At 40.6% G+C, this 107,213-nt stretch overlaps 2 protein-coding genes across 5 annotated transcripts; one reads left to right on the top strand and one right to left on the bottom strand.

Annotated features, from left to right (window-relative positions):
- Positions 1–21,617: 21,617 nt before the first annotated feature.
- Positions 21,618–22,682, bottom strand: Sbds (SBDS ribosome maturation factor). The gene has a single exon (XM_067157668.2). It carries the CDS (start codon positions 22,604–22,606, stop codon positions 21,848–21,850), a length of 759 nt encoding a protein of 252 aa, XP_067013769.1. The 5' UTR covers positions 22,607–22,682; the 3' UTR covers positions 21,618–21,847.
- A 2,673-nt stretch (positions 22,683–25,355) lies between these two features.
- SelR (methionine sulfoxide reductase SelR) lies at positions 25,356–85,542 on the top strand. Of its 4 annotated transcripts, XM_067158188.2 has the most exons (4): positions 25,356–25,819; positions 27,968–28,140; positions 30,348–30,422; positions 56,957–57,078. In XM_067158188.2, exons 1-4 carry the CDS (start codon positions 25,722–25,724, stop codon positions 57,034–57,036), a joined length of 426 nt encoding a protein of 141 aa, XP_067014289.2. In that variant the 5' UTR covers positions 25,356–25,721; the 3' UTR covers positions 57,037–57,078. The 4 variants fall into 4 exon arrangements, with proteins under 4 accessions (XP_067014289.2, XP_067014290.1, XP_067014288.1 ...); XM_067158189.2 differs by lacking the exons at positions 30,348–30,422; positions 56,957–57,078 and adding an exon at positions 44,056–52,099; XM_067158187.2 differs by lacking the exons at positions 30,348–30,422; positions 56,957–57,078 and adding an exon at positions 44,020–52,099.
- Positions 85,543–107,213: the final 21,671 nt, after the last annotated feature.

Here is a 107,213-nt window from a genome sequence, read left to right as displayed (position 1 = left end):
ATTGATTGATTTGATTGATGAGGTGAGATGAACCTGTCGTGGCGGGTTTTTATGACCGGATGCCCTTTCTGGCGTCAACCTCCTCAGAGGACTTAACCAGGGGGGGGGGGGGGCAGTCCGGCAATGGAAGCTGCCATTGGTCGCTGTCGCGTGACGTCAACAGGCGCATACCCTTGAGACAGCGCATGCCGTGTAAGTTGCGAGAACGTACTACTTTCGTAATTCACACGTTTTAAAAATGTGTAAAATAAACACAAATACATAGCACGCAAAATTAATACGGTACTATATACAATTGAACGAGTTCCACGGCCACGATGCATTAATTTAATTTAATTTGTCGTGAACCGAACATACCTGGATGCAGGAGAGTGAAGGGTACCGGTATCCTCATTATTTTACTGGCTGAGATGCAGTCCACATCAGATTCTTCTTTGCGGCATATTTCTTTGCTGCTTGCAACTGCCTTTCCTTATTCAAATGCCTGATGCGAATAAATGTCCTCGTCCTTGTATACAAATGAATTATATTTTCATGCACCTGAGGAAACTACGATTTAACTGAAGGCAAAGTTTTAATCACTTTGTCACAATTCGAACTGTCATGTCCATGAAAACCAGCAAATATAATTTCGAACTGTTTGACTGTGTTCACCCAATCTTTTGTCGGAGTAAAAAGGCCCCCTCGAGAAACAGTAGATATCCAGGAATTAGAACTTGCCCCAGGAATCGGACACATTTCAGTTCGTGATCCCAAAGATTTATCAATCGCTCGGCATTTAAATGCGAGGTAGCCCGCCATGTATTGGACAGTATCGGGAGAAACGTCCTCATTATTAGAATAGTTTTTACCGAGCTCGATAGCTGCAGTCGCTTAAGTGCCGCCAATATCCAGTATTCGGGAGATAGTAGGTTCGAACCCCACTGTCGGCAGCCCTGAAGATGGTTTTCCGTGGTTTCCCATTTTCACACCAGGCAAATGCTGGGGCTGTACCTTAATTAAGGCCACGGCCGCTTCCTCCCCACTCCTAGACTATTCCTGTCCCATTGTCGCCATAAGACTTATCTCTGTCGGTGCGACGTAAAGCAAGTAGCAAAGAATAGTTCTGCCCTAACTCGTGAACTTTACTCAGTAATTCTTCTTCGTCTTCTTTAATGTCTTCAATGTCAGAACTACGTATAATATTCGCTGGGCTTTCTTCTGTTATTCAATGCACATTTCACTTCTTATGAATTTGAAGAATTCCTCATCCGTTTCCTCGTCCCGTGTTTCAACGTCTGCTACAGCTGCACTGTTTCTTTCTTCAGCAACTGATGAACATCCTGATAAGGGTATGTCATTTGAGTTTACTGTTAAGATAAGAAGCCGAATCCTGTGTTTCACCCCAAGTGCTGTAGGGTTGTTATAAAAGGCACCAAGACCTCGAATTCTCGAAAAATAATTTTCTAGACATTCTTGATTTAGTTGAGATGTTAGGATATATCTTCCATTCTCTTCCCGGGTTTCTTGAAACAGTCCCATAAGTGACGTGATGGAGATGAGAAATCCCTTTTGAAACGGCAACAAACCTTTTCTACTTCCAAAGCGCATGCCACGGCAAACGTCCATGAACCTTCTTAATGTATTCTCCTGGCTCGGAAGATTGAGACCCAATCCGCTACGGAGAGGAGTACCATGGTCAAAGGGAACTCGAGAATTCAGAACATCGAAAACATCATTCACTAATTCGAAGAAAATGCTCTCGCGTTCCTTTCCTAGAATATACTTCTATGCTCTAGCTGTACGGTGTGAAAACAAGCGCGCAGCCATTCTAACATTCTGTCGCGCTCGACCTGTGGCACTGATGTGAGCTTCTGATATGTGATGCGTAATAGATAAATCGCCTTTCTGGCTATCTAATACGTCCTCAATTATCTTCCTCGTTATCTCAGTTCCATCAGGCAAAACTACCCCCTCATCTAAAAAGTCGTTTCGAAGGAGCTTCAGTAAGTGAGGCACGTCATAAAAAACCCAGATCTTTCTTTCCTTGTCCGCTGGATTTATGAAAAAAGGTTTGGATGTGTTGACGCAGAGTTCGTTCCACACTTTTGAATTCTTCCCCCCCGCCCCATATCACACGTTACCGCCACGACATGTAGCCCTAAATCTTCAACTCTCATTATTATATCTTGGAGCAATTTGCTGTTCATTGTCACATCAAAATCGTAATAAAGTGGTTGCTTCCAAGATTTACACAAACCGCGAATCATCACAACTTGAACATTGCTGTGAGGTCCTAAAACCCTGGCTTCCGAGGCATCATAGCAGATAAGGCCATCAGTGTTCATTTTGTCAAAGCACAACACAGTTTTCTTCTCTAACTCCTTACAGGTACGGGCCTTCACTTTCAAAATTGACAGAACTTCTTCCGAAACACCCGGACTGCACTTAAAATTCCTAGTCCAATTCTGAAGCATAGCACGACACGGCAAAGAAATGTTGCGCTTTCTTAAATAGATATAAGCCTTTCGAGAAAGGGCCTTTAAAGTCAGTGCGTTGGCAATGTCCTCGGAGCTCCATCTCACTCGTATGTTGCTTCGTAACAAGCAGCGAATTTGTCCGGGGGTGAAACACTTAACACAGCACACTTTCCACTTTCTTCCTCATGACACGTTCTTTCAGAGTTCTGGATAATTTTTCTTGTTTGGCAACATGTGCCTTACAGCTTTGGCCTTGGTTTTTTCAGTCTTTTAATTTCTTCGTCCTTTGGTCTCATATCAGAGAGTTCACAGATGGTCTCTGTATTTGTGACTTTGTCCAGTTTCCTTTTCTTCGGGGATATAGACTCCAAGGTTGCAATTGCTCTCTTTCGCAATTCTCTACTTTGATGCCGTTGAACACGATCACGTACAGCCTAAAATAAAATAAAAAAGAGCAACTTGTAAGAAATCAGGTAGATAATTGCCACAGTTGCCAGGTTTCCTGTCCTATTTCTTAGTAACGTAACACATGTAACCCCGTGGGTCTTATACTTGGACGCCGATGATGTTCTACGTGTCCTAATCCACCGACTGACCTCACGAGGCTGGTGTAACCCTGTACCAATCCCTCATGCCAGATTAAATTACTTGGCGGGATCGAGGATCGAACCCGGAACCTCGGGGATAGTAGTCAATAACGCTACTACTACACCAACGAGGTCGGCTGTTTTATTTCTAACTAGCTGATGTGCCCGTGCTTCGCTACGGAATTCTACATTGTATACAGTGTTCTAGGTTAGGTAGTGTACACGTTGTGAGCAAGGTTGTATTAAATTGCGTAGCACTTAACGTTACCCTAGAAACATGACGGGGAACTCACCAAACGTTTTTTCTCATATGAAGACTGGGTTAGGGAATTTTCAATGTAAGGGTAGGCCACCTTGCCTACCATCAGTCACAATCAGGTTGGGGAGTTTTCATTTTAATGACAGACACTCACTCTCCACCTGCCTTTTTACATCCTCAGAAAGACTGTCTTAGTAGTTTCCCCAACTGAAATGAACATAGGTCATTACAATGACGTAAGTATGAATGGCGCGATTAAAAGCAATGCTTTTATATGAAATACTCGATCAAATGAAAAACCACACATTTTGTCTGCCGATCTAACAGCCCAAAATTCCAGAGCTGGAATGACCAAGCCGCAGAGAGCCGTGAACACACTTTGTCTTATCTTCGGCCGGGTGGGGGTGTCGAATAGTGGAGACTCCCAGGGCAAAAACTATGCCCTCTTACTAATCTGTTTAATAGGAGTACCCATTGAGTCGGAAAATCTCAGTTCACTACGCAGGCGGCGGAAAAATCTATCTGACTTGGAGACAAATTTTTCCTCCAAGCCAGAGGAGAAACCCCACCTCACTGCTAATTTGGAAGAAAATGCATGTAGAGTTTAATAAAAGTGAAGAGGAAGAAGCTTTCCTTAAGAAACGGCTCTTTTCAGGGTTGAATTTTGAGTTATTTCCTGAATTGTGGTGCTATAATTTGGATTAGTTCTAAATTGTAATTCTAGACCAGGTCATACTAATACTACTGAGTGAGCGTTTGCCTTAAGTGTGCACACTGCTCATTCAAAACTGCGTCAGAGGAGGGATCAAATAGCTGGAATACTCTGACCAGTCTGTAACGTACCGGCAGTATCAGAATATGAACCAGAGGAATGGCATGCTAGAGAAGAAAGTTTTCTAACTCCCTTTAACAAGTGAGGAATCATAACTACCTATGAACAAAACAAAAGTCATTCGAGAAGATAAAAGTCAACAGATGAATACTGTAAATCAAGGTTAATCAGTTCAACAGTACTTATGTGGAAACATCATTAGCACCCTTACCTCTTCGACTGCTTCGCTATTCGTGCACAATTCAGCTGTAGGTACGTAGGCCTACTTCTCCGTGCCAATTTGGTAAGTGCTGTGATGGAACTGCATTTGCTTTTAGTTTCTTATTTAGCGGTAAACCGAGCAGCTCATTCTTTAAATCACGCTCGTAATTCTGCGGAAGGAAATGAGTTGAGCATATACGTGCATTGTTCACGTTGATTTCATCGGCACGCTTTACACCGCGACAAATACTTTAATACACCAATACCGGACAGCTGTATCTCAACAGCATTGAGTGGAGTGCGAACAGCGACGGTGGTGACATCTAGCGTGTTGGTGTGAACTGCATACTTGTCTCTGCTACAGCTGAGAGGAATGCACCACACACATTGGAAATATTTTTGTTAAAATAATTGAATAATCACAATAATTAAGAATGGAATTTTAAAATATGAAATTCCTCCCTCATAAACCTCCAAACGGGCATTATGTTAGCCGTGCCTTTCGCTATGTCTTAAAAATTATAAAGCAGAATCTGTTTGAGGATCCACCCGGCCTCTGGGGAAATACTTAATAACTACACTCTCCTCTTCTTTCTAACCTTTTCTCAATTACCTAGCGCAGGATTTAGTATGGACTTAGCCTAGTTTTCCGGCCGGATGCCTTTCACAACAGCAATCATATTTGGAGGGATATATACCGTACTCATTAGTGTTTTTGTGGTTGTTTTTTGCATGAAGATGCGTATGAATACGAACACAAACACGTAGCCCTCGATCTACAGGAATTAACAGACGCGATTAAAATCTCCGACTTAGCCGGGAATCGTACCAAGGCCCTCTGAACCGAAGGTCATTACACTGACCATTCCGTGGTGGTGATTATTTTAAAAGGAAGTACAACTGGCCAGCCATCCTCTATTAACACTAATCAGAAGGGAAATGGGCCGGCCCCGTGGTGTAGGGGTAGCGTGCCTGCCTCTTACCCGGAGGCCCCGAGTTCGATTTCCGGCCAGGTCAGAGTTTTTTGCCTGGACCTGAGGGCTGGTTCGAAGTCCACTCAGCCTACGTGATTAGAAATGAGGAGCTATCTGACGGTGAGATAGCGGCCCCGGTCTAGAAAGCCAAGAATAACGGCCGAGAGGATTCGTCGTGCTGACCACACGACACCTCGTAATCTGCAGGCCTTCGGGCTGAGCAACGGTCGTTTGGTAGGCCAAGGCCCTTCAAGGGCTGTAGTGCCAAGGGGTTTGGTTTTAGAAGGGAAGTGGAAGAAGTCCAACACTCCAAAGAATGAAGGTATCATGAATTGGGGGGGGGGGGCACGAAGAGCTAACCAATCAGCCAAAGAGCCAACGGGAACAGATAACCTAACAACATCCATGATTTATTAAGATTTTGGGAAAGAGAAGAAGCTGTAATTAAGAAACCGTTGTTTGGTCCATTATGTTGACTTTCTTCTTCTTCTTCTTCTTCTTCTTCGGTACGGCCGATCTTCCCGAACTCTACAGAGCAACTCAACCTCACGCTGCTATCTAGCTTTTGCCGTTCTTTGAATTTTCTGTTTTACCTCTGAAGACAAAGATACATAATATATAACACATATTGGGGTTACGTGAGTGAACTACGATGTTCCTGACAAAGATGAAGGGTCCAGAATTTCCTAAAGTCTCTTTCACAAATTAATGCATGAAGAATTACCATACACACGTTTTAAATTAATTGGACTGGTGCTCAAGCCTATGCCAATAAAGCACTGAAATAATTTTCTTACGCCGGGCTGAGTGGCTCAGACGGTTGATGCGATGGCCTTCTGACCCAAACTTGGCAGGTTCGATCCTGGCTCAGTCCGGTGGTATTTGAAGGTGCTCGAATACGTCAGCCTCGTGCAGGTAGATTTACTGGCATGTAAAAGAATTCCTGCGGGATTATATTCCGGCACCTCGGCGTCTCCGAAAACCGTAAAAGTACATAGTGGGACGTAAAGAAAATTATTATTATTATATTCTTACAGTAAAAGAAAAGGTGACTGGATTCGAAACTCATGGTTTTGAATTTTCAATTTCAAGACTACCACGATAACCATTACGCTACAGACCCACAAGTTTTCGATTGTGAAATTTATGGCACTGTTTAACAATATGGACCCTCAAGCTTGAGTATACTAGATTTGCATATTTGTTAATATTATTGGTTTTACGTCCTACTAACATTTCAGTAGGGTATTTGATTGAATTTCTTAATATAAGGGGCATAGAGTGTAACCTCAACACAGATGCGAGGTCATTACTTTTTGTAATACTTGCGGTCCTTATCATTTCTCACGCCCATTATCTTGCTGGGTAATTTTTCCAGCGCATAACACTTTTCTTGGAATATAACTGCAATGTAAGATTATTTAGTGACAAACACTGATACATTATAAACAACACGCAGTGCGCCAAGAATCATGCAGATGGCAATATGTTTTTGAAGAGTTGGTCACACCAAGCCATGTAGGTAGCAGCACTATCGGCTTTCTCGCTGAAAACAGCGAGCTGTCCGGTATTATCATATTAAAGTATTTGACCGCGATAACCATTCTCTCTGTGTCATTGCATCTTTAGGGAAACGATGATACATTATACCACTCGTCTTACGGCCATAATTGTTGCACAATTACTGTTATTTTTACTCATGGATGACAGCTTCTCTCACAACACTTCCTTTTTTACTGGTTCCTCCGCACACACTCATGAGTAGTTTTTCACTCACTCGTAAGTCTGCCGGGGCCTCAGTTATCCGCCACATGACGTCACAGCGCGCAAAGCAGTGTGGGTAAATTCTCCGCTGAACGGGCGGGAGTGGCCTGACTTATAATAGTCTACTTACCTTGGGACTTAATGAGATGAAATGAAATGAATGACGTTATATATGATAGGGAGAGGGTGAAACCCGGTAACACATTCAAACTGGAGCTGTAGCAACAACTATAGGAATAATTAAATGATTCCACCAGTACGACAACTCCCTCCTAGTTCTAGGATTAACTTTAATTACCTTAACCATAATCCAATGATGACGTGATATTACTCGAGAAGGCAATTATCAATCAATTATCACACCTTACCAACCATTTCGTAAGGGTTTACAATGAGGTAACTTATAATTTTATTTATTATTTCCGAGGTATTCTTCTTCATCTCTTTCTTCTGCAGGGTAATTATTTATCTAAGAAATACTTATTAAAACGGAGGACAATCCTATTTGGGCCTAAAAATTACGGCAAAGTGCACAAATCTGCAATTTTGGGTGACGTCAAATTTTGGAAAATTTGATTGAATTAAATATGGTTGAGAAGTTATACTCCCATAATTGCCCATGGACTATGCTCTTCTGGTTTATTTGCATTAGCTAATATCACGTATGACCGGCTTGGGAGTCAAAGGCACATAGCCTACTCCTGTCGAATAGCACCAAAGGGTCTGCTCAAGGCTTAACGTCCCCATTCGACCAACGAATCACCATCAGCAGCGTCATACGCTCTCACTCCATACGAGCACTGCGGAGAGGTTTGGAATTTAATCCAGGCTTTTGGCACACAATCTAGTGATTAGAAATTGAATACCACCACCTCCCCTACCCTGCCGGCCAATATTCTGATGGTGAAAAGTTTTTCGACCAATGGGACCCGAACTGGCTTACCACGGTGTCAGACCGTTTAGGCTTCAGCGCCTTAATGATCGTGGCCACCAGGCGGGATATTATTGAACCTTCATGTTTTCTTATATATATCAATGATATGAGTAAAGAAGTGGATTCAGAGATAAGGCTTTTTGCAAATGATGTTATTCTGTATAGAGTAATAAATAACTTACAAGATTGTGAGCAAGTGCAAAATGACCTCGATAATCCTCTGAGACGGACAGTAGGCAATGGTATGATAATGAACGGGGTTAAAAGTCAGGTTGTGAGTTTCACACATAGGAAAAGTCCTCTCAGTTGTAATTAGTGCATTGATGGGGTGAAAGTTCCTTACGGGGATCGAGTAGGTATGTAGGTGGTAATATAAGGAAAGATCTTCAATGGGGTAATCAAAATGGAATTGTAAATAAAGGGTACAGATCTCTGCACATGGTTATAAGGGTGTTCAGGGGTTGTAGTAAGGATGTAAAGGAGAGGGCATACAAGTCTCTGGTAAGACCACAAGACCAGTGTATGGGATGCTCACCAGGATTACTTGATTCAAGAACTGGAAAAAAATCCAAAGAAAAGCAGCTCGATTTGTTCTGGGTGATTTTCAACAAAAGAGTAGCGTTACAAAAATGTTGCGAAGTTTGAGCTGGAAAGATTTGGGAGAAAGAAGATGAGCTGCTTGACTAAGTGGTATATTACAAACCATTATTCTCGTCGTTGTTCCGTATTGAAAACAGTTATATCACTAAGTTTACACAAGGAGTACTGAATATGTGGTGTAATAAAATACTCCTTGTGTAAACTTAGTGATATAAGTGATATGTTCCGAGCTGTCAGTGGAGAGATGGGTGGAATGACATTAGTAATTAAATGAAATAAGTTTCATTATGATAGATCCGTATTGAACTGTGATTACAATAGAGTTAAACTAATGTATTATTAAGGTCCACCTTTTCAGTACAAAATATACAGAGTTTAATTTACATAAATGATTAGGGACTAGTTTCGACCTAATATTAGGTCATCATCAACCTAAAGCAAAATTAAAACATAAATACCGAAGAAATCAAACAATGTAAAGACACATAAGGTCTCGTAAATGTACATACCATGTGAGATTTTAAGAAAAGAATTATAGAGACGTGCAGCACTATGTTAAAAAATAACTCCATGACAGAGATTCATAAAAGTCCAGTGCGCATTAAAAAGATGTTAAAGATAGGAATCCTTGAGTTGCTGGATAAGGTGATTAGTATATGCTGACTCCTTTAAGATGCTGTTATCTAATTGAAGAACAAATGAGCCAAAGTCACGTCGTTTATTTACGATTAAAGTCCAGTGCGCCGTACAGCATTAAAAAGTTGTTAGGGATGGAAATCTTTCAGTTGTACGTCAAGGAATTCAATATATGCTTGCTCCTTAAATGTACACATTTAAATCATGTACCTGATATGGTTTGAGGTGAAATGAAATGGCGTATGGCTTTTAGTGCCGGGAGTGTCCGAGGACATGTTCGGCTCGCCAGGTGCAGGTCTTTCGATTTGACACCCGTAGGTGACCTGCGCGTCGTGATGAGGATGAAATGATGATGAAGACGACACATACACCCAGCCCCAGTGCCAGCGAAATTAACCAATTATGGTTAAAATTCCCGACCCTGCCGGGAATCGAACCCAGGACCCCTGTGACCAAAGGCCAGCACGCTAACCATTTAGCCATGGAGCCGGACTGGTTTGAGGTAATGCTACGGCTGATGATGCCCCTTAGGAAAGGGTGAAACATGTGCCAATTCTTATTTTAATGAGGATTTAACTCGAACTTAAATATTGAATTGTATTGAATAGGTGGAAGGAAAAGAAATTTCTCATATTTTTCATAAGATTATTTTCAATACGGATTCGTTATGATTTTCATTACTTGTAATGACATTAGTAGACAAATAAGTTTGAGTGATGTCTTTAAAAGTAGGAAAGATCACAATATGAAGATAAAGTTGGAATTCAAGATGACAAATTGGGGCAAATATTTGTTTATAGGAAGAGGAGTTAGGGATTTGAATAATTTACCAAGGGAGATGTTCAATAAATTTCCTGTTTCTTTGCAGTCATTTAAGAAAAGGCTAGGAAAAAAATAGATAGGGAATCTGCCATCTGAGCGACTGTCCTAAATGCAGCTCAGTAGTGATTAATTGATCCAGTCATGCAGCAATAATAGTCACATGCTTATTACCTTGCCCATACCAATGTCACAAAACCCTGACAATCATTCTAAAAGACCTTGTGAGAGAGAGATTTATTAAAGAAATAAATCATCCGTCCTCCAATGAGGGTGACCATTTGGATCCGGAATACAGTTTCAATTTCAATGGAGTTTAAAAATATGAAGAAATGAAAATTTAATCATTGAAGCTGTTATCTTCTTTTTTCCCACGGTTAGTGGGCGAGAAATGTCAATCACGTTCTCAGGTACAGATGGAAGTGAATGATTTGCAGAGCGTCCCTCAGTATCTGTATTACTATTTTTTCTAACTCCCAGAATGAAACTTTCAAGTTTTGTAGGAAGTTCGATGCCTGACTAAGGAGGGTGCCTCTTGCTCTGAATAGCACGCCTCTGACAATCCACCGATCGATAGGAATTTTATACTTAGATGAAAGGTAAGGCAACGCAGCAAGAGCAGACCTAAGACCAACAGTTGGTCTTCTTCTCCTTCATTTCCCTTTTCCCGATATCTGTACAGTTTTCTCTCTCTCCACCACTCCCTTCCTACCTCCAATAATTCTTCTACTTTTACTCCTCTCTTCTATATACTCTCCTGCACCGCATCCGTCCTCCTCTTCCTGGGCCTCCCTCGTTGTCTTCCTCCTATTATTTTCTCTGTAAACGCTTACTGGAACTCTATCTTCTTCCATTCTCATCATGCGTCCACACCATTTCAGCTTACTTGCCTCTCTCTTGTCGTGCAGTTCAGGAAATCCAATTCTCTCCTTGATTTCTATGTTTCTGATCTTGTCCCTTAGTGTATTTCCGATTATTCCTCTAACGAATTTTATCTTGACTGCTTGGATACTGCTTTCATCAAGTTTTGTTGTTATCCACGTGCCTGCCACGGATGTCAAAATTGGTGTGTAATACGCTGAGTACAGAATCTTCTTGCATTTCTCTGGGATGTCCCAGTTCCACACTATAACTCTCACACATTGGTAAAACCTGTTCGCTTGTTGGATTCTCTTTTCAATTTCTTCATTTATTTTCCCTTCTGCAAGTGTACTCCCCAAATATTTGAAGCTTTTCACAACTTCTAATTGTCTTCCATTTACTTCAATATCCCCCTCTTCCTTCTCTATTACGCTATTGTCTTACTCTTCTCCATTGCAGACTATGAATCTCATTGTTGAACCCGTATTGACAGTTGAACTTCTTACCAAATTGTACAAAATATTTTAATGCTCCTAGTTAATACTGGTACTATATTTTTTTTTATCCAATCAAGACGAAAGTTTTTAACTAATATTTCCTATGTTTTTAATGCATCATACGTCTCTTTTTTTGGTATTTGCTTTACGTCGCACCGACACAGATATGTCTTATGGCAACGGGATAGGAAGGAAGCGGCCGTGGCCTTAATTAAGGTACAGCCCCGGCATTTGCCTGGTGTGAAAATGGGAAACCATGGAAAACCATCTTCAGGGCTGCCGACAGTGGGGCTCGAACCCACTATCTCCCGATTACTGGATACTGGCTGCACTTCAGCGACTTCAGCTATCGAGCTTGGTGCATCATACGTCTTACTAAGGATGACCCAATGCTGGGTCGAAACGTCTATTTATGAACAAACTTTCATCTTAATTGGACGTAAAAAATATACAGTATTGACTAGGATTAAAATAGTTTTGCACAATTTTGTAAGAAGTTACTCTTCTCCACACTTATCTTCATTCCATATTCCTCTGTCTCCTGACTCCATACAGTAACTAGTTTTTGTACTTCCATTTCATCCTCTCCCCATATTATTATATCGTCTGCAAAGCGTAAAGATTTTGTCTCTTACTGTCCTAATTTTTGTTGTACACTCTTGTGAATTTCATCCATGACTGTCATGAAGAATAGGGGGGGATAATACACTTCCTTATCGAAGTCCTGTTTCTACATTGAACCAGTTTGTCCTATCTTAGTCTTCGCACTACTTACACACTTTTCGTACCTGGCTTTGATCATTCGTACTTCCACTCTGCCTGCCTTCCTTTTTATCAATATATCCCAGTCATTAGTCTTCTCAATATCTGTAAATGTCATCACTAAATCCTTTCTGAACTCCCATCTCTTCTCCCTCATGTTCCTTGGTACAAAAATTAGGTCTGCTTAAAAACAGAAAATTTGGAAATGCCTAAATGCTATAGATTGTTAGAAGACGTCACAAGCATTGACCTAGAGGACTGAGCAGCATTATAACGTCTCCTTCAACAAGCTGACCTGATTGAGTAATTGGATAATGTTGGTGTGTAAGGACATAACGAGAGAAGACAAGCGTTCAATCTTCTTGTGCTCAACAGATCTTGACACAAGGTGAGTTAAAACATTGCTATATCTTGTAGGGCGGGTATTACTTTGTCTTTGCAGCTCCGAGCACAGCGGTCTCTTGGAATTGATAAACTATGGGTCCAAACACTGTATGCTTGTTTTTCTTACCAACCATATATAACTCTATCAGTTATCTAGCTAATCCTCTTCTTCTTCTGTGTTATCTGCTCAGTTGTCAGTTAGCAACATGGCAATGCAATCTTTATTGATAATTGTAAGGAAGAGACTGCTGAGCTAAGAGTTTCTTTCTTCCGTATGATGATCTAGACAAGACCTCCCACCACCTCAGGTAAGCCAGTGGCTGAGCAAGTAAACCTACCAAGATATTGAACAAAAATTCATTCCAAGTCATCATCATCGGAAGCCTGCCAGATGGCCGTGATAGTTAGGTTGTAATGTCTATACGGTCTGACATCGTGGTTAGCCAGTTTGAGTCCCGGATTTTGATCACATAAAAATGTTTAAAAAATGATCTATAAAATGACTGCAAATATATCATAAAATGACGAGAAAACTTTAAAAAATGACCTAAAAATTTGAATGAAACTGACATAATTTTAACACACAAAAAATGAAATGGACTACGTCCTTGTATGTTGAAATGTTTGAAGAAACCAAAGCTTCACACAAGTCTTTACAAAACACAGAGGAAGTACCGGCATTGGAGGATGACTGTGAGAGTAAGAGTTGAGAAATTTTTCGTTTGCTACTATTTTGGACTCCACGTACATGCTTCTCTCGATCTCGACCGATATGTTGCTGAACGCTAAATCTCCTATCTTCTGCCACTTTCACTTCACATATTTTTCAGAAAAGAATTTCACCATCAGTGGTAAAAATATCCTCGCTGAATTCCGAAATTGAAATGAACAGCCCTAGATGGCATTAACTTTGGCATTTTAAATACACTCGATACACAATCACAGCCGATAACACAAATCCACTTAGCACACGTATGGTTACACTGCGGTACTTAACCAGACTGGCATTACTGAGCCTACTGTTGTCTGTCTTCCTACCCCCTCAATTTCAACATTGCTTCTGGATTAGCTGCAAGCACAGGTGTGTCTCCTAGAATGTGGATATTCCAAGAAATGACGGTTGAATGAAGTTGTGAGGATTCTCATGTCTTCGTATTCATCCTCACTTTCAGTTCCGTTAATGTCCAGTACCATACGCAAAAAATGCATCATAAACCATTAAGAATGTGATAAAATGACTCAAAACGTATAAGATATTCTAATAAATTCCATAAAATGATGCAAAAAGCAAGAAAATGACCTAAAAATAAAATACTTAAGAGAAATTACCAAAAAATAACTTAATAAGTATGCATTTCTGTAATACATATGTGGCCATGAACAGGATTTGTATATAGTTAGCAATGTCTGTACTGAACCACGTAAAAGATGACATGTCATCAGAATCCGAGCCCTGATAATAATAATAATAATTAATTTTGTACAAAGTGCATGGAATCATTAATTTTCACAGAACTTTCTTAGAGAGGAACTGCGTTGGTTACACCACAGTACATGATATGTCTCACATGGCTGCACAGAGTTTACATAAACACTGTAGATCTGGAACGTGGAAATTTCTCACGTTTCCCACTCTATGATGAAACTTGAGAACAGCAAAGCAGGTCCCTACATGTCGCAACTCATATTCTGAGCTCATCCAGTCAGATGACGTCATTGCGTCGGTCGCATGGAAATCGTCCCACATTTCCTTCCGTTTGCCTTGCATCTCGTGCAGTAATTGCTGATAGGCCTCAGTAGAGGTGGTAGTACACAATCACTAGATCGCGTGCCAAATGCCTGGATTCAATTTCAAAGTTCTCTTCTGTGCTTGTATGGTGTAAGGGTGTACGACGCTGTTGATGGCGATTCATCAATGGGATGGGGACGTTAAGCCTTGGTGTTATCTCACAGGAGTACGACTTGTTGGCTGAATGGTCAGCGTACTGGCCTTTGGTCCAGAGGGTCCTGGGTTCGATTCCCGGCTGGGTCGGGCATTTTTTCATTGGTTAATTCCAATGGCCCGGAGGCTGGGTGTTTGTGCTGTCCCCAACATCCCTGCAACTCACATACCACACATACCCGTATCCTCTACCATAATAACACGCAGTTACCTACACATGGCAAATGCCGGCCACCCTCATCGGAGGGTCTGCCTTACAAGGGCTGCACCCGGCTAGAAATAGCCACATGAAATTATTATTATTATCTGACAGGAGTAGGCTATGTGCCTCATCATCATCCCACATCCAGACGTGCAGAACGCCCACGGGCGTCAAACAGAAAGATCAGCTCCAAAGTCATGTAATCTCCAAACGGACCACGGAGACTCTTGGAGGGTTGGAAGTAAAGGCTTGGTGGGGTAATATGGTCACCTCTACCCTCGGCCGCCTTTGCCCCCAGGACTTAACCTGATACTCATTTTTGGTGTAGGGTGAGTGAACTTCCAGAAGTGAAAATCTTGTTCTTAAATTTTTTGACTTCCTGACGGGGAATCGAACCCACATCCTACCGGGTGAACCGAAGACGCCTTTACCGCCTCGGCCAGGCAAGCTAAACATGCCCTCAGACACTCGCGGCACTAAAACCTGTAAGATATATTTTTTGTTAGTGGTTTAACATTGCACGGCTCCATCAAAGGTTTTCGGCAATGTTAGGATAGAAAAGGGCAGGACTGGGAAGGAAGATGTGGTCTTAATCAGACTACAGCCCCAGCATTTGCCTGGTGTGATCATTGAAAATCACGGAAAGCCACCTTCAGCACTGCCGACGATGGAATTCGTACCTATTGTCTCCCAGATACAAGCTCACAGCTATGCGACCCTAACCGTGCAGTCAACTCACTCGGTCCCTGTTTATACAATCTTGGAATATATTTATATGATGTACTAAGTGAACAGTATCACATCATGGCAAGGACATGTGTGACATCTTATGGTTGCAATTTATAAATTCAACATAAATTTGAGGACCTTGTCTCTTGAATGTTATCAGATTGAAAGCTTCAGTATTCTCCAGTTGGTGAATGATTAAATGATAAGGTCCTATTTGTCCATTTCCAAGGTCAAAGCTTAACTTCCACCTTATTCAGTACACTGAAGCTATGTCAAACCTCAAGCAACATTAACTAGAAGATAATGCTATGAATCAAATTTTAACATGTAAAAGATTTTTCCTAAGAAAGTGGTGGGCAGTATTATAGAAACACAGTGTGTTTAATTTTAGTGTCTTTTTAAACATTCTAGAAAGGACACGTGTTCATCAATCTTAAATTCTTGGGCAGCAATAATTCTGTATTTTAACTAGATAAAATAATTTTTGAGGCACTATGGCTGAAGAAGTCTCAAATAAGACGAAACATGTACCAAAGAATGCATAAAATATTTTAAGATTAAGTGTTATCTCACTTGTAAAGTGTAGTGTGTTGACTGGGTGGACCATTAAACCAAATATTTGTTCTTAATGTCTTATGGTGTCGCACCACGTTTTGTGAGACATAAAATATAATGCCACTGAAAGTTCAACACAAATCCTGAATAACGTTTGTAACTCCTTTCCTCTCATCCTGGTCGGGTCGCAGGTGCGATCTGTGCTGCAATTGTTTATGAAGAGAAGAGTGTCGGGAAAAAATACCAAAACTCAAGTCTTCGAGGCAAAGGAATTAACCACACAGGATTCAAATCCCCGACCCAATTGTAAATCAAACCCGGGACCCTCTCAACTGAAAGCCTCGACACTGGCCATTCAGTCAAGGAATTCCGAGTATACATTTAATTGCAAATTTAAATTAACCAGCATAAATTCTGTAAGTCAAATATTTATTAAATATTAAATTATGTTAATAGTGTGAAATTATTTTCAAATTGCTCACATTAACCTACTTAAAACATCCACTAATCACTCACTCTAGTTGTTACACTCGTGAACAAAGGACTTTTTTCTTTTTTTTTTTTTTTTGCTTCTCTGAAAAGTTGATGCATCTTCCTCTTAATTTTTTTTTTTCAGTTTGCTTTTTGTTGCACCAAAATATATAGGTCTTATGGCAACGATGGGCTAGGAGTGGGAAGGAAGCCTTAATTAAGGTACGCCAGCATTTGCTTGATGTGAAAATGGGTCACCATGGAGAAAACCATCTTCAGGGCTGTCAACCGACATGTCAATAATGCGTATTTTGTGGTCTGGTAACATCTCACAGCCCAGTGGCCGTGAAGTCTGAAAACGTCATTAGCTGGTTCAAGTCGCATTGGTCGGAAAAATTTACCATCAGAATAATGGCCGCTAGGGTAGTGGAGGTGGTGGTATACAATTTCTAATCACTAGATTGCATGCCAAAAGACTGAATTAAATTTCAAACCTCTCCACAGTGCTTATATGGAGTGAGGGCATATGATGCTGTTGATGGTGATTCGTCCGTCAGATGGAGACGTTAAGACTTGAGCAGACCCCTTGCTGCTCTTTGACAGGAGTAGGATATGTGCCAGCACTCTCTCCCAGGCATCCTGTCATAAAAACATACTACGAAGATTCATCTCTCTTCATACCCGACCCCGCATAGAAATTGGAGGAGGATTGGATATACATAACAGCTCAGCTAGTTCAACCAATATGTAGTGAATATCGGTGTACGGATATAGGCCCACAAGTTCCATAACAGTGGAATTTGATGGTTGAATTTACCTTCAACAGTGTATATTTTCAATTTGTAAGTGGAGCCTGTATCCTTGCATGCTTAACTTCTTTGACACATTTATCTGTGGCCTTGCCAAACATAAATTGTCACCTCTCCAGGGAAGCATTGTGTGTTTCATCATACTGTTCTCACTCATTACATTGCATCTATGTCTTCCAATATTTTATACTGTTGCATACAAGTTATATAATTACAGCATGATAATTTAGATGTGAACAAGGAATGACTTGTCTGGCATGCTTGCAACTGCAAGGTTCACCACTCAGTGGAATTAGAAGAATACTGCGATGCCATCTGGTGCCACACAGTAGAGATGTGCCATGTACCCCGCTCTTTGGTACCAATGTAGTAGCTGACCTTCAACCCACATTGCCCAAAACTCTGCTGTCCCACTCAGATTTGGAGAACTCTGTGTTGCCATATCGTGGCATGGTGTTTCAAATTTGATGCCAAGCGTGTCACTATATGGCAGCATGTTGCTCAACGTGTTGAAAGAAACACAAATTTATGTTTTAAAGAAACTGATACAGATGTTGATTCCCATAGGGAATCTGAAATATTTGTTCTGAATGAGTAAATTTATAATACCAATATAAATGGTCTGTTATTGGACATTATAAATTTTCCAGCCAACTCATTCCTGGATGCCAGCGTTTCGCCCCCGTGTGCTAAGGTGGGCTCATCAGTTGGTACCTAGCACACCTACCAAGACCCATGGCTAGTGCATACCATGGAGACCACTGCGTAGGCTACTAGCCATGCGTCTTGGTGGGTGTGCTATTTACCAACTGATGAGCCCAACTTAGCCACTGGCATCCAGGAATGAGTTAGCTGGAAAATTTATAATGTCCAATAATGGACCTTCTTTTTTTTTTTTTGCTAGTTGCTTTACATCGCACCGACACAGATAGGTCTTATGGCGACGATGGGATAGGAAAGGGCTAGGAATGGAAAGGGTAGGAAGCGGCCGTGGCCTTAATTAAGGTACAGCCCCAGCATTTGCCTGGTGTGAAAATGGGAAACCACGGAAAACCATTTTCAGGGCTGCCGACAGTGGGGTTCGAACCTACTATCTCCCGAATACTGGCCGCACATAAGCGACTACAGCTATCGAGCTCGGTAGTATTGGTACCTTCAACCCACATTGCCCAAAACTCTGCTGTCCCACTCAGATTTGGAGAACTCTGTGTTGCCATATCGTGGCATGGTGTGTTGTATTGGTATTATAAGTGTGCTCATTTGTAACAGGTATTTCAGGTTCTCTATAGGAATCAACATCTATATCATTTGTGGTATGTTCCGAGCTGTCAGTGGAGAGATAGCATGGAATGACATTAGTAGCCGAGTAAGTTTGAGTGGGGTTTTTAAAAGTAAAAATTATCACAATATGAAGATAAAGTTGGAATTCAAGAGGACAAATTGGGGCAAATATTTGTTTATAAGAAGGGGAGTTAGGGATTGGAATAACTTACCAAGGGAGATATTCATTAATTTTCCAAATTCTTTGCAATTATGTAAGAAAAGTCTACAAAAACAAGAGATAGGGAATTTGCCACCTGGGCGGCTGCCATAAATGCAGATCAGTAGTGACGGATGATATCTTATTATCCTTTCTTACATTTATTTACATCTTATATCTTTGCAACTTATATGAATTGAACTTAACTATTTTAAATTCCTGGTGACAGGTCAATTTGAAGCAACAATCTCTAAGTCCATAGTCTATTGGATCCAGCAATTGGCTAACATGTCACTTGACAGGTAAGGACTTAAAAGTCTTACATTATCATTAAGACAGATGGGATTGCAAAGTAACTCGTAATTACCACGAAAGATCTCACTGTCGTATGTATCTGAATTGCTATTAACATAGTCTGGAACATAGACTGGTAAGGCTGGACATCCTGCCCATCATTGTTCATGAGTCGCTGCTTAACATTCTGTCTGCCTGCGTGTGTGTCTGATGGAATACTGGTTAGTCAGATATAGTCAGTTTCAATGTTGCACAATAATAGTGAAAAACCAACTTCACTGCTATGATAGTTCGAGATATTTCTGTAAAGAACGACAATTCTTATGTTTATTGCATTCAATCACTGTTACCAACAGTGGTTTCAATGACAACAGTCTGTCATCCTCACAGAAAGCACTGATCTCTCTGGCCTAATACAGCGCCTCGGCAAGCAGGAAACACTGGAACCAGTATTAGCCGATGACGTGATTACTGCTATCGTCATCCGCATTATGTGCGACAGTGGATTAATCAAGGGTACATAAATTGCAAGTGTTATTACCCACGGAACTCACGTTCCCTATTGATTCGTTAGTGATCTTTTCGGCTTAATTTAATACTTTTTTGTTTTACTTTGTACCTCGTTTCAAAATTCCTTTGTTGAATACATAATATTGTTTTATTTTAAATTTCTTTTACACTTCATTTGTTCAGAGAGGATGATTACCTAGTTGTATTTCCTCTTAAGACAAAAATCACCACAACCATATCACTAGCCGGACCTAAGCAGTCTTGACCAATGCTCTTGGCACTAGCTGGACCCAACCAGTCCAGACCAATGGTTTTGTCACTAGCTGGACCCAACCAGTCCAGACCAATGGTTTTGTCACTAGCTGGACCCAACCAGTCCAGACCAATGCTCTTGGCACTAGCTGGACCCAACCAGTCCAGACCAATGCTCTTGGCACTAGCTGGACCTAACCAGTCCAGACCAATGGTTTTGTCACTAGCTGGACCCAACCAGTCCAGACCAATGCTCTTGGCACTAGCTGGACCCAACCAGTCCAGACCAATGCTCTTGGCACTAGCTGGACCTAACCAGTCCAGACCAATGGTTTTGTCACTAGCTGGACCTAACCAGTCCAGACCAATGCTCTTGGCACTAGCTGGACCCAACCAGTCCAGACCAATGCTCTTGGCACTAGCTGGACCCAACCAGTCCAGACCAATGCTCTTGGCACTAGCTGGACCCAACCAGTCCAGACCAATGCTCTTGGCACTAGCTGGACCCAACCAGTCCACACCAACATTTTGTCACTATCTGGACCCAACCAGTCCAGACCAATGGTTTTGTCACTAGCTGAACCCAACCAGTCCAGACCAATGCTCTTGGCACTAGCTGGACCCAACCAGTCCAGACCAATGCTCTTGGCACTAGCTGAACCCAACCAGTCCACACCAACATTTTGTCACTAGCTGGACCTAACCAGTCCAGACCAATGGTTTTGTCATTAGCTGGACCTAACCAATCCAGGCCAATGGTTTTGTCACTTGTTGGCATGCTTTCAGCTAACGATGTAGGCATACCACTAGTTTGTAAGTTCAAAAGTTGGCAGCCTTGTGCACAGCTCAATCATTGTCAATCATGAGGAAGAAACAAAAGACAGTGAAATCCCACCTAGATGTCTGCGTTGAAAAAGGCTGCATATAGTGAAATTTTGCCCAAGACGCATACAATACTTTCAGGTGAACAGAACCTAACCAGTCACTTGTAATTTTGTCACAAACAGTACTTCACGGTAAACTACAATCTAACCACAGTCACCAACAGTAGCCATTGGGGGTCTACAGACCCCATTGAAGGCACAATTAAACAGTAATGTTTGCCCACATGATTGTTAGTGCACTACAAATTCCTTACACTGGCAGCCATTGGCCATCAATGCACCAAGCGGGGAAGATGGCACATCGTTAGTTGTTATAAACAACCATCACTAAACTTTTTAAAACATATAAGTTATTTGTATGTTCCTGCACCACAAGTGTATTTTAAATGGCTGTTTAAATATGGCAGCACCACTGTCAATGCGAGTTAACATTTCAGTTCTAAAAGCAACATTTGTAAACATCTTCAGCTACACTTTCTCAGGAACCATAATGACCAATCAAACTTGGCACCGGTACATTAAAAAGCTACAAGGAATATCTACAGAATGTATTTTCCTTCCCCTAAAAAATTTGGTATGACTTAAGTTAACCAATGCCAAACCTTTTCAGGGAAAGAAATATTTTCATATTTAGTGCCCATTTTACATGTATTCTGCCCTAGTTAATGTTTCAGCGTGTTCAAAATTTGACAAGTCTTGAAACAAATACTTTCTTAGACATGAACCTACAAAATGAGCCTTGAAACATACACGTTTCATGTCCTGATGCCCTTAAATATCTCTGGTGAAGACTGGGAGCTCTGGGTGTACACTAGTGGTGCGATATATGGCGATGCGAAGTACAGGCTAGGTTACAGAAGTATAGATTTCTACACAAGTCACAAGCAGCACAATATAGAGAATGAAGGACCATATACAAATTTATCAGTGAACACTTACTGTATTTTCTTCAGAAACGACATTTAAAAGATTGTGCCCATATAGGCTACATTGAATAGCTTAACTTCCCACAGGGGACTAAACAAGGTATTTAACTTTCTGTAAAATAAAATATATGAATTTGTTGTAATGTAGTCACAAGTTACAAGAATGTAGGCAACACAAACACTAGACTTCAACTGCCTTATTCCACAAACTATGTGGGTTACAATTATTCCAACAATTCTTCTCCTTCCATAACTTCCTTAAGGCTGAGTAACTCCAACAAGCCATGCCCTTTGGTTTCAGACCTAACAAGTTCGTCCACTTCACGGTAATGTCCTGGATCGATCAAACACACAATACTCAGTTCACCTCCATTCCAGTTTTCAGTCTCTGTGCTTGTAGCTAGCTTTACTATCTTTTCCCTCAACTTCCTTGCCTCCTTACCAGACGAAATTACTTTAATCCGCATCTGGGCTCGCTCAAGGGGAATCTTCTCTCTCAGCATTGGAATGACATCCAAGGCTTGTTGTTTGGCATTCCTGTTAGGTTTAACAGAGAAATGCACATCCTTCATAGCTTTTTCAATCATAGAAACAGGATAAGGTCGTTTCGTTTCCGGATTAACACATTTATCAGCGACAGTAGTAGCAATGTCTTTGAAGAGAGAGTCGAGTTGTGAAGCCCTCTCTTTATCGGACACTTGAAGTTCACCCTTAGCCAAGATTTCCTTGGCGATTTCTGTCACGTCGTCCTTACCAAAGGCTTTTATAAGATCTTCCTTCTTTGCCACCTGCCCTTTCGACACGTTCGTAAATACGGTGTGAGTCTGAAGAACTTCATCGATGTCTTTCTCTACGTTATTTCTCCATGACAGAACTTTATTCCTATAACATGCAATCTCAAACCTTTTCCCGCCTTTCTTCACTCGCACTACTGCGACATTTGTAAGACGAATTTGATTCGTAGGTGTAAATATCTTCGACATTTTTACACATGAGTTTCACACACTATCAAATGTTAACTTACACACACACAAAAACTTGACAATTTGCGCAGTGTGGTGTAATCACCGCCGTCTCGATCCTCCTATACTGCCTGCTCTATGCGAGCCTTTTTGCGACTACGCTGCGACAACATTTCTCCGCTAGATGGCAGACATAGACGCACAATGTTCTAAACTTATTCTAATGACGACAGCCTACAAAACACTATGCAGTATGGTAATATGTTCACCGAAGCTCGTAAATTACATCAATAATATTAAATATCGGCAATATTACATGTATGAAGTCGCAGTTGGCCTCTTCATGCACAATTTAAAGATTTGCCTGGACGAAGGCTTGGCGTGGTACCGAACTTTTTGTGTTCTTGCCAACGCAATATCAAATAACAGAGGTCTTACGAACTTGGTTAGGATAATATCACTAACAGTTTGCTGATGTTATTTGACTTCACACTGTAACAAAACACATTCTGAAAGTTTTTTTTTTTTTTGGTTGCTATTTGTTTTACGTCGCACCGACACGGACAGGTATTACGGCGATGATGGGATAGAAAAAGCCTAGGAATTGGAAGGAAGCGGCCGTGGCCTTAATTAAGGTACAGCCCGAGCATTTGCCTGGTGTGAAAATGGGGTACCACGAAAAACCATCATCAGGGCTGCTAACAGTGGGGTTCGAACGCACTATCTCCCGGATGAAAACCCACAGCTGCGCGCTCCTAACCGCACGGCCAACTCACCCGGTATTCTGAAAGGGAAGACGTTGCAAGTCCTCGTATTACGCTCGTACGTTTGAAGGACTTCGACAATAGAGCACAGCAGCTTAAACGAACTCCTGCAAATGCTTCACCAGAGCAACAAAATAAGGTTTCGGGTATCGAATTCCTCCTCTGTCCTGATGCATAATCAGTTCCATTTAGCGGTGTCGAAGCTCTAGGCAGTGAGATGTTGCTGACACAAATGTCACAATTCATCCTCTCTTCAACAACACGAACCTAGTACCGGCAAATTAGGATTCGATTTCCTGTTTTTAGTTTGATTGGAATATTATCGTTTGGATATCTGAGGTTGCCCAAAACGTCTAAACATGAATACGTTTGTTTTGTGATTGTCCGTCACAATTCTTATCACAAGGAATCCACTATCCTCCACGGCTTTAATCACTTTCTGAAAAAAATCCGCAGCCTGTTCTGTCATTCGACCGGGTCAGGAATGGAATGAATGAAGCCCCATCTAGCAGCGAGGATAGGAATTGTGCCGGCTACCGAATCCTGTCGCACTCCTCCGGGGAAATGATTAATGAATGACGGATGAAATGAAATGATATTCGAGAGTGTTCCTGGAATGAAATATGACAGGAAAAACCGGAGTATCCGGAGAAAAGCCTGTCCAGCACAAATCTCACATGGAGTGATCGGGTTTGAACCACAGAACCCATCTGTGAGAGGCCGGCGCGCTGCCGCCTGAGCCGCTGAGGCTCCATCACCTTCCGAAATAAGGTGTAAAGGCACAGATACGAGCGTAATCTGAAGATATCCAATTACTTCCTTTATTAGGTCCTTGCCTGGATAAAGCCGACAGCCGCTTTTCTCTTAATTCCCTTCTAGACGGTATTTCATTGAGTCTTATCTTTTCTGGCTGCGAACCACCTTGCCGAGATTGGCAAAATGGTACTCAACAATTGAATATTTCGGGGAAAGAATCTGAAGTTTTAGTTCTGCGAAAAACATACCTTGCACAAACGGAAAGAAACAAGTACCAACACCTTAAAATCACTTTTGAAATGTCTATAAGCATAACCTGATTAATTCATTTAACAGTTCTATACAAAGTATCTCTTGTACGAACGGAAGTGACCAGACACGTTTACTTATTGTACGAAATAACCCAGGTTTTCACACACATTCATGCACCAATAACACAGTACTACACCCACACTGATAGCGAAGATTGTGCGTCTACTGCTGCAGTCTTACGGCGACTTCGAGAAATATTGGTAGTCGCGCCTTCCTGTGTTAAACTAGTGGCATAGAACAGGCAGTATAGGAGGATCGAGACGGCGGTGGGTGTAATATTTCTCGTTCAGCGCTTGCCGGTTCGCATTGTTCTTTTGCCACTATCACCAACCTTAGGATATAAAAATATAAAATATCCTTCCAGGCAAAGTTACAGCGTTACAGCAAATACAGTACTGTATTTGGTTCCAGCATGGTTCCAGGTTCCTACTTTTTAATAGCAGGAAAGTACATGCTGTGAGAGAGAAACCCTTTCTCTACAATAATAATAATAATAATAATATTATGATAAGTGCGCACAAATATGCAATATACCTAATATATAGTGTCCAGACAGAAAAAAAAAATCGTGACAAGATTCAAGAGTGAAAATGTTTATTCATTTTATTCGCCAATATAACACAATTCAAGATTACGGTAATTTTGCTGTTTTTAACCAACCATCACTGAACTTTTAACGAGGTTAGCAGTGATAACATTAACGTTATCAACATGTGGCGTCGCTCAAGACCACGGGAGACGTCATATATGATCCTGCTTTCACCTGTATCCTCAATAACAACTGGGTTTGCACACTGGACAGGAAGCCACAATAATACTTGACTATTATCTGTTAGTGTTCTGTGCTATTCTACAGTATATAACACATGCGGTGCATTTTCATTTAGCCGAGAAAGTGTAGTGTGGAACTGACGTGCATGAAAGATGGGGGAGTTTCTTCGTGCAAACGGGATATTTTGATTCGTAAATCAGTTGATAACTATTCGGGATAATACACAGGAAAACACATGCATGACAGCAAAAGGTCTGTTTTGTATCATCACAGAAAACTGAAGAAAACTTTTTCTTTTTCTTCGTCATGTTTGAGGTTGGCCAAGCATAAACAACGTGAAGCAGCTGTCATAGTGACGTCATCAGTCTAAATTGAACGAACGACATACGAAAACAGCCGAAGGCTGCTGCGGTCCAAATAAGGCGAACTTTGAAGAATGCGGTGCTGTCTGATCACAGACCAAAACTGAATGGAATTCATGTTTACATTTTAGATCCAGCGTGTCCAGTACTTGACACAAGGACTAGAAGATATGGCTGGAACTGAAAAGCAGACATTTTCTAAAGAAGAACTGAAAAAACGTCTCACTCCAATCCAATACCATGTAACGCAAGAAAAGGGCACTGAAAGGTAAGAAAAAAATATCACAGTAATTTAATGCAGATTAAAAGCTTCAGTTGGTGGCATTGCCAAAAGTTCCATAATTGAAACTCTTGGTGGTAATTTAGGTTATATTTATTGAGATTAAGAAGATGGTTTCGTTTTAATAATAATAATGATCTTGATTGCAGCTAGTGGCCATACGTTTAAAGAACGATTATATTTCATTGACATAGTTGTGTCATAGTTTCTTGTCCGAATACCTATACAGCTCCTAGTACGATATCTTTCACATGCTTGCTCTCATTGTTTCCACACTCAGTCAGAATCCGGATTGTGGAATCCTACCTGTTTTACACACTTTATGGTGTAACTCATGTACAGCAAACCTGATGCCCATGTCGTAAGTCGTATCTTGTTCATGTCCAGTCTGGAGTTGCCATTGCATCTGTCGTGGAAAAAGTGTCCCATATTTTAGCCCTCTTTGTATGAATCTCCTATGGTAGTTCGATTATACAGATGGAGAATGCCAACTCCCAGATCAACTCAGGAACGTTTGTTTGCTGTAGGAGCGACGACATAGTTCGGCTACAGCTGCAGCAGTTTTGATGTGTCATTTGGTTTCAATTTTGGATGTGGTGTCGGACTTCATCAATGTTTTAGACTTTGGTTTTAAATTGAGACATACCAGATTGTTTTCTTTATTATTGGGTGTATGCGAGCATATGTTTTCCAATTGGATCGTGGCTAAAGATGACCCAATGTATGTGGGGTCGAAACTAGTAGGCTACCAGTTATATAGGACACTAAAGTAAGCTAATGGTATTGAATAAGTGGACCCTTCTCTACCCTTTGAAAGTTCCTTATAGCTCGCTGTAGATGGCAGGAGGAACTGGAGTTTTACATCTTCAACTAGCAATGCCTCTTTCGCTAGAACATAGACCTTAAAAATTAAATAATTGAAAAAGAGGTTGAACCTCTTTTTCAATTATTTAATTTTTAACGTTAATACTTTCAATACAGAACAATGAAATTTTTATCTTTAAATAAGAACATAGACCTGTCGGGATAGCGTATGTTTTCAGAGTGCTCAAAACTGCTTTAAGGAATCTTGCCTTCAGATTTTCAAGTTCTTGTACAGATTTGCCATTTTGAGAGGTACTCCCATATTAATTCCATGCCATATGTGGCTGTCAGCAACAATTTCACTTCAAACAGTCTCATAATGATAGGTGCAGAAGGTGTTTAATGTCACTGATGGATCTCCGGCTGCTACAATTCTCTCTCTCTCAGATGGCTTGAGAAAATTGATCCTTACATGGAAAATGATTCCATGGCATGTATTTGTATTAGTTACTAATTTTCACCTTTTGTCCCTTACAGAGGATGAAGTCATTCTCATCTCTGCAAATTTTTCTCCCTTTCTTAAGACTACCAGTTCTGTCTTGTTGGTATTTAAATCTTTTTCATTTTTCTCTGCCTGTTAGTAATTAAGTCAATTGCACCCTGTAGTTCGTTTTTACTGTTTGAAGCTGGTGCCATGTCATCTGCATATGGCTTTCCTTTCTGGGTGAGCTCTTTGATACAGGTCTTATGGCGACGATGGGATAGGACAGGTCTTGGAGTGGGAAGGAAGCGGCCGTGGACTTAACCAAGGTATAGCGCCAGCATTTGCTTGGTGTGAAAATGGGAAACCACGGAAAACCATATTCAGGGCTGCTGATGGTGGGGCTTGAACCTACTATCTCCTGGATGCAAGCTCACAGCTGCGCGCCCCTAACCGCATGGCCAACTCGCCCGGTTCTACTAGTCTTGTCAACCATGTATAGCCAATGAAGTCCTGCAATTTCTCCAGTAACTCTGATCTGTTTACCATGTTGAAGACTTTTGAGTAGTCATTGAAGATTATGTACCATGAGTATTTCATTTTGAATTATGTTAATGGCAACAGATGCCTCTTAGAGCTTAGACTATGACAGTTCAAAATAACTTAAAATCTAATGTATGGATCAAGAATGTTAACTAATATGTCCATTCTTTTGAAAAAATTTAAGCTTCGTTTTGATGGTTCAGAAACAAACAGACTTACCTAAGAAAGAGAATATTGTGTATTGCTGCTTGGCCTAAAGTTTATATTAAATGATGATATAAAAGTAATTGAACCTTTGCACATTTCAGAGCATTCACTGGCAAGTACAACAAAATGAAGGAATCAGGAACATATTCATGCATCGTGTGTGGAGAAGACCTCTTTTCTTCAGAAACAAAATTTGATTCAGGGTGTGGCTGGCCTGCATTCAATAATGTTCTTGATCAGGGGAAGGTGAAACTCACAAAGGATACTTCGCATGGTATGTTTGATTATGCACGTGTGTCTATTTTTTATAACTACGTATAAATGTTCATGCTGTTAAACTACAATGAATCTTGGTCTTTAAACTGGTCGTAGTCCTTTGGCAGTCCTCGATGATAAGGCAGACCATGCTATCCCAGGCCATGACAAATGTTTTTAATTTTTCTAGTACTCATAACATTAACATACTGGCATCTAGCCTTCTGAAAAACAAAACATGGTAGTAATTCCAATAGTTTTATACACTACAAAAATAAACACAAAATGTAAAGACAGCAGGACACAGAACTGAATAAAACATGTCACTAAGTATACAAATTTATGAAACTAGCCAATTGTTGCATACTTATAACATGTTGATAGTGTTCTAAGAAACTTATGAATTGTACAGTGTAAATAGCAAAGTGAATATTGTCATCCACAACACCAAATTGTACAATTTTTTTTGTATGTATGAAGGGCGTACTGTATTGTTGTACACTTCATTTTTTCCAACCCAAATGAAGTACATTACACATCAGTTGTTATGTCCACCTTCTCTACATAATCTCCTTGTAACTCTGTGCACTTTTGCCATTGATGTGTCAGTCTCTCCAGAACTTCCTGAAACCATTCTTTCAGAGTGCTGCTTACCCATGCCTTGACAGCTGTGTCCAGTTCTGTAAAATCCACAAAATGGCAACAACGCAGAGGTTTCTTCATGTTCCCGAATTGATTATCTGATTTTATTTTAATTTTATTCTTTTAGCATTTCAGTAACACTATCAGGTTTTTGGTGTTGATGGGATAGGAACCGACATGGACTAGGAAGGAGGCAGCTACGGCATTGAAGCACATTTGCCTGGTGTGAAAATGAGAAATCACAGAAAACCATTTTCAGGGCTGTGGATGCCATGCAAACCTACTGGCACATAGCTTACTGACTTGGTCGTTTGGAACAAAATACTCCTAAAATTTACTCAAAATTTCATCTGTCCCTGGATTGTTGGCTGATATCTGGTCAGCTAAACACAGTTCAGGTGAGTGACTCTTTTCAGAGTGTTTAAAATACAGCTGCTCTCGTAGATTTACTGACTGGGGAGACAATTTTTTCTCACACTTTCATTTCTGAAGGTCATTATCCTGGTTCGGTATATCCACTAACATGTGAAATTGTGCTTTCTTAAATATATATATATATATATATATATATATGGGTTGGGGAAGTAAGGGAATGTTACGCTGTTATGTTATTGATATTATTTTTGCAAACTTATTTGACTGGTCTACTAGCGACGTTGATAGTCCGAAATATGCGTGTACCATACCATTCTGTATCATTCCTTTGTAGTTGGAGTGTGGGCTTTTGTAAGCCATATGATTTGGAGTGTTTATAATATTTTGGAGTTGATGTTTGAGTATGATTGGCACAGTTCAGTCCTATTAGGTTTCCTTTTTCCAATGATATCAAATACAGTTTAAAACATTTTACACCTTGTAACTTCTGCTCTAATTGTGTTAATTCTACCACATTGATACTACACTGACATGCCAAAAATCATAGGATAGCTGTATTTAAAGGTAATAATACATGTAACAAGCTTTTAACAGCTTCATTTTTTAAAATAAAAACCTGTATTAACTATAAAATCAAGTTAGTAATTATTTAAGAACAACTTATGTTATATTTAAGCGATCCATGTATTCGATACATATATAATATAATGAATGTAAATTAAAACCTCTAACCTGGTTTCCAGTCATTGAGCGGGTCAGCAATGTAATGAATGAATCATATATAGTACGATGGGGTCGCCATTCCCAAAGTTATATAAATGTTGATTCCCATAGGGAACCTGAAATATTTATCCCGAATGAGTAAATTTATAATATCAGTATAAATGGTCCATTGTTGGACATTATAAATTTTCCAGCTAACTCATTCCTGTTTGCCAGCATTTTGCCCTAGTGTGCTAAGTTGGGCTCATCAGTTGGTACCTAGCACACCTACCAATACGCATGGCTAGTGCATGCCGTGGAGGCCTCTGCGTAGGCGACTTGGAGCCACCGGCAGACTTTGTCTCATTACCAAGATTTGATTGCCTGCCTGTCCATCAGATGATATAGATGTTGATTCCCATAGGGAACCTGAAATATTTATCCTGAATGAGTAAATTTATAATACCAGTTTAGTTGGTCTGTTATTGGACATTATAAATTTTCCAGCTAACTCCTTCCTGTTTGCCAGCGTTTCGTCCCAGTTGAGATCTCATCCACGTTCAATACAAGAGGTACCAGCAGGTGAGTGCAGCGTTCTTTAACATCAGTGGGGTATGGGAGGAGAAGACCTACCAGAGTGCCCTCATTAACACCACGGTACTGGGCGTGATGTTGCTAATTGGACCCCAGAGGACTGGCGACATGTTAGCTGGTCCAGTGAGTCATTGCTCCAGTTGCTTTGAGCTGATGGTAGAGTTCAGATATGGTGCAGGCCCCATCAAGCTATGGACCCCAGTTGTCATACATGCTGATGGTAACTCCATAACATTGTGCGGCGTGTTCACGTGGCATGTGCTGGATCCGCTGATCCACCTGAACGGTTATGTTGAATTGTTTGGTGACGACTTGCAACCCGTCATGGACTTCACGTACTTCACAACGAGATATTCCAGGAGGATAATGCATCGTGCCATCAGGCCCAAATTGTCAAAAATTGGTTCCGAAGCTTTCTAGAAGTTTCAACGGTTGCTGTAGCCACCTCATTCGCCTGGTATAAACCCTATTGAGCATTTATGGGACATGGCAGTGAGACTGATTCACACCCAAGACACTGCACCTACAAATGGCAGGACGCTATGGGTAGGTGCCCAAGCGGCATGGGTCAGAATCCCTCCACGGGTGTTTCTTCCACTTATGGAATCAGTGCCACGAGTTGCTGCAATTGGCCGAGCTAGAGGGGAGCCTACACGATACTAGACGCCTATCCCATGACTTTCGGCATGTCAGTGTATTATGTCAGGTGTAAGATTCACTTTTCATTGACGCATATAACGTGGGTCGGAATTTACATAGAAGTCAGTATGGGGTAAATTAAAGAAATTGTCACATTTTTGATCCTTGCATAACCTTGTCCCAAGAGTTACACTGCAATCAATGTGGTGGCGTCATCTGATGCTCAGAGGGAGCTTTCTAGTGATACCTCACACGTGGGCCAGTTTGGATTGCCAAATTACAGATGCAAAATAATCCAACTTCAGAATTTGGACCCCTCCCTTGTGCTATTCTTTTCAAATTCGAACCAATTTGATATGGCTATGTAAGGTGTCAAACGCTCTATCTTAACCTCCTTCGTAACTTACATCTTTTGGTTTCAGACTTATTAATCATGTGCCTCAAAACGCCACTTTTTCCCTTTCTTTTTTTTTTTTTTTTTAAATTATAGTTTCCCAACCCGTGTATTTAAGCGAGGCACCGGGCGAGTTAGGCGTGCGGTTAGAGCCGTGCAGCTGTGAGCTTGTATCCGGGAGATAGTGGGTTCGATCCCCACTGTTCGCAGCCCTGAAGATGGTTTTCCGTGGTTTCCCATTTTCACACCAGGTAAATGCTCGGGCTGTACCTTAATTAAGGCCACGGGTGCTTCCTTCCCACTCCTAGCACTTTCCTCCTATCCCATCGTCGCCGTAAGACGGTGCGACGTAAAGCAAATAGCAAAATAAAATTTTAGTGAGGCACCCTGAGTGATGTCCCACATTTCCAAACAAATTATATGTCAACCATTCAAACCCGATTTTAAGTTCCAGAGCTATAAGCCGGAATATGAGCACATGATTTTGTTACACTAAGGTTCAACTGTATAGACGTGACAGCACAAAACTCTTTCGTCTAATATGATACGCTTATTGGACGTTGAAGACTAGTTCAGAAGTAATCTGTGTAACTGCCTGTGGATCATACAGTGTTTCTAACCGACTGACATTTTAGAATATGCAGGAACATTGATTCCAATTTCAAGTTCCTATCCTATAATAAAATATAAATTGATCTTTGAGTGTTACGTCGTTGTTGTCTCCTGTGTCTGTATTTTAATACTGTGCTGTATCTTACCGAGTGTCTTTACAAGTTCTGCTTTCTTTAGCTTGTTATAATATTGTTGACATTTTTTCTGAGTTTTATTGGGAAAGAAACATTTGATAACTGGGTGTTGTTACGAGGGCTATTTTTAATTAAGGACCCGTTATTCATATCTCTAAAAGTTCCTCGTGTTCATTCTTTTGCACATGCACGCTAACTGCCAGGATCTCTCGCTTACAAACGCACACTTGTTGCCAACTTGGTGCTGTGTAGTTATTTTGTAGTGTGCAAAGGGACTCATTAAGACGATTGAGCGACCCGCCGCATATGAGATGTCAGTTTTCTGGTTATTGACAGCAAGGAATGTGCCACCTGTAGAAATGCATTGCCAGATCTGTGAGCTATGAGTGAAGGAGGCATCTGTAAGTGGGTAAGGTTATTCAAAGAAAGTTGCGAGAATGTTCGTGATGACCCACAGTGTGATTGGCCATCTCTGATCAGCAATGATATTGTACATGAAGTTGTTGTTATTATTATTATTGTTGTTGTTACTATTATTATTATTATTATTATTATTATTATTATTATTATTTATTTATTTTCCTTAGGGGTGCTAGATGGAGAAAGGGCAAGCCCCACCTTTTGACGCTACCCTTTGTGCAAACAGACAGTTCATAATATCCCTTTTGTCACTTCACTTTCCACATGTTTCAAGGTCAGTTCTCTACAAAATTGTATTAGAAAAGTTGGGCTACAGACAGTTGTGCAGTCAGCGAGTTGCAGAGATGCTGACCCAGGAACGCAATGAAGAAATTGCTAGTGTGTGCTGTTTTTTGACCAGGTACCACAAGGAAGGTGATGCATTATTGGGCACATGAGACGTGGGTGTCCCACATGACCACTGAATCCCAACAGCAATCAAGAGAGTGGTGACCCTCATGATCTCCAACAAAACTGAAATTCAAGCAGACTTCTCAGCTTGCAAGATTATGGTGAGGACAGAGGTGGACTTCATGCTGCCAGAGAGCTGTGCATTGTGTGACCATGCGCTGTCTGCTGGAGTGGTGGTGTTTCACGACATTGCGAGACCTCACTCTGTAACTTGAACTGGAACTCACATTGAATCATTTGGTTTGCAGCAGTTCGATCACACTACCGTCTCTCCCTTCATCTGAAAAGGTTCCTTGCCGGCAGGCACTCCTCACTAATAATGGTTCAAATATGGTTCTCATCCATGACAAAGGGTTACAAAAACTTAGTTGACACATTTTTGAACAAAAATAAAGACTATGTGGGGAAGTAGCTAATATGTGTTAAAACATAAATTGTCCAAAAATATTAAGTAAGTTAGTTTTTATTTTGTTCCAGAACGGTCCTCACTTAAAATGGCCCTCGTGTTTCTTAACCACCTTGTATGATGGGAAATGTTTGGTACTACATGGTATGAAATTGAATGATATCATGTTCATGTTAAAACTGGATTGCACTTTTGTAATGAAAGTGGGGGTGGGGATAGAACCATGTGATAAAGCTGTCACTTCATCCTTTGAGCAGTCAATTTTTAAGTTGTGACTGGCCAGCAGTAGTGACCTTAATTCTTTTGCATGAAATTTAAAAAAATGGAAATGATTATCATTTTATTTGGTAATTTTTAATTATCTGTTGTAACTCAACTCAGGTGTCCCTGAGGACTCAATTTTCTCACCTCATATGTCACGACTATAGCCCTGATTTCCATGCACTATCAAATCTCAAAATATGCATGCGTTTATCCACTATCATTTGGCAAAACATGCACTATAAACTGGAAAATGTGCACACTCAAAATTCAGTTCCTTTTGAAACATTATACAACAACTAATTATTCCAAATTGTCTTGATTTAAGCTCAACCGTTTATCTGTTAGCACATTCTTAAGCACAGAAAGTGATCTTTATATGTCACAAGAAGTTACAAGTACATACTTAATGAAGAAAGGTAAAATTGTACGGCTTTTGCATTTTCACCACAATACATCTTTTATAAGCTTGACGAATTCAAAATCAGGATTTGAACGGACCACTTTGTTCAGCTTATCTCTAGCTGCTGCAGCTACTTCCCTGTGAAATGATTGCAGATGAAGTCTTCAATAACTGCTAAAGATTGAAGCTGTGATAACAAAGACGTTTTGTTGGGTAAGAAATTCCAGGACAACAACGGAAGATGGTTCAATGCAAAAGCAAGATTTGTAAGCTGCTATCTCAATAACGCGGTGCCACAGAAGTGTAATACAAGTTTTGTTTTGTTCGTCTCACATAGACGTAAAAATGAGCCGTCAATGAGTAATGCACAATTTATGGTTCAGTTCATAGCAATGTACAACTGTAAAACTGGGTCACCTTATTCCTGAGAATTAAAGATCGACGTGGGGCCTTCAGGCCTACGTCAATGTTTACTCAAGCAAGAGATAAGAAAGTGTTTGGTTAATTGGATTATAGGACCTCTACCGTATGTACTTTTGGTTGTCACATAGGATGCCAGGAATACATTTTCTCCGTCTGGAAAAATTCTGCAAACTAACATTCGGAAAAGGCACTATTATGCAGGTTAACATTGTATATGCACCAAAGTCAGAAGAAAAGTCATATTATGCAATATCAAACATCCAAATATTCCCTGTTAAGTCCAAAATCTTCAAAATATGCATTATGCATGAATTTTCTCCTAAAAAGGCCAAAACATGCAAACATGCACGGAAAAAGAACGCCTATTTGGAATTGTAAAACCATAAAACGATTATTTGGAAAGTTTGTGAAATGTAACCAGCTTATTTAAAAACATGCATTTACATTGAAATCCAGGCTCTAGTCATCTCACAAACACAGATACTATAGTTCGTGTCTCACATCTGCGAAATGAACTGGTGAAATATTTATCAGCAGTGTGGCGTAGGGATAGCAAGCTTACGTCTTATCCAGAGGCCCTGATTTTAATTGTTAGGTTACCTGGAACTGAGGGCTGGTTCAAGGTTTATTCAGTCTGGGAGCTATCCGATGATGACAGAGTGACCCCGCACTAGAAAGCCAAGAATAATGGCCGAAAGGATTTGTTGCACTGACCACATGTCACCGTCTAATATGCAGGCCTTCAGCCTGTGCAGCAGTTGCTTCGTTGGCCAAGGCCTGTCAAAGCTGTAGCACCAGGGTGTTTGTTTTGTTTTTGTAACAATCAGCCGGCCGATAACACTGAGATGGCAGGTACCTTTGTTGACTTCTTTTTACCACGTATTGAGTTTCCAGGATTGTACGTTGGTGAGATCCATTCTGACTATGGCCAATGAAAAACCTCTGGTGCATATAAGCCATTATAGCTCTGACGGCTGATGACCCAGCCAGATGGCCTACGGATATTGGCGCAGTCGCAGAAACAAAACAGAAGTTCCAGACCAAAACAGAATTATTATTACTAGCTGATGTACCCATGCTTCGCTATGGAATTCTAAATTTTATACAGAATTCTAGTTTAGGTAGTGTAAACGTTGTGAGCAAGATTGTATTAAGTTGCATAGCTCTTAAAGTGCCCTAGAAGCACGGCGGGCAAGTCACCAACGTCTTTTCTCATATGAAGACTGGGTTAGGGAATTTTCATTTTAATGGTAGGCCAGCTTGCCTACCGTCAGTCACAATCAGGTTGGGGAGTTTTCATTATAATGGCAGACACTCATTTTCCACCTGCCTTTATAAATTCTTAGAAACTCTCTCTTAGTGGTTTTTCCAACTGAAATGAACATGGGTCATTACAGTAACGTCAGTAGGAATCGCGCGATTAAAAGCAATGCCTTTATTTGAAATACTGAATCAAATGAAAAACCACACATTTTCTCACTTTTAACGAACAGTACTATGCTGCCGAACTAACAGTCCAAAGCTACAGAGCTGGAATGACCAAGACGCAGACATCCGTTGTCCGTGAACAATCTTCGTCCTTTTTTCGGCGGGGGTGAGGGGTTTTCAAATAGAGGATAGTCCCAGGGCAAAAACTATGCCCGTTTACTTATCTGTTTCCTGGGAGTACCCGATGAGTCGGAAAATCTCAATTCACTACACTGGCGGGGGAAAGAACTATCTGTCGTGGAGGCAATTTTTCCTCCTAGCCAGAGAAGAAACCACATCTTCACTGCTAATTTGGAATAAAATTAATGAAGATTTAATGGAACTGATGATGATGAAGAAGAAGAAGAAGAAGCTTTTCCTAAGAAACGGCTCTTTTCAGGGTTGAATTTTGAGTTATTTAGTGAATTGTGGTACTATAATTTGGAATAGGGCTAAATTGTAATTCCAGACCAGTTCATACTACTACTACTAACTGAGCCTCTGACTTAAGTGCGCACACTGCTCGTTCAAAACAGCACGTCAGAGTAGGTATCGAATAGCTGGCATACTATGATGAACCAGTGTGTTACGTACCAGCAGTATCAGAAACTGTATGAACCAGAGGATTGGCATGCTAAAGAAGAAAGTTATCCAACTCCTCAGCTATTTCCCGCCAATATTCACTTAGGCTGTTATACTCGGTACGCAGCAGTAATCCCATCTATCGGAGTTGAATGTCAGCATTAGAGACAAAGAACATTACAACAAACAACGGTCAGTGTGATGTTATTGTTGATCTATGTTACGCGCTTTCGATATTGTAGGCCTTCACATTATTAATTGTCTTTCAGTTCTGAAATACCACTCTTATCATAGTCGGTACGGTAAAACTGAATAAAACATAAATGATTGGAAATTATATTCTCTATAACTTTTGTTATGTAGAACTTTTCCATAGGACCAAGAACATAGGTATTTAAAAATTAAATTTTAGGTGCCTTCCCCTAAACTACTATTTCACCCAGGGTGAATAACATTGTTTATAGCTTAAACTATAGTTTCTTATTCCCCGACTCTATATACCAATTTTCATTAAATTCTGTTTACCCATTTTGTCGGGACTCTGCGTTGATATGGACTTAGCAACAAAAATCCAAATTCATGAATATCTGTGTTATAACCGGTACGGTAAAAATGCATAAGACGTAAATGATCAGAAATTTAATTCTATATAACTTAAGTTATGTGGTATTTATCGATATGAGCACTAATAACATAAATATTTGAGAACTGAATTTTAGGCCCTCCCCTAAACTACCATTTCACTCAGCGTGAATAAAATAATTTATAGCCTAGATTGTAGCGGCTCCCCCCCCCCCCCCGACTCTACGTACTGATTTTTATTAAATTCTCTTCAGCCGTTTCTCGTGATGCGTGTACAGACAGACAGACAGAAATTACGGAAAAGTAAAAACTACATTTCCGTGTTACTGTGGACATGATCGATACAGAAATACCATTCTTTTCAAATTCTGAGCAATGTACAGACAAAACTCTTATTTTATATATATATATTATTATTGAAAATACCACTTGAGAATTCAAAAACAAAACGCAAGACAAAAAGAAAGTAAATAATTAATGCAGCATGGAGCACTTACAAAAAAGCGTGGATATTATAGCACATGTAAGCATATGAAAAGGAGAAATCACATATTAGATTTTGTTAGTGATTTCTCAAGTTACACAAGTACATCAGTATCCACTTTGTTTAAGAATTTTGGCATTCTCTCAGTTGGGCCATGGAATGCATATGACAGATGGCAGAAAACGTAAAAGTTGCATGTCACTTCATCTTGGTGCAGTTATGGTACAACGTTCAAGTATATTTGTGCATTTACACTCACTGAAGGGCTCTGTTTACCAAGTGGTCTTATCTCCTAGAAATTATGTTCTGTTGTTCCTTATTCTTGAAGGGAGAGAGGAAATTTGGGTTATAGCTAAAGAGATTGTTATTGTGTCATGGTCTGGTGTTGGAACAGCCTGAGATAAAGAATCTGCACATGCTTGGCTCGAACTAGATGCGGGTTGGTAATGTGTGGTTTAGTGGTTGCCAGTGTAATTATGGTGTATTTATGTTTTAGAGTATTAAGAATTATTTTGTATGTTTTCAATAAATTGTGTAGATTAATTTGCATTTTATCTGTGTCAACCTTTATCACTGCCATATTCTGTTTACTTTGAAGTAGGTTGGCAGTGTATCTCAACTATTGTAGTACAAGTTGAAAGTATTTTATGTGCATTGCATCCTGGATCTCTTTTGTTACTTTTTTATGTAGCCTTCACTATTATAAAGGAAACTTTTCCTCAGCCTTGCAGCACGATTAGTACACTGTGTCCCACTCAGAGATTGCAGGGATTGTGTTTACATTATAACACTCCAGGAGTGATTTGTGATCACAGAAGAATGTGTGTCTCTTCTGCTCGGGGTGGGATTAATGCTAGACTTGGGTGTGGTCAACATCCCATGTTCCTCTAGAGATGCCCCTTTTTTGTTGCCTCTTACAACAGGCAGGGAATACCAAACCAAACCCCAAGGCACAACAGCCATGAAGGGCCATGATCTACCAAGCCACCGCTACTCAGCCTGAAGGCCTGCAGATTGCGAGGTGTTGTGTGGTCAGCATGGCAAATCCTCTTGGCTTTGTAGGCCAGGGCCGCCATCTCCCAGTCAGATAGCTCCTCAATTGTAATCACGTACACTGAGTGGACCTCGAACCAGCCCTCAGATCCAGGTAAAAATCCCTGACCTGGCCGGGAATCGAATCCGGGGCTTCCGGGTAAGAGACAGGCGTGCTACCCCTACACCACTGCGCCTGCTAGGCAGGGGATATAGTGGATGTATATATCGCCACCCCTACCGCCAGACATTCACGGTTGATCTTACGAGGTCGAGTAAACTTTGCTCCAGTCATTGACCCAGAACGTTAATGTTTTGAGTGACAGAGAATCAAACTTAGGGTTTTCGAGAGTGTCAGACTTGCTGCGCCAGATGGATAGTTGACCTTAACTCCCATTCTTACAAACTGTAGGTTTGTTATTGCAAAAAATGCTAAACACCAAGCGATATGGCAGTGATAAGGTTAATGGCTACTTGTGCTATCCTCCTGATCCCTCCCTCCCTCCATTAACTTTCTAACTCACTAACCAGCTGTCGAGTTGCATTTCTTCTTCTCGCTCTAACAGCACAACTGTTTGTCTTGCATCATGTGCATTAACAGTAGATCATGTTGCCTGGAAGGTTTGGTCTTGCATGTTTGAGTTAAGACGTAGTGAATGCTTTACACTTCTTGAATATTTTGTATAGCATTTCTAATGTTCACTTACGTGTTGCAAACTCATGTTCTGTAAACATTTATAATAAGCTGATTATCATGCACTTTGAGGAAAAATTATCATTAAATTAGTAATTTCTGAGTAGCGACTTACTGAAACTCTAGGATAGGGCTCATGTGCAAATGTAGAGCAAGAAGAAACTAAACGTTAGGTATGGAGTACACATCATCATCTTCCTTCCAAGTATTGGGCCATGTGACCCGTTATGGTCTTGCAAGACTTGAAAGCAATCAAATGTCCTTCCGACGGGTTGCTAGCCTGAAGGAAATGGAGTACACATAAAGAAATTAATTCTCATTAAATATTGACCAAACATAAACATTCCTTCTGCTGGAAGTAATGTGAAAGAAAGGTGTTTTCTTAAATATCTTTCAGTAGGCAAGAGGTTTAAGAGAATTCAGTATGTATGTCCTACGCTGTCCTGTTTCTCTGCGGGGTCGGGTATGAAGCGAGATTAATCTTCTTTAGTTTTTACGACCAGCTTCCCTTCCTGATGTCAACCTCATCAGAGGAGTTATTGAGATGAAATGAATGACGTGATATGTGATACTAGGAAGGGAGAGGGTGAAACCCGGTGGTGGCACATAGCCAACTCCTGTCGAATAACACCAAGGGATCCACTGAAGGTTTAATGTCGCTATCTAATCGACGAGTCACCTTCAGCAGTGTTATGTGCCCTCGGTCCATACGAACACTGTGGAGAGTTTTAGAATTTAATCTAGGCTTTTGGCACGCAATCTAATGATTAGAAATTGTATACCACCACCTTCCTGCTGTGCCGGCCAACATTCCGATGGTGAATTTCTTTTAGACCAATGGGACTCGAACCGGCTAACCGCAGTGTCAGACTGTTTAGACTTCACGCCTCAACGATCACGGCCACTAGGTGGGCTTATCTAAGAGAAGTTGTTGGCACATAAGAAATACAGAACTGAAACAAGTGTATCATTTTGGACAGCAGCGAGCTTACAGGCAGGTGGAACAATGACAGGAGGAAAGTTAAATAGAGGATACACATATCTTGGAGGCTGAAGGGCATAACAGTCTTCCAGATTAATTACTGTATCAATAGAAGTGCATATTTTGTTTTCACTGGGTATTTATTTCATTAATAGGGACGGTGCTGGCAAGAAAACTGTGAAATGGAAGCGAAGCTAAAGAGCGATAAAGTCAGTGAGGTTTAAGTCTACAATAGAATCTAAACAATGTTTGTAACTAAACATGTAACAGATAACTGTAGAAAGCAGCGTGACAGTCTAGATGCTATTAATAGAGGAAGCATAGGCTTGAGCGAGGATCTTGTCAGGCAGTGAGTGTGGAGAATGCTAACTTCAGCTTCCCGCCAGTAGTTGTGGCAAGCATCGTGTATGAGAAGTGGGTGGACAATAAACATATCTTAATGATGGAAAATACATGGTTCATATTCATTAGATCTTGTTTTCTGTTTAATGAACCGTAACCAGCCACTTACTGTGAGTCTCTTGAAGATAGACACGTGCTATTGCGGAACGCTTCATTAAGAGCTACAAATGCTACCCACATAATTTTTATGTATCCGTGTGAGCATATTCGCTTTTAAGGCTCTCAGATGCACCATTTCTTTACTGCCTCCGCTGTTTTTTAAATCTATTTTCCCTCCTGATAATCTAGCGTAATTATATATGAAATACGCCTTTTAACAGTGAGCGTTTTCTGAGGTTACAACCCAACTTTCTCTCTTTATAATGTCCAGTGCAATCGGTGCTCAGTATCGAGCAACGTTCATAGCCTCAACTCCGCAGTCACATGTGGCTGATGTTTTTAAACTGTTCCGGGATCTTGCCGCACCCACTCAGAGTCTATTGATAGCTCTGCAAACAGTCGATTTCTCCTTGTGTCCAGCAGCCAAGTTCTCGAACACTTGGCTCGTTCTTTGCACGTAGCCAAGTGAAATCTGTTGCCATCTCTGGTGGCCATGCAGTGCAGGTTTACTCAAGGTAGATGTTTTGTTCCTGCCTCAGCTGTGCAGTTCAAACGCAGTAGAGGTAGTTGAATTTTTGAAGGGTCACACGACGTCGGCATGTATAAGATCTCTGGTGACACATTTGGTGTTTTCCTGACAAAATTATTAAAACTCAGTCTTAATCACCCCCAACAGGGATCTGCTTTACTCTGCCATCTAGTAAAGAAAAATGGAATGTCAAAATTGACTGGAGGTAGTCTAGATGGCATCAAATTAAAATGCTTAGGCCGTAGGTTTATTATTATTCCGTGCTGGTGCTTCACGTCTCATGTTACAGTGGGGTATATGCCAGTGTTACAGCTGCCTATCCCGTGTCAGTGCAAGTCTTCATGTTTAGTATATTGGGTGAAACATCAACTTCGCAGTTGTGTACAAATGTGAGTGAGAACAGCATTTTGTACTATATGTTTTCTGGCTTACAAAATCAGTGTTCTTACGGTCACAGGGACATTTCATAACATTTTACTCTGCGTGCCTGTTTTTGATTTATCATCTACTCTGCTTTTTTTTAATGACATGTTATAAACTCCTCTGGCTATTTCTCGTTGCATTTTTTTTTGTAATCCTCCTTTTTTGAAAGAATATTTGTTATGACTTATTCAGTGCTGTGAATGAGTTTTAAGTTTTCAATATTTTATTAATTTTTTCCTTCAGATATGAACACTTTTTTTCTGCGATGAAAGTGTTAAGGAAATACATTTTGTTTCGTGTAATTTGTCAGTTCCGTGTTCCCAACAACACTGAAAGTGTTCTTGCCCAATCATGATATGGCTAGCATGTGGCACCTTTCTGACATGAGGCAGCAAGTCCAGGTATTCTTTCCTATAAACCCAGACTGAGCGCACGGTGTTTGTTCTCGGCGCCGACGTCACGCGCGTCTACACAATCTTACCTTATAAAAGATGCTGGAAGTGTCGTCCTTCATAAACACCATTAGGACTTTCTGCACACCAACAGCGAGAGTTACGACTGTTCACACGACCATTAAAATGAAACCAGGTGTCATCCGAAAAGAACACAAGCTATGGGTCGAATAAACAATCATTTAATGATGCAAGGTATGACTCACAATATTTCACTCTAGTGGATGGATCAGCAGGTTTTAAGCAGTGAGTCCATGTTAACATGTGCAGTTTGATGTAGCTCTGTGTGCAGAAGAAACCGAAACCCCTGCTTGCTGTGCTTATTTTGTGAGGGATTTATTCGGTGACCAATGCCATCAATTTTTCGTCTGTTAAAACTGTTCGTGTGTGCGCTGAGCCAGTAGTTTCAAATTTAACTACAATTTTGTGAATCTGTGCTCACCAGGAGATTGCTGAACAAACGTACCACGCCCCCGTCAAGCCAACTTGTACTTCAAATAACTTTTACATGCGGAAATATGGTGTTGAAATGATAACTGTCTCACCGTGTTGTGCACGCTGCTTGCATGGCCAGCAACTATGCGCACGCCTCCTGTGCAGCTGCTTAGGTTTCGTAGATTAGAAACCGTCTGGGTTTATGAGAAAGGCACTGGATATCTTCTTTTCAGTGGTGTCTCAATGGTGCATTAGCCAGTACTGAAAGGTACAAGAGGGTAGGGAGTGATGGATGGAAATGTAGAAAGCCACTTGGCTTGTGTTGACAAACTACAATCTGCAATGTGCAGTATGATATTAAATTAGCAATTCCAAGGCTAAAGTGATGTAGGGAGGAAAGAAACCTAATAGGTTGCATCAGGAATACGAAACTGGAACCTGTGGATCATTTCAGGTAGTCAGGATGTTTATTCTCCAGGTGTAGCAAGGAAGCGAGCTCTCACATGAAATTATTGGTCTATTTTTGGTCTTATTTTGCTGTGGTGAAGTGAAAACTAGGTGAACCTGGGATTTTATTTATAAGTTGGAAGTAACAGACATGAAAGTAGCGAGAATGATTGGTGTTACAAATAGGTGGGAACAATGGCAGGAGGCAATTTGCAGTGATGAGACAAAGGCTGGATTAGGAATGAATCGGCTCCAGTGGGGGTCATGGGGGGGGGGGGGGGGGCTATGGAGGAGAATAACAAACTCTGCCACGGAGAGTAAGAGAAGGAGAGGGACACGAAGACTCAGGTGGTGGTGAGGTAACCATCCTCTTGTAACACTGTAAAACAGACTCTGTTTTTTATAATACAAGGTGTGGAGCTGGTTACAAATCAAGGATTGTGAAGATGCATAGTTAATTCACAGAGGGTTGCAGACTGAACAGCCTGTATAATGAAGATGTATATAAAATAGACATAAATGAACATTTCATCTGGCAGCTTTTTCAAATAAACTAGTGTACAGTTATTATTGTGGGTTCTTCTAATAGTAAAAGGAATACCAGCAATGGTGATAGTCTGAATCTGTACATTGAAAACTATCTGCAATGAGTGGGAAATACCTACTGCAGAACTTGACACTCCATAACTGAGTGTGTGTGTGTGAGAGAGAGTGGTTTGCAACTCGACTAAGTGACCTTGAAATGGTGGTTGGGTTTTATCTAACTCCTTTTCTGTCTTATGCTTCTTTCCTTTCTACACCTCTCCGTCACCCTACCTTTCTTGTCCATCAAGTCGGCAGCAACCTACTGTTGTTAATCGCCAACCCAGGCATGGTGCGGACCGAGGTGACGTGCGCCAAGTGTGGAGCCCATCTGGGACACGTCTTCAACGACGGCCCCAAACCCACCTACAAGCGCTTCTGCATCAACAGCGCGTCGCTCGACTTTCGTCCGGATGCCCCCAGTGGAGAAGATTAGCAGACTGCAGTGCCGGACCGGACTTCTGAACTTCGGCGATGTTTTATTTTCAGATGGAGGTGCAGTGTTTAAAAACAGGCCAAAGGTGTAATTAAAGGTAGTGTAGGTCAACTGTTTACACTAATTAACTCTGAACAATGATGAGATTATTCAAGATGTTGGTATTTTAATAGTGGCAGCTATGTTGTTACATAGGATACAAAAGGTCAAACTTCTACAGTCCCTCGAAGGAATCATCACTATTCTGTAGAAGCCGTAGTGTCTCTGTCACAGCGCTTATTCTCTAGGTGGTGCGGGTACCTCCTGAAGAACGTCAAGAACATTTCTGAAGTGCATACCGTAGATAAGTTCTTTTGTTTTCAGAATCAAATCAAAACCTTAAGTTCAAAAATTATGCAGTTTTATGAAGTACTTCTAGTGTTTAACTCATGATGCTCCAAGTGATTTTGTGCAGTGTTCTTTTGTTACCATTTTTGCAATTCTGTCGGATGGTGCAGAACTCTTTGTGAATCAGTTTTTCTGTGCTCACATTGTCCTTTAGAATATGAAGTACTTTCTTAGGTGGTATTCCACTCTCTCGAATTGTCTGGTATGTATTTCTCACCTTTACAATTCCTTTACCAACACTGGGACATAGCGTCTGTCATTGAAGGCTTTTGCCCATTGTTGTGTAAGGCAACGCCAGTTCTCCGCTCACCCCACAAAAACTTTTGAGATATGGTGGCGGTCTTCTTCACAGCATGGCACTTGCTGGACGGGAGTGTGAAGTAGGTGCGTGATGTAGGCTTATTTACAGAAGTGTTGCCACTGTTAAAGTACCAACTCTCGTACATAATGTCTCCTGGCGAGATATCAGTTTTGTGTTGTAACTTGTCTTGGTGGTTGTATTGTATTGCTCTGTTATTATTTTGATAGTTTATTCTTTTACTTTGAGATGTGAACATTGCGATTTTATTTTCTCTGCTCCATGGTTTGTAATCAGGTGGAAGGAGTTTCATTTGTGGGCTTACAATGAAAAGCTAATTATACTGCAATGAAATAATTCAGTTTAAAGCTTTGAATGCATATGAAGAATGATGTTATGAAACACACATCCTAGCATATCTGATAAACTATATTTTATTAATATTAGTATGGCTTAACTTGAGGATATTGCCTATTGTAACTGAAGACTTAGTTTTACAATCCATAAAACTGTACTCGTTTTTTAGCACCATTTTGTGAATCATCACCTGCAGTATCCTCCATAGCAGTGTCTGGAATCTTGTCAAGCAACTGCTGTACCAGTTGTGTACTCATCAGGAATAATTCCTGATGTGACTCAGCTTTATAAGATCATTCTTCTTTGTTGTGCAAAGGATTTCAATTTGCTTTTGTCAGTTGGTTTGGGCAAACAGATAGTTGTCCCTTCCTACGAGCCCTAACTTTTTACTTATATTGCAGAACCCCTAGGAGTTTCCTCTGTGTTTTGAAAGCTTTAACATTCAGCCAGTTAACATCACCATTCTCATCTCCCAGTAGTGCATTTAGTATGATAGTATTTTAGCAGTTGTATTAAAAAGTACTGAAAAAAGACTGAAAATATTCTGTATGTAATGGACTTGATTGTTTATGAAGGTTTTACTGTTTAGGAACTACAAGGGCTAGGAGCTAGTTTTCCCTGTGGCAGGAGCCTTATTACTTTAACTTGGTATCATTTTTCACATATTTGGACTTCATACTCTTACCTTGTAAGCCCACAATATCTTACAAACTAGTACAGTATGACATGTGATTTACAACAGTTTGGGCCATCCTATGAAAGCTCAGTTGTGCAATGCTATAAACTAACTTTTGGCATGAAGAGCCACACCTCCTAATTCTCATTGTATTTACATAACTGTATAAGATAATTGGACATCATAACTAATGTAAAATTCTACTCCTGCACATTTTTTTAATGTTCGCAGTTGTAGTTCAAGGTGTTCCTTTTGAGAACTTTTCTTGTTATCTAAAACTCTTGTTTCATTTTTCTTGGTCCACAGTAATCAAGTCGTGAATGTTGCAAATATTTTGAATCTGATTCTGTGTTTGTAGCAATTGGGAGAATTTCTACACTTTCAGTAAACTACAGGGAGGGGAACATTGTCTTATGTGTTCTCTCTAGGGGGTTTTAATTACTTGCATGCTCCAAATGGCCTGCCTGCTCGCTATAAGGCACAAAGATATTATTTAGTAACTATGATTGTATTCAAGAGCTGTGAAAGAACTGTGGCAGTCAGTCATGGTCCTTCGGGAGCCATCTCGTCATTACGTCAACATGGAGATTCATGCTCTGGGCCATTCACCATATTCCTCAACCAGTGGATTTTCGTCAGTCTCTTTGTTATTTATAAAATAAAACCTAATCACTAGAAGTGCTCCTGAATAATGGCAGGAGTGCCCCCTGTTTCGTAAAACTATTTGAGACCGATTCAAACCAATAAGTACGCTTATAAAATCAGTATTTTTGGGGCTTACATGCATCCTAGTTAGCTTTGTCTCCTTTTAAATACTCTTCATGTTGTTCCTGTTGTGGAAGCAGTCTCTGGTAGGCAGTTTAGGGAATTCCATGTAGTTCCGCAGTTTGATGTCTTCATTTGGCTAAAATTGTCGCTCTCGAGACGTCAGGTTGTTGTGCACGAGTTACTATGCTTTTGATTTCTAATTTCATTTCCTGAGGATGTAGTTGATGACCTTGGAGTTTTATTCATACTGTAAATGTTAATGACTTGCTGGCATTCTGGAATGGAACATAAGGTGATGTATCTATTTTGGAACTAAATTTGACAGTTATTTTCTTAATCTAACAGTAAGTGATATACGGGGGCCATTGGGAGGAAATTAGACTGAAAATTGTTAAGGCTGATGTTCATTTAGGTAAGACACCAAGACTGACTGCCAGGTGTTTGAGTTACACTTTCTTTATACGTACAGAATGTGTGTAAATATTTTGTATCTCTCGTAGGAATTTTGATGCTTGTATTGCCCGTTCCAGTCGATGCTCTCCTCGCTAGAACCTTGCCTTGCTATACACATTTTGTTCTTTATACATAATGCTGGAGCTGCCATTAAGTCCAAAGTGAGACTTGCCAGGTACCGTACAAGCCTCTGCACTCCCCCATTTGCACGCAGCTTTGTAGCCTCATTCAGTTCCTCGCCTTTTATCCTTCCAAGAAGTTAGTATAAATAACCACCTAATCGATACTTTATTATTGCCTCAGGCAAAATTAGCACTTACAGGACATGTTTCGACCACTTAGTGGTCCTCTTCAGCTGTATAAAGAAAGAATTGAGAAGAAAAAACATCAGGACAATAAGCACAAATAATAAAAGTTCTTTGGAGATTCCTTTGTTAAAAAATGGAGGTCATCATAACAGGACATATTGCCTCTCGTTCTTGTTTGGAAAAGATGTTTATTCTGCGCTGTCTAGAGGGTCTGTCTTTGAGCACGACCTGGTGAAGTCATTAGTCTAACCATCGTCGTCTTCTGTTTTTCTTACCAGCCTTGATTGAGTCCATTATTCTCATCCATTTGCCTCACATGACCCCAGCTTCATCCAAGTTCATTCCCAACTTGGCCTTTATCTCGTTGTTTCAAGTAATCTCCTTCCATTGTTCCCACTTGCTTGTACCAGCAATGATTCTCGTTACTTCCAACTGTCCAGCTCCATGGCCAACGTGTCAGCACCCTGGCCTTTAGTCTATTCCCAACCTGGTCGGGGATTTTAAACTTCCTCTGGCTTGGGGACAGGGTGTTTGTGCTGTCTGCAACATCCTAGGGAGGGCCCATCCTCCAGACACACAGGTCCACTCTTTGGAGGCCATGAACTATTATTATTATTATTATTATTATTATTATTATTATTATTATTATTATTATTATTATTATTATTTCCAAGTTATAAATAAGATGTTTGGAGTGTACCCAGCTGAAAACAGATCACTGTAAAAATAGTTTTGCCTGAGAACTTGCTTCCTTCTTACAGGATACTGTTGATTGCAGCATTGACCTTCCTATACCACCATCCTGCGAGAATACACGTCCTTCATATTTGAAATAATCCACCTGTTCTAGCTTTGTATTCCAAGAATTTTTTTTTTTTTTTTTTACCTTAGCAAACAATAATAAAAGGCAGTAAAGGTCTTTTATTCTTGTTTACAACCGAGAGTTCTAGTCCCATTTCTTTGTGATGAGAGCCTCTACAAATATAGTGATAGTTTCAGCCCGTGGGCTGTTGCTCTCTCCGCTCATCTTGCCTGATGACTCATCACGGTTCTGTCTAGTCCAGGTTCATTTGCTTTCCAGTCTATAAACTTGCCAAAATTTATCAAACATGGTGCAGTGTATCGTTGACCATCAAATGATGTGGCGAGGGAGCACCGACAGGAACTTGGAGTTTTAGAATTAGATTGCTTCCTCTTCTTTTGTAAGTAAGGGCATTATCAAATGCGTTTGTTTAGGAGAAGAATCTCGCCTTTGTCTGCTGTTGGAAAGAAAGAGAGAGAGATCTTATTGCAAAGCAGAATCTAGTCTTTTGTAGTGGATGTGTGTGATTTTATTAATAATCTCGGGTTTGCTTTCAAATCCAATAAACTGTAAAGGTTCTTAACAGTCTGCCTCTTGGGCCACTATTGACAACCAGACAGTAATCTGTACAAATTCTGTATCTCATCTGTTAAGGTCTAGTCGAGCCATCCTCGTCAGGATGGGAGAATGACAGGTCAGGCAAGGACTATCTCCATTTCTTCTCAGCTGCTTCCCAGCTTCAGTCCTTATGCAAGAAGCCTATTTCCTGCTTTTATCCCACACATCTCACATCAAGACTGAAGATCTGTCAAGATTGTCTCTCCTTCCTGATGAACCTGTGAAGTAGAAATGAGCTCGTCAGGAGCCGAGAACAACTGCGATCTCCCCTGTCATTATATACATGACTTCCGTTTCTCTCCATCGCCTAACCCTTCACTCCTCCAGATGCCTTCAGCTGCGTGGTTTGACTTGCGTAGCTGTCGGCTAGCATTTGTGGGATAGCTATCGGCAGCACTGAAAATCCAGACATAACTTAGCCCGCAGGCCCAGTCCTAGCCTTTTTGTATCTCATGTTGGCATCATGTCATGTTGCTTATCAGATCACATTTAAATATTTTGCCTCGATTCAGAGTTAGAGTGGGTCTAAATAGTAGATAAATCTCTGAAGTCAGATAAAACAAGCTTAATATACGAGCATCCCCGCTCGGAGAGCTGTGATCCCTGGCCGAGAAGGATAAAAGCTCCTGCCTGCGGGTGAGATACAGAACAATTATCGTGCAGAACAAATCAATCTCAGAACAAGTGCCTTTGTTGAATTTTTTTGTAAAAATAAATACATTTTTCCCCTTTTGTAACTGTATATTTGTGTTTATTATCATGTGTACTTAAAACAGGGAGCTGTTAATGTTGGGAAGTGTTTTCTGAGCTCTGGCTTGTTATCGGCAAGGGAAAAAAATTCATGCTAGTTCCAGCTTCATACTGTACTAAGTAGGGGTGGGAAATAAAAGCAGAGAGTTTTAAGATATCTCGGGATCATCCGAGGGTGATTGGTTACCTGTTCCATTCTTTTCTTTTCCATAGCTGTGATATGGTGGTTCCACAGTGCTGTGATGCTGTAGACGTAGAGGCTGACATGTATTTATCACATAGTCTAACTCTTATCTCTCGTAAGAGTGGTGCCATATCCTCACAGAAGTCTGGCGACCATCATCTAGTAATTTTTCTTGTTCGGGCTCCATGGCTAAATGGTTAGCGTGCTGGTCTTTGGTCACAGGGGTCCCGGGTTTGATTCCCGTCAGGGTCGGGAATTTTAACCATCATTGGTTAATTCCGCTGGCTCGGGGGCTGAGTGTATGTGTTGTCTTCATCATTTCATCCTCATCATGATGCGCAGGTCGCCTATGGGAGTCAAATCAAAAGACCTGCACCTGGCGAGCCGAACATGTCCTGGGACACTCCCGGCACTAAAAGCCATACGCCATTTCATTTTCCTGTTCGGGATTTTCCTCATTAGACTTTATATATTTATTGTATTGTGCCATATACACAGATTATTAAATAAGTATAATAATAATAATAATAATAATAATAATGAAACGTTGAAGGTGAGGAATCATGAGATGTAAAATACAAACCTACTTCGAGTGTCTCCACCCACTGTTTAACCTTATCCTCAATAGATTTATTGAATGCTCTCTTGCCATGCTCAGAAATAATGTGCTGAACAGTCGATGGCCTGTTCTAAACCCAAGTCTTTCGTGGGAGAATATAGCCTAAACGGGGATTCTTCTTGTTGAACAAAGGCTGCCAGTCACGATGAGCAGAGCTGTTCATCCATCGAAGGAATAACTATCCGAGTCTAGTAGTCAAATGTGATTGTTATTTGAATGTTGGGAAGACATTTGCACTATTGTTCCAGTCCACCCTCTGACTGAAACACATGTTATTCAGGATTTATAAACACATCAGACTGTAATAGCTGGAGTAGAACATTAATACAACAGTGAAGCTCTTACCACTTCTGGCATTCAATGAAAGCCCATACCATATCCAATTTTGACGGCTCTACTTGTACTGGCTACATCACTTTCATTTTCTAAAACAGACTTGCTTAGTTTGGATGGGAATTCTTCTCACTCAAGGGTCTCGAAGCCCACAGCGAAAATCACTAGGATCTCATAACACCTCTCGAGTATTGCGCATGTACAAATTGCAACGTGCTGTAAACCTTTCTCTTGAAGCATGGGACTCGACGTGTTCACATTTTCAGTTAATCTATCGTAACACATACGCAACATGCCTTCAGAGTACTGTATCTTGGATCATCAATATTTTCATTTCCCCTTGTCGGGGTCTTGATGGTATATCATCACTGGTTTTTAGGCTATTGTTACAGTGGGGTCGCTACTCCCAAAGGCATTTTAGAGCTACTGTCAGCAATTGTTCAGAGCACCCCTTACATGGGCAACAAACGCTGAGTACTGGGCTGCCTCTTCCGCAATCTCCATCGGTCCGAAGTCTATCTTCTCCTCTGTGGATTCCACTGAGGTCTTCACACTTAACTCTGACCTGGGATCCTTACCAGATGTTACACACCATGTGAGTGGCTCTGGGACTCACATAGGCAGGAGCGCCACTCCCGGGCAGGGCTGATAGGATCTTCTTTCTTGATATTAACTGAACTGCTTGTTTGAAAAAAAGAAACAAAATCCAATATAGGAACTCTTCAAAAACAAACAAAAAATATGGTTTGCAATTCAATAAAAATTGAGCGTTGTTATTCCTTTGAATTATGCTTTTCTGTATTTAACTGTAAAATTACAACAACTCATTTGCAAAAAAAAATGGGAATGAAGACGAACAGAATGTAGTTTAAGGTACAAACGCGAAGAGCTATAAGCTACCTTGAAATGTCTCATAGCTCTCTTAAGTGGTGAATTATGCCCGGGAACAAAAGTCACAGCAAACTTTATTTTCTAGAATGTCTGTGATATACTCCCAGGTCCATGACGAGCATAAGGGTACAGGTGTTTCCCATCCATTTGGGCTCGAAGGAAATGACAGAGTTGTGACCGAGTGTGCTCTCGTTTCCCATCCCTACTTGTTTCAGAGCAGCAACCACTTCACTCACAGATGTATTATTTTATATGAATCATGAGTTTTGTAAATAAATTGGTATCTTCTATTTGATACATATTGCTATTGAACAAATACCACTAATATTTATATATGTACATTGTCATCCAGTAAATTAATTTTATATTATTTATGAAAGAATGAATGGTATGATGTGAATAACAAAAATAAAGTTTACTTTTGAAAACTGAATGCAGGCACCATACACTACTCCTTGTGTTGTGTTTCTATACAGGAGGAATAGTAAATGTGTGGTATGTATAAGAACAACCTTACAAAACTTACTAATGACTTAATGAGTAATTTATTGATGTGTAGACCTTTCTCATTAGTTTTTTGTCTTTGGGATTGTTGAAATGCAGTCTACAGAAAAGGTAAACACAATAAGACAACTTGGTGAATAGTTCTGCCCTCATGAAAGAGAGCTGAAGTTAGTGGGGGGATTATTGAACATACAGTACGTAATCGCAAAGTTCACACAAGGAGTAATTTTAATACCACCTATTCAATACAACGCTGCAGATACATTAGGACATACGTTACACCTTGAGAATGAAATGACAACATTGTTTACTACGGACATTCACGTCTACATGAGGCATTTTCTGGTTACACGAAATTGTCATTTGACCTACCCTCTTTTATTGGATAATTTTAGCAGAGTTTTTGACATATTCTTCAATGTTTTTTAGCACTTCTCGACATACTGCGATTTTTATCCAACATTCCAAGACGTCTTAATCTATACCGCCTCCAATTCGAATACGTATTTTCATCCTAATTTTAAACATTAGATTTCAACTTCACCAAATACTGTATCTTTTAATTGTACTATTCTTATCCTGTGAAGCCTTGGTTTTGATAATCTGTTCCCCAGGCATGAAATATATTGTTCAAGCTTTTTATCAAAAAGATCAATTTCAGTGTCAGGCATGGATTATTTTTTAAATTACTTTTAGACACTTGTTTGTCCATTTTTGTGTATGTACTTATTTTATTCAATATATTTTGTGCTGTAATCATTATGCAACCACAGTATCAACACCATTAAGTGTTCATCAATACGTTTTACGTAATTTGTTAAGATTCCTCAGACCATTGTGTGTTTTAAGATTGAACGAGGCTGATGATGCCCAATAAACAGTGGGCGAAACATTTCCCTTTAAAATTCTGGTAATTTCTATGTGTATTTGACCACACAATAGTGAAATAAATTGTATTGAATAGGTGGTATTAAAATTACTCCTTGTATAAACTTTGTGATTAGCTATTTTCAATACGAATAATGACGAGAATAATGGTTTGTAACATACAGTACCTAACAAAAGTCTAAAACCACCAGAGAAAATCAGTTAATGGGTTCCTGGTCCTACATTTATGGTACGAATTGGTCTGCAAATATATTTTGACTTATTTGTGTTGATATACAGTACGATTTATGAAAAAGAACCATTGAAATATAGAATGAAGTTTATGAGTATAAGAGTACCCCACTCTTAGGTGTAAGGGCCATCCTGTTCACTAAACTACAGCAGGTATTATGGCTACTTTTTTTTCTAAATACCTATCCATTGAAATGTTATTGCCGTAAAAGCCGAAAGATGAAAATATCACAGGGTTGTTTTTTTTTTTTTTGGTTTTTTTTTTTTCCTGCATTTTTCACAACACTCGCCTTCCACTTTGGCGGTGACTTTAACCTCAAAGATAAGACGCCAAACAGCAACAATTCTCAATCTGTAACATGTATCGACTCCTGCGGCAGGTTGAGCAAAGCCTGTACTAGGTGAAGAGTGCAAGTTCAGTGACGGTAGGGCAAGCATACAGTGTTAGTCGTTTTTAATTCAGATGCGAAATTTTGAAAAGAACATTCCCAGAAAAAATGGTTCTATGATTCATCTTTCGGCTTTTATGTCAATATACACTGTACTGGATAGTTATTTAGGAAATAAAGTAGCCAAATACCTTCTGCAGTTTAGTGAAAGGGTGGTCTATACACACAAAAGTGGAGTACTTTTGTAGGTTCTCAAAATATTTGAAAAATGATAACTTTTAAACTTCATTAAGTATTTCAATGGTCCTTTTTTTCGTTATGTCTACATCAACACAAACAGCCACAAAATATTTTTCAGACCAATCCATACAATACATGTAGGACAAGGAGTTCATTTTTGCTGGTGGTCTTAAACTTTTGTTAGGTACTGTATGTTGTCAACTGTAGCAAGAAGTAATTTGTGTTGAACTGGGTTTTGCGTCCGGAAACATTGTGTAACTTTCAACCAGCTGCCATTGCACATGGACACGTGGTTATACGCTCTCCCGAAATATTTACTGTTCCTCCTAAAACACTTGTTTGTCCGTTTTGTTACTTATGTCTTGTTCCACCCCATACTCTCTTCCCTTGTCCTGCATTTATCTATCTTTCTTCTTATCCTACACTGTCCCACATCAAGACTGAAGATGAGTATTGTAGCCCGTCCTGATGAATCTGGGAAACAGCAAGGAGTGTATCAGTGGTTGAGAAGGACTGGAATTAATGAGGACATTGTCCTTACCTGCCATTGTGTTTATCATATTGTGCGGTCCTGTCTTCCTACAGAGCTTTTGTAAAGTCAGCGCACTAGAAAAATTGACACGTATCTGGCAGAATAAGTTGACGAGCTTGGTTGTGTAATATTCTCAGAACTAGTAGAACAGCCTGTGGTATTGTCATAGCAGTTCAGCTGCTACATTGCACAGGATGAGACGTACATTGTCAAGCGGACGACAATGCCTTTTTCGCACACACAGCGGATTGTGTAGTTGGAAGGTTATTTTGAGTGCATATGTTACCGGCAGGTGTGTGGAGAAATAGAGACTTGGATTTTCTGATGAACTCTTGCCATGTACTTGTTCACCAATTTTGCAACATGGATTTTCTGATGAACTCTTGCCATGTACTTGTTCACCATTTTCGCAACGTGGGCTCTACGGATGATACGACAATGAAGTGGGTAACCTAAGTTGATCGCAGACTCTTTCGTTCCGGATGTTCAGTAGCATATTCAGGTGTGTTTGTCACAACAGTTTGAAGCACCAGATGTGTTGTTCCCATACCATGGTATCGAGGATGTACCAAGAGAGGAGGAATCGTGGACAGACATCGAACAGATCAAAATGTGGCCTGCAATGAGCATTTGATAAACGAGGCAAGTGTCACGTGTTGACGACTGTCATAGCAGCTAAGCTCTACAGTGGAACATTCGACCCACTAGTACAAGAGTGGGCAGGTACGTTCAGCTCCCGCAGTGACCTTGCACCATACCTTCAGTCGGCTCGTGTTTAGGAGCCAGAGACCAACAAGGGTGCCCCGGTTGACTCCACATCATCGCAAACAACGCCTTGTGGGAGAGGGTTGTCTTGAGTGAGGATTTTCTCTTCCTAATGCATGATGGTGACGGCTGGGTTTGCATCTGGCATAAACATCACAAGGCAGTTTCACTCGCCTGTGCGGTGGATGTCCAACTGGCTGATGGTGGCGATGTCATGGTCTGAGGAGTATTCTCGTGACATGCCATTAGTCATTGTACCTCATAATTGGAGTGGTGAAGACTGCAGCAGCCTGTTAGCCAACAATCTGTACCCCTATCTCCAGGAAGTCTTTCCTGACAACAGTGCCATATTCCAACAGGGCAGGTCACAGGAAGTCCTGGTATATCTTCTGGGATACAGAGTTTTATCAAAGGACCCAGTACTAGAGAGAAACAATAAACATATTCTACATCAAAAGTATGGTGTACGAACTGGAATAATAACGTTGCTACCCATCCATTGTAGCATTTTGCAACCTGAAAGTTTTAATTCATTGTGTTCTGGAGTGGGAGACACCAAAGAGTTCCAAATACTGGGGAGCATTTCTCTCAAATCACTTTCACATTTATGAAATACCTTGGGAACAAAGCACAGGACTGTGTGCTTCTATATGACTCCGAAAGCTAGTCGTTCTTAAAGAAAGTCCACAAACATCTGGAATCAGTGGAAATAAGAACATAAAGAGAAATGAACAGAATTTAAAATATCCTCAATGCAGTCAGTAGAAATACAATCCAGAGAAAAGACATCCTGTCTTAATAATTTGTAAAGCATAAAGCCTTTATCACAAACAGCATTGAAGGCAACATTATGGGGAAACCAAGCCATAGGTCATCCTTCACACCCACTGTTCATGTATTTCTCTTTGATGAACACACGACTCACATAAAATTGCCATCACAAAGAACTTCAGGGAGGTTTGGGTACTTGCATCTTGTTTTAATCCAGAAGTCGGACAGAAGATATTTTCTGCATAAATGTTCCAAGGAGATTGAGATAGATGATAGAACAAATGACTCTTAAGTTTCTACCTGGCAGACTTGTAAAGAATTTCCAATTAGATATTAGAGGCCATACAACAGTTACGGTATTGATTCTAAAAAGGATCCTTTCTAGTATCAATTTGAGATTTTCACCTTGTTTTGCACTGCTGGGCAACTCCTCTATTCCCTCACAGGTTTAGCTTTATGCCAGAAAGCACTGGACATTTCTCCTTATGGCCAAAATTGTTTCACTCTTAACACCTCAGGTTTCTGGAGGACTCTTTCTTTTCCCCACTTTTGTCAAAGAAACCATACCTATTCAGTCAGACAAAACATTTCATAAGAAATTGATAATTTATTTTTTGTATGTTTTGTCCTCGTCAATGAATTTAGGTTCTTTTGAGCTGTTGCCAAAAGAGTGACACATTCTTGTTTACAAATCATCATCTTCATTGGTATTATTCCCGTCAGGCTGGAGGGTGCAGTATCCGCCTTCCTACATCTTGATGGTTTAGACGCTTGCTTGTCGCATATCCTCCCATAGACAATCCTTCCACCGCACCTTTTCGGTCGTGCTCAGCATCACCGTCCATCAGGGCTATGTTCAACTAGCCCGTTTTGCAATTGATTCTCTGTCAGCTCCGCCTATGTATCTGTACCAGAGTAGTCTGACCTGTCTCAACTTGGTTGGTGTTGGAGTGATTTTGAGAGTATTCGTAACGTCTACATTCCATAGGTGGTCCAGCAAAAATCTTAACATCTTCATCATATGAGATCTCTTTTCCACTGGCAACATTCCTCACCGTTGAGGGCTAACGGGCAAATGACATTGCAGTATAACTTAGACGAATCTTCCGGTTGCAACCTAACGTCACTTCAGCCATCCAGCATTAAAAGGGTGAGTATAATTATAGCAGTACTATGTAAGTATACCTAAACTACTAATAATTGTGGTATATTATAGCCTTTTTTGTTTTTTCATTCCATGTGCTATTTAGGTTTCTGTTCTTTGCTTGTGATGTTTTGTTTACAAACATCTGATGCCTTGATAAGGATATGTGTGAGAATACTTCATGCAGTTCTGACATGAAGTTTTCCTCCCAAAAACCGAAAAAAGGTAAGAGAGTATTGTTACACTCTTAGGAATAATTTTATTGCTCATAAACATAGATTAAATATTCAGCAGTCGCCCTATTTAAGTCACAGGTGCATTAAATACATAAAGCAATAAACAAACAAAAACACGTAGTAAAAAAATTAATTTGACAACAATAATGGAAAAATGAGTTAAGACGAGAAAGTATTTAGAGTGATAGTGAAGTATCATGTTTTATTTCACTTGATCACAAAACACAACTGTCCCTATTAATTTTCACATCACAGAATCTTGAAACCGCACCCTTGCAGTATTCCTTTCTGCTTGCCTTATTGATGCTGTTTGGCTGTAATTCTTATTCTTTGCTGTGCTTGTACGCATAATACATACAGAATTGAAGGCTGGCACTTAGTGGTTTTCATTCACTAAGCTATATTATCCTGAAGAGCATCATCAGACCACTGCTGGGTGAAGGCCATGGACAGCTGTAACCATTTAGTTCACCCATGTGATCTAAAGGACCCATCTAATGTGAATTCTGCCTCTAGGTGGTTTATTATCCAGAGGAATCTCCTGTTTCCACCTTCCGCATGTTAGACCTCCTCAGTCCCTCTTCTTCACAGTAGCGATGACATCCTTCACATGTTTGAGACCTAGTCCAAACACTGGTCTTTCTGGCAAATACCCAACATGACCCTTTCTATTGCTCTCAGAGCTTTTGGACATTCTTTATACCAAGGCTCCAAGTCTCACACCATAAATCATTACAGGAACACTTTTGTTTTAAGCTTATTGGTAGATTGCTTTTGATGATGATATGCAGCATTTTGAGCCTTTGGGAGTGGTGAACCCATCATACAAACAGCCTATAAAATGAGTACCGGGCGAGTTGGCCGTGCAGTTAGGAGCGCGCAGCTGTGAGCTCGCACCCGGGAGATAGTGGGTTTGAACCCCACTGTCGACAGCCCTGAAGATGGTTTTCCGTGGTTTCCCATTTTCACACCAGGCAAACGCTGGGGCTGTACCTTAATTAAGGCCACAGCCTCTTCCTTCCCATTCCTAGGCCTTTCCTGTCTCATTGCCGCCATAAGACCTATCTGTATCGGTGCGTTGTAAAGCAACTAGCCAAAAAAAAACATGAGTGCGAGTGAATCGAGGCCTCGGAAAATACAGGCAGCGATGCAGAACCTTGATTCACAACCCGACCCAGGAAGCTGGAAACGGGAAATGAACGTGATGATGATGATGATGATGATTCAGCGTTCTGAAGGAGATTCATTTTGTTTTAAAAGTCCCCACTAGAAGATTTCAACTAGCCTAGGTGTGCATATTGATCAGATGAATCTATAAGCATAAAGTTTATCCTTGTATCTTTCCGACAATTGAATAAAATTTGGGTGTTGTCCAGATTCATTTTTAGACCAACTTTTTTGCTTTCCTGTTTGAGTTCTAAGGATTCTCTTCTGTATATCATGTGCATTTCTTGAAAGCATCAACAAAATGAAGGTGATGCATGATTCAAATATACTACATTTATTTTTATGCCTAGTTCTGTCCAATTGAGGGATTTAAATATTTCTTTTACTACAGCAAAAAATAATTTTGAAGAAATAGGATCCTCGTGCATAACTCTGTTTTGAATTTTAAATCTCGTACTGTCTTCATGAAGTCAATTTTTGCAACAGCTGGAAATGACTGTACCTTCTGTGGACTTACCGAATCAAATGCTTTCTCAAAATCATTGATACCAAGACAGCGGGGAAAATGGTATTTGTACATTATTTTACTCAACACAATGTTGCCAAAAACACTTTGAAATCCTCCCTGTTGTAAAGGTCGAGGTATTTTTCCAGAGTGTTTGCAATAATTCTTGGAAAAATGTTGTACATCAGTGAAAGCAAATTAATTGTCCTATAAAATAAGACTTGTATCCCCTTTCTTATGAAGCAAAATGATGATAGCATTATTCCAGTTTTCTGGTATATGTGTTCATTGTAGACATTTGGTGAACACTTTAACTGCACCCTTCCTCCTAATGTGATCACTTCAACTGTTATACCATCTTCACGTGAAATTTTTCTCTTCATGTTTTTAACCGTGTTCTTAACTTCTTCTGGAAGGACATTACTACATAATTCTCAAGATTTAAAAAGTCTGTTTCTGCAGATTCATTTCTGCTGTACAAACATTCAGAAAAAAATCGTAATTTCTTTGGTAATTTCAACACTTCTGGTAACTGCACCACCTTTTTTTTTTTACCAGAATTTGATGTTTTCCAGGCATAGGTTTTGTCTTTGTTTCTACATACTTTTATGATTTTGAATAGTTTGTCTAACCATTCTTTTGCTGAATTTTCTCTCTTATACATTTTAATATTATTATACAATGTTTCACATACTCAACTCATTGTCAGTACATTGTTTCAGGTCTCTCCTTTTCCTCATCATATGTTGGGATTTCACCAATAATTTACTTTATTTTTCGAGTAACATTTCCCACAATGTCTTTGGTGGTGTTCAACAAAACCTTAGTCAAAGGACCATCCCATTCACTGGTATCATACAGGTTTTCTAATGCTGCAAATTTGTGGTTAATTTTGATTGTGACTCTGGTTTCCTGGTTTTCAAATCCTCCTTGTCAGAATTTTGAAATCTATATATTAAGAGTTTACTAAAAACAGCTTTGGCAAATGCGCCCGTTCATTCTACTGGACAGATTTACTTCATGTTTGTTTTATTCTCTCCGGAATTACCTGACTGAATAATGAGACATTGATAGGTCTCTAACTTCAGTCAACTTTGAGTAATCATAAAACCAAATTATTAAATCACTCCAATAATTGCAGGTGAAGGCTTACCCTAACCTTCGCCCTGTGGGTGGGGATGGTAGAATAACACCCACGGTATCCCCTGCCTGTCATAAGAGGCGACTAAAGGGGCCCCAGGGGCTCTGAACTTTGGAGCGTGGGTTGGCGACCACGGTGCCCTTAGCTGAGTCCTAGCATTGCTTCCACTTACTTGTGCCAGGCTCCTCGCTTTCATCTATCCTATCCGACCTCCCTTGGTCAACTCTTGTTCATTTCAGACCCCAACGATATTACGTATGGAGGCTTAGGGAGTCTTTCATTTTCATGCCCTTCGTGGCCCTTGTCTTCCTTTTGCCGATACCTTCATTTTTAAGGTGTCGGACCCCTTCCATTTTTTCTCTCTGATTAGTGTTATATAGAGGATGGTTGCCTAGTTGTATCACCACCACCATTACCCTAACTTGTAATTAGTAGGTTGCTAAGCGACCAACACTTTCAATTATATTCTGATATATGTGATTTTCATCCTTAGTAATCGCATTGCATTCAGCCATGTTTAATGAGCCACTTCCTCTGATCTCTGCTAGATCCTACTTGATTCTCTAACCTTTCCCAGCTTCCAGATATATTTAGCAGATGGCAGAACGTTCCTAATAACTTACATCCTGCTAAAAGAAAGAAAAAAAAAATGTACAAACAAAATGGACCCCATTATGACATACACCTTTGATATTATCTGGGAACATCTATCGAAGGATAACCTAGCTACACTAGAAAGAGTGAAGGCCATGTATTTTAAAAAGGGTTCTTTGCCTGACAAAAGATCTCTCCTTGGAGACTAACCTGCTGGGCGAGTTGGCCATGAGCTTGCATCCACGAGATAGTGGGTTCGAACTCCACCGTTGGCAGCCCTGAAGATGGTTTTCAGTGGTTTCCCATTTCATTCCAGGCAAGTGCTTGGGCTGTACCTTAATCAAGCCCACGGCTGCTTCCTTCCCACTTCAAGGCCTCTCCTATCCCATCATCGCCATAAGACCTATTTGTGTCGGTGCGACGTAAAGCAAATAATAAGAAAGAGACTAACCTATAAGCTCACAAGAAACCGTTCTATATGCGACACAGTACCAAGCTTTACTTCAAGAACTGCAGGATAAAAAAGCGAATATATGGATAAACTTTCACCAAACTGACGACATGATGAATGGATGAACTGCGGCATACCATAACACGCTTCTTATTAAACGTTCATAAAACCATTGAAAAGGGCAGGCAGAACAAGACGAGTTATCTGACCTGTTTATAACAAATGATGTGCAGCAGCACGTGTCCTCTAGTCTTTTCTTAATTAGTTTTGACATAAATATGCCATAGAGCTGGGGATCATCTCAACATTTGTGTAACGAAAGAGTGGCATGCAGCCAAATGTGCGATGGAAATGTTACCTAGCAACCGTGCAGGTCGTGATGTGAAGTATGGATGGATGGTCAGGCAATGTTACCTAGCAATCGTGCAGGCTGTGATGAAATGAAATGCCATATGGCTTTTAGTGCCGGGAGTGTCCGAGGACATGTTCGGCTCGCCAAGTGCAGGTCTGTTTTTATTTGACGCCTGTAGGCGACCGGCGCGTCATGATGATGACGAAGACAACACATACACCCAGCCCCCGTGCCAGCGAAATTAACCAATGATGGTTAAAATACCCGACCCTGCCGGGAATCGAACCCGGGACTCGTGTGACCAAAGGCCAGCACGCTAACCATTTAGCTCTGGAGTCGGTCAAATGACGGGAAACAGGCTGTGGATTTTCATTTTCATTGATAATCTAAACTGAGATTCACTTCTGCCTACTAATTGTTCAGTATCGTTATCTGAATAATTACTAGTGGGAGCGTATACCTGTATAATATGGAGACTATCATTGTTATCATCTCTTATTTATCTTAATGTCCGGCTCCATGTCTAAATGGTTAGCGTGCTGGCCTTTGGTCACAGAGGTTCCGGGTTCGATTCCCGGCAGGGTATTTTAACCATCATTGGTTAATTTCCCTGGCACGGGGGCTGCGTGTATGTGTTGTCTTAATCATCATTTCATCCTCATCACGACGCGCAGGTCGCCTACGGGCCTCAAATCAAAAGACCTGCACCTGGCGAGCCAAACCCGTCCTGGGATCTCCCGCCGCTAAAAGCCATACACCATTTCATTTATCTTAATCACTATACTGGTGAATAAGAAATCCAACACCGGAGTTACCATCTTGTGTATAGATGATTTTCAGCTCTTCTTTAAGTTTTAGGAACCTGTCTCCGGATAAAAGTGCAGAACACTGAAGAGGATATTGTCAACTAAATTGAGTTTTTATCTGTAATACTAATATTTTGTAGTTCTGATTGTCATACTGATTAATAATGCTGTCTTGAGGTCAGAAGAATGCGCTTTCAGTTATTTTGTCCATGCCTATTTAGTTACTGAAATGGATGATGAACTGAAGAGAATGGATTATATATGCAGCGATCTAATTTAACACATTTAATGAAATACTAGCCATGTAAACAGGCTTCAGGCGGGGAAGTGTAGTTTTTATTAGTGCTTTGAAATTTGTTACGCCTGTCAACGGACCTCAGTTCGGTTTTTTACGTCACACCGACACAAGTTGTTTTACGTCGCATTGGCACAAATCGTATGGCGACGACAGGATAGGAAAGGGCTAAGAGTGGGGAGCAAGCGGTCGTGGCCTTAATTAAGGTTAGGCCCCAGCATGGGAAACCACGGAAAACCATCTTCAGGGGCTGCCGACAGTGGGGTTCGACCCCACTATCTCCCGAATGCATGTTGATAGCTTTGAGGCCCATAGCTCTCATAATAAGAAATTCTACTGAACGGACAGTTTTCAATTAAAAATCCTGTACTTAAATAGTGCCATCGAACTTCAGTGGTAAAAGAACGACTAAATTTTCTTATCTTTATTTCTACTGAATATGGCATCTTGCAAAAAAAAAAAAAAAAAAAAAAAAAATCCTCGAGATAATCACAATGATTTCCTCGCAAGAAAATAGGGGAAGAGAGTGTTTAAAGTGGTGTTTTTAGATCTATCGTGTTCTTTTCTGTTGTGTAGTGCTGTGTTATATTGGTTAGTTGTTTCCCTGTGAAGTAGCTGGAATGTGTTAATAAAAACTTAATTATTTGATCATATTCGGCTTTATTAGCCGTTTTTAGGTGTTTTATTAAAATCTGCCGTTGTGTGGTTTTGGGTCGCGTAGCTATCACGTTGCATTCGGGAGATGGTGATTCGACCGCCAATGTCGGCAGCCCTGAATATGGGGCCACGCTCGCTTCGCCCCGTGCTATCTGTGTCAGTGCGACGTAGAACAAAATTGTAATAGTGAAATTTGGGGATGAAATACTTGATAGGATGTCAACCTCCTATGGGCCCAACAGGTAGCACGGGAGAGGACTATCGTGCTGGTGCTAGTGTGGTATATTTTAGCACTTCGCCACGTCCTCTAGAGCCAGTAATAGATGACCCCGATTTGTAAATTAATTACACTTAAGCCTGCAGGCCCTGGGTACACCAAGTCCGTTAACGGTTCCTTGTCATCGCGTCCACTTTAAGACTTCTTACGAAATAACATGCTCTCTGCTCTTCCACGAGTACGGTATCTCGTACGTTTAGTTTTATGTACACATAATTTGAGAAGACAATTGTGTTTTACTTTTTAATGAAGTTTCGAATTGTAGATTTCATTGAGATGAGAACATACTTTGTGTAGGAGAGGGGAGAGCCACAGTTTTTCGATCCAAGTTATGAAGACAGCGGCAGTACACCCTCCTTTCGGAGTCAACTTTGCGACCACGGGGGTCCCAGCTGGGTCTGGCATTGTGTCAGCCTGGTCATTTTTCTTCGACCTCTCTTGTCCGCCGGTATTAGGTGTGCGAGGCTTTCATTCTTCTGAGAGTGGTACTTGTTCACTTCTTACGACAAGCAAGGATAACCAAGAACTTGTCTCACTGGAGCCCACTTGCATTAACCTATCCCTAATGGTGGATTATGCGCCCGTCTGTCTGCCAGTCATCAGTCCAGAGGCTGGTTGGGTTCTCGAATAAAACCACCAAAGGGTACGGGGAAACCGATGGCAGCACCAAAATGAGGCGTACTAGGCAAGATGAGCAGTGAGGTTGTTGGCCACTGCGCCAGACTGCTATTGTAGCACGATTAACCCTATGAGCAACACGTTTCATAACTTGTCTACTGTCACACACAGACTGGGACTTCCTTGCTCTGGCCTGTTCATCCATCAACAAGTGGCAGACCGGGCGAGTTGGCCGTGAGCATGCATCCGGGAGATAGTGTCGGCAGCCATGAAGGTGGTTTTCCGTGGTTTCTCATTTTCACACCAGGCAAATGCCAGGCTGTTCCTTAATTAAGGCCACGGCCGCTTCCTTCCCATTCCTAGCCCTTTCCTATCCCATCGTCGCCATAAGACCTATCTGTGGCGGTGCGACGTAAAGCCACTAGCAAACAAAGAGAATAGAAGTGGCAGTAGACGGAATTCATAACATTGTTAAATTACTTAACGCATACTGACAAGTGGTGCTGGTGGTGGTAGTGATTATTGTTTGAAGTACAACTGAGCAACCATCGTCTATGAACATTAATCAGAGAGATATAGTGAAAGGTATTGGCCAAAGAAGGACAAGGGCCACGAAAGGCGTGAATAAGAAAGATTCCTAAGGGGTGGGGCAAGGAAGGTCGGATAGGATAGATGAAAGTGAGGTGGTCTGCTCAAGACTTTACGTCCCCATCCCACGATCATGTGCTCTCACTCCATAGGAGCAATGTGGAGAGTCTAGTGATTAGAAATTGTATACCAGCACCTCCCCTACCAACATTCTGATAGTAAAAATATTTTCGACCAACGGGATTCGAATCGGTTAATCACGGTGTCAGAACGCAACGCCTTTGCTGCAGATAATAGACAGATACAATTGAAATAATTATTTGAGGGAATTGAATATCGTGAAACTTTCCCATTGCCAATAATATTTTTTTTTTTTTTTTTTCCTTTTCCAGCAAGAAACTTAACGTACTGAGGTAAGAGTCTACCCATGGCAACAGAGACATCGTAAGCTGATTAATTCCGTGCAAATCTGCGTTATGTTTCATTTCACCTCATGCGCAATTACGCAGGACAATGAGAATTCTGTTCTCTATAGAAACAGCCAAACCTCTATAGGTTGCATGTCCTATAGATTAGGACGCACAACTATCAGGAGCCTTGTATCGGTCGTCGTAAAACTATATCTATGCATAAAACTGATAACCTCGTACTGTACTTCAGGAAGATAATCGGTCGTATTCTATACCTTTTCATATGTCTTTCCATCTCCCTTATTTCGCGAACTAGCAGCAACAAACGTACGACCTCCATGTTATCGAAGTTAGCCATCGGTTAAACTACCTCTACACCAGGACTAACGTGCGGACTAAAGCCGGATCACCCTCTTAGTCCATCCTTGGTACGGCTTTAGTTCGGACTAGACTGTGAATAGCACCCATAGTATTTGAGGAGTATGTATCTTATTACGGTGAGTCAGAAGGAAATTCGCACAGAGGACAGACGTAAATTAAATACTTGTCCTTGTCTTTCATTAATATGTTTAGTTTTAGTTCTCGGAGTATTATCACTTAATTTCGTTTTAAAATAAATGTTTATAGACAAAGTAAGAGATAACAACTAACTACACGCTTTCCACTCTACGTAGGTACTTCGTAAGTATAGTTTTTTTAGCACAATGTACTTTAGTTTTTTTTTTTAAATTAATGTTACGTATAGCATTGGAAACAATTGATGGAAAATTTTCTGCAAGTAGGCAGAAATGCCTGATGAAGTAATCAAATAAATGAATTTTCTTCTACCACGTTCTCTTGCCCTTCAGTGTTTGCCGAAGCAGCTGACAATATGTTTGGCTTACAAATCGTTTTTCTACATTTAATGGCAGACAACAGCTTAAAGTCGCTGTTTGCTCCTCTTAAGACGCATCTGTTCGTCACTTTATCAGCATCAAACTTGAAATGCCTCTAGGTTTTTCATGGTGCTATCCTACAAGTTCAAGCCTCTAAGAGAGCTGCTCAGTTCTAGCCATACTTTCATATAGGCTACTTTCAGGTTTAAGTGCTCAACGTTGAAGAAGGAGGTAAGCTCCACTGTCGGCAGCCCTGAAGGTTTTCCGTGGTTTCCCATTTTCACACCAGGCAAATGCCGGGGCTGTACCTTAATTAAGGCCACGGCCGCTTCCTTCCACTTCCTAGGCCTTTCCTATTCCATCGTCGCCATAAGACATATCTGTGTCGGTGCAACGTAAAGCAAGTAGCAAAAAAAGAAAAGAGGAAGGAGGACATTTTTCTGTAATATACAGTAGAATACCTACCGTTTCTCTGTGACTTCTAATTTCCTCGTCGGGGTCTAGGCTGTCAGTGATTATGCTCTCCACATACTGTATTTAAAATGGCGCATACTTTCGACTGGAAGGCCTCTGGTATTCAGAGTAGCTTGGTCATGACTTTGAACAACCTGCGAGAAAGTATGCAGTCTTCACGAACTCCTCTCTGTCCGGTGATGTTCGCTTTTCGTGTGTGACCTATTTTGATTTTAGAAGACTGATTACAGTACAAATAATATTCTCGATGATTGCAGTATTCTTTATCAAGGCGGCTGATGAACCCCTATTCGATCTGAGGTAATCCCTCTGGCAAGGTGGCTACAATCGACTGGACGGAGAACGTAATTGAAATAAAAACAGCTCCTTTAATAGTTACTAATATTCTGCCATAGAAATGGTAGAATGCAGGCCTGATATTCTTGCAAGACGAGCGCCCTGTTCTTTAGCTACCAATCAATATCGGGCGCGAGATTGTCTTTTTACTCCTCCTCTATTTGGTCTCCCCTCTGTGCGCGGGGGTGGACCTGAGGGAGGGCCAGCACGGAATAATGAAATGAAATCCAGTCGTGGGGAGAGAGAGTGAGTGACTCATGGACGTGAGGAACTGAGAATCGATCATTTAAAGTACGTGTCTCCAGCCAATGAGAGGGGACCATTTTTGTTTTTGCCTATGCAGCTCAAGGGGAAGTAACGCAACGCGACTGTATTCTGTCTGCGTCAGAAATCAGCTCGATAACATCCTAAAACGTGAAGGAAATCTTAAAATGAGTGTTCTTCTTAGAATAAATAACTTTTGCATGGTCTCTAATATCTGAAGGGGACGTTTGAATCAATCATCAACGCTCTGCTTTTAGGACTATCGCCCACGGGGCAGATTCTCTATCAGTTGTTACCGTATCTAGCCTTTCCTTAAAAGAACTTGGACATTTATCGAACATTTCCCTTGATCATTTATTCCTATCCCTTACTCTTCCTATAAATTAATAATTAATATTTGTCCTAATCTGTCCTGTTTAATTCCACCTTTATCTTCATATTATGGTCTTGCCTATTTTTAAAAGATCCACTAAAGCTTTTTCGTCTACTAAAGCCATTCCATGTCATCTCTCCACTGACAGCTCGAAACATACCACTTAGTCGAGCAGCTCTTCTCCTTTCTCCGAAGTCTTCCCAGCCCAAAATTTGCAACATTTTTGTAACACTACTTCTTTGTCGGAAATCACCAATAACAACTCGAGCTGCTTTCCTTTGGATGTTTTTCCAGTTCTGGTATCAACGAGTCCTGGCGTGGGTCCCATACACTGGAACTGTACTCAAATTGGTGTTCTTATCACGCCTTCGACATGAGATACAGATTCCTCTTTCTCATTTTAGAGGCAAATGTCGACTCGATAGATTTTATGATTTGCTGTGGCTGTGCTTGGCGGATATTTTGATATTTACATATGGTAAATATTCTAGGCATTCTATGCTACAATGAAGAGAAAAGGGGACGACATTAATATAAGTTCCAGATTTCACGTTCCCAAGTAATTTATTTAAATAGAAATAAACATACATGTTGCATTTCTAATATTTAAGTTTGATTTGATATAATCTGATTATTTTCTTTCAAGAACGAAGCATGTCATTTCACTTTAATTAAATTGTTTATTTTTTGAGTATAGGCTAATTCTATTATGTTTTTTTCAACTAGTTTATAAGTGTTTATTCATAAATTATTTTCAGCTGACTGGAAACCTATCAGTTATAAATGAACTGAGTAAAAACAGAAGAGTATTGGCTTCAGATAATACAAGATATATAGACGCTATTTTGATTTTAAAAGCTACATTTTAACGAGTGATTGAAATATTCTCTCAGATGTTTCTCTGCCTATTATTATTATTATTATTATTATTATTATTATTATTATTATTATTATTATTATTAATGATACTTATTAAATTTATTTATTTACTCCACTGCTATTTAAAGGTAATCTCGACATTTCTCATATCTATTATTCTGGGTACCGTAAATATATTTTTTCCTTCATATTTTAGGGTAATTTTCTCGCTCATTTTAAAGTAATCTTTTGACGATTTTAGGGCATTTTCTAGGTCATTTTTCGCCATTTATTTGGTGATCAAAATCCGGGGCCCTGGTCATGATTGTCAGTGTTCCTAGTTACCGTTAAAACTCTCAATGTGCGTAGCGAGGTGGTCAATATCGTAACGACAGGTCAATGACACAAATAAGTGGCATGTTCTTTATTTATATGATTGTAACGAGTTTCGTCAGAGGCTTGTTCATACTAATGACCCTTTCACTCGCCTCCTAGTAAGAAATTCGAAAAAGGAAATAGCTTGAACAGTGTTTGTCAATTTCACACTCCTTGGGGGCTTTCCTGATTGCGACAAGGGAGTCCCAGTGTACTCTTTTCTGTGTAGACGAGAAAAATACTTCCATGTGTCACGTACTTAACATGGAGCGATTATAGCTCTAAGTTAATGCCGTTTGAAATTACCACATTTCACGTTTTGAATTGTGAAAGTTATTGCGCTTTTCTTTCAAGATTGTCTACCAACTTACTCGAAATTGAAATAAAATAGGCTACATAAGATTCTTCCTAACCAATATTACTAATCCAGAGACCTTCAATTACCGAATTGCCAATGTGCTGATGGGTGGAGAAAAACTAGATCAAGTAAAGGAATGCAAATATCTAGTAGCAAGTGTCATCACATCTGACGGAAAATGTAGGAAGGAAGTAAACGCGCGGATTGCAGAGGCGAAGGGAGCATTCTAAAAATAAAAATAAAAACTCTACTAACATCCAAGACTATCTGCATGGAGGTACGAAGTTGTAAGCTACGGCTCAGCAGGCTATTTGGTTTTGGTCAGACACCAACCCCATGTATTCATGTTTCTATCCTGTGTTGTATAAACAAAAGTGGCCTCCGGAACAATGTTGCCGACTCATTTTTCACAACTTCCCTACAGAGTTCCGCAGTCGGTGGGGCCGATATCCCCTGCCTGTCGTAAGAGGTGACTAAAAGGGGCCCCGTGGGAGTGTGGGTTGGCGACCACGGATCACTTAGCTGAGTCCTGACATTGCTTCCACTTACTTGTGCCAGGCTCCTCATTTTCATCTATCCTATCCACCTCCCTTGGTCAACTCTTGTTCTTTTCCGACCTCGACTCTATTAGAGCATTCGATGCCTAGGAAGTCTTTCATTTTCACGCATTTCATGGCCTTTGTCTTTCTTCGGGCGATATCTTCATTTTTCGAAAGTGCCAGACCCCTTCCATTTTTCAGCTCTGATTAGAGTTGATGATTGCCCAGTTGTAGTTCCTCTTAAAAACAACAATCACCGAACGAACATGTAGAAGACTCGCCGAAGTTAAATGTCTTTTGTGCGCTAGCGGACTGAATGTCATGTTACAAAACTGTCTAATGCCACTATTGCATGATGAAACGGACAACAACAACAACAACAACAACAATAATAATAATAATAATAATAATAATAATAATAATAATAATGTTGTCGTTTGGGTCAGCAGTCCCTGCCCCCCGATCTTGTGCTAAGCTTTTCATCTCTACACAACTAGTGCATCCTACATCTGCTCTAATCTGCTTCTCGGTCTACCCCTACCGTTCTTACCGCCTGCACTTCCTTCAAAAACCAACTGAACAAGTCCTAAGTGTCTTAAGATGTGTCCTATCATTCTATTTCTTCTCGTCAAATTTAATCAAATCGACCTCCTCTCACCAATTCGATTCAGTATCTCTTCATTCGTGATTCTATCTAATCATCTCACCTTCAGCATTCTTGTGTAACACCACATTTCAAAAGCTTCTATTCTCTTTTTTTCTGAGCCAGTTATCGTCCACGTTTCACTTCCATACAATGACACGCTCCTGACGCATGTCTTCCAAAATTTATTTCTAACTAGCTGATGTACCCGTGCTTTGCTACGGGATTCTACATTGTATACAGAATTCTAGGTTAGGTAGTGTATACGTTGTGAGCAAGACTGTATTACATGTTATAGCTCTTAACGTTGCCCTATACACGCGACGGGGAAATCACCAAACGTCTTTTCTCATATGAAGACTGGGTTAGGGAATTTTTATTGCAATGGTAGGCCCACTTGTCTACCATCAGTCACAATCAGGTTGGGGAATTTCAATATAATGGCAGACACTCACTCTCCACCTGTTTGTTTAAATCCTCAGAAAGACTGTCATAGTGTTTTTCCCAACTGAAACGAACATAGGTCATTACAATGACGTCAGTAGGAATGGCGCGAGTAAAAGCAATGCTTTCATATGAACTACCTACTCGATCAAATTAAAAACCAACTATTTTCTCGCTTTTAACGAACAGTACTACGCTGCCGATCTAACAGTCTAAAGTTCCAGAGCTGGAATGACCAGACTGCAGACAGCCGTGATTCGAGAAAACTCTTAGTTTTTTTCGGGGGAGGGGGGTCGAATAGTGGAGAGTCCCAGGGTAACTATGCCCTTTTACTAATCTGTTTCCTAGGAGTACCCGATGAGTCGTAAAATCTCAATTCATTACACTGGCGGCGGAAAAATCTGACTTGGAGGCAAATTTTTCCTCCAAGCCAGAGGAGAAACGCCCTCTTCACTGCTAATTTGAACTAAAATGAATGTAGAATTTAATAAAAGTGAAGGGGAAGAAGCTCTTCTTAAGAAACGGCTCTTTCAGTGTTGAATTTTGAGTTATTTAGTCAATTGTGGTTCTATAATTTGGAATAGGCTTAAATTGTAATTCTAGACCAGGTACTACTACTACTACTACTACTACTACTACTACTACTACTACTACTACTATGTTGAACCAGTGTGATGTACCAGCAGTATCAGAAAATAACCAGAGCAACGACATGCTAAAGAAGAAAGTCTTTTAACTCGCCAGCTATTTCCCGCCAATATTCAGTCAGGCTGTTAAACTCGGTACACAGCAGTAATCCCATCATTCGGAGTTGAGCGGCAGCATAAGAAACAAAGAACATCACAATAAACAATGGTCAGTGTAATGTTGTTGTTGATCAATGCTATGCGCTTTCGACATTGTAGGTCTTCACATTTAGTTTTCTTCCGACTCTGAAAGACCACTCTTATCACAGTCGATACGGTAAAACTGAATAAAACATAAATGATCGGATATTGCATTCTCTATAACATTTGTTATTCAGTACTTTTCGATGGGACCAATAAAATCGGTACTTAAAAATTAAATTTTAGGCGCCTTTCCCTAAACTACAATTTCATCCAGGGTGAATAAAATTGTTTATAAATTAGACTGCAGTATCTTATTCCCCGACTCTATATACCGATTTTCATTAAATTCTGTTAACCCATTTTCTCGTGGCTCGGCGTTGATATGGACTTAGCAACAAAAATACAAATTCATTAATATCTGTGTTATCATAGCTGGTACGGTAACAATGAATGACAGAAATGATCGGAAATTTAATTCTGTATAACTTTAGTTGTGCAATATTTATCGATAGGACCACTAATAATATGTGTGTTTGAGTCATCGGTCCATATACTGGTTTGATGCAGCTCTCCATGCCACCCTATTCTGTGCTAACCTTTTCATTTCTACGTAACTATTGCATCCTACCTCTGCTCTAATCTGTTTGTCATATTCATACCTTGGTCTACCCCTACCGTTCTTGCCACCTACACTTCCTTCAAAAACCAACTGAACAAGTCCTGGGTGTCTTAAGATGTGTCCTATCATTCTATCTCTTCTTCTCGTCAAATTTAGCCAAATCGATCTCCTCTCACCAATTCGATTCAGTATCTCTTCATTCGTGATTCGATCTATCCATCTCACCTTCAGCATTCTTCTGTAACACCACATTTCAAAAGCTTCTATTCTCTTTCTTTCTGAGCTAGTTATCGTCCATGTTTCACTTCCATACAATGCCACGCTCCACACAAAAGTCTTCAAAAACATCTTTCTAATTCCGATATCAATGTTTGAAGTGAGCAATTTTTTTTTTTTCTTAAGAAAGCTCTTCCTTGCTTGTGCTAGTCTGCATTTTATGTCCTCTTTACTTCTGCCATCGTTAGTTATTTTACTACCCAAGTAACAATATTCATCTACTTCCTTTAAGACTTCCTTTCCTAATCTAATATTTCCTACATCACCTGCCTTCGTTCGACTGCACTCCATTACTTTTGTTTTGGACTTATTTATTTTCATCTTGTAGTCCTTACCTAAGACTTCATCCATACCATTCAGCAACTTCTCGAGATCTTCTGCAGTCTCAGATAAAATAACAATATCATCGGCAAATCTCAAGGTTTTGATTTCCTCTTCTTGGACTGTGATTCCCTTTCCAAATTTCTCTTTGATTTCCTTTACTGCCTGTTCTATGTAAACATTGAAAAGGAGAGGGGACAAACTGCAGCCTTGCCTCACTCCTTTCTGGATTGCTGCTTCTTTTTCAAAGCCATCGATTCTTATCACTGCAGACTGATTTTTATACAGGTTGTAGATAATTCTTCGTTCTCGGTATCTGATCCCTATCATCTTCAGAATCATAAATAGCTTGGTCCAATCAACATTATCGAATGCCTTTTCTAGATCTACGAATGCCATGCACGTGGGCTTGTCCTTGATTCGATCCTCTAAGATCAGACGTAAAGTCAGGATTGCTTCACGTGTTCCTACATTTCTTCTGAAGCCAAATTGATCTTCCCCCAACTCAGCTTCAACTTGTTTTTCCATTCTTCTGTAAACAATGTGTGTTAAAATTTTGCAGGCATGAGATACTAAACTAATGGTGCGGTAGTTTTCACACCTGTCAGCACCGGCTTTCTTGGGAATAGGTATAACCACATTCTGCCGAAAATCGGATGGGATTTGTCCTGTCTCATACATCTTGCACACTAAATGAAATAACCTTACCATGCTGGTTTCTCCTAAGGCAGTCAGTAATTCAGAGGGAATATCATCAATTCCAGGTGCCTTGTTCCTATTGAGGTCATTCACAGCTCTATCAAACTCTGACCTCAAAATTGGGTCTCCCATTTCATCAGCATCAACAGCCTCTTCATGTTCCAGAACCAAATTATCTACATCGTTACCTTGATACAACTGTTGGATATGCTCCTGCCATCTTTCTGCTTTGTCTTCTTTCCCTAGAAGTGGCTTTCCATCTGAGCTCTTAATATTCATGCACCTAGATTTCCTTTCTCCAAAGGTTTCCTTGATTTTCCTGTACGCAGCATCTACCTTTCCCAGGACCATACAGCCTTCGACATCCTTGCACTTCTCCTTCAGCCATTCTTCCTTAGCTACCTTGCACTTTCTATCCACTTCATTCTTTAATCGCCTGTATTCTTTTCTGCCCTCTTCATTTCTAGCATTCTTGTATTTTCGTCATTCATCAATGAGGTCTAGTATCTCCTGAGTTATCCACTGATTCTTAGTTGATCTTTTCTTCCTTCCTAACATTTCTTCAGCAGCCCTACTGACTTCATTTTTCATGACTCTCCACTCTTCCTCTATAGTGTTTCCTTCGGCCTTTTCATTTAGTCCTTTTGCAACATGTTCCTTGAAACAATCCCTCACACTCTTTTCTTTCAACTTGTCTAGATCCCATCTTTTTGCATTCTTTCCTTTCTTCAATTTCTTCAACTTCAGATGGTATTTCATGACCAACAAGTTGTGGTCAGAGTCCACGTCTGCTCCTGGGAAAGTTTTGCAATCCAACACCTGGTTTCTGAATCTCTGCCTAATCATAATGAAGTCTATTTGATACCTTCCAGTGTCTCCAGGTCTCGTCCACGTATACAGCCGTCGTTTGTGGTGTTTGAACCAAGTATTGGCGAGGACTAAATTATGATCAGTGCAGAATTCAACCAGCCGACTTCCTCTTTCGTTCCTTTGTCCCAATCCAAATTCTCCTACTGTGCTACCTTCTCTTCCTTGGCCTAGCACTGCATTCCAGTCTCCCATCACAATTAGATTCTCGTCACCTTTGACATATTGTATTAAATCTTCTATCTCCTCATATATTCTTTCAATTTCTTCATCATCCGGTGAACTAGTAGCCATATAGACCTGCACTATTGTGGTGGGCATTGGTTTGGTGTCTATCTTGGCGACAATAATTCTTTCACTATGCTGGTCGTAGTAGCTTATCCGCTGCCCTATTTTCTTATTCATTATTAAACCAACTCCTGCATTTCCCCTGTTTGATTTCGTGTTGATAATTCGGTAGTCGCCTGACCAAAAATCCTGTTCTTCCTGCCAACGTACTTCACTTATACCAACTACATCTAACTTTAGCCTATCCATCTCCCTTTTCAGATTCTCTAACCTACCACAACGATTCAAACTTCTAACATTCCACGCTCCGACTCGCAGAATGTCAGTATCCATCTTCCTGATGATCGCCCCCTCTCGTGTAGTCCCCACCCGGAGATCCGAATGGGGGACTAGTTTACCTCCGGAATATTTTACCCGGGAGGAAGCCATCATCAGTACATCCTTCATACAGAGAGTGCTGCATGTCCTCGGGAGGTAGTTACGGCTGTAGTTTCCCGTTGCTTTCAGCCGTGTAGCAGTATCAACACAGCTAAGCCATGTTGAGTATTATTACAAGGCCGTATCAGTCAATCATCTAGACTGCCGCCCTTGCAACTACCGAAAGGCTGCTATCCCCCTTTCGATGAACCATTCGTTAGTCTGGTCTCTCAACAGATACCCATCCGATATGGTTGCACCTGCGGCTCGGCTATCTGCATCATTGGGACACGCAAGCCTCCCCACCGCGGCAAGGTCACATGGTTCGCAGAGGAGGACTAATAATATAAATATTTGAAAGTTAAATTTTAGGCCTTCCCCTAAACTACCATTTGACTCAGCGTGAATAAAATGATTTATAGCCTAGATTGTAGCGGCTCATCCCCCGACTTCACATACCGATTTTCATTAAATTCCCTTCAGCCGTTTTCTCGTGATGCGTGTACATACATACAGACAGACAGAAATTACGGAAAAGTAAAAAGTGCAATTTCTTGTTACTGTGGTCAGTAACCGATGCAGAAATACCATACTTTTCTAATTCTGAGCAATGTACAGACAAAACTCTTATATTATATATATAGATTACATTTCTGGCCTTCCCCTAAACTACCATTTCACTCTGTGTGAATAACAGTATTGATAGCCTAGATTATAGCGACCTATTCCCCGACTTTGCATACCAATTTTCGTGAAGATACGACCACTAATAAAATAAATATTTGATAATTAAATTTTAGGCCTTCCCCTAAACTACCTTTTTTCTCAGCGTGTATAGCCTATATTATAGCGACTTATTTCCCATATTTGTCTAGTGATTTTCATTAAGACACGACCACTAATAACATAAATATTTGAGAATTAAATTTCAGGCCTTCCCCTAAACTACCATTTCACTCAGCGTGATTAAAATAATTTATAGCCTAGATTGTAGAGGCTCATCACCCGACTTTATATTCCGATTTTCATAAAATTCTCTTCAGCCGTTTTCTTGTGATGCGTGTACATACATACATACATACATACATACATACATACATACATACATACATACATACATACATACATACAGACAGACAGACAGAAATTACGGAAAAGTACAAAATGCATTTTCTTGTTACTGTGGACATGAACAATACAGAAATACCATTCTTATCAAATTCTGTGCAATGTACAGACAAAACTCTAAATGTAACAGAAACCAAAAACTATAGAATCTTTAAAGGTAAACCAGCAATCAAAATTATGAAAGGAATGCCACTACTAGGTACCGCCTTTTATGTCCATAAAGCAATAGTTGATAATGTTATGGAATTTAAATCTAGTTCAGAAAGGTTATCTCTTCTCACACTTAAATGCAAGAACAAAAAGTATACATTTGTTAACTGCCATGCACCAATAAATGAAGATAATAGCAAGAACCCAAGTAAAACTGAAGAATTCTGGAGTCTTCTAGATGATGAAATGTCAAAAATTCCAAAATCAAATGTTATTATTCTACTCGGTGATTTTAATGCACAGATAGGCAAAGAAAAAGTTTTCAGCAAAACAGTAGGGGCATATCCGGCACACAAAAGAACAAACAAAAATGGCATGAGACTAATTAATCTCTGTAAATCCTTTCACCTAAAATTAATGTCGACCTTCTTCAAGAAACTTCCAAGAAAGGCTAAAACATGGGTGTCCCCAAATCCGATATTAGGTGAGTTTCAGTTGGACCATGTAGGTATTTCTCAAGAAAGTATTAAGGAAATTATGAATGTTAAAGTAATAAGAAGTGGGGAGTTTGACTCCGATCATTACCTCTCTAAAATTAAGCTAAAGCTTCTACCTCGCAGGAATCAAAGAAGGCCGAGAAAATTAATGAAATACAACATAGATAGGCTCAACGTTACACAAGCAACTATAGAAAACTTTCAGGAAGAAATTAAAATAACTCAGCATGGCAAATGGCCAGAATTATCTAAACAGATTAATAGTGCAGCGAAGAAAGTATTTGCATCAGTTAAAACTAAAAAGAAAGTATGGTGGAATAACGTATGTGAGGAAGCACTTATGGAAAGAGTGAAAAAGTGGAAAAAATGGAAATGTTCCGGAAAGAATGAACACTATGAGCTATTTAAACAACAAAGAAAGGAAACAACAAGAATAATAAGGCAGGTTAAAAGATCTTTTGAAAAATCGCAGCTAGTAGAAATTGAGAATAATTTTGTAAAAAATAACTCCCGAAATTTCTATCAGACCTTTAAGAATAACCTGAAAGGTTATCAATCCCGGAGCATTTGCTTCAGAGATACAAATGGTAATATTGGCCTTAACAATGCCGAGAATTGTGAGATTCTGGCAAAACACTTCGAACACCTGCTGAACTGCCCTGAGCCAAATCATAAATTAGAATTTTCAGAAATTCAGGAAAATCTAGAAGCTGATTCACCTCCAACAGCGGAAGAAATAAAGGAAGCAATAAAAAATCTTAAAAATAACAAAGCTAGTGGGGAAGACTCCATAACAGCTGAACTTTTAAAATGGGCTGAACCAAAAATTATAGAAGATCTAAAAATAATCTTTGAAGAAATTTGGGAAACAGAAAAGATCCCAGAGGATTGGAAAGTGGCTCTAATACACCCATTACACAAGAAGGGTAACAAGCAGGATGTCAACAACTACAGAGGTATATCTCTCTTGCCAGTTGCTTACAAGATATTCTCAACAATACTACTAAATAGAGTAAAATCGACACTGGACAGTCAATTGGGTGAATATCAAGGTGGATTTAGAGAAGGAAGATCTTGCTCCGAACAGATTTTCAACCTGAAATCTATAATTCGACACAGATTAATAAACTCCAAAGACATAGTTGTAACATTTATTGACTTTAAAAAAGCCTTTGACTCTGTTGATAGGGAAACCCTAGATAAAGTAATCCGTGAATTTGGAGTTAAAACTAAATTGGCAAACCTAATTCGTGAAACACTTACAGACACTATCTCGAAAGTAAAATTTATGGGTGAAGTATCTCGACCTTTCAAAATAAATACAGGTGTCAGGCAGGGCGATGGTCTATCTCCACTCCTTTTCAATTGTGTCATGGAGAAAATTGTAAGAATTTGGAATGAAAAACTGAAAGAATATAAAATATTGCCACTCATGCTGGGGAAGAAGAGCAAAGGTGTTGCAATAAATTGCCTAGCATTTGCAGATGACTTTGCCATACTTTCAGAAAGCCTTACAGATGCAGCAATGCAAGTCAATCTCCTTGAAAAGACAGCCAACATGACAGGCTTGAGAATCTCTGCCGAGAAAACAAAATTTTTGACGAATATAAAAAGTGCCCCAAAGTTTTTAGCAACGGATATTGGTCGAATAGAAAAGGTAAAGAAATTCAAATATTTGGGTGAGACAATTCAAGAAAATGGTTTAGAAAAATCTGCTATATAGGAGAGGATACAAAAGATGGAAAGAGCATACGGTATAACTAAGAATACTTACAACAAAAAGTGCTTATCAAGGAAACTTAAAATAAAGCACTACAACACAGTAGTGAAACCAGAATGCCTTTATGCCAGCGAATGTCTAGCACTGAACTACAAGCTTGATAAATTAGAAATATTAGAAAGAAGAATTATAAGGAAAATATTAGGTCCTCCAAGAATTGCAGAGTTTTGGAAATTAAGAAGTAACAATGAAATTTACCAGAACGTAGAAAACATATCAGAAACAATAAGAAAAAGGAGATTGCTATTTCTTGGACACATTTACAGAATGGATGACAATAGACTAACTAAACGAATCTTCAAGTACCTTTGGGAAAAGAAATCAACTACCACCTGGATTCAAGAAGTCAAGAAAGACCTGGAAAGGAACAACATTCGAGAAGAAGAATTATTGGAAAGAAAGATTTTTAGGAAGAAAGTCTTACAAATGGAAGGATTCCAAGGGAGGAAGGAAAAGAAAACAGGCACAAAGTGGACTGAAGACAGGAAAAAGAAACACAGTGAAACAATGAAAGAATACTGGAAGAAAAGGAAAGAACTAAGGAGGAACAATTGAAATTGTAACGTGGTCCTTAGAAGGCCGGAACGCAAGAATAATAATAATAATAATAATAATAATAATAATAATAATAATAATCGAAAAACAAGAACGAAAAACTCTCAGGAAAATCTTATTAGCATAGTGCCAAAATGGAAATATGGATGAAAAAAAATCACATGAAATCTATCAAATTACAGATAAAAACCCAGATAGTCAGGAAACGACGTTTATGGTGCCTTATATAGAATGGCTCACAAAGAACATTTTGAACTTAGTCTTATCAGTGAAGAATCACAATAGCTGGCTGAAAGAAATCAGCGAAGACCTAAATGAAATGGCATTAGTGAAGAAACCATTCAAGATTGAATAAAATGCAGAACCTTAATTCACAAACGCAAATTTTCTGTAAAGCCCATACGACTAAATACAAGATGGACTGAACTCGTGCGGGTTGTATAACTGTTAGCTTACCATTCGGAAGATGGTGGGTTCGAAGCTCTGAAGATGCTTTTTCCGTGGTTTACTAGTTTCACACGAGTCTAATTCTGGTGGCGTGCCTTAATAAAGATAAGGGAAGAGGCCTGAGTTAATGGCCCTGTCTTTTGAAAATTTAGAAACCACAGAAATCATGTTCAGGGCTGCCGACAATGGGTTTGGAACCCACCGCCTTCCGAATGCTATATGACTCGCACGGCGCAGGCAGTTTTTAGCCTTGAAAAAAATTAGGATAGGGAAGTATTCCTAGACCTCCGGGAGCTTGGGGCAGAGGATCGCAGCGGATTTGACATTCTATGGGGTTGCCCTTGCTAACCGCCTCTTTCGATATCCAGTGGGTACCGTGAACGTACTCAGTGCTTCCCCCTACATGAGGGAAGTAGGCCCACTCAGTACTTGCTTCATGTTTTACGTAATGGACTTTTAGTGAGTGTGAAGCAGGAACTTGACACACACATGTTTTTACCCTCATTCTAACTTCCTGTGCAGCAGGTTCACTGCTAACCTGTTCCCATCACAAAAAACATGGAACAGAGCAAGGGGAGGGAAATATTCTCACCCGGGGAGAAGAAGATGAATGGGAAGGAAACGGTGGTGCATTAAAAAAGCGTGTCAACTTGTTAACGGGGTCACGGAAGAGGGGTGCCTTCTGAAAGGGAAAGTCAGGTGAATAAAAAACTATACATCGTTGAGTATCGAGACCCCGGTTTTGTGTTGAAAAGAGCAATGAACTTGTAATAGCTGCAATCCACAGAGGGGTGGAGGCATTTCTTTTTTGTTGCTTCGAGAGCTGTTTTTGAGCGCTTACCTTCCCTTTTTTGTTGTGCTAGCTTAAGGGCTCAGCAATCCGATTTCTAAAATCAGTGGGGTGTGTGTTGATGATATGTTAATACTCGAAGGGTGGCTCCCGTGCCACCACACCACAAGGCGAGCGCAGTACTTACTAATAAACAATACAAATCTACAAGTGCCTTCGTCTTTCCTTCACGTAAAAGCTATTGGACTGATCGAGCTTATAGCTGGTACTTTCCATTCACACATAAGCTACTTACTGTTACGCTGTTTCTTGAGGGGTCATGTTCTTTCATTCATTTCCTTGTCGACACAACCATTCGCCACTGTTTTTATCGTCACGTAATTTCTGAATCCCATTTTTTCTTCATCTCTTCCATTTTTTTTTTTTTTTTTTTTCCTTGGCCGGTCTCTTCTTTTCTTTCCTCGTACTTCGCCTTCAAATATATTGGTGATGAAGGTGTTGTGTTTAATGGTACGTCCTGCAAATTTGTTTTTCCTTCTTTCCATTTTCTTTCAACAGCTTCCTCTCCTCTTTGATTTCCCTTAGTACTTCCAAATTTGTTTTTCTTTCAGTCCAGTTAGCTCTTGTCATTTTCCCCTATCCCACTTCTCCTCGACTCCCATACACCAGGGTACTCCAAACAAATTATTGTGCAAAATGTCTTCTGGCTTCTATGTTGATATGCTTACAAGTTAGAATATTTTTCTTTGTCATAAATGCATGTTAAAATCTTGCCGCATTATATTGAAAATGTACTTTTAAAATCTAGAACATTCAGTAATAGTAAATAAGTAATAATATTAATTTTATTATTATATATTTGAATTTGCTTAATTACTCAATCCAGAGTCAACTCTCGACTCTGCACAGACTGAAATAAATGTCACATTTTGATGCGCGATCAGAAAGAATTACAATAACAAATTACATATACGGTATTTTAAAGTTGTCAAATAGAAACGATCTTTTATTTTCACGCAACATTGAGTTGTGACGGAAAAAGACCGCTGAACATCGTAGGGTGTTATTGGGCCATATTTGAAATAGTTGTGATCATACTTCCGAGATAACAGAATTGTTTAACGTGAGCAATTTTGAGCCCTTCAGTCTTTACGTTCGGTTTGATGTCGGTATTGTTCTTTCGTACAATAATTATCTTCGTAGCGAAATAAAATGTGAAACAAGTCGGAGGACGCGCGGGGCACTTAAAAGTAAATGTAACAGGGCAACGATCATCTGTTAACACTAATCAGAGGGAAAATTGGAAGAGGTCCAACACTTTGAAACAGAACACAAAGGCCACGAAGGGCGTGAAAATGAAAGACTCCCTAGGCCTCAAATGTTCTAATAGCGTCGGGGTGGGAAATGGAGCCTACATTGTGTATGCCTACTGTAGAATTCAATTTCCTAGAGGAAAGTTTATCTGCATTTTATTACTAATTCTAAGAGTTCTCCAGGAAAAGATAAATGCTTTTCTGTGTCATGCATTAACTGACGACAGCAAAACTTACAAACTAAAGAACCATACATATAGGCTTCATATATAATCTCACTGGCGTTTTCTTCAACACTTACCATTCACCAAAAATTGTGCTTTTTTTGCGAGTTAAAGGAGCATTTGGAGAACGCGGCCGGGGCGGAGTTGTATGGACCAATATTGTAAAAACCTCCGAGATCTGTACAGTGATGAACAGAATTTACTAACGAACGATCAATAATATAATCAGCCTTATAAATAACTAGCAAGATACCCGTGCTTCGCTACGGTCTTATACTGAAATTTATAATTGAATGCTTGACGTTTTATATATAATCCGCCGAAATTCGCGATCTGCCCCGTTTTCTGAGAGATTACGGCAAAGTTCCTCCCATTTTTCAATCTTTTTTTCCAGCAATCGATTTCGTACTTCCCGGGCTAGCTCCAGGTATTCCGCCCGGTCAGTTGGGTCCCTAAATCTTTGCCATCTTTTCGTATAAGCATTTTTAGTATGGATCAAATCCTTGAGGAGATCCGATGTGGTGTCGTCTTGGGTGCCTTGGCGGTACCGAGCCCGCGGCCCTAGGTTCTGTCGGACTGCATTCGTTGTCATTACCCGGCCAGGACCCGCTTCCAGCGCGGTCTGCACATTTTGTCGACGGCCCAGAACATTATTATTATTATTATTATTATTATTATTATTATTATTATTATTATTATTATTATTATTTTAGGTGATATTAGTTGAATTTAGGTTATTTTTCTTCTTTTCGTTTCAGCCTTCTATGGGCTGCGATTACGCAACTTCCATTGCTTTCTCAAGTTTTCTCCTTAGTCTTTCACCAGTATTCCTTCATCCGTTGGCTTGTTCGTGCTCGTTCTTCTGCCGAGAATACTCTATTCTTCCTCGTTTTCTCATCAGCTGGGTCCTTCACCTCCGCAACCTCTGCCTGAAGATTTTTCTGTTTGTTATATCTTCTGCCGTGATCCCACATTTTTCTAAATCTCGGTGGACTTCTTTTACCCATGGGACTTGTGTCTTCCTGTTCTCCTGGAAGGTGATGATCCTGTTGGCGAGTCTCTCCGATCCCATCCTTTTAATATGTCCGTAGAACGTCAGTCTCCTCTTTTGCATTGTGGTGGTGATGTTTTCAAATTGTTGGTATAGTTCTCGGTTTGGTCTCATGCGAAACATAAACTTGTCTGATGATTTTATGGGTCCAAGGATCTTTCTAAGGAACCTCCTTTCTTTCTTTCTTTTCCAAATCTGAGAGTCCCTTCGCGGCTATTGTCTCAGCTGCCTATAAACATTCAGATTTGACTATCGTGCTATAGTGCTTGAATTTGGCCTGGTAGGAGAGTGATTTAGATTTGTAGGTGTTCTGACATAATCTAAACGCAGTTTCCATCTTTCTTGCACGTTCTTGAATTGCTGCTTTTTCTCATGTTTGGAGTCAAAATCTCTCCTAGGTACTTGAATTTTGTAGCTCTTTTGATGTCACCGTACTTCGTCCTCATTGTCCAGGTTGGGTCAGTGGTATTTATCTTCATGTACTCCGTCTTCTCAAAAGATATTTGCAATCCTGTTTTGTCTGCTGTTTCTTTGAGGACTTCAATCTGCTTAATTGCAATTTGCAAATTCTCTGCAAAAAGACTATATCATCTGCAAATGCGAGGCATTCAAATTTAAGCCCAGTTCTCTTGTGACCTAATCTGATTCCATTTGGAAAGTTGAATTTGCTCATTTCTTTTCGCCATTCCCTGATAACTTTCTCTAAAACACAGTTGAACAAAATTGGAGAGAGGCCATCTCCTTGTCTCAAACCTGTTTTTATTTCAAAGGGCTCTGGCAGTTCTCCTAAAAATTGTACCTGCGATCGTGTGTATTTTAGTGTTTGATGAATCAAGGTTGTTGTCTTATTGTCTATTCCAAATTCCTTAAGCACTTCCATTAGTGTGTCCCGGTCTATGGAGTCGTATGTTTTTTTGAAATCCACGAATGTCATTATCACTTTCTTATCTGCTGTCAATGTCTTAGTTTTTATTAAGGTCTTAATGGTAAAAAACTGTTTTGCACATGACCGCCGCTTTCGAAAGCCAGTTTGATATTCTCCTAATTGTTTATCTATATGTCCTTCTATTCTACGCTTGAGTGCTATAGAAAGTATCTTGTAGGCTACTGGCAAAAGTGATATCCCTCTATAGTTATTGACATTTGTTCTGTCTCCTTTCTTGTGCAGGGGGTGGATGATAGCCTCCCTCCATTCTTCTGGGATCTCTCCCGTGGACCAGATCTGTTGAAAGAGTGTTTCAAGTTGTTCCAGGAAGTTATCCCCTGCATATTTCAGAAGTTCAGCAACAATGGAGTCCTTGCCAGATGCTTTGTTATTTTTCAAGCTTTTGATGATCTCCTTTATTTCGTTCTTATCTGGCGGGGTTGATTCATGCAGTATGCTTTCTGGTTTCTGGAACGTCAGTTTTTCTTGAGGTGGATTATTATTATTATTTATATTATTATTATTATTATTATTATTATTGTTGTTGTTGTTGTTCTGGACCCCGAAGCAAGATGCAAGACCGCTACTTGGCGGTGAATTACATCTGCTGCCATTGTCATTGCTGACAATGTGACCAGCACCATTGGCACGTGTAGGCAAGTGCGCGGAATTTCTGGCGATACGAATGATATACCTCCGTGCATTATTGACGTTATTATAGAGGTGAACAATTGCACGGTCAATATCATTCCTATCGTTTATTTTAAATGTGTTTAAATTTTTATTTTTTGCCAGGAGAATCTACTGCAATCTAACTTTAAGTTCTCCAAAGGAAAAGATGGCTCTTGAAAACGAACCCAGGAAAGATTAAAAATGATCGGTTTATGATCAGAATCAAGTACATTATGAACAGTAAAATCAATAGGTCTCAACTCTTTTTTCACCCCACCGCCGTTAAGTTGATTCCCCCCGCCCCTCCACCCCCCCCCCCCTTTATTTGGTATAGCTCCTTCATGCAAACAATAATCAAATAACTACTTCAGATGTGGTACTATATCCCAACTCGTTGCCTTTAGTATATCCCCAGAAATCTTCGTCTCCTTTTCATTAATTTTGGCATTCCATTTGCCTAATGTTTGCTCTAACCAGGGTGCAAAATCGGAAATAAATGTTGGTGGTCGGGGGCGGGGGTATTAGGAAGGGGAGTTAGGGATTGGAATAACTTACCAAGGGAAATGTTCAATAAATTTCCTATTTCTTTGAAATCTTTTAAGAAAAGGCTAGGAAAACAACAGACAGGGAACCTGCCACCTGGGCGACTGCCCTAAATGCAGATCACTATGGATTGATCATTCCCCTGTAAGTAATTTACCCCCTCGCACAGAATGTTGTAAATTTTAAATGTTTTTGTTTGAATTTTGTTGTTATAACAAGAATGATAAACATTGGAACGTTGTTCCCGTGTTTCAGATGGACTTGCCAGAGTGAAACGTGAACAATAGGAGTTGCCACTGCTACGTTGGTTTATTGCTCAAGGTCTGGAAGTCATTCTATTATTTCTATATTATTTGTAATATTGCTTAAGTTTTTATGAAAATATTCGCAGTAAAAACAGTAATTTCAGTAATATATGTGTTCTATATTTTCTTCATTATTTGAGTGGGGAGGAAGCTTTGAGATAAAATCGTCGCTGGGCCGAAAAACCTTCCCACCCCCGATTTAGGATCCTGCGCTTGACCATTATTTTTCTTTTCATACAGGGATGATTTAATAAGTTGTGTGTAGTTTCTCAGTATTACCCAAGTGTAAACATACTTTCTTAGTCACGCGCCCGTTTAGAAAGTACTCACTCACTGCTATGGTATCTTAAACAGTAGGAGAAAGCCTGGCCGACTTTTCCAATAGGATTTAGCTTTCCAGGAAAAAAAGAACCTCGCACAAGTGACATTTCAGGAGGGGTCGCTTTCGTCATGTGAAGTTTGAGTATCCGGTATTGCAGGAAATAAATTGCATGATTAGACGTATTGACAGTGCTAAATATATTTGAGCGAAATTCTACCTTTACAATACTGTCTCTCAAACATATTTATCTGGTATTGTACAGTTTTCCCTAGAGTTGTTCTATTGTAGACACTCCTTCATAATAAATAATAATGGTATTGACTCTACGTCCCACGAACTACTTTTACGGTTTTCGGAGACAGATGCCAGAGTTTAGTCGCGAAGTATTTTCAGACATTTAACATACGTGATGTAGCGCTGCCCCTATATTTCTGATGGAACTGATTGTTTAGTTTAAGAAGAAGATGACTGACGTATCAAAAGAGTGGGGACCAACTACTGGCGAACAAGAGAAGTTGAAGTCACGGCCTGCCCGACTTCAACAAGAGCATCAAGGATTCAGAAGGCAACGAGAAAAACGCAGTGAAGACGGAATTAAATACTTTTATTTTTTCGTAGCCCGCGCATGGTTGTATCAAATCAAATAATAATAAAAAGCTGCCGTTGTGGATCAGTGGTAGAATGTCGGCCTCCGGATCCTCAGATAGCGGCTTCAAACCCGACAGTGGTAGTCGGATTTTTGAAGTCCATTCGACGCTCTACGTCATACGATGTCGGCATGTTGTAACAGATCTCTGGTAACACATTTGGTGTTTACCTGACAACATTGATTAAATAACAGCCTTTGACGCCCAAGAGAGTTTCGGTTTACTCGGTCTGCCATCTAGTGGGCCTAGAGTAAAATGCAACGTCGAAATTGACGAGCAGACAGCAGATGGCGTCAAACTGAAATGTCTGCACACGGTAGCTGAGGCCATACGATTCTTCTTCTTCTTCTTCTTCTTATTCTTATTCTTCTTCTTCTTCTTCTTCTTCTCCTCCTCATTCTTCTTCTTCTTCTTTTCCTACCGCTTGTCCCACATCTGTGGGGTCTCGGGTGCGAACTGTGTCGAACATGGTAGATTTGGCCCTGTTTTACGACCGGATGCCCTTCCTGACGCCAACCCTATATGAACGGATGTAATCACTATTGCATGTTTCTGTGATGGTTGGTAGTGTAGTGTGTTGTGTGAATATGAAGAGGAGCGTGTTTGGACGGACACAAACACCCAGTCCCAGAGCCAGAAAAATTAATCAGAAGCGATTAAAATGCCCGACCCGGCCGGGAATCGAACCCGGGACCCCTCTGAACCGAAGGCCAGTACGCTGACCATTCAGCCAACGAGTCGTACCTATTATTATTATTATTATTATTATTATTATTATTATTATTATTATTATTATTATTATTATTATCAAATAATAATAATTTACTAATGTTTCTCTGCTCTGCAGTGAGTTCGCGGTTGCAATCAACAGTAAGAATAAGAAGGAAGTCAGCTCCCGGACGAAACTATCTTTACATCGGTCTGTTTTCAGAACAAGTTTGCTGTACGGGAGTGAAAGCTGGGTGGGCTCAGGATATCTTATTCATAAATTAGAAGTAACAGACGTGAAAATAGCGGAGAATTATCACTGGCACAGATGGGAACAAAGGCAGAAGGGTACTCGGAATGAGGAGATAAAGGCTAAGTTAGGAATGAGTTCGGTACATGAAGCGTTACCCAAAATGGTGGTAAAGCCATGTGAGCAAAATGGAGGAGAATGGGTACCTAGGAGAATAATGGACTCGGTTGTGGACAGTAAGAGAAGTAGAGGAAGACATCAACTTCATTATGGGTTCTACAATGACTTTATATAAATCAGTTTTTCATCATCATCATCATCATCTGTTTACCCTCCAGGTTCGGTTTTTCCCTCGGACTTCGCGAGGGATCCCACCTCTACCGCCCCAAGGGTAGTGTCCTGGAGCTTCAGACTCTTGGTCGGGGGATACAACTGGGGAGTTTGACCAGTACCTCGCCCAGGCGGCCTCACCTGCTATGCTGAACAGGGGCCTTGTGGAGGGATGGGAAGATTGGAATGGATAGGTAAGGAAGAGGGAAGGAAGCGGCCGTGGCCTTAAGTGAGGTACCATCCCGGCATTCGCCTGGAGGAGAAGTGGGAAACCACGGAAAACCACTTCCAGGATGGCTGAGATGGGAACCGAACCCACCTCTACTCAGTTGACCTCCCGAGGCTGAGTGGACCCCGTTCCAGCCCTCGTACCACTTTTCAAATTTCGTGGCAGAGCCGGGAATCGAACCCGGACCTCCGGGGGTGGCAGCTAATCACGCTAACCACTACACCACAGAGGCGGCAATCAGTTTTTATTCCTTAAAAAATTACATTTGGTTCCACGTGTTCAATATTCAGCTAAAAATTACAAATTAAAGCAGTACCAAAAAATATAAGTTTCGCCATTGATTATGGCGTGTATAAAATGCTGAGAGATGATACATTAAAACGCGATGCAACTCCCTTATGAAAGCTTTAAAACGATCTCGATTGGCTTTGTTGTGTGGTGGAAGGTATATAAGTTCAATGTCGATAGAAGCATTATGAACATTCATTTGTGCATACTGGCAGTCATTATGGAAGCCTGTGAAGTTAGTAAGTTGAGCGTTTTGCCTTCTAGCGCTTGTTATTATGATCGACAATCACACATGTATTAAAGCTGAGGATGGACTAATTGGACCGAAACATATCCTAAATGTTGAGTATTTAATTCTAATAGTGTAAAGAAGTATCCAACAGGTGGAACAATATATATATATATATTTCAAGGAATAAAAACTCATGAAAACGACGATGATTGGACTCGGTTTAAAGATAACAAGGGGCTGCCTGGCCGAGGCGGTAAAGGCGTGCTCGGTTCGCCCGGAAGGACGTGGGTTCGAATCCCCGTCAGGAAGTCGTAAAATTTAAGAAACGAGATTTCCACTTCCGGAGGTGCATATGGCCCTGAGGTTCACTCAGCCTACACCAAAAATGAGTACCAGGTTAATTCCTGGGGGCAAAGGCGGCCGGGCGTAGAGCTAACCACTCTACCCCATCACGTGCCGAGGTTAACAATGGTGGAAGCCTTTACCTTCCACTCCTCCAAGGGCCTTCATGGTCTGTACGGAGGTGACTTTGCTTTGCTTTGCTTTTTTTTAAAGATAACAGCTGTGGAACTAAACGAGGTCATACAGCTAGTTTCAAGTATAGGATTGTGGAGGCGTTTAGTAAGTTCACAGAGGCTTGCAGTGATAGGCGTAACCATATATAGGCCCTATAATGAAGATGTATATACATACAAGTATATTCTAAATTCTGTAAACCCCCATTTTCATACGAAGCTAATGGTTGGGCTGTACCTTAACTAAAGCCATGGTAGTTACCTTCCCAATCCTAGCCCTTACCGGGCGAGTTGGTCGTGCGGTTAGGGCCGCACAACTGTGAGCTTGCATCCGGGAGATAGTGGGTTCGAATACCACTGTCGGCAGCCCCTGAAGATGGTTTTCCCGTGGCTTTCCATTTTCACACTAGGCAAATGCTGGGGCTCTACCTTAATTAAGGCCCCGGCCGCTTCCTTCCGACTCCTAGCCCGTTCCTATCCCATCGTCGGTCGGTGCGACAAAAGGAAAGTTGTAAAAAAAAAAAAAAAAATCCTGGCCCGTTCCCATCTTTCCGTTGACGAAAGTGCGACATTATGCCACTTACAAAATAATAATAATAATAATAATAATAATAATAATAATAATAATAATAATAATAATAATAATAATAATAATAGCATCATTATCGTCGTCGTCTCTGAACCGAACGCCATTACGCTGAACATTCAATGGAGGAATCGGACTACGGACAAAATGTTACTAGTAATCTTTAAATATTATCCATTCTGTTCGACACTCGTATGAAAAGAAAAACTGGAAATCTTCGATGTACAGATTTCTGCGTTGTCTGGTGGTAAAATGGTACAATACTTTGAACTGCTTGTTGAACATATTGTGTTCGCCCTTGAGAGTACGGTTCTAAACCTTTCTTAAGCTTCCTCCCCAAAACATTCCAAGAAGTTTGTACATTTTTGTGTTCCCTCTAGTATTGTCATCTCCAATAGCGGCCAAAATAAACCCGTCAGCACACCCCAGCGGCGACGGGAGGGGCGCAACTAAAATATTAACTGCTCTTCCCTCACGGGCTCCATTTCCAGACTGCATTGCGAATACCATTTATCAGAAACAGAAATTTAACAAAGAAGGGACTTAATATTAACAAATATTTTAGAAATTAAATAGCAGATAAAATTAATAAGGGAAACTAGATATAGCCTAAGTAAATTTCTCCCTATACGGAACAGCATAGAATCAGTGATATGTTTTGGGGCGTAGAAGACGAAAGAGGGAGTTCCCCTCTTAGCAGCTTCTTACAACATTCAGGGGTACAGATAATGAATGCTTCCTTTCACTTCATCCACAGAGGAGATAGAGAGTTCCGATAATTCGAAAGAAATAGTTTTCTCTTCCTTCCGCAGTGTTCAGAATTTAAATTAATGTTTTTTCGTTAAAAACATTCGCCATTGCTTCGCTTACAGTCTGTCTCTATACGTATAATACGTCCAACATGAACATGCCTTTCCGTCCACCAAAATGGCGTCGTTCTTCCATCCATATGACGTACACTGGTTGCCTGGTTACGGTGTTGGTTTTTTGTCGACGCAAAATTGCTTACGTTTATTCCAGAGCCCATTGTCCATGTCGCTAGTAATGTTCTGACCACGTTGTCAAGAGAGAATCAAGAGCTTACCCCTTTAGTATACCTTTCAGTTTGGTTTTGAAGAGGGAACGAGACGTCAGTTTCATGCAGGGCATTTGTTGATGTGACAAGGGAGCTTTGCTCGAGTGTTAGGCGCACGTGAGGAATAGTGCTCTATTTTGAATCCTACAAGGATGAACATGTAACGGGACATGAGGTAACAAGCACTATAAACAGTTCACAGATCTCTGTACTGTTGACGTTCGCTCAGGTTCAAGATGTTCAAATCTGACGGTCTAAGGTACGCAAAGAATGAGAATATGCGGTTAATTTTAATGACATTTGTGGGGGCAGCTGAAGACCAGACGAGGGAGCAGAAATCAATTACAGGTAGAACATAAGTACAGAAGTATAATTTAGGAGCGTTTAAGTCACGAATTTCAGTGATGCTTTATTCATAGATGCTACGAAAGAACAAAGACTAGAGCGAGGGAGGTCAGATAGGATAGACAAAAGTGATGAGCCTGGCGCAAGTAAGTGGAAACAATACCAGGACTCAGATAAGGACCTCGTGGTCGCCAACCCATGCTCCCTGCTTTAGAGCCCTTGGGGATACTGTGCGTGTTATTCTACCGCCCCCACCCACAGGATACCTGGACCAGACTAGTCGAAGATGTTCTCCCAGCATCAACACATATCGATTGTGAAAGGGATGTAGCACATACTGTAACCAACAGGCAAAAGGAATCTCTTTTTCTTTAATCTAATTTCTTGCTCGCATATAGCTCATGGCCTGCAATAGTGGCACAACTCAGAATATCAAGTTCTGAGATAAACGAGTACAAAGTTTGCCTTAGTAATGAAATGCAGAAATCACACGATTCATTTATGGAATGAGGAGCAAGCGAAACGAAATGGCTCGATAGGAGTTCAGTTAATAAAAATGTTAGCTAAAAATTGCTCCTTCATTCCCCTGCCGAAGCTATGACCTAGACGTTTTCATATCTGCCATTATTATTGCATTATTTAAGACAAATTATAATGGACAATCTTCGGAGTGTGCGGCTTATAATAATAAAACCAATTTACGTACAATGCAGTAACTCCTATTCCATATTTTTTGTGTTGTACTACTATTGCAGCCCACGGGCTTTGTATTCTTTCAAACATTCTAATTGAGCCGCCATGGACTGCGTGTTAACCACAGTGTCTAGTAGATCTTGTTCTTCTGCCGGCTTTGACGTCCTCTGGAGTGCATCGATGAGCGCGTTCTTTCACTCTTCTGCTAAAGGCCCTCTCTATCTACTGGGTTTTGACTCCACCATGACGCCATGATGACTTTTCACAATCCTCTTGAAACTATCCCGGTCATTGATTTCATCCTCTCGTAGATCTTCATCACACTCTTGGAATCATCAAGATGTCCTTTGTTAGCCGCTCATTGTTCATACGGCAGATGTGTCCGTACAACAGCAGTCTTCTCTTTTTAATTGCTGCTGTTATTGCTCCGGAGACAGCGCGCCGGCCTCTTCCCACCGGGTTCCGTCGTTCAAATCCCGGTCACACCATGTGAGATTTGTGCTGAAAAAAGCAGAGTCGGGACAGGTTTTTCTCCGGGCACTCCCGTTTTCCCTGCCATCTTTCATTCCAGCAACACTCTCGAATATCATTTCATCTGTCAGTCATTAATCGATACCCCCGAGGAGTGCGGCACAATTCCTATCTTCGCCGCAAGTTGGGGAGCTTCATTCATTGCAGTCCTGACCCGGTCTAGTGAGTGGAAACAGGCTGAGGATTTTCATTTCCATTGCTTCTATCTTGCTCTATACATTTTTCTTGAACCAAAATCAAACCTGCCTACCAATTCATATTTAATAAATAACTAGAAGACCCGAGCTGCTCCGTAGCATTCGTTATAAACAGGTCAGATCTGCCTGCCGTAGTCATATTGTTTTGCCGGTCCTTTTCAATGGTTTAATGAACACGTGTTATGCTGCGCCACAGTTCGTCCATTCTGACGTCCGTTTGGTAAAAACCTATCCATTTATTCGCGTTTTTACCCTGCAGTTCTTGATGACTGAAATTTAACCTACATTTTGTTCCTACTCATTCAGGCGGAAGACTGCGGTATTAAATAGGCAATGCAACACACACAAAATTTGCTGTTGAGTTGTGAGTGAATGATTTCTTCGTGTTTGTCACTAGAAATGCTGTCCTGTTGAATTTATAATGCATTCAGTTGATGTATTGCTAATACGTCATTTATCTATGAATACAAAGTCACTGAAATTGAAGGTTAGGTTAATCTGTTGTCCAAAAACCCAGTGTGGTCTCATTTCAATTTCGTCATTACTCGTATTACAGCTATACTGCTGTTGCCTTCACGAACATAAACTCCCATGTTATAGGCTACATACAACATGAAGGATTAACTGTCACCTCTGCAATGACAGTCGTGCAAGTTTGTACGCTAAATAGGCTATATATGATATATATCTGTTTCATAACACAATTTGACAAATATGTGAGCTCTTTACCTGCCAGTTCAAACGTTTTATGAAACCGACATTTGTAAAATTGTCGCAAAATCCACAAAATTTTGTCAACTTATAAGGAAGGACAAGATCAGGAACGGAAGAAGTCCGGGAGGAGGTGGGAATAGAAGACTCCCTACTACAAAGGATCCAGAAAGCAGGACTGAAGTGGTCTGGTCATGTAAATAGGGTAGTGCCAGCAGGACTGGAAGAAGGGAGTATGCAAGAGAAGTAAAAGGAAAAAGACCAAAGGACAGACCCAGACTCTGAGAAAAATGGCCCGGTCTGGTGAAGAAAAATGTCGAGGAGAGAGGACAAGATTGTAGTCCATGGACAGACAAAGAAGGAGAGGGCTCCTACACCACACCCGGCCAAATGGAGATGGTAAACGATGATGATGATGTAAGCTTTTATGAAACATAACATTGTCAATATGTAAATCTGTCTGACAGTACCGGCACCCTGTAAAATTGTGACTTTTATGAAATGTACTGACTGAACTTTGAATGCAAATCTTTGAAGACAGGCTAGAGTATATCGTCCAACGTGAGCAACTTTTCTATTCAGTGAGTAAACACGAATATCAGAAGTATGCATTTCACTTGGAGGAAGTTTTACTATAGATGGTTTCTTCCTTAGTTACAGACTTAATTATTGTCTGGAAGGAAAATACTTCCTCTTTTCTGGAAATGGTGAATCACCGAACAGTTGTTTGTGAAGCAACTTAACTGCTAATCGATAATCTTGTTGGTATTCCCAGACCTTTTTTTGCTTCCAACAACGTATAGTTTGTCTTTTCCCCTTATATCTGAGCTCTTCGAACTCTGAACTGTGCAGCCATGTTTTAGTACGTGTTTTCTGTTTCGTCAAGGCTTGCAGGGAGCATTGTCAATATTGGCTCACGATAGGAAAATGCCTCACATTCCTTGAAACTACAATCATTTGGAAATGACCAATTTCTTACAGAATTAAGACGACAGATGGCTGTGCAGGAACTGAGCTTCAGAAAAGCATTAATTAATTAATTAATTAATTAATTAATTAATGTGTTTATAAATATATATATTACAACACGTGGCAAATAGTGCGGTTTTCTCCTGTCGACGGGGCGGTAGAATAACACCCCCGGTATACACTGCCTGTCGTAAGAGGCAACTAAAAGAGGCCCCACGGGCTCTCAACTTGGGAGCGTTGGGTTGGCGATCACGGGGCCCTTAGTTGAGTCCTGGCATTGCTTCCACTTACTTTTGCCAGGCTCTTCACTTTCATCTATTCTATCTGACGTCTCTTGATCAACTCTTGTTCTTTTCCTACCCCGACGGTATTAGAGCACTCGAATCTTAGGGAGTCTTTCATTTTCACGCCCTTCGTGGCCCTTGTCTTCCTTTGGCCGATACCTTAATTTTTCGCAGTGTCGGATCCCTTCCATTTTTTCTCTCTGATTGGTGTTATATACAAGATTGTTTAAAAAAGATTATAGGACCAAAATTTCAGGACAATAACATACATCAAGAATGAAACGCCCTACAAGAAAATTGAAAAATGTTCAGATACTAAGCGAAAAAGAAGGATACATTTTTACGGCCATCTTCTCAGAATGAACTCCAATAGATTAACGAAACTAGTCTTTGACTTCTTCCGTAACCGCAAAACAAAACTTAACTGGTTTAGAGAAACTGAAAAAGACCTAGTAGAATTAAAAATTACAAAAAAATTCAGTATTCGATCGAACAGCTAAAGTTATAACTAAAGACGAAAACACAAGGTTCCAAGACAAATCGACGTTAAGAGCCAAAACTATTATCTCAGAAGAGGAGAGCAAACCAAGATCAGAAAGAATGAAGAAATACTGGACACTAACAAAAGAACAACACACAGAGAAATGATTGCTTCAGCGTATCCCAAAGAGGGTGAAATGAAAGAAGAAGAATAAGAAAAATAATAAGAAAATGATGGTTGCCTAGTTGTACTTCCTCTTAAAACAATAATCACCACCACCACCACCACCACCACCTGTTACATACAATAGAGTGCTGGGCTGAGTGGCTCAGACGGTTGAAGCGCTGGCCTTCTGACCCCAGCTTCCCCTTGTGGGTGGAGGCGGTAGAATAACACCCACGGTTTCTCCCTGCCTGTCGTAAGAGGTGACTAAAAGGGGCCTCAGGGGCTCTCAACTTGGGAGCGTGGGCTGGCGACCACGGGGCCCTTAGCTGAGTCCTGGCATTGCTTCCACTTACTTGTGCTAGGCTCCTCACTTTAATCTATCCTGTCCGACCTCTCTTGTTCAACTCTTGTGCATTTTCGACCCCTACGGTATTACATAGGGAGGTGGTGGTGGTGGTGGTGGTGATTATTGTTTTAAGAGGAAGTACAACTAGGCAACCATCCTCTATATAACACTAATCAGAGAGAAGAAATGGAAGGGATCCGACACTTCAAAAAATGAAGATATCGGCCAAAGGAAGACAAGGGCCACGAAGGGCGTGAAAATGAAAGACTCCCTAGGCCTCGCAAACCTAATAGCGTCGGGGTCGGAAAAGAACAAGAGTTGACCAAGAGAGGTCGGATAGGATAGATGAAAGTGAGGAGCCTAGCACAAGTAAGTGGGAGCAATGCCAGGAGTCAGCTGAGGGCCCCGTGGTCGCCATCCCACGCTCCAAAGTTCGGGGCCCCTTTTAGTCGCCTCTTACGACAGGCAGGGGTTACCGTGGGTGTTATTCTACCGCCCCCACCCACAGGGGGGAGGCCTAGGGAGTCTTTCACTTTCACGCCCTTCGTGGCGCTTGTCTTCCTTTGGACGATACCTTTATTTTTTCCATATCTTCCCTCTGATTAGTGTTATATAGAGAATGGTTGCCTAGTTGTACTTACTCTTAAAACAATAAGCACCACCACCTGTTACACACGATAGAGTGACGGGCTGAGTGGCTCAGACGGTTGAGGCGTTTGCCTTCTGACCCCGACTTGGGAGGTTCGATCCTGGCTCAGTCCGGTGGTATTTGAAGGTGCTCAAATACGTCAGCCTCGTATCGATAGATTTACTGGCACATAAAAGAACTCCTGCGGGACATAATTCCGACACCTCGCTGTCTCAGAAAAGCGTAAACGTAGTTAGTGAGACGTAAAGCCAATAACATTATTATTAACGTACGACAGAAACATGATGTGCGTGGGGATGTGATGTAGGCCTAATCATTTCTTGATCCGTAGACTGTAGAAACACGGGTGCTACAGCTAATAGACTATCACATAATTGTTAAGGAGTTTTTAATTTGTGTTAGTGTGTGAAGATGATTCCTTAACATTCAAAATAAAATGCAGCCCCTTCTACCGAATAACCCAGTTCCACTTCTGGTGCGATTCTGAAGGTGGTCCGGATCAGATAGCCTACAGTCTTTATAAAAATCAGTCTGCAGTGATTGAAAGTATCGAGGACTATCAAAAAGAAGCTGCAGTCCTGAAAGAAGTGAGACAAGGCTGCGGTTTAGACCGAGCGAGTTGGCCGTGCGGTTACGGTCGCGGAGCTCCGAGCTTCCATTCGGGACATGGTGGGTTCGTATCCCACTGTCGGCAGCCCTAAAGGTGGTTTTCTGTGGTTTTCCCGCTGCCTTTTCTGGCAGGGCCTAGTGTCTTCTGGCTTTCATCGACCTGTCTCAGTCTCATCCATGGCTTTGACAATATGACTAAGGTATGAGTGAAGCTAGTAATGCATTTCTTATGCCGCCAGTCCCTGTTATGAATGGTGTGAAAATATTGCTCATAGGGTCGGGTGGTGCATGCATTTCAGTGGGCTTGGCAGACTGATATGTAATAGCAACTTTTGGCTCGGTGAGGCAAGCAACGGGAAACTACCTCACTCCTCATTTCCCTAGTACGCCTCTTCAGTGATGCCTAGGCCATCTATGACAGCTGATGGCGGAGCTGTTGAGGATCCAACCAGCCTTAAGGCTGAAGACTGAACATACATACAACATCAGGCAAATGCTGAGGCTGTACCATTATTAAGGCCATGGTCGCCGCCTTCCCAATCCTAACCCTTTCCTATCCTTTAGTCGCCGAAAACCCTTCGAAGTGTTGGTGTGAGGTTATAAAACTACTAGCCAAAAAAAAAAGTTGCAGTTTGTCCCCTTTCCTGTTCAGTCTTAACATAGAATAGGTGGTAGCCTATAGGAAATGAGAGAGGTATTTGGAAAAGAATCAAAACACCGTCAGTGAAATTGTTGTAGTATTTGAGTCGGCTGAAGATTTGCGGAATGGAGTGGACAGTGTCTTAAAGAAGGAGTTCAAGATTAAGGTAAATAAATACAGTAAGTCAAGTGATGAAGGAAATATTAGATTAGGAAATGAAGTCTTAGGCTAAAGGAAGTACATAACTATTTTTACTTGGCAACTTGGGTAATAGAATGATAGCAGATCTAAGGACATAAAATGCAGACCAGCACAAGCAAGGAAGGCCTTTCTTAGGGAAAGAAATTGCTATATTTTGCTACTTGCTTTACGTCGCACCGACACGGATAGGACTTATGGCGACGATGGGATAGGAAAGGGCAAGGAGTGGAAAGGAAGTGGCCGTGGCTTTAATTAGGCACAGCCCCAATATTTGCCTGGTGTGAACATGGGATACCAAGGAAAACCATCTTCAGGGCTGCCGACAGTAGGGTTCGAACCCACTATCTCCCGAATGCAAGCTTACAACTCACCACTTGCTCGATAAGGAGACATTTGCTCACTTCGAACACTGATATAGGCATTACAAAGTTGTTTCCGAAGTCTTCTTTCATTTCGAGCGTGACTTAGTATGGAAGTGAAACATGGACAATAAATAGCCCAGAAGGAGAATAGAAGCCTTTGAAACGCGGTGTTACAGAAAAATACTGTTTTTTCTTTCCTTTTACAATTTGCTTTACGTCGCACTGACACAGATAGATCTTATGGCGACGACGGGATAGGAAAGGACTAGGAGCGGGAAGGGAAGGCAGAGACCGCAGCCTTCATCAAGGTACAACCCTGGCATTTGCCTGGTGTGAAAATGGGAAATCATGAAAAACCATCTTCAGGGCTGCGCGACAAAATGTGTGACGAAAGTGACGTCACGTTCTCGTTACCGTAGGCCTTGGTCGCCAAAGATATTGCGGCTAAGTTCCTTTGACGTAAATTGCAGTTCTGTAGATGATTGTCTCGTATAATAAAATGTTAAATAATTACACAGTTAAATCGTTCGTTATCTGTATTTGAGTTCCGTTTATTGAAGATATCTTCATGATCATTAGCTTTCCGCAAAGGGAAAAGTTTCTTTTATTATTTCATTCCTGTATTTGCAACATAATTCGGGTTTTTGTACATTGGATATATTGTAGTGAGAGAAACCGAATGTGAACAGAGAGCCACCTATGAGGTTATTACCGGTAATTACGAAGCTGTGGTGAAGATCGAGCAGGCTGTGGCAGGAAGAGCAGGGCAGCCCCTTGCCGCGGCACGTGCTATTGTCCCGCCGAAGGGCTGTGATTTAGGGTGCACAGCTGACCCTTGCTCGGCAGGGAGCGACGCACCAAAATATCCTTTTTCTAAAAATGCTCTCACTGGCAGCTTCCTCGAAAACAACAACCGGAAATACAGCTTGACCATGTGGCTCTCATTTGCTGCTAGCGAACAACATGGCGACTTCCGCTTGCTCCTTAAAAACTGGACACTTCTGGGATGAGCAGAAAGGAGATAGTAAGTTAGTGACAACATGCTGTCTTCAACCAATCTAACTATGGTAGCCTACCATCTGCAAGAAACGAAAATGGGCCCCTCAAAACAAGTTGTACAGTATAACATCTATCAATAGGACATACAAATTTAACCACAGCAGGTAATTTAATGCAGTTTATGTCTATTTAATATAAGTTAACTTATACAAAGGACTTAGGGCCAACTATAAGAGTACAAAACTACTATAAGAGTACGGTACAAAGATTTGGTTGGGAAGATTTTTGAGAAAGGAGACGAACTTGTCGACTAAGTGGTATATTCCGAGCTGTCAGCGGAGAGATGGCGTGGCATGACATTAGTAGACGAATAAGTTTGAGTGGTATCTTTAAAAGTAGGAAAGATCACAATATGAAGATAAAGCTGGAATTCAGGAGGACAAATTGGAGCAAATATTCTTTTATAGGAAGAGGAGTTAACGGATTCGAACAACTTACCAAGGGAGATGTTCAATAAATTTCCAATTTCTTTGCAGTCGTTAGAAAAGGCTTGGAGAACAACAGATAGGGAATCTGCCACCTGCGCGCTGCCCTAAATGCAGATGAGTAGTGATTGAAAACTAATTAATGAATAGATTTTATTTTGCAAGTTAAATATTTTGTGGGGATTGAAATGTAACGTACATAAATAGCGGTATATCTTTATAAGTTATATTTTGTCTTTAATTTTTGAACACTTTATTTTCCTCACAATTGATCCTAAAGTTCAGCGAACATTCTGGGATGCAACGGCACTGACGATTTCAATGATATCCATGGATCACGCATTCGATGCTCAGTTAGCAGAGGCTGTCGTGGATCTTAACATTTCGGCGGTAGTTCTTTATAACTTTTACTTTCAAAAATGATCATTTTGCAGAAGAAACAGCAACAGGAATAATTAGCTCTAAAATGTGATATTTTGGTACCAATTTTCAGTATTTCTTAATAACCTGGCACATATATTTGTGAGAGACCGATCCGCTCATGTTACGAGAGACAACTGTCTTAGACTCAACACAATAACGAAAATTTACAGGCAGACAATTACATTATTACATTATTACATTATTACATTGCAAGAACAACATCACGATGTCACCTTTCCCGCGCAGAGTGGCGTTCGGGCAAAGTTACTTTTTCTTGCAGGCTCTAACTTTACGCCACTGACCGGTAGGGATTCTTCTCCAAAGAGTTTCATCGAAAACAAGTGAAGGAGGCTTTGCCCAACGTTGCTAAACAATATCATACCACACTGATAAATCCATGGAATCAAGTTCTGTACTGAAGGGTGTAAGAGCTAAACATGGCGTTAAAAGATTAATAACATAATACTTATTTTTAATTGAATGAAAACCTACAACCTGCTTTCGAGTCAGTGACCGGGTCAGGGATGAATGAACGAAGCCCCCATCTTGCGGCGAGGATACGAATTGTGCCGGCTGCCGAAGCCTGTCGCACTCCTCTGGGGCAATGATTAATGACTGACAGATAAAATGAAATGATACTGGAGAGAGTTGCTGGAATAAAAGATGACCGGGAAAACCGGAGTACCCGGAGCAAAACCTGTCCCGCCTTTGTCCAGCACAAATCTCACATGGAGTGAGCGGGAGGCTTCACTTAGTTTTAATTATTAACGTAAGGAACTCGCAACTAATAATCTCAGTATTGTTTAAAAAGTAAACAGTGAATTGTAAATTCCTATTCTTTAACAATTTCGCTTCATCCTTGGAAGAGAATGGATGTTTTTTTACCTTCTTCTGATTGAAATCAGACCTTTACACAAATATTTTTATTTATTTACACACTCGCAATCAAGGGATGTTAGCTTTCGGGTAACACTATGTTTAGCCTAACAGCACAGCTCTGTATTCGATAGACAGGTTCGTATGAATCCCCCGTCGGCCATTCTCGAAATCGTTTTCCGTGGTTTCCCTATTTCAACTCCACTTCGTTCCCATTCCTAGCCTGTATACCATGTACACCTCTGCTCCGTGTTGAGCCCTCATGAGGTAGGCCTATGTATAATTAACTAATGAGCTCATTGAGACATCAGAAAGAATGAAGGTGAAAGGTGTAGAGAAAGCTCAGGTTGATGACCACATACAGCCCTTTTCCTCAAGATGTCAAGAGAAGTCTTCAAATTACAAACGTTTTTGTTTAGTCCAGTAGCTAGTTCGTCCAGAGTAACGGGGTTTTGTAAGGCCACATACAAATCCTCAAAATACACCCTTCAAAATTCCTTGAACTGCCTGAAGGATGCTTTTTGTCTTTCCAATACCTTACCGATTCTTTCCCACGCCTGGTAGCAACTATCTTGGGTGGTTCCCTCAATGGGTTAACAAAGCCCCCTTTTTATTATACACGTGCAGTTATGGCACTAAGCCTGACAAATGAGCATCTCGACACGCCCGTCAACTGTCGCTCAAACTGGCCGAAATCGTGCTCTACCATCCCATTCTGTTTAACGGGAGAATATTTATTCATTTATTTGTTTATAATGTGGGGAAGTTAGAGTTCATGGCCCTCTGAGGATGGCACTTATGTTTTCTGTTTAACATGCAGAAAAATAGATAATTGTGTGGTTTGCTCCTAAAAGGACCAAGTTAACTGATTTCGAGCTGAGTTTTTGAAGTTTTTCGTATAATTTTCCACCTTTTTTTTTCAACAATGATCTTGAAATAACTTTACGCTTTCTTTATGGAAATCAACTGATTGAATACTAAATTTCTCAGTCGTATTCATTAAAAATGCCCAGGTCTCTATTTTTGTCGGTAATCAAACATTTTTGGCAAGGGTTTATTTAATTAAACAATAACTGTTCGTTTAATATTTATCACAGTCATTGGCCCTTTTAATGTATTTTAGGGCAGATAAAACGTGTGTGTATCTCTTACTATCTCAATTGAGATAAAAAAGGATGGTGGTAGTAATGGTGATTATTGTTTTAAGAGGAAGTACAACTAGGCACCCATTCTCTATATAACACTAATCAGAGTAAAAATGGAAGAGATCGGACATTTCGAAAAATGAAGGTATCGGCCGAAGAAAGGCAAGACCCATGAACGGCGTGAGAATGAAAGACTCCCTAGGCCTCGAGTGCTCTAATACTGTCGGGGACCGAAAAGAACAAAAGTTGACCAAGGGAGGTCGGACAGGATAGATGAAAATGAGCATCCTGGCACAAGTAAGTGGAAACAATGCCAGGATGGTGGTGATGGTGATTATTGTTTTAAGAGGAAGTACAACTGGGCAACCATCCTCTATATAACACTAATCAGAGAGAAAAAATGGAAGGGATCCGACACTTCGAAAAATGAAGAAATCGGTCAGAGAAAGACAAGGGCCACGAAGGACGTGAGAATGAAAGACTCCCTAGCCCTCGCAAACCTAATAGCGTCGGGGTCGGAAAAGAACAAGAGTTGACCAAGAGAGGTCGGATAGGATAGATGAAAGTGAGGAGCCTGGCACAAGTAAGTGGAAGCAATGCCAGGACTCACCTAAGGGCCCCGTGGTCGCCAACCCACGCTCCAAAGTTCAGAGCCCTTGGGGCCCCTTTTAGTCGCCTCTTACGACAGGCAGGGGATACCGTGGGTGTTATTCTACCGCCCCCACCCACAGGGGGAACAATGCCAGGACTCAGCTGAAGGTCACGTGGTCGCCAACACACGCTTCCAAGTTGAGAGCCCCTTTTAGTCGCCTCTTACGACAGGGAGGGGATACCCACCCACAGAGTTTAAAAAGGATGGCATTGGCCCTTTTAGAACCAAGCCACAGAATTATTAATGGAACCGTGTATGTTCTTGCCGTTAAACTATAACACACAAAAATCAAATTTACAGTTTAAAGAAATTAAAAGTAGATATGGCGTAGCTTTAAAATGATGAGTTTTATGAATGGACTATCTATCATTAAGGAAGAAATATCTGACTGGTAATCCTTAGAAGGAGGAAGGAAGCCAACTTACTTCCAAGAATGATGGGATGATGATGCATAGAGTTCGCGGGCTATTAAGTTTCACAGTTAAAAGCTACAGGCTGCTAAAACCTCAAGTCCAGTTTTTCCTCTGTGTTTGTCATCATTAGAGATGGTAGATTGTAGCAGTATTATTAGAATGGTACTTTCGTTTACATGTTTAGCCTGACATTCAGTGAAAACCGTACCACTGAAGAAAATATGTGAACGTAAGGCATTGCAATTTTAACAAACAGCAAGGTTTAGCAGTACCTTCTTTTAATCTGCTTCAGCCTTGTCGTTCAAAGCCAATTGGACTCATCATGGCTGTCTTAGCCCGCTTGATGGCTTCAAGTCTATGGTTCGACACCGCGGTTTAGCCGGCTCGAGTCCCATTGGTCGAGCAGGGTAAGAGAGGTGGTGTTATACAAAAACCTGGGTTCACTTCCAAATCTTTCCGCAATGTATGTATGGAGCGAGGGCATATGACGCTGTTGATAGTGGTTCGTCTATTGGATGAGGCTTGAGCACACCTCTTGGTGTTATTTGACAGGAGCACCGGATTTCACCCTCTGCCTACTTCATCATCTTACATCCAGACGCGTAGTTCGCCCGCGGGCGTCAAATAAAAAGACCTGCGGCATGCCCTCGGACACTGCCGGCACGAACATCCATGTAATAAATAAATAAATAAATAAATAAATAAATAAATAAATAAATAAATAAATAAATAAATAAATAAATAAATAAATAATATGATAAATGAAGGGAAATCGTACAGTAGAATGTCACAAAAAAAAAAAAAAAGCAACTTCGCCCCTTATTTTGCGGAAACATATATTTCGCATTTCGTACTCAACTTAGCATCCTTTGCGGATTAAAGAAGCACAGTGATGCACTTAATTGCCTGCTAAACGTCCAATACACTTAGTTTTAGTGCATTTAGCAACATTTCGGATTTACTGGGACTGCAAAATTCTACCATCACTGATATTCATCACAGAGATTACCGATGGTGTTGTTTGCAACCTTCATTTTTAAAAATATGAATGGATGAATAGAATACTCCCCTCTCGGTCACGGACGACCACCATGTGGGGAAAAAGTTCATTTATTATAATCATAATTAATACATGCAGTTAGGTTTATTTTACAATACACAATATTAAAGAGAATCCAACTATGAAGTTACAACATTATTTAAGTATACTTTATAATGTCCAGTAGTTTCCATAAATACGTCTTGGAGGTATCTTCATTTAATGATTATATAAATTTAGATTTGTTCTTTTTTTGTTTTTACAAGTCCCTTTCCGTCGCACCGACACAGATTGGTCTCATAGCGACGTTGGGACAGGAAGGCGCTAGGCGTGGGGAAGGAAGCGGCCGTGGCCTTAATGAAGGTACAGCCCAGCATTTGCCTGGTGTGAAAATGGGAAACTACGGAAAACCATCTTCGGGCTGCCGACAGTGGGGTACGAACCCACTATCTCCCCAATAATGGATAAATTTAGCATTTGAGATACTTCCTAGATATTAATTACGTCATGGAGTCTAGGATACCTTCACATGCATTCCTTACTACCAGCTACATGCATCTTCACTGTTTTCATCCTCTTTAGATTTCTTTTCCCACATTCATCATCTTCTTCTTCTCCTCAACCCTAAGGTTGGTGGATAACATGGATGTCTTCCTTGCGTTTCCGTTCCTTGACCAAGAGCTTCAAGTGGCTATAGTTGTGCTTGCCTGTAATATTGTCTATAAATTGTACTGTCCGCTAAACTTTTAGTGATACTTCGGCTCCCTAGTGCTGAATCAGTAGACCTTGGTTATCTTCGAGATTTGTATTGGCAACCTCTGACACAAAAAATATGAATCGTTTCTGCATCGCCGTGAGACATCTAGCGGTATAATTGCAACACTTTAAATACTGTTGTTATTTACACAGCAAAGTGAAAATATAGGTTAAGCTTGAACATGAGTGTGGAAAATCGAAGTACATCTCAGGAACAACCTAGAACTGCCACACGGAAAGACGGTTTAGAAAAATTCATACCGAGCTCGATAGCTGCAGTCGCTTAAGTGCGGCCAGTATCCAGTATTCAGGAGATAGTAGGTTCGAATCCCACTGTCGGCAGCCCTGAAAATGGTTTTCCATGGTTGCCCATTTTCACACCAGGCAAATGCTGGGGCTGTACCTTAATTAAGGCCACGGCCGCTTCCTTTCCACTCCTAGCCCTTCCCCGTCCCATCGTCGCCATAAGACCTCCCACTTTGGCAGTATTACCGGAACCGATGCAGCTCCCTCCTTACTTCTCACCCCCCTAAACCGAAGTGTCACTAGAAGTTTCGCAGATAGTACTCTAGGTCTTCCTTTGGTCCTTCTACCTTCCATTTTCCCTTCAAACAGGGTGATGCACGAAGCAAGAGGCAAACGAAGCTATTTCTTCTCCTGTGTAAGGTTTCAAACATTTGCTCTTTTGAGAACGGTCTCCCAGTTGAAGGTATTCTTAGGAGTTGACGCCAGCACCACATCTCAAAGGCCTTGAGTTTCCACTTTTCGCACGGTGCATAGCTTACAACATTCGAGACAAAAGTTTTCAGGAAGTGTTTCTCTACCTCCATAGATGTCAGTTGAGAATGCTCCCTTCTCTCATACACTTTCCGTCACATGTTATCAGCTATTTGAATTCCTTTACTTGATCTACTTTTTCACCATCGATCAGCACAATGCCAGTTTGGTAATTATCTCTTGTACAGGTCTTATTTTTTTTAATTTTCAACTCGCACCTCTCTTTTAGCAATTCATTAATGTGATTTGGGCTCCGAATCCATGGCTAAATGGTCAGCGTGCTGATCTTTGGTCCAGAGGATCCAGGGTTCGATTCCCAGCCGGGTCGAGGAATTCCGAAGGCTCGGGCGCCATCCTCACAGATGTGCAGGTCGCCCATACGGAGTCAACTCGAAACACCTGCACCAGACCTCTTCGGAGGCCACACGCCATTAATTAATATGATTTAGTGCCTTTTCCATCTTTTTGATTCCCCTTATAACATGACATAGTTTTGTTGTTCTGCCTCATGTCTTCCATTCTTTGTTGCTGCGGTTGTACCTTAATTTAAGCTACGGCCACTTCCTTCCCATTCCTAGGCCTTTCCTATCCCATAGACTCCATAAGACCTATCTGTGTCGGTGCGAAGAAAAGAGAAAAATAACAAAAAACATTCTTTGTTTAATAACTTTACACTTATAAAGTTCAGGTTGATTTTCGATTTCACATTTCAGCTTCCCATCTAGCAGGGATATTTCTCTCTGATCTTCCCTGTTTCCTTGCAGTGTGTTAGTAGGTATTCCATATGTTTTTGTCAGATATATATTTAACTGTTTATTTATCCAGTTGCAAAGAGCGTCCGTAGCTCAGACGGCACTCCATGTGAGATTTGTGCTGGATCGGATACTCCGGTTTTCCCAGTCATCTTTCATTCCAGCAACACTGTCCACTATCATTACATTTCATATGTCAGTCATTAATCTCTCCCCAGAAGAGTGCGACAGGCTTCGGCAGCCGCCACATTTCCTATCCCCGCCGCCATTCCAATGACTGGAAACAGGATTTTCATTATCAACTCGCAAACTTTACTCTTTGAACAATAAAACAAGAATAATATAACATTTGAACCCTGTAAAAAAGAAACGAACGTGGTGCTGAATTACGGTCAGTTACAGCCTGACGAGATGACTTCAAACGTCCCTCACACAGAGGAGATCGTCGGAACGTACTTCCTCTGACCTCACTTCCCTCCGCAGGGAGGGTCACGACCACAGAGCCCTCAGGCCTTCGTTAGCAGAACCCCGACTCACATGTGACGGGCTCGTCGACCCGTACCCCATACATCAGGTCCACCACCACCTTCCTGCTGCCACAATATATTAATATTATTATTATTATTATTATTATTATTATTATTATTATTATTATTATTATTATTATTATTATTTCCGACTCGTTGGCTGAACGGTCAGAGTACTGGCCTTCGGTTCAGAGGGTCCCGGGTTCGATTCCCGGCCGGGTCGGGGATTTTAACCTTAATTGTTTAATTTCTACGGTACAGGGACTGGGTGTATGTGTTGTCTTCATCATCATTTCATCCTCATCACGACGCGCAGGTCGCCTACGGGTGTCAAATAGAAAGACCTGCATCTGGCGAGCCGAACTTGTCCTCGGACACTCCTGGCATTAAAAGCCATACACAATTTCATTTTTTCATTATTATTATTATTATTATTATTATTATTATTATTATTATTTTATCATTTCCTTATAATAAACGGATTTTGTCCTATTTGATCACGCGCTTTTATTGATGACTAGCTTCGCTCGCGAGGATTTCGTAATTTGATAAAAATTAC

The sequence above is a fragment of the Anabrus simplex genome, chromosome 14 (assembly GCF_040414725.1).
Source record: "Anabrus simplex isolate iqAnaSimp1 chromosome 14, ASM4041472v1, whole genome shotgun sequence".
In the NCBI taxonomy this organism is placed as follows: domain Eukaryota; kingdom Metazoa; phylum Arthropoda; class Insecta; order Orthoptera; family Tettigoniidae; genus Anabrus; species Anabrus simplex.
The sequence above is the reverse complement of the archived record's forward strand: the minus strand, read 5'-3'. Positions and strand labels throughout refer to the sequence as shown.

Coding starts and splice junctions, on each gene's coding strand:
- Sbds (XM_067157668.2), bottom strand. CDS start 22,606: ATGTCGAAGATATTTACACCTACGAATCAAATTCGTCTTACAAATGTC.
- SelR (XM_067158187.2), top strand. CDS start 25,722: ATGGCTGGAACTGAAAAGCAGACATTTTCTAAAGAAGAACTGAAAAAA. Junction 25,820..27,967: donor CAAGAAAAGGGCACTGAAAG/GTAAGAAAAAAA, acceptor TGCACATTTCAG/AGCATTCACTGGCAAGTACA. Junction 28,141..44,019: donor CACAAAGGATACTTCGCATG/GTATGTTTGATT, acceptor TTGTCCATCAAG/TCGGCAGCAACCTACTGTTG.